Here is a 131,848-nt window from a genome sequence, read left to right as displayed (position 1 = left end):
AACAATGAATGGAGCAAAAATGCATTACATTTATATATGTAAAAATCTCATGATTTATATCATTCGATAGGCTATGGTTATCAGCTGTGCAACGTTTGAATTCTGGAGTCAGTTTTTTGGATGCCACAGGGATGCTGGCCCATGTTGACTCCAATGAATCCCACAGTTGACTCCAATGAATCCCACAGTTGTGTCAAGTTGTCTGGATGTCATTTGGGTGGTGGACCATTCTTGATACACACAGGAAACTAAGTGTGAATAACCCAGCAGTGTTGCAGTTTGTTACAAACCGGTGCACCTACTACCATACCCCGTTCAAAGACACTTAAATGTTTTGTCTTGCCCATCCACCCTCTGAATGGCACACATACACAATCCATGTCTCAAGGCTTAAAACATAATATTTAACCTGTCTCCTCCCCTTAATCTACACTGATTGACGTGGATTTAACAAGTGACATCAATAAGGGATCATAGCATTCACCTGGTCAGTATTTCATGAATAGAGCAGGTGTCCTTAATGTTTTGTACACTCAGTGTGTGCTGCTGCTACTCAGATAATAAACAATCTTGATTGCCTAGTCACTTTACCCCTACCTACATGTACATATTACCTCAACTACCTCGTACCCCTGCACATTAACTCCTTGTATATTGCCTCTTTATTTTATTGTTACTATTTCAAAAAATTAAATGTTTACTTTTTAACTGCATTGTTGGGAAAGGGCTCTTAAGTAAGCATTTCACTGTGAAGTCTACACCTGTTGTATTCAGCGCTTGTGATAAATAAGTTGATTTGAATTTAACTCCAATGTTGGCAATATGTCCAAATTGGAGTTCAATATAATGTCAACATTTGAGTGAAATTCTTAGCTATGGTAGTGCACACCTTTTTATCCACTGACTGCATAACTGTACACTTCAGAGAATGGGGACCTTAACGCATCCATAGCTCTATGCTTTTTTTGAGAGTGGTTACACCTACACTAGCCCTTGATCATGACTCTATTCCATTACACATAAGTCATTGGACAAAGGCGTCTTCTGTAGGGGAATCTGACCATTAAAACACGTCGCTTGCGGTACAGTATTGGAAGCGTAAGGGAGAAAGCAGAATGCCGCCTAGAATTTGAGCGTTATACCTACACCATCCCTCAGCTTTAGCCTTTACCAAACTAGGCCGAAGTGGCGTGTTTCCATTGAGCCAAACAATAGACTCAGTGTTGTGTTTCCACTAACCAAATATGTAGACTAGGGGGTGACCAAATTGGAAGACTAAATGTGTGTGAACACAGCTCATCAAAATGACCATGTCATAAACCATTTATTACACTGTTATAGCCACAAAGAAAAGTAAAAAACGGATTACTGTCAGATGCTAACTTGCATGTCCTCCTTTTTTTGTTCCAGAGGAAGATGCCCGAAAGAAATGGAGAAATCTGAGGGATGTGTTTACAAGGAAAGTGAAAGCAGATCGGATTCGTGGTGGCAAAGGGAAGGCCCTCAAAAAATGGCGATACAGTGAATTAATGGCATTTCTGATCCCATACATACAGCGTGGTAGAGGCACTGGCGGCAACAATAGCACAGAGGAGTTTGATGATGGAAAAGATGACACAACTAGCAACTCTGATGTCCTGATTGATCTTGATGGAAGTGTGGTTGATACCAAGATGTCACCACCTTTGGACAACGACTTGCATGAGATGACATGGAAAGATTCTTGGCAAACAGCTGGACAGGGAGACAATGAGGATGAGATGTTTTTCATGAGCCTTCTCCCTCACCTCAAGCGGTTACCTTACCAGAAAAAGTGTGCAATTAAGCTGAAATTCCACCAACTTCTCCATGATGCTGAATTTGAGGACGCAGATTAGTGAATCTATATTTTGTCTCAAGGATTTGGGACTTTCTTAGGACAGAACATTTTGATGGAAATGCACACACATCTTAAAAATTTCTGAGTTTGAGCCCACCGATGATGTTTCAGTGTGGTAGTGATGGACGGGAGAGGGCTGTAGTTTAACGATAACCGAACTGAGCTAGAAACAATTTTTTGTTTTACATTTTCTGTAGCCTAATATTTGTGGAGAGGGCTGCTGTAAACATATAGACCCTTTTTTACATTATATACATACATACATACATACATACAGTGGCTTGCGGAAGTATTCATCCCCTTGGCATTTTTCCTATTTGGTTGCCTTACAACCTGGAATTAAAATAGATTTTTCGGGGGTTTGTATCGTTTGATTTACACAACATGTCTACCACTTTGAAAATGCAAAATATTTTTTTGTGTGAAATAATACAAAAAAACAGAACTTGAGCATGTATAACTATTCACCCCCTAAAGTCAATACTTTGTAGAGCCACCTTTTGCAGGAATTATAGCTGCAAGTCTCCTGAGTATGTTTCTAGAAGCTTGGCACATCTAGCCACTATGATGTTTGCCCATTCTTCAAGGCAAAACTGCTCCAGCTCCTTCAAGTTGGATGGGTTTCACTGTGTACAGCAATCTTTAAGTCATACAACAAATTCTCAATTGGATTGAGGTCTGGGCTTTGACTAGGCCATTCCAAGACATTTAAATGTTAAACCACTCAAGTGTTGCTTCAGCAGTATGCTTAGGGTCATTGTCTTGCTGGAAGGTGAACCTCCGTCCCAGTCTTAAATCTCTGGAAGACTGAAACAGGTTTCCCTCAAGAATTTCCCTGTATTTAGCGCTATCAACATTCCTTCAATTCTGACCAGTTTCCCAGTCCCTGCCGAATAAAAACATCCCCACAGCATGATGCTGTCACCACCATGCTTCACTGTGGGGATGTTCTCGGGGTGATGAGAGGTGTTGGGTTTGCGCCAGACATAGCGTTTTCCTTGATGGCCAAAAAGATAAATTGTTGTCTCATCTGACCAGAGTACCTTCTTCCATATCTTTAGGGAGTCTCCCACATGCCTTTTGGCGAACACCAAACATGTTTGTCTTTTTTTCTTTAAGCAATTGCTTTTTTTCTGGCCACTCTTCTGTAAAGCCCAGCTCTGTGGACTGTACGGCTTAAAGTGGTCCTATGGACAGATATTCCAATCTCTGCTGTGGAGCTTTGCAGCTTCTTCAGGATTATATTTGGTGTCTTTATTGCCTCTGATTAATGCCCTCCTTGCCTGGTCTGTGAGTTTTGGTGGGCGGCCCTCTCCTGGCAGGTTTGTTGTGGTGCCATATTCTTTACATTTTTTAATATTGGATTTAATGGTGCTCAGTGGGATGTTCAAAGTTTCAAGTATTTTTTTAAATAACCCAACCCTGATCTGTACTTATCCACAACTTTGTCCCTGACCTGTTTGGAGAGCTCCCTGGTCTTCATGGTGGCGCTTGCTTGGTGGTGTGCCTTGCTTAGTGGTGTTGCAGACTCTGGGGCCTTTCAGAACAGGTGTATATATACTGAGATCATGTGACAGATCATGTGACACTTAGATTGCACACAGGTAGACTTTATTTAACATTGTGTGACTTCTGAAGGTAATTAGTTACACCAGATCTTATTTAGGAGCTTCATAGCAAAGGGGGTGAATACATATGCACGCACCACTTTTCTGTGTATTATTTTTTTGAATTTTTACCTCACCAATTTGGACGATATTGTGTCTGTCCGTTACATGAAATCCAAATAAAAATCTATTTAAATTACAGGTTGTAATGCAACAAAATAGGAAAAATGCCAAAGGGGATGAATACTTTTGCAAGGCACTATACATACATACATACATACACACTCACTCACGGGCAAAAGTTTTAGAACACCTACTATATATATATATATACACAACCGTTCAAAAGTTTGGGGTCACTTAGAAATGTCCTTGTTTTTGAAAGAAAAGCAAAAAAAATTGTCCATTAAAAATAACATCAAATTGATCCGAAATACAGTGTAGACATTGTTAATGTTGTAAATGAGTATTGTAGCTGGGAACGGATGATTTTTAATGGAATATGTACGTAGGCGTACAGAGGCCCATTATTAGCAACCATCACTGCTGTGTTCCAATGGCACGTTGTGTTAGCTAATCCAAGTGTATCATTTTAAAAGGCTAATTGATCATTAGAAAACCCTTTTGCAATTATGTTAGCACAGCTGAAAACTGTTGTCCTGATAAAAGAAGCAATAAAACTGGCCTTCTTTAAACTAGTTGAGTATCTGAAGCATCAGCATTTGTGGGTTTGATTACAGGCTCAAAATGGCCAGAAACAAAGACCTTTCTTCTGAAACTCGTCAGTCTAGTCTAGTCTTGTTCTGAGAAATGAAGGCAATTCCATGTGAGAAATTGTCAAGAAACTGAAGATCTCATACAACACTGTGTACTACTCCCTTCACAGAACAGCGCAAACTTGCTCTAACCAGAATAGAAAGAGTGGGAGGCCCCTGTGCACAACTGAGCAAGAGTACAAGTACATTAGAGTGTCTAGTTTGAGAAACAGACGCCTCACAAGTCCTCAACTGGCAGCTTCATTAAATAATACCCGCAAAACACCAGTCTCAACGTCAACAGTGAGGAGGCGACTCCGGGATGCCGGCCTTCTAGGCAGAGTTGCAAAGAAAAAGCCATATCTCAGACTGGCCAATAAAAATAAAATATTAAAATGGGCAAAAGAACACAGACACTAGTCGCCTCTTTGTGCACTGGGGCCTCCCACTCCTCTTTCTATTCTGGTTAGAGCAAGTTTGCTCTGTTCTGTGATGGGAGTAGTATGAGATGGGTGGGAGTAGTTGGGAGTAGTTTCAGAAGAAAGGTCTTTGTTTCTGGCCATTTTGAGCCTGTAATCGAACCCACAAATGCTGATGCTCCAGATACTCAACTAGTCTAAAGAAGGCTAGTTTTAATGCGTCTTTAATCAGCACAACAGTTTTCAGCTGTGTTAACATAATTGCAAAAGGGTTTTCTAATGATCAATTAGCTTTTTAAATGATAAACTTGGATTAGCTAACACAACGTGCCATTGGAACACAGGAGTGATGGTTGCTGATAATGGGCCTCTGTACACCTATGTGCATATTCCATTAAAGAAATCTGCTGTTTCCAGCTATAATAGTAATTTAAAACATGAATAATGTTTACACTGTATTTCTGATCAATTTGATGTTATTCTAATGGACAAAAAATTAGCTTTTCTTTCAAAAACAAGGACATTTCTAAGTGACCCCAAACTTTTGAACGGTTGTTTATATACATGCATACATACTACCGGTCAAAAGTTCTAGAACACCTACTCATTCGAGGATTTTTCTTTATTTAGAATATTTTCTAAATTGTAGAATAATGAAGACATCAAAACTATGATGATTTTGAATCATGTAGTAACCAAAAAAGTGTTAAACAAATATGTTATATTTGAGATTCTTCAAATAGCCACCCTTTGCCTTCATGACAGCTTTGCACACTTGGAACTCTCTCAACCAGCTTCATGTGGTAGTCACCTGGAATACATTTCAATTAACAAGTGTGCCTTCTTGAAAGTTAATTTGTGGAATGTTTTTCCTTCTTAATGTGCTTGAGCCAATCAGTTGTGTTGTGACAAGGTATGGGGGTATACAGAAGATAGCCTTATTTGGTAAAATACCTAGTCCATATTATGGCAAGAACAGCTCAAATAAGCAAAGAGAACGACAGTCCATCATTACTTTAAGACATGAAGGTCAGTCAATATGGAACAGTTCAAGAACTTTGAAAGTTTCTTCAAGTGCAGTTGCAAAAACCATCAAGCGCTGTGATGAAATTGGCTCTCATGAGGACCACCACAGGAACTGAAGACCCATAGTTACTTCTGCTGCAGAGGATACGTTTATTAGAGTTACCAGCATCAGAAATTGCAGCCCAAATAAATGCTTCACAGAGTTGAATGTTCAAGACACATCTCAACACCAACTGTTAAGAGGAGACTGTGTATATCAGGCCTTCATTGTCGAATTGCTGCAAAGAAACCACTACTAAAGGACATCAATAAGAATAGTAGACTTGCTTGGGCCAAGAAACACGAGCAATGGACATTAGACAGTTGGAAATATGTCCTTTGGTCTGGAGTCCAAATTGGAGATTTTTGGTTCCAACCGCTGTGTCTTTGTGAGATGCGGTGTGGGTGAATGGATGATCTCTGCGTGTGTATTTCCCACCATAAAGCATGGAGGAGGAGGTGTTATGGTACGGGGGTGCTTTGCTGGTGACACTGTCTGTGTGATTTATTTATAATTCAAGGCACACTTAACCAGCATTGCTATCACAGCATTCTGCAGCGATACGCCATCCCATCTGGTTTGGGCTTAGTTGGACTATCATTTGTTTTTCAACAGGACAATGACCCAACACACCTCCAGGCTGTGTAAGGGTTATTTTACCAAGAAGGAGAGTGATGGAGTGCTGCATCAGATGATCTTGCCTCCACAATCCCCCGACCTCAACCAAATTGAGATGGTTTGGGATGAGTCGGACCACAGAGTGAAGGAAAAGCAACCCGGGTGAAGCTGGTTGAGAGAATGCCAAGAGTGTGCAAAGCTGTCATCAAGGTTAAAGGGTGGCTATTTTGAAGAATCTCAAGTATAAAATCTATTTTGATTTGTTTTTACACTTCTTTTGGTTACTACATGATTCCATATGTGTTATTTCATAATTTTGATGTCTTCACTATTATTCTACAATGTAGAAAATAGTAAAAATAAAGAAAAACCCTTGAATGAGTAGGTGTTCTAAAGCTTTTGACCGTGTGTGTGTGTGTGTGTGTGTGTGTGTGTGTGTGTGTGTGTGTGTGTGTGTGTGTGTGTGTGTGTGTGTGTGTGTATATATATTATATATATCGTTCAGAAGACTTAAATGTTTATAACTTAGAATTTTATTTGTAAAAAAAGATTACTTGCATATTAACATGTATTTTTTTAACCGTAACGGTCTATAGTTGGTGCACCTTATGTTCTTTCCTCTGGTCACGTTCATCTTTGATAGTCCTACAGGTAAGCATTTAGTTCACTCCTGTAATACTCTAGTCTGATTTGCAACTGAATTATTATTTTTTTGTTGAGTAAATGTTCTCCAAGCTAGTGTAATGGCACAGTGGTTTGTCTTTTTGTCAATTGATCTGTTTTTGTTTTTCAACTTTGAAGTTGTATATTTCTTTGATGGTTTTTAGACCTTTTGTTTTAGCTTAATAAAAGTTGTGGTTAAATGCTGCACCATCCTTTCAGTTTCGTACATCTGAAATTCTGCTGCTGTCACGTTCTGACTTTAGTTCCTTTGTTTTGTTTTTTGTTTTAGTATGGTCAGGGCGTGAGTTGGGTGGGTTGTCTATGTTAGTTTGACTATGATTTTCTATTTCTGTGTTTGGCCTGATATGGTTCTCAATCAGAGGCAGCTGTCAATCGTTGTCCCTGATTGGGAACCATATTTAGGTAGCCTGTTTTCTGTTGGGTTTTGTGGGTGGTTATTTTCAGTCTTTGTGTGTCTGCACCAGACAGAACTGTTTTCGGTTGTTTCTTTGTTATTTTGTTATTCAGTGTTCTGTTTTTTGATGATTATTAAACATCATGAACACTTACCACGCTGCACCTTGGTCCTCACCTTCTTCCACCGACGACAGCCGTTACAGCTGCATTCATTTCACTATGGCATTGATGCTGTAATTTTAAGCAAGTTAATTGCATTTGCTATATTCAAGTTTGACATTGCATTCAGATCACACTGTATAATTACACATTTGTAGGGGCACATTACCTGGTCCTGTCCAGTGGTAGGCCTGATCACCGACAATGATGAGATGGTCTATAGGGAGGAGGTCAGAGAACTGGCAGTGTGGTTCCGGGACAACAACCTCTCCCTCAATGTGAGCAAGACAAAGGAGCTGATTGTGGACTACAAGAAAAGGCAGGCCGACCAGGCCCCCATTAACATCGACGGGGCTGAAGTGGAGCGGGTAGAGAGTTTCAAGTTCCTTGGTGTCCACATCACCAACGAACTATCATGGTCCAAACATACCAAGAGAGTTGTGAAGAGGGCACGACAAAACCTCAGGAGACGGAAAAGATTTGGCATGGGTCCCCAGATCCTCAAAAGGTTCTACAGCTGCACCATCGAGAGCATCCTGACCGGTTGCATCACCGCCTGGTATGGCAATTGCTCGGCATCTGACATTAAGGCGCTACAGTGGGTAGTGCGAATGGCCCAGTACACTGGGGCCAAGCTTCCTGCCATCCAGGACCTATACAATAGGCAGTGTCAGAGGAAAACCCATAAAATTGTCAGAGACTCCAGTCACCCAAGTCATAGACTGTTTTCTCTGCTACAGCACGGCAAGTGGTACCGGAGCGCCAAGTCTAGGACCAAAAAGCTCCTCAACAGCTTCTACCCTCAAGCCATAAGACTGCTGTACAATTAATACAATCGCCACCGGACAATTTACATTGACCCCTCCTTCCTTTTTGTACACTGCTGCTACGCGCTGTTTATTATCTATACATAGTCACTTCACCCCCACCTACATGTACAAATTACCTGAACTAACCTCTACCCCCGCACACTGACTCGTTACCGGTGCACCCTGTATATAGCAGTGTTATTCTTATTCTTATTGTGTTAATTTTTATTATTACTTTTTAAATTAGTCTACCTGGTAAATATTTTCTGCACTAAGGGTTGTCTTCAGACTGGGCCATCTTGTCCTCCACTTCCCCATACATCTAAAACCACCCAAGTCAGCTTTGACTTGGCGGTTTTAGATGGCGGCCAGTGGCTCTGTTTCAGCGATACGGATTGAGAAGCTGTTGCGAAGACTTCTTTGAAAGTGCTCTTCATCTGACATTGGTTCAAATTAAATGTGCAGCTGCAAATTACATTTTCTGCACCTCTCCTCAGCTCGCCCTTTCAAGGAAAGAGATAAGGAGACCTCACACTTGTTACAATAGTGTAATCAAAGCTCACAAAATGCATGTATCAACCTTCAAACAAACCATTCCCGTACGCAATCAGTGGGGACATTGATTGTTAGTAGTTGCAGCATCCCTTTTAAAGCCAATTTAGCTTGATCAGAAAATGTGGTCGGAGGCTCGGTACGGAGGGTGTGACGCACAGGGTTGGGTTGGATACTTTCTAAATGTAATCCGTTTCAGTTACTAGTTACCTGTCCCAAATTGTAATCAGTAACGTAAGTTTTGGATTACCCAAGCTCAGTAATGTAATCTGTTTACATTCAGTTACTTTGAGATTACTTTCCCCTTAAGGGGCATTAGAAGACAAAAATGTATGTTACCAATTGAATGACTATCTATTGCAGTATAAATTAAAGTTTATATAGCTGCATATATGGATGTAAAATGTTGCTTTATGGGTTGGTTACGTAGGCTTCTTCTAACCCATCGCTTTCTACTACATATAATGTGATTAAATTATATCTTTACATTAATATATATAATTTATAAATCCAAAAATGGATGTAGCAACTACAGATCGCCCCTTTAAAACTTCTTGTCAAAATGGGGGCGCTGTTTCCACTTTGGAAAAAATCGTGCCCAAATTAAACTGCCTCGTACTCTATTCTAGATCGTACAATATGCATATTATTATTACTATTGGATAAAAAACACTCTCAAGTTTCTAAAACTGTTTGAATTATATCTGTGAGTAAAACAGAACTCATTTGCCTCCCGGGTGGCGCAGTGGTCTAGGGCACTGCATCGCGCCACCAGAGTCTCTGGGTTCGCGCCCAGGCTCTGTCGCAGCCGGCCGCGACCGGGAGGTCCGTGGGGCGACGCACAATTGGGCTAGCGTCGTCCGGGTTAGGGAGGGTTTGGCCGGTAGGGATATCCTTGTCTCATTGCGCTCCAGCGACTCCTGTGGCGGGCCGGGCGCAGTGCGCGCTAACCAAGGGGGCCAGGTGCACGGTGTTTCCTCCGACACATTGGTGCGGCTGGCTTCCGGGTTGGAGGCGCGCTGTGCTAAGAAGCAGTGCGGCTTGGTTGGGTTGTGCTTCGGAGGACGCATGGCTTTCGACCTTCGTCTCTCCCGAGCCCGTACGGGAGTTGTAGCGATGAGACAAGATAGTAATTACTAGCGATTGGATACCACAAAAATTGGGGTGAAAAGGGGATAAAAAAAAACAAAAAAAAAAAACAACTCATTTGGCAGCAAACTTCCAGACAGGAAGTGAAAAATCTGAAAACGATGCTCTGTTCCAGGGCCTGCCTATTCAATTGCCTAATTTCTATGGTTTGCATGCACTGCATACGCCTTCCACTAGATGTCAACAGGCAGTGGAAAGTGGAATGGGGTGTCTAGCTTGATCTGAGGTCGAACAAGAGCTCTTGGAATGACGTGACCACAATTTCCTGGACATCGACATTGGCTTCTGAAAAGCGTTCGGTATACACGGTAGATATCTCCGGCTCTGATTTTATTTGATAGATGTGATAAAAACATCATAAAGTAGTTTTTTTCAACCAAGTTGTATCAGTTTATTCAACGTTTATTGCGAGTTTTGGAATTTTCCTTTCTTTGCGTCAGGAGAATTTGGGCATGTTCGTGCCACATGGCTAGCTAAGGTTGCTAATTCGACAGGAGAAGAGGACATTCTAAAACCAAACAACGATTTATTCTGGACCTAGGACTCCTTGTACAAGATTCTGATGGAAGCTCAACAAAAGTAAGAACAATTTATGATGTTATTTTGTATTTCTGTGGAAAATGTTTAGTCCTATTCTCCGCCCTTTTAGCGGGCGCTGTCTCACAATAACGCAAGCTGTATGGCGGCAGGGTAGCCTAGTGGTTAGAGCGTTGGATTAGTAACCGAAAGGTTGCAAGTTCAAATCCCTGAGCTGACAAGGTACAAATCTGTCGTTCTGCCCCTGAACAGGCAGTTAACCCACTGTTCCTATGCCGTCATTGAAAATAAGAATTTGTTCTTAACTGACTTGCCTAGTTAAATAAAGGTAAAATAAATAAAATGTCGTACTAAAGTTATTTTTAAAAATCTAACACAGCGGTTGCATTAAGAACCAGTGTATCTTTCATTTGCTGTACAACATGTATTTTTGAGTAAAGTGTATGATGAGTTCTTTGATTAGATTAGGTGACTGTCCAAAATATCTCCGGAGAATTTTGTGCATTTTGGCTACGTACTCACAATGTAAAACCACGATTTGTACCTCTAAATATGCACATTTTCGAACAAAACATATATGTATTGTGTAACATGATGTTATAAGACTGTCATCTGATGAAGTTGGTCAAGGTTAGTGATTAATTTTATATCTTTTGCTGGTGTTTGCGAATGCTATCTTTGCGGTGAATAAATGCGGTTGTGTGTTTGGCTATTGTGGTAAGCTAATATTATGCTATATTGTGTTTTCGCTGTAAAACACTTAAAAAATCTGAAATATTGGCTGGATTCACAAGATGTTTATCTTTCATTTGCTGTACACCATGTATTTTTCATAAATGTTTTATGATGAGTATTTAGGTATTTCACGTTGCTCTCTGTAATTATTCTGGCTGCTTTGGTGATATTTTTGATGGTAGCTGCAATGTAAAACTATGATTTATACCTCAAATATGCACATTTTCGAACAAAACATACATTTATTGTATAACATGTTATAAGACTGTCATCTGATGAAGTTGTTTCTTGGTTAGTGACTAATTATATCTCTATTTGGTCGGTTTTGTGATAGCTACCTATGCGGTAGAAAAATTGTGAAAATATGCGGTTGAGTCTTTTGCTATTGTGGTTAGCTAATAGAAATACATATTGTGTTTTCGCTGTAAAACATTTAAAAAATCGGAAATGATAGCTGGATTCACATCAGATGTTTATCTTTCATTTGCTGTATTGGACTTGTGATTTCATGAAAATTATATTATATGATATCCCTGTTGCGTTAGGCTAGGCTATGCTAGTCAGCTTTTTTGATGAGGATGCTCCCGGATCCGGGATGGGTAGCAATGAAAGGTTTTAAGTCTATCAAATGTGTGCGAGTTTGAGCATGTGTCCATTATGGATGTGGATGTATTGTTTTTATCAGCATGAATTAGATTGAGCAATAAAACCCCACTTTTATTCCATAGGCTGGGATCTGCACTATGCAGCTGTTGCAAGAGCATATTTTTCACTGGCTGTCCACTGGTTTTAAAAACAATGATTGATAGGCAGCTTAAACTTCTTGAATTCAACTATTTTTGGGTTCAGATACACATTCAGATTTGTGAACAGCCATCCACAACAACCACAATCCGTAAGGCGCAAATAGCTAAATGAGAGTGCAGCCGTGTGATTCACATCAATGGGCTATTTAGATATCAATAATAAGTTATATCCGTATCGCCGTAGACTACACCACTGCTGTCATCTTCACCTCAAAGCGTTTATTCAAGTTGGATAATTTTTTAATGCTGACAGCAGTCCCACCATTGGAAGACATAGATTGGACTGTAGCCTATGAAAGCCTATTCCTGCTCTTTTCCTGCAATCCATCAAACACATTTAGTGTGTCATCATAGTGGTCTCTGAAAACAACCTCTCACTCAACGTCAGAATAACGAAGGAGATGATCGTGGACTTCAGGAAACAGCAAAGGGTGCACCCTTGTATCTACATCAACGGAACCATAGTGGAGAAGGTAGAAAGCTTCAAGTTCCTTGGCGAACACATCACTGGCAAACTGAAATGGACCACCCACACAGACAGTATGGTGAAGGTGCAACAGAGCCTCTTCAACCTCAGGAGGCTAAATAAATTTGTCTTGTCACCTAAAACCCTCACAAACCTTTACCGATGCACAATTGAAAGCATCCTGTCGGGCTGTATCACCGCCTGGTACGGCAACTGCACCGCCCGCAATCGCAAGGTCTCCAGAGGGGGGTGCGGTCTGCCCAACGCATTACCGGGGGCAAACTACCCGCCCTCCAGGACACCTACAGCACCCGATGTCACAGGAAGGCCAAAAAGATCATCAAGGACATCAACCACCCGAGCCAATGCCTGTTCACCCCACTATCATCCAGAAGGCGAGGCCGATACAGGTGCATCAAAGCTGGGACCAAGAGACTGAAAAATAGAAGCTATCTCAAGGCCATCACTGTTAAACAGCAATCACTAGCACATTAGAGGCTGCTGCCGACAGGCATAGACTAGAAATCGCTGGCCACTTTAAGGAATGGAACACTAGTCACTTTAAAAAAAAATTACATATCTGGCATTACTCATCTCATATGTATATTCTGTATTCTATACTATTCTACGGTATCTTAGTCACTTAATGTTTACAAATGGCATTACTCATCTCATATGTGTATATACTGTTTTCTATACTATTCAACGGTATCTCATTCACTTAATAATGTTTACATATCTTGCATTACTCATCTCATATGTATAAAAGTTGAGCATTTTGCCATGTCCTTTTAGTCTGTTTTGCCCTGTAGTCGCTGCCATTTTGGAAGCCTTTGTTAAGGCCTCTAGAAGGGCAAGCAATATAAAACACCAAATATTCATTAATATGCTATAATTTGTAAACACTTTATTTAGCAGCCAACCTGCTTGCACTATTCCCTTGTAATGACAGTAAAATACTGTGAAATACAAACCCCTCCCCTCAATGATTTCAGAGCCCCACCTGTTTTGAGCCCCATCTGTTAAGGCCCAAAAATATTTATTGCCTGTTCTGCATGTTATTTTTGCATTAGAATTTTTGTTACATTGTTTGCAAACTGATATGTGACATGTATTCACACATCAGTTTTCATGACATCACCGCAAAATCTACGAATAGAGCTAAAAAATTTAAGCCCCTTGGGTGATGCCATCGAGTTACATTAGAAGTGCCCATCCAAGAAGGCTCAAGGTCATTGGCCACAGATAAAATAACATCAAATCACGTTATATCTACCGTAGCTTTGATTGGAATGATCTTGTCAACATCATAATTTCTAAATCTTAGCTAGCAAGCTAGCAGTCATCATCATGAAACAAGTTGACAAACTACTGGCAAATCCTTTTCAATCCTTGGCATATGAAGAGAAATTATATATAAATGTATCAGTATTCATTGGCAATTGGACATAAACATTACACAACAAGTTGGAAATCGCAAATTCAACAATGAGTGGTTTGGAAGGAATCAGTGGCGAACTGCAAGTGTTGCAAAGCAACCAGTAGCCTGCTATTCAGTGGAGTGGGTGTGTTGTCCAAGTCTGGATTTAAAGGTCTATTTTCCAAGCTTAAAAGGATAAACTTTTAACACAGTGGGCCATTAAAGGTAGAATACATTTGCCATGCTGTCAATCCAGCATGACTTCTGCCGTGTTGAAAACAACTGTAAACTCGGAATTGGGAAATCTCAGACATCAGTGAGTTCAAGGCAACTGGGAACTCTGGAAAAAAAAATTGCTCTGACTGGGAAACTGTCATCCAATTCGTAATTCCAAGTCGGGAACTCTGGCCTCTTTCTAGAGCTCTGACGTGAAGATCACTGACGTCATGATTCAAACTAGTTTTTTTTTTGTTTGAGTTTCCCAGTTCTTTTGAAAGCACCATAAATCAAGAGAATGCCAGACTTTGAAGACGAAATTTGCCCACGAAGGACTGCCGCACCACCTTCCTGTTCAAGTGAGCACAGCACAACAAGTCCAGAAATGTATTGTATGCTGCTGCATAAATTATGTAACTTGCCTGTAACAGGGAGATATGTATACTGTAGCTAAGAAAGTATTACTAAGTGTATGTTGTGTAGTAAGATGTTAGTAGCCCATGTGCCTCACCCTAATCATTTGGTCTATTTACCCCTCTTAATTTTGCCTACTGTTCTGACTTGGTGGTGCACATGTAGCCTATAGCCTGTTTCAGAGAAATGTAATCATTGAATATTGTAAGAACTTTCTTTGTCTGCTTATATGCCTCTATTTATCCCAGGGTTCTGACTTGGTGTACAGGGAGAATACTGTAAGAACTGCCCATATTCTGAATTCTGTCACTGTACATTTCAAAAGTGCTGAAAATCGTTATATTGACATTATCTGTCCTAGCTAGCTCATTGTCTTAATAGAAATTACAGATAGCCTCTAATGCCATAGTTTGTACATCTCAATTGTCAGTAGAAACCACATTTATTTAGGCAAGTCAGCCATATCAGCTATGTTTAAAAATAATAATAAATGCACTAAATTAGGCTGAATTTACCTTTTCGCTGCCAGACAAGGCTCCACTGATAGCCAGGTGTAACAGTTTGTGGGCACCGTTTGTCACCGTTATAATGCAATTATTGTATTGTGTTGTGGCTTTGCTGGCATGCGTCAAAAAAATAAATATTTGAGTTTGCCCCACCAGGGTTTACATGCTAAAATCGCCACTGATTATTGTAGGTGTACTGCAATATGAAATACAGAATTTTAGTTGCCACTGAGCTAGCTGCCTGTAAGCTACTGTCAAATTCACCCATTTTCAGTGTATATATAGATGTCCTAGCCTACCTCTTTAGGTAACAAATTCAATGCAGTTTAGCCTATATTTAGTTAATGAATGATGGGTTAAATATGCATAAGTTTCTAACGTTTAACCTGTCTTCACTCTTGCACAATACGCACCTGCTCTCTGATGGCCTCTCTCCTTAGCTCTTGTGGTGTCATGCCCTGACATGAGAGAGCCTTTTTATGTCTCTATTTGGTTTGGTCAGGGTGTGATATGGGGTGGGCATTCTATGTTTTTGTTTTCTATGATTTTGTATTTCTATGTTTTGGCCGGGTATGGTTCTCAATCAGGGACAGCTGTCTATCGTTGTCTCTGATTGGGAACCATACTTAGGTAGCCCTTTCCCCTCCTTTCAGTGTGGGAAGTTAACTTTGTGGCACATAGCCCTTAAGCATCACGGTTGTTTTGGATTGTTTATTGTTTTTGTCGGCGTCATTCCTAATAAAAGGAATATGTACGCTTACCACGCTGCGCTTTGGTCCACTTCTTACGACGGCCGTGACATGTGGAGTCCCAGAAAAAATTGGACAAGAATAGCTTGTTAAAAAAAAGTTTGAATTACTTATCCTAATAGACTATTGGAAGAGGGAAGCAAGCTTGCTCTTCTCTGCTGAATGTTAAAAACGGCAACCAAAATAACTCGCGGGGAGTTTTAAATAAGAGAGAACGAGCGATGGCGATAGTCTATAGGGAGTTATTTATTCAAACCCATAACCATGAAATCTGTCTGAAGAGAAGTGAACGCCGTCTGCATATTATTGTAGTAGTATAATATTGCTATGATGAAGATGAGCAAAACGAAACGTGCTCAATTTAACTGTTGAGAGCAAGGACAGAATGAAGCAACAAAGAGGAGGTATGCACGTCGCACAAGATTAGGGGAAATACTATGAAAGGTAGGCCTACTAATTAGATAAATGTAAAATAGGCCTTGTTTATTTTTTTGTACCAGCTCATCCCAATAAAAGATGGTCTGGAACTTAAATATAAACAATGGATATTGGCTGGCGGCCATGGTCCTGTTTCTTTATGACTTTTGCGCTAGTTTATCTACACTGACCAAAAATATAAATGCAACATGTAAAGTGTGGTCCCATGTTTAATGAGCTGAAATAAAATATCCCAGAAATGTTCCATATGCACAAAAAGCTTATTTCCTAAAATTTGTTTACATCCCAGTTAGTGTGCGTTTCTCCTTATGACACACCTGACAGGTGTGTCATATCAAGAATCTGATTAAACAGCATGGTCATTACACAGGTGCGCCTTGTGCTGGGGACAGTAAAGGACCACACTAAAATGTGCAGTTTTGTCACACAACACAATGCCACAGACATCTCAAGTTGAGGGAGCATGCAATTGGCATGCTGACTGCAGGAATGTCCACCAGAGCTGTTGCCAGATAATTGAATGTTAATCTCTCGACCAGAAGCCACCTCCAAAGTCGTTTTAGAGACTTTGGTAGTATGTCCAACCGGCCTCACAACCGCAGACCACATGTATAGCATTGTGTGGGCGAGAGGTTTGCTGATGTCAACATTGTGAACAGAGTGCCTCACCTGATTGGGAGTCCCATAGGGCGGCGCACAATTTGCTCAGTATCGTCCGGGTTTGGCCGGTGTAGGCCATCATTCTTAACTGACTTGCCTAGTTAAATAAAGGTTAAATAAAAATGTAAAGTCATGTGTCAGTCATGTGAAATCCATAGATTAGGGCCTAATTAATTAATTTAAATTGACTGATTTCCTCATCTGAACTGTAACACAGTAAAATCTTTCATTTATATTTTTGTTCAGTATAGTATGATGCATTGATGAGCAAGGCCAATTATGCCTGTATTCAATAACAATAGTTTGCATATTGAGCTAAATGTAGGGTTCTATTCAATCCGCATCACAGAAGTTCAGTTTTACACCGTGATTGAAATTTAAAAGGCAACGTTCCCTCTTTAGCGGAGACTGCATTCACGGTAAACACTGCATATGTATTTTTGAAGTGGAAACGTCTACGAGCAACAACTTCTCCAGCCACTAAGTGGTAGGCCACACAGCTCACAAAACGGGGCCGCTGAAGTGCCTAGCGTGTAAAATCGTCTGTCTTCGGTTGCAACACTCACTACTGAGTTCCAATCTGCCTCTGGAAGCAACGTCAGCACAACAACTGTTTGTCGGGAGCTTCATGAAGTGGGTTTCCATGGCCAAGCAGCCGCACACACAAGCCTAAGATCACCATGTGCAATGCCAAGTGTCTCCTGGAGTGGTGTAAAGCAGGCACTGTAGTGACTGAGTAAAATACAAATTACTTTTTTTTATTAAAAAGTGAACATGTGTTATCAATTTGTATAAAAATACTTTAACCAATTGCAATCTAATCAATCTCTTCAATTCTTTTCACTGAAATAAAGAAAATATTTAACCTCTCAGATGTCGTCTGGGTTGAAACAGCTATTTCTATAACTCTGATCTCTGCAACAAAACAACTATTTCTGGTAGTCCAACACAATCTAGATACATTGAAGTCAGTGTACACACTAAAACAATTTACACACACCAATTACACTACGGAATACAATATATTCAAAACCCGTTGACGACAAGGGAGGATTCCAATACTTAACTGACCCTGTCCTACTTGGCACCTGTGTAAATCTGAAGCGATTGAAAAGATTAAAGCAACATGGTGAAACTCCCACATAGCCAATCATACAACAAGGTGATGCTACTAGTTGAACTGATTCAATTTAGGTCTAAGGCAGATTTATATAACTACCTTTATCTAATAAATACAAATCTAACAAATCAAAGACGAGATGTTAAGAGTTGTACACTTTTGTGGGAATCTTTTATTTACATCTAGGCTGTAGTACATTAAAACAAAGGTTTGTCAGTTCATCCAAACACACATTCAGTATCAGTAACTAAACAATTTTTTTGTTGTTAAATCACTTAAAACAAGATCCCAGTAATGACAAGCCAGACATTAGAAGTACTGAACAATATTTGTTGACATTTGACCATGGGGGGGGGGGGGGGGCACAGTAAGCAGCAAAATAACTAACATTTTCTGGAGTCAAGAGGGCACATAAAGCAGGATTTGAATATTGTACAGCAGTTTCTGACAAATATATTGGCATCCTTGCATCTGTTTTTATCTCAATATCACATTTTTAGATAACAATTAAGTACCAATTAAGACCCATTTCTCAAGAAAGAATTTTGCTAGGACTGTCTGGGAGTGGTCTTGGTGGGGAGTGTAAAACTGAAAACTAGCTGTTATTGGCAGAGAGGTTTGGAACTATTTCTTATTGGTCTATTAACTCATTTCCTGCCTGGTGAAGTCACCAGAGGCCAGAACTCCATCCCATTAAAACATGTTGAAATTTCAGGCAGTCTTTTCAAACAGCTCTTACACTAAAAGGGCATTATCATTTTCACAATTTCAGTATTATTCCAACCTCAGTGTGGAAATATATATAAAACACATGAAAATCACTTTTCTGACTGAACTGGGCCTTCAAATAACTCCCTAACTTTTGGCCACAGTTTATTGGTTTTTCAACATTGCAGAACCAATTTTGTTGTGAACTTAAATTTACAATTTTAATTGAGAAAATAAAAGACAAATGGCGTGGACAAATGGCATCGACACCCTGGAGCTACTTGGTTGCACATCCTTTGGCAAAGTTAACTGCAGACAAACACTTATTATAACCATCAATGAGCTTGCTGCACCTTTCAACTGGATGTTTGGCCCACTTTTCAGTAGCAAAGTGCTCTAATTCTTCAATGTTTGAAGGGTAACCTGCAGCAACCTCTGTTTCAACTCTCGCCATAGGTTTTGGTTGTGATTCAGATCAGGAATCCTTGCTGGCCAATCCAGAACAGTCTCTCTTCTTGAACCATTCCTGGGTGCTTTGTGTGTTTTTGTTGGGGTCGTTGTACTGCTGGAACACCCTCAACCTTCAATGGAGACCACATTTTTGGACACTGGGTTTAACATTGGACTCCAAAAATACCTGATGACCTGCGGATTTCATGATGCCTTGCGCACGCTCAAGGACCCCCAATACCAGTGGCAGCAAAGCAACCCCACAGCATTATCAAACCTCCCCTATCTTTGATTGTAGGGAAGATGTTGTTTTCATTGAATGCTTCAAACACAGGAAGAAACCATCTTATCCTATGCGCAGATTGAGGAAAATCTGGTTAGTAACTGCTTACATGAGGCAGGGCTGTACATAGCAAAGATCAATACATTACTGATTGAAATATGATTGAGTGGGCAGCCTGCTGCTATACATGACTGGTCTGTAATCAGTGCACAAATTATTCCTAAGCATCTTCACACACCTCTTGCGCAACGGGAGAATCTCTGTTGAAATAGCTTAATCCGGGACTAGTTTCTGGGAAACTGGCCCTGTGTCGTACACTGCCACCTAAATAGCAAAGAATAGATCAACGCATAACGAAACCTTTCAAGGGTTTTCTCCGGTGTATGAAGGGGATCCTAATGTTGAACAACTCAATTCACACTTAACTGTGATACAAAGCCCCTTTCCAGTATCAACTGACTCAACAATGTCTTGCTCGGATTGACAATGAGAAATGTAGCACATCATGTTATTTCATTGTGTTCTTCTTAGTCTTCTTCTTCAGTGGTGAGATTTTCAAGTTGTGTTGTTTTTCCCGGTGGTACTTCAAACTTTGCAGGTGTGGGTAGCCCCTCCCACATTCACAGCATGAGTAAGGCAACTCGCCTGTGTGCACTCTCTGATGAGCTGTTAGTTGAACTTTTGCACTGAAGCGTTTTTCACAATCAGGGCAAGGGAATGGTTTCTCTCCTGTGTGCATTCTCTGATGAATTTTTAGATCAGTTGATGTATAGCATCGTTTCTCACAAAAGGAGCAGGAGTATGGCTTCTCTCCAGTATGTACTCGCTGGTGTGCTATGAAGTTGCTGCCTCGTGCAAATTCCTTCCCACAGACAGTGCATTTGTACGGTTTCTGTCCAGTGTGTGATCTTTGGTGAATTGTTAAGTAACGTTTTAAGGTAAAACTCTTCCCACAGTCAGAGCAGTTAAAAGCCTTCTCTCCTATGTGTATTTGCTGGTGTGTTTGTAAACTAAATTTCTCAGGGAAACCTTTTCCACACTGTTGACAGGAGAAAGGTTTTTCTCCAGTATGTGTAAGTTGATGTCTTCGTAATCGAGAAAGTACAGAAAAACTCTTCCCACAGTCAGCACAGTGGTGAGGTTTAACTCCTGAATGTACCCGCTCATGCAATTTCAATTCAGCTGATGTAATAAAGCGTTTCTCGCAGCCAGAGCAGTGGAAGGGTTTTTCTCCAGTGTGAATTCGTTGGTGTATCTTAAAGTAACTCGCCTGAGAGAAATTCTTCCCACAGTCAGAGCAGTAATAAGGCTTCTTTTCAGTATGAATTTTCATGTGAACTTTTTGGTGTAATTTAAAACTGTCAGGACGTGAAAAACATTGATCACATTCAGAGCATTGGTAAGGCTTTTCTCCAGTGTGCTGTCGCAGGTGCACATTAAAATAACCAGTTTGAGCAAAATCCTTTCCACAATAAGGGCAGTGGTAAGGCTTCTCTCCAGTGTGAATTCTCTGATGTACTTTAAGATCATTTGATGTTTTGAAACTCTTACCACACTGAGAGCAGTGGTGGGGTCTTTTTGTTTTGTCGGCATCCTTTAGTTTAAGATCTGTTGCAGATGAGTTCTCGCCAAGCTCTCCTGGAGCAGAGATCTCTCCATGTTCGGTTGATGCAGATGAATTCTCTCCAAGCTCTCCATGTTGGTTGGGCTTTACACCTGTGTGAGGGAGGGGGTCTTGGGCTACACAGAGAAGAGAGTCAGCATCAAGTTCATCAACACAAGTCAAATATAACCAAATGCATAATAAGGGTTTGCAAATTTGATCAAATACCTGGATGAGTTGATCCTTTGCTATCAACAACCTCAACTTGTAGAGATTGTGCATTTGGCCCCAGCTTCTTCCTGCAGTCCTCCACCTGTACTCTAACTCTCTTGAGAGGCAGTAGTGTCCACTGAGCTCCACTGTTACAGCCAGGACTCAGTGATTTCCTGCAGTCTTCCAGCAGTACTGTTACCCACTTGAGGGGCATATTGGGCTCGGGTTGGTGGGGAAGTGACAGGCTGGAAATGTCCTCACAATCCTAAAATAAACACAACATAAACAGAGTGTAGGTGGTGTCAAATGGACTAATAAACACTGACAAACTACATCACTTGGTAATGTAGGCTTACTACGCTACCTCCTCCAGTTTCATAGACTCTGCATTTGTCCCCAGCAGATTAATGCAGTCTTCCAGCAACAGTGCAAGTGTTCCACTGTTACAATCAGGACCCAGTGACTCTGTAGGTTCGGGATCAGGGTGGTGGGGATGAGACATGCTGGCACTGTCCTCACAATCCTAGAATAATGACAACAGATAGTATGTAGGTGGGTCAAGTTCAATATCTGTATACAACACACACTAGATTTATGAAAAGGTGTAGTAGCAAGTGGGACAGTTCAATATAAACAAAAACATGTATGATGTGTAACTGTTAGTCATTTTAAGTGTTTTTCATGGTTGCAAAGGCAAGGAACGTAAATGCCACCGCAAATCAAGAACAACCCAAGTCTTTTACCTTGGGAAATGAGACACACGAAGAGGAGTTTAGCTAGCAACTAGGGTGACACGATATATCGGTGAACATATCGGAATCGGCCGATATTAGCTAAAAATTCCAACATCGGAATCGGACAATGTCTAGTTTAACATCCCGATGTGCAAAACCGATGTCAAAGCTGACGTGCATACCTATATAACGTAGGTACGTGACATAATAACGCCACGTAAAATTTTACGCTATATGTGCAACACAGCATTCCTAAACTAGCCCACAATGTCTGCTGTGTGGATCGAGCAGTCATTTGAAAGAGTAACAAAATTTCAGCGAGACAACTCAAAGGCGAAATCCACTAAAGCCAAGATATGGAATTCATTGCCCTTGACAATCAACCGTTCTCTGTTGTTGGCGATGTTGGCTTTCGCCGACTGGTCGAGCACCGGTCAACACTACAAAGTGCGCTATTTTTCAGATGTTGCCCTACTGGAGTTACACAGTAATAGCGTCACTGCTATTAGCTTCTCGACATACATACTATGGAACGTCGTTTGGGTCTTTACGTGTGAAAAAAGATACAGTAGCACTATCAAAGCTGTACAAAAAAATCTGCAAACAAGCAAACACCGGCCACGAACGATGTGTTTACAATACTGCGTTGGTAATAAAGCATCATTTGTTTGACCACAACTTCTGGGGTAACTAGCTTTAGCTTGGTACCTAGCTAGCACCAATACAACCAGCCTGAAACAATGACCAGTAGAACCTGTAGTCATTTTCATTATTCTTAGCAATGATTAGGAATCCTTGTGGATAAGTATTAGCTAGGTTGCCACTTGTTGTTCGCCTATTGAAATTGAACTTTGGTTCATGAGAATAAATAGCCAGCCAGCTACTTAACCCTGTTGCCCAAAGCTAACGTTATAAGCAGTCAGCTGGCTGCATCTGCCTAGTGAGGCTGAACGCACTGGGGTTGTGAAGCAAGCCACAATAAGGATTAGGCACAATAGTGGAATTTGTGGTTTGCCTTTAAACTAAAAGTATGTAATTGACAGTAATGCAAATGAATACCAATAGAAATATGCCATACTTTGATTTTGAAGGCTAACCGCAAAATCCACTATTGTGGCTAATCCTTATTGTGGCTAGCTTCACAGATGGGTCCGACCACCATTAATCAAATAAGAACCGTCTTATAAATGAGGGTTATTTTAGATGACACCTAGCTATATAGTTAGCTAGCTAGCTAAAAACAGATGTTGCGTTATTTGACGTGTCAAATCGTGTTATTTGAATTGTATCATTTTATGACACGCAAAGACCCAAACGGCATAGAAATAGAAATCCTGGTTGAGAATGAAATGACTGAACAACAAAACAGCACAGCAAGGAAATGAAAGAAATAGGTTTTGATTATGTTTGACTGGTAATGGGGACATATGTAAATGCCAACAAAATAACTTTTTGGTCAGTGTGGTGTGTGTGTAACCTTGATTTAACTAGGCAAAGTCAGTTAAGAACAAATTCTTATTTACAATGATGGCCTGGACGATGCTGGGCCAATTGTGCGCCGCACTATGGGACTCCCAATCACGGCCGGATGTGATACAGCCTTTGAACCAGGGACTGTAGTGACGCATCTTGCACTGAGAAGCAGTGCCTTAGACCGCTGCGTCCATGTGTGTATTAACTATTTAACTGTACTAAAATGCTTGAAAGGCCGCTAAAATGGTAAATATCGGTATAGTTTTTTTTGGCAAGGAAAATATCGGATATCGGTGCATCACAACTAGCAACCTAACGTTACCTAGCTAATAAATCATATGAAGTAGTCCAACATAAGCTGTTACAGCTTGTGGATAGCTGTTGACATGCTGCTAGTGTTAAGGGTAAACAGCCAATTCTAGACCAATTTTTACTTGGTATTACTTTCTTCGATATCAATTCAGAAACGCCTGTTTCTAGTTGCAGGTGGAACTCCAATAAAAAGTTAATATTCGTGAGGAGTTCCCTCACCATTTTGTCTGGAAGGCATCTCGCACTTCCCAACATATTTGCAGGAACTACCAGTTCTAAGCAATGCAGCCATGTGACCCAAACACATGCAAGAGGCATTTCTCACTTTGTACAAAAAGTTGATTTAAAATTTTAATGAATTTAAAAAAGACCTACTTGAAACTGTTCACAGACATTTATAAAAGAGACAAGCTACTTCCGAATCGGGAACAAAGAAAGTATTGTCAAGTAAAGGTTAGTTGAAAAATGTCTCCCGGTGATTTGTATTAGCTACGGTATACAGTCGTGGCTAAAAGTTTTGAGAATGACACAAATACTAATTTTCACAAAGCCTGCTGCCTCAGTTTGTATGATGGCAATTTGCATATACTCCAGAATGTTATGAAGAATGATCAGATGACTTGCAATTCATTGCTAAGTCCCTCTTTGCCATGCAAATGAACTGAATCCCCAAAAAACATTTCCACTGCATTTCAGCCCTGCCACAAAAGGACCACATCATGTCAGTGATTCTCTCGTTAACACAGGCGTGAGTGTTGACGGGGACAAGGCTGGAGATAACTCTGTCATGCTGATTGAGTTCGAATAACAGACTGGAAGCTTCAAAAGGAGGGTGGTGCTTGGAATCATTGTTCTTCCTCTGTCCACCATGGTTAATTACAAGGAAACATGTGCCGTCATTATTGCTTTGCAAAAAAAGGTCTTCACAGGCAAGGATATTACTGCCAGTAAGATTGCAACTAAATCAACCATTTATCGGATCATCAAGAACTTCAAGGAGAGCGGTTCAATTGTTGTGAAGAAGGCTTCAGATCACCCAAGAATGTCCAGCAAGCGCCAGGACCGTCTCCTAAAGTTGATTCAGCTGCAAGTACAGAGCTTGCTCAGGAATGGCAGCAGGCAGGTGTAAGTGCATCTGCACGCACAGTGAGGCGAAGACTTTTGGAGGATGGCCTGGTGTCAAGAAGGGCAGCAAAGAAGCCACTTCTCTCCAGGAAAAACATCAGGGACAGACTGATATTCTGCAAAAGGTACAGGGATTGGACTGCTGAGGACTGGGGAAAAGTCATTTTCTCTGATGAATCCCCTTTCCAATTGTTTGGGGCAGCCGGAAAAAAGCTTGTCCGGAGAAGACAAGGTGAGCGCTACCATCAGTCCTGTGTCATGCCAACAGTAAAACATCCTAAGACCATGCATGTGTGGGGTTGCTTCTCAGCCAAGGGAGTGTGCTCACTCACAAGTTTGCCTAAGAACACAGCCATGAATAAAGAATGGTACCAACACATCCTCTGAGAGCAACATCTCCCAACCATCCAGGAACAGTTTGCTGATGAACAATGCCTTTTCCAGCATGATGGAGCACCTTGCCATAAGGCAAAAGTGATAACTAAGTGGCTCAGGGAACAAAACATCGATATTTTGGGTCCGGGTGGACAAACAAAATTCCACAAATTCTGACAAACTCCAAGCATTGATTATGCAAGAATGGGCTGCCAGGGCGGATTGCAGAGGTCTTGAAAAAGAAGGGTCAACACTGCAAATATTGACAGGGCGATCCGGACGAAGACAGTGGAACTCCCGCAGCATAGAAGGGTCCAAAACATCGTCCCCCGGGACCCAGCATCTCTCCTCCGGACCGTACCCCTCCCAGTCCACGAGGTACTGAAGGCCCCTCGCCCAACGCATCAAATCCAGTATGGCGCAAACGGAGTACGCCGGTGCCCCCTCAATGTCCAAAGGGGGCGGAGGAACCTCCCGCACCTCAGACTCCTGGAGCGGGCCAGCCACCACCGGCCTGAGGAGAGACACATGGAACGAGGGGTTAACATGGTAATCGGGGGGTAGCTGTAACCGGTAACTAACCTCGTACAGTCTCCTCAGCACTTTAAAATGGCCCCACAAACTGCGGCCCCAGCTTCCGGCAGGGCAGGCGGAGGGGCAAGTTTCGGGGCCTCACTGCGGTGACAGTCTGCGCTGGCCTTCTAGCGCAGCACGGCCCACTGGAGGTGAACATGGGAGGCATCCCAGGTTTCCTCTGCGCGCCTGAACCAGTCATGCACCGCAGGAGCATCGGTCTGACTGATGCCAAGGCGCCAGAACCGGCTGGTACCCCAAGGACGAGAGGTTAGTGGAGGAGTGGCGGAGCGAGATCTGAGCCACCTCGGCCCAGGGCACGAACGCCACCCACTCCCCCGGCCGGTCCTGACAATAAGACTGCAGAAACCTACCCACATCCTGGTTCACTCTCTCCACCTGCCCATTACTCTCGAGGTGAAAACCTGAGGTAAGGCTGATCGAGACCCCCAGACGTTCCATGAACGCCCTCCAGACCCTCGAAGTGAACTGGGGACCCAGATCAGACACTATATCCTCAGGCACCCCGTAGTGCCGGAAGACGTGTGTAAACAAGGCCCCTGCAGTCTGTAGTTCCGTAATGAGACCGGGCAGAGGGAGGAGATGGCAGGACTTGGAAAAACGGTCCACAACGACCACGATCGTGGTGTTACCCTGTGAGTGAGGAAGATCGGTGAGGAAAATCGACCGACAGATGCGACCAAAGCCGTTGTGGAACGGGTAAGGGGTGTAGCTTACCTCTGGGCAGGTGCCTAGGAACCCTACACTGGGCGCACACCGAGCAGGAGAAAACACAAACCCTCACCTTTGCCAAGGTGGGCCACCAGTACTTCCCACTCAAACAGCGCACCGTCTGACCGATGACGTGTGGGCCCAATAGATCAACAGGTCACGGACAGCAAACAGAATGTACAGACGCCCAGCGGGCCTTAACATTCTGGGAACCTGGCCTGAAAGGGTGAAAACAAAAACGGGTAAAAAAAAAACATGACGAGGATTCGCTGCCCAGATGTACTCCAGGTTGCGGTGGTCAGTCCAGATGAGAAAAGGGTGTTGAGCCCCTTCAAGCCAATGTCTCCACGCCTTCAACACCTTGACCACAGCCAACAGCTCCCAGTCCCCCACATCATAGTTTTGCTCCGCCGGGCTGAGCTTCTTCAAGAAGGCACAGGGGCGGAGCTGCGGTGGCATACCGGAGCTCAGCCTCGGACGCGTCCACCTCCACCGTGAACGCCAAAGAGGCATCCGGATGCGCCAGCATGAGAGCCGAGGTAAACAGAGCCCTTAGGTGACCAAAAGCCCTGTCCGCCTCAGCCGACCACTGAAAACGCACCAGGCCCCCCTTCAGCAGTGAGGTAATGGGAGCCGCTACCTGACCAAAACCCCGGACAAACCACCGTGGTGGGGGTCGGCCAATTACACATGGCTGAAATGCAGTCACTCTCCATCTCCACCCCTGAGGTGGAAATGCGGTATCCTAGGAAGGAGATGGACTGCTGGAAGAGCAGGCATTTCTCAGCGTTGACATACAGGTCATGCTCCAATAGTCGACCAAGCACCTTGCGCACCAAGAACACATGTTCGGCGTGTGCAGCGGAGTATATCAGAATGTCATCGATATACACCACTACACCCTGCACGTGCAGGTCTCTGAAAATCTCGACCACAAAGGCTTGGAAGACTGACGGAGCATTCAACAACCCATACGGCATGACGAGGTACTCATAATGCCCTGAGGTGGTACTGAATGTGGTCTTCCACTCGTCTCCCTCCCGGATACGCACCAGGTTGTAAGCGCTCCTGAGATCTGGTTTAGTGAAGAAGCGCGCCCCGTGCCTTGACTCAATCGCTGTGGCTATGAGAGGTAGCGGGTAACTGTACTTCACAGTGATCTGGTTAAGGGCTCGATAGTCAATACACGGGCGCAGACCTCCCTCCTTCACGAAAAAGAAACTCGAAGAGGCGGGTGAAGTGGAGGACCGAATGTACCCCTGACGCGGAGATTCGGAGACATATGTCTCCATAGCCACCGTCTCCGCCTGTGACAGGGGATACACGTGACTCCTGGGAAGTGTGGCGTCTACCTGAAGGTTTATCGCACAATCCCCCCGACGATGCGGTGGTAATTGAGTCACCTTCTTCTTAGAGAAGACGAGAGCCAAATCGGAATGTTCGGGGGGAATGCGCACGGTGGAGACATGGTCTGGACTTTCCACCATAGTATCACCAATGGAAACCCCCAAACACCTCCCCGAGCACTCTCGCGACCACCCCGTGAGAGCCCTCCATTGCCATGAAACAGTGGGGTCATGACAGGCTAACCAGGCCTATCACCACGGGAAACACAGGAGAGTCAATGAGGAAGAGACTGATTCTCTCCCTGTGACCCCCCTGCGTCACCATGACCAAAGGAGTGGTGGCCTCCCTGATAAAGCCGGACCCTAATGGTCGACTGTCAAACGCGTGAACTGGAAAGGGCCTAACCTCTGGAACAATGGGGATCCCTAAACTTTGGGCGAATGCTCTGTCGATAAAATTCCCAGCCGTGCCTGAATTGACGAGCGCCTTATGCTGGGAATGCGGGGAAAACTCAGGAAAGTTGGCTTGCAAAAACAGGTGGGCAACAGAGGGCTCTGGGTGAGAATGGTGCAGGCTCACCTGGGATGACGCCAGAGCGCTCTGCCTGCTGCCTCGACCCCAAGAGGAACCAACCCAACACCGACCGGCAGTGTGACCTCTGCGGCCACAGATGGTGCATGTGAAGGCCCCCCCTCCGGACTCCCCGAGCGCAGCATCCCCTAGCTCCATAGGCACCGGAGTGGTGGTGCTGGGAGATGAAACCGACAGAGCCGCATCTGAACGTCCGCGGGTGACCAGCAGGTTATCCAGCCGGATGGACAGGTCCAGCAGCTGGTCAAAGGTGAGGGTGGTGTCCCTGTAGGCCAACTCTCGACGGACATCCTCACGCAAGCTACAGCGATAGTGGTCGATCAGGGCCTTGTCGTTCCATCCCGCTCCGGCGGCCAGGGTCCATCAAACTCTCTGGGAAGAGCGAGACGAATCCCACTGGGACCGGGTGCAGAGGAGGTGAGTAGTGGAGACCCCTGTTGTGCTGGTGGGGGCGCTGAAGGGACTCCCTGTCTCTCCCAGCGGTCCATAGTCTGGACGACGCGGTCCATGACAGCCCCGAGATGGTGAAGCATCGCCGCGTGCCCCCGGAAGCGCTACTCTACCCCCACACTGGGGGCACCCACTCCTGCTGACTCCATTGATAGGTGTGGAATTCTGTAACGGGGTGAGTGACTGGTTGCCGGGAAGTCAGGCGCAGGAGAACAGGAGAACTTTAATATACACCCTGGCCCAAAGGCACAGGCAAGGCAGCACAAAGCACAACCACGGTGACATGAACCAAATTAAACAAAACAAACAAACCTAGGTTTGAAACAAACCTAGCGCAAACCAGCCTGTAGCGTAACACCCTACACAAAGAACAACTCCACACACAGACATGGGGGAAACAGAGGGTAATATACATTTAGTCTGATGAGGGAATGTGAACCAGGTGTGCGGGAAAACAAAACAAAACAAATGGAAAATGAAAGGTGGAGTGGCAATGGCTAGAAAACCGGTGGCGTTGACCGCCGAACGCCACCCGAACAAGGAGAGGGACCGACTTTGACGGAAGTCGTGACATTCATGTAATTGTCAATAAAAGCCTTTGACACTTATGAAATGCTTGTAATTATACTTCAGTATTCCATAGTAACATCTGACACAAATATCTAAAGACACTGAGGCAGCAACCTGTGTTTTTAAACAGCTTGGAAAATTCCAGAAAATTATGTCATGGCCTTAGAAGCTTCTGATAGGCTAATTGACATAATTTAAGTCAATTGGAGGTGTACCTGTGGGCGTTGTCACGCCCTGGCCTTAGTTATCTTTGTTTTTCTTTATTATTTTAGTTAGGTCAGGGTGTGACATGGGGGATGTTTGTGTGTTTTTGTCTCGTCTAGGGTGTTTGTATTGTCTAGGGGGTGTTTGTAGAGTTCATGGGGTTATGTTCAGTGTTGGTGTTTATTTAAGTCTATGGTTGCCTAGATTGGTTCTCAATTAGAGACAGCTGTCTATCGTTGTCTCTGATTAGGAGCCATATTTAGGCAGCCATTGTCATTAGTTGGTTGTGGGTAATTGTCTGTGTGTAAGTTGCCAGTGTCTGCACTTATTTGTTTTGTATAGCTTCACGTTTGTTGTTTTGTTAGTTTGTAAAAGTGTTTTTCGTCTTCATTAAAAAGGAAGATGTATTGTTATTACGCTGCGCCTTGGTCCTCCTCTCTTTCTCCTAACGACGATCGTGACAGGTGTATATCAAGGCCTACCTTCAAACTCAATGCCTCTTTGCTTGACATCATGGGAAAATCCAAAGAAATCAGCCAAGACCTCAGAAAAACATTTGTAAATCTCCACAAGTCTGGTTTGTCCTTGGGAGCAATTTACAAAATCCTGAAGGTACCACGTTCATCTGTACAAACAATAGTACGCAAGTATAAACACCATGGGACCACGCAGCCATCATACCGCTCAGGAAGGAGACGTGTTCTGTCTCCTGGAGATTAACATACTTTTGTGCAAAAAGTGCAAATCAATCCCAGAACAGCAGCATTGGACCTTGTGAAGATGTTGGAGGAAACAGGTACAAAAGTATCTATATCCATAGTAAAATGAGTCCTATATCAACATAACCTGAAAGGCCGCTCAGCAAAGAAGAAAGCCATGCTCCAAAACCGTCATAAAAAAAGCCAGACTACGGTTTGCAACTACACATGGGGACAAAGATTGTACTTTTTGGAGAAATGTCCTCTGGTCTGATGAAAAAAATAAAACTGTTTGGCAATCATGACCATCGTTATGCTTGGAGGAAAAAGGGGGAGGTTTGCAAGCCGAAGGGACACAATCCCAACCGTGAAGCATGGGGGTGGCAGCATCATGTTGTGGGGGTGCTTTGCTCCAGGAGGGACTGGTGCACTTCACAAAATAGATGGCATCATGAGGGAGGAAAATTATGTGGATATATTGAAGCAACATCTCAAGACAGCAGTCAGGAAGTTAAAGCTTGGTCGCAAATGGGTCTTCCAAATGGACAATGACCCCAAGCATACTTCCAAAATTGTGGCAAAATGGCTTAAGGACAACAAAGTCAAGGTATTGGAGTGGCATTCACAAAGCCCTGACCTCAATCCTATAGAAAATTTGTGGGCAGAACTGAAAAAGCATGTGCAAGCAAGGAGGCCTACAAACCTGACTCAGTTACACCAGCTCTGTCAGGAGAACTTATTGTGGGAAGCTTATGGAAGGCTACCTGAAACTTTGACCCAAGTTAAACAATTTAAAGGCAATGCTACCAAATACTAATTGAGTGTATGTAAACTTCTGACACACTGGGAATTTGATGAAAGAAATAAAAGCTGCAATAAATCATTCTCTCTACTATTATACTGATATATATAGAATATATTTCACATTCTTAAAATAAAGTGGTGATCCTAACTGACCTAAGACAGGGAATATTTACTTGGATTAAATGTCAGGAATTGTGAAAAACTGAGTTTAAATGTATTTGGCTAAGGTGTATGTAAACTTCAGACTTCAACTGTATGTAAATAAGGTATGTTTTTTATTTTTTATAAATTTGAAAACATTTCTAAAAACCTGTTTTCGCTTTATAATTATGGGGTAGTATGTGTAGAATGAGGAGGATTTTTTTTATTTAATCAATTTTAGAATAAGGCTGTAACATAACAAAATGTGGAAAAAGTCAAGGGGTCTGAATATGCACTGTATATGTAGCTGTAGAGGGATAAGTGTGTTGACCTATGCCACCCCATAGTAATACAGTACAACACCGGTTCTTAGATATGGTTTTACCCAGGGAAGAGGCTGAGACTAACAACTTTCTGGAATTAATTCCAGACATTAAATTTTACCCCATTTTTCTCCCAATTTCGTGATATTCAATTGCGATCCAATTACAATCGTTTCATTGCTGCTACTCCCCAATGGGCAGGCCTCCCGAGTGGCGCAATGGTCTAAGGCACTGCATCGCTGTGCCACTAAAGATCCTGATATGAGTCCAGGCTCTGTCGCAGCTGGCCGCGACCGGGAGACCCATGGGGCGGCGCACAATTGGCCCAGTGTCGTCCGGGTTAGGGGAGGGTTTGGCAGGCCAGGCCAGGATGTCCTTGTCCCATCGCGCACTAGCAACGCCTGTGGCGGACCGGGCGCATGCATGCTGACACGGTCGCCAGGTGTACAGGGTTTCCTCCTACACATAGGTGCGGCTGGCTTCTGGGTTAAGCGGGCGTTGTGTCAAGAAGCAGTGCGGCTTGGCTGGGTTGTGTTTCAAGACTTTGTGAGACAAGACAAGACTAACTACCAATTGGATACCACGAAATTGGGGAGAAAAGGGGATTAATTTTTTTTATAATTGTCAAATGTAATGATGCCCAGCATGTGCAGTAAGGCAAGAAACAGCATGCCCTTTTCAAATCATAGTGACAACTAAAGTGGCCAAATAACTCAAAGGGTAACGTATAGGCCAAGACCCCTGGAACACGGCTAGAGAGCACAGGTGAACCGTGTTCTTATAAGCCCAGTCATTGACCAATCGCATGTGAAAACAGAGTTTTGACTGGCAACTATTTAAAAGAGGATCCCAGCCATCTCGTGTAGATATATTTATTGCTCAATTCTTAAAATGAAGCACCTTAAATCTTCTTTACAACCTGGCATACATAGCACGCATGAATTTCACGTTTGGAGAAGCCAATTTTCACCATAAATATGCACCTTTATAATTAGCACATTGCGGACTTGTGTAAGATAGCCTACTACTCCTAATGCGATGAGTATTTGGATAGTCATAATTTAGACTAATAATATAACTCAATCACTGTTCGCAACAAAGACTTTAATACATGGCTAAGTGCGTATAGGCCTAGGGTATATCATATACCTTTCTTCTTTCTTTGCATGGAAAGAATTGGGCCTTTTATAAACACATTTCATGCAATTCTACTACACTTTACATGACTGGAGACATTAGCAGAATCATGTTTAATATGACAAATTAGAGGGTAGCCTACTCTGTTGACACTGACAAACCTTTCAAAAAAAAAATATGTGGTGCATATGACATGCCTACGAGAAGGGGAGACTAGTAGAATCTGACGTCCATCTTAACTGGAGGAGGAAAATATTGTTAAAAAAAACAAAAAAAAACTTAAGGAGCCCTGACCCAACAATGATAAACAGTGAATATGCTCAGTACGCACTCACCGGGGATATTGCCGATCCTCTCCGCTGGCGCCAATAAGATAGACTATACTGTTGTTTATCTCAATTAAATTCAGAATTTTGATAATGAAAAGACTAATCTGTCTTTTAGTTGTCTTCTCTTTACAGCAATAACTATGTTTTTCTGCAATTGTATTTAGAAATATTGCGGTATGCCCGCTTTGGCCTCTACTTTTCACAGACAGTCGCAACTCAACAATAATCTGCCCAAATTGCACGGGCCGCCTTTCCTTCCAACTGTAGGCAATAAGATTTAAGACAATACACAACTTATTTTTTTTATATTTAAAAAAAAATAAGCCAAATGATCCTCTGTGGCCAAATCATGCTTTAGTAGCCTATTTTGAATTATTGTATTTCTGTATAGATGGGAGTAAGCTATTAAAGGCTATATAATTTTGGAAACTTTATTCAATTTACTTTAGGAAAAGCTTACATTCCCCAAGCCTTATGGATGCGCTGCCTATGCTGGCAAATTAAAAACAAGCGTAACATCCACTCGCTATTCGAATGCAGGCTACGGATTAGTTTTTTTGTGGGCCATTCTAAATACCGTAATTGCTGGACTATTAAGCGAACCTGAATATAAGCCGCACCCACTGAATTTAAAAAATATATGTATTTTGTCCATAAATAAGCCGCACGTGTCTATAAGCCGCAGGTGCCTACCGGTACATTGAAACAAATGAACTTTACACAGCCTTTAAAACTTCTTCTGGCTGCAAGGGAAAGTGTTGAGTAGCCAGTGAAATCGTGCCCATTTCAAACGGCCTCCTACTCAATTCTTGCTCGTACAATATGGATATTACTATTAATATTGGATAGAAGACACTCTCTAGTTTCTAAAACCGTTGGAATTATTTCTCTGAGTGAAACAGAATTTATTTGGCAGCACTTTCCCTGACCAGGAAGTGAAATGTCAGAAATATGTGTTCTGTTCAACTTGATGCCTATATATGGTCATGACACTTAGGAGTCTACTTACACTCCATACGCCTTCCTCTTGGTCTCAAGAGGATGTGAGAGAAGAAATTTTGTGTTCATCTTGGTCAGGGGTGGAATAAAAGCAATTTCTTTGACGTGACCATCCACTTCCGGTACTCTGAAACGCGCGACAAGGAAGTGCCATTGCCTTCTGTTTTGCTGCCGTAATAGAGACCACAACTATCCCAGGCTCTGAATTTTTTTGATACATGTGAACATATCATCGTAATGTATGTTTTTTCAATATAGTTTAATCAGATTATTTAAATTTTTTCGGGAGTTTTGCCGTGTTCCGTCCTCTGACTGTGTTTACGTCGGAGAGATTTGTGCCACTCGGCTAGTGCCAATGCTAAGTGAAGAGGGAAATTTGCCATTCTGAATCCAAACAACGACTCATCTGGACAGAGGACACCTTGTTCAACATTCTGATGAAAGATCAGCAAAAGTAAGAGCCAATTTATGATGTTATTTCATATATCTGTCGTGCATGTTGACTGGTCGTGGGCGCCCAAGTTTTTCTGGCTATTGCTGCTATGCTAATATCACGCTACATTTTGTTTGCGCTGTAAAACATTTAATAAATCGGAAATATTGTCTAGAATCACAAGATGCCTGTCTTTCAATTGCTGTACACTATGTATTTTTCAGAAATGTTTTATGATGAGTAATTAGGTATTTGACGTTGGTGTCTGTAAATATTATGGCTGCTTTCGGTGCAATTTCTGATTGTAGCTGAAATGTAAACTATGAATTATACCTGAAATATGCAAATTTTTTTTAAAAAAAAACATGCTATACAATAAATATGTTATCAGATTGTCATCTGATGAGGTTGTTTCTTGGTTAGTGGCTATTTTTATTTTTATTTGGCCGAATTTGTGATAGCTACTGATGGAGTAAAAAACTGATGGAGTAAGAAAAGTGGTGTCTTTTGCTAACGTGGTTAGCTAATAGATTTACATATTGTGTCTTCCCTGTAAAACATTTTAAAAAATCGGACATGTTGGCTTGATTCACAAGATGTGCACCTTTCATCTGGTGTCTTGGACTTGTTAATGTGTGAAAGTTAAATATTAAAAAAAAAATCTTTTGAATTTCGCGCCCTGCACTTTGAGCTGGATGTTGTCATAAGTGTACCAGTGTCGGGCTGCACCCCTAACAGGTTAAAGGAAACACGGCTTGTAACAAAAATAAATAGGCCTTTAAACGAAACACGGCTTGTAACAAAAATAAATAGGCTTTAACGAAACACGGCTTGTAACATTTTTTTTTTTTAAATAGCAGTAAACATTAGCCTACCAAGAAAGTCATTGGTCACTATCTTCCTCCTGTGCACTGAAACCACTGAAGTCATCTCCTTTGGTGTCGGAGTTGAATAGTCTCAGAATTGCTTCATCCGATGTTGGATCGTTTTCATTGTCGCTCTCGTCACTTTCATCTGGAGGCAAATTCCCCGCTGAGCTCATGCTGCCCTCTTCAATACGCAGCAGTCCAGCCTTTCGAAACCTGTTGATGATAGTGGATTTTTTTATTTTATTTTGACAATGCTCCACGCTGTCAGGACCCACTTGCAGATTTGACCATAAGTTGCTCTTCGCATGCGGCTCGTTTTAGTGAAGGATTTCTCCCCACTTGTCATCCAAGCCTCATTTTCTAGTTCGGGCCATCTGCTTTTCTTTCCTCTGAAAGCTTTTGTTGTCTTTTTGCACTGAGTCAGTTTCTCACGCTGCTGTTTCCAACGTCTTATCATCGACTCATTAAGGCCAAGCTCCCGTGCAGCAGATCTATTTCCTTTTCCAACAGCCAGATCGATCGCCTTCAAATTGAAAGCTGCATCATATGCATTTCTGTAACGGTCGTCGTAATCCTCCTCCTCGGACGAGGAGGAGAGGCGAGAAGGATCAGACCAATATGCGGAGTGGTTTGTGTCCATGATTATTTTTTAACCAAATAAACGGAACACTAACGAAACAAAATGACAAAAGAGAAACGACCCGACAAACAGTCCCGTGTGGCACGAATACAGACACGAGATACAAACACCCACAAAACACACGTGAACCCCGGCTGCCTAAGTATGATTCTCAATCAGGGACAACGATTTATAGCTGCCTTTGATTGAGAATCATACCCGGCCGAACACAAACAACCCGACATAGAAAAATAACACATGGACAACCCACCCCAACTCACGCCCTGACCAACCAAATAAATACAAGAAAAAGGAAAAACAGGTCAGGAACGTGACAATTTCTCTGTGTCTTTGCCATGATGAGGGTGACAAAATGACTACCGTAATCAGAATTATGGGAAGTTTGAGCGCGCTCGATTTACGTCACATTATGTGACGGTGCTCAGTTTTTTGGCGGCATGAATCTTGTGAAAGCGGGAAAAATCCATAAATTAGCCACGTCATTGTATAAGCCGCAAGGTTCAAAGCGTGGGAAAAAGTAGCGGCTTATAGTCCGGAAATTACGGTAAAACATTATTCCACCTATAGGCTATATATAAAGACCAGATTAAATTAAATTGTTTGATGGGTGAGAATGTTATCAAGTGCTTGTCAAATTGTGACTGAGAGACTAATGAAGTGTGTGCAGCCTGTGCAAGAAACAAAGCACAGCCCATGCCTTTCATGCAACATTTCTCAAATCATCATTAGAGTCGCATCATGCAACCTTAAAATGTATTAAAAATTAAAGCATATAGCCTAACGTTTGTATCACAACTAAAGTTGTATAAATAACTTGAAAATAATTATATAGGACCTGTTTTTGTTGTTAACTGCTCAACATAGAACAGCTGCACGTGCGCAATCCCTCTGAAATAATTTGGAGAAAATATCATTTTATTCAGCTATGTTCAATTGTATTCTTCATACTATAAAATAATATACAATAATGCCACGGAATACGAAGTAAATCTTCTCTGCTAAATGAACTGTGTAGTCCCACAGCCAGATCAGGGCCTAACATAAAGGACAACTGAATATCCTATTCTGTTCTTCTGAAATAGGCTACATTTTCTTCATATCCTGTGCCTTTAGATCTGTCTAAAATAAATGATGGATTTATTGTGATGGTGTAGGCTATATTAAATGGATTTATTTGACATTTTAAAATGTAGATGTATCAAAAGGTCAGGAGATGCTAAACGTGTTAATGTTAATTAACGGTCTGTGAGACCGGCAGTTATTTGCATGACAATCACCGGCTGACAAAATGTCGTGACCACCACAACCTTAGTTAACACCATCATCTTAATTATGCTCACAAAAAAGTAATTGAAGATCTAAATGCAACTTCACATGAAACTGGTTGAGATTAAATGATTGGCATGCAGATGGAGTCAGGACATTTCAGCAGTAAAATGTGAAGAATGTTGACCTCATTTTGTATTTATGTAGGCTACACTAACCAGGTTTCCATCCAACCTTTTCATGCGAGGAAAGTACATGTCGAATAAAAAAAAAAGTCACGAAAAGCTTGATGGAAATATGTCGGTAAACGTTCCAAATGTTGACAAAACAAATTACGCTTGACAAGGTGGGATCTTGTGTCGGTACAATGAATTATGTGGAACGCTTTTATGATCAAATATTGATATAATAACCATCATATTGAAGTAAATTGGAGTTACGCAAATGTATTGTGTGGCCCTCCCACTAACTACGTTAATGGCCAAAACATCATATCACAATATCTCTCTCATTTTTGACTATATTTCATGTTTTGGATTAATTAAAGTTCTAAATATGATTTGAGTAGTTTATGACACAAGGTGGCAACACAAATAAGTGATTTCAATGGGGCTTTCTGATTGTTTTATACTGTTCAGTCCAACTTCAAACTAAAATAATGTTCAGCATTTTCTAAAATGTCTGCATTTCTTGCACTTTTGTTATCCTTTCCACACTGTACCACGCAGGGCTGCATGATATGGGCAAATATTCTAGGCCTAGTTAATTGGTCAACTATTGGAATCATGAAAATATAATTATTATTCTAATAATACATTTGGAATATATTGGGCAGCACCTTGAATTCATTGTTGTTCGACATGACAACGAATGAATAAGCCAGGGAGGAATTCTTGACAGGGTATAAAACCAAAGTGTTGGTCATTGTTTCCAGGGGATCCTAATTAGATGTTACATTCCATGTTCTTACCTCATGTAGCTAGCTAACATATTCATGTTTCACTTATTCCTCTGATTTAAGATACCATTGCAAACAATATGCTTATTTAGGCCTACACCAGCACTGGTACCAGCCATCTACGTTTGCTCCGACTTAGCAAACTACTAGCTAGCCAGACAACTAGCGATTAGCATTAGCGGCTAACAATAGTCACAACAAACTAGCAGACATTTAGATACAAAAGCGAATAGTGTACTTGTGGAAAGCAGCATTGTTTTCACCAACATCTTGTTGCGTCTATCTGACCATGCAGAGTGAACAGAAAGAAAGTGCTTGTGACTCCGTGGTCGAGTAACTGCTCTTTCCTTGAGTGACAGGGCAGGGCTTGAGTTGGGAAGCGGAAAGACGACTCAAGTAGCGAACGGAGTAAACTATAAAAACGGACCGCCTGAGTTCAATGTCACATTTAGCAAACCAAACATTGAAATACCGTTACAGAAGGTAAAGTAAAAACCCAAACCGGTCCATGCATCAATACCGGGTATATAGTCAATGGCAACGCGTCATTCAAGGGCAGGTGGGGCTGGCCTATTTTGCATGTTATTTTGGTAATGATACGTGTCACATACCAGTTTGCAAACCATGTAAAAAAAAAAAAAAAACATTATATATCGCATGGTCTCTTTCTTGAGTAAGGCAGCTCCAAAATGCAGGTGTTTCAGCCTAGCTCAGTGCATTCTGTGGTGGTGGGGCAAGCCAGCAGAAAATATTGAGCATTGCACCGTGATTGGCTCAGTGTTCTGTCATTCATAGGGACACTAGTCACCGCCAAGTCTATGGGTAAAGCTAGAAAATTCTAGCCACTTGGGTGCTGACAGAGTTACATTAGAAGTGCCTATCCAAGAAGGTCACTGGCCACAAATAAAATGACGTCAAATCACGTTATATGTACAGTAGCTTTGATTGGACTGACATCATACTTTCAAAATCTTAGCTAGCAGTCATCATCATGAATCAAGTCGTCAATCTACTAGAAAATCATTTTTAATCCTTGTCATATGAAGAGAAATAATGACGAGAAATTATAGACAAAACGTATCGGTGCTCATCGGCCATTGGACATAAACATTACACAACAAGTTGGAAATCGCAAATTCAACAATGAGTAGTTTGGAAGGAATCAGTGAGAGTGGCTAATGTTAACTGCAAGCATTGCAAAGCAATCACTAGCCTGCTATTCAGTGAAATGGCTGTGTGGTCCCAAATCTGGGATTAAGGGTCTCTTTTCCAAGTTTAAAAAGATAAACATTCAACATTGGCCATGCTGTCAATGAAGCATGATTTGTGCCACGCTCAAAACAACTTAACTCGTAACTGCAAAAACTTAACTTCAGTGAGTTCAAGACAACTGGGAAGTCGGGAATAAACGAGCTCTGACTGGGAAAATACGTTTTGAACGGTCATCCAACTCAGAATTGTAAATCTGGCCTCTTTCTAGAGCTACAACCTGAAGATCAAAAAGATCATCATGATTCGACCTTGTTTTTTTCTGAGTTCCCAGTTGTTTTGAAAGCACCATAAATCCAGAGAATGCCAGACTTTGATGACAAAATTTGCCCACGAAGGACTGCCGCGCCACCTTCCTGTTCAAGTGAGCACACCACAACAAGGTCAGTCCAAAAATGTATTGTATGCTGCTGCATAAATTATGTAATATGCCACGGAGATATGTGTACTGAAGCTAAGAAAGTAATACTAAGTGTATGCTGTGTAGTAAGATGTTAGTAGCCCATGTGCCTCACCCTAATCATTTGGTCTATTTACCCCTCATAATTTAGCCTACTGTTCTGACTTGGTGGTGCACATGTAGCCTATAACCTGTAACCGGTAATCATTGAATATTTACTGCCTTTTTTCAAAGGCAGTAAACGAGGCTGAATTAAGTGTTTCGCTGCCACACAAGGCTCCGCTGATAGCTAGGTGTAGCCGTGGTAAGATGTTGGGACAGCAGTAGGCTGCTTGTGGGCACCGTTTGTCACCGTTATAGTACAATTAATGTATTGTTTAGTGCTGTGGCTTTGCTGGCATGCATCCCACTTTTGATTATTTTTGCCCCACCAAGATTTACATGCTAAAATCGGCACAGTATGTAGTAAAATACAGTATACTGCCCAGCCCTATAATAATATCATCATCTGGGTAGCCTACCCACACTGTATCTGCGAGCTGTTGGCTACAGCACACGTGCCAAGACCAGAGTGTGCACATTCGCTATATAAGTAGAGTTGACAATGTAATGAAAACCCATTAACTTGTATTTTCTATTGTAACCACAAAAGTTATTTTTATGTACACTACGTCATCATGAACACCTCCAAAACAAATGTTTTTTGTGGTTTGGTAAGAAGAATATCCCTCTCCCCACAGGTGTGATTACTACCTCTGAGGGTTTAAAGCTTGAGGTAGTCACCTCATATACAAGTAGTTGGGAGTATGGCTAGACGGTACACTGTCTTTCTCTCAGCACATATCAAAGCTGCAGGCTAAAGTTAAACCTAGACTTGGTTTCCTCTATCTTAATCGCTCCTCTTTCACCCCTGCTGCCAAACTAACTGATTCAGATGACCATCCTACCCATGCTAGATTATGGAGACGTAATCTAGATTATGGAGACGTAATTTATAGATCTGCAGGTAAGGGTACTCTCCAGCAGCTAGATGTTCTTTGAGCAGCTAGATGTTCTTTACCATTCGGCCATCAGATTTGCCACCAATGCTCCTTATAGGACACATCACTGCACTCTATACTCTTCTGTAAACTGGTCATCTCCGAATACCCGTCGCAAGACCCACTGGTTGATGCTTATTTATAAAACCCTCTTAGGCCTCACTCCCCCTGAGAGATCTAATGCAGCCCTCATCCTCCACATACAACACCCGTTCTGCCAGTCACATTCTGTTAAAAGGTCCCCAAAGCACACACATCCCTGGGTCGCTCGTCTTTTCAGTTCGCTACAGCTTGCGACTGGAACGAGCTGAAACAAACACTCAAACTGGACAGTTTTATCTAAATCTCTTCATTCAAAGACTCAATCATATACACTCTTACTGAAAGTTGTGGCTGCTTTGCGTGATGTATTGTTGTCTCTACCTTCTTGCCCTTTGTGCTGTTGTCTGTACCCAACAATGTTTGTACCCTGCTTTGTGCTGCTGCCATGTTGTCATGCTACCACGCGGTGTTGTCATGTGTTGCTGCCATGCTATATTGTCATCTTAGGTCTCTTGATGTAGGGTTGTCTCTCGTCGCGATGTGTGTTTTAATCCCAGACCCCATCCCCGCAGGAGGTCCTTTGCCTTTTGGTAGGCCGTCATTATAAATAAGAATTTGTTTTTAACTGACTTGCCTAGTTAAATAAAGGTTTTATTTCAAAAATCACGGACAGCCCTTTATGCGCAAAAAGTACATTTTATGGAAACATCTCTGGTAGGTAAACGCGCATATTGTTTTTATGCGGGTTTTAGAATATTCGCAGTAAAATCTGGCGCCAATTAGATGGACATTTAACTGTCCTGCAAAATCATCCTTTTGTCTTGCATTCTCTATTTTAAAATGTGGTCACCCTACGGATGCTGAATGTAACTCTGAGCCGGATGTTATGCAAGACGTTGTAACTCATGTTACGTTCAAAACAACTGCCAGCTCAGAAAACTCCCGACACCAGAGCGTTCCGAACTGGTAACTTGGGGGTAAAAAAAACTATCACCGAATGGGAAAAATCAATTTGAACGGTTATCCAACTTGGGCATCTTTCTAGAACTCCTACTTTCCGACCTAAAGGTTATGATTTGACTTCGTATTTTTCCAAGTTCCCAGTTGTCCTGAACATGGCATCTGAGCCAGATACTATGCAGCGTTTAACTCTGAGCTGAATGCTGTAACGTTACTGGATGTAGCATCTAGCTCAGTGTTACAGCCTCTATTGGCCAACCGTTGCATACCCTTCATTCCGTGACATACCATTGTTTCCTATCATCTCGCAAATCTCCGTTTTGAACGACTGACTTTATTACCAAAATGATACACTTAGTCAATTGACGCTAGAATGAATGTTTGACTCATATCGATGGCACATAGCCTATGTCATAGGCCATTTTCAAAACGAAAATGAGCTTTTAGGTGCAGTCGCTCTTTAAAGCGGAGGAAGACGCATTACTGTAGCTATATGAACTAACGTTAACTATACGTAGCCATAATCTCTTGCTGAAGCTAGCTAACGTAAGCGAACCATGATCTTGCAAAGACGAACGGAAAGTGTTGCTTTGTTGGCACAAAACGGGCTAAATATGCTGTTTGCTTACCATGTTATTGAATTAGCTGTATCCCTCTTCTTTTTTTCTTTTTTTAATGGTCGTTTCACGTTTGTAGCTAGTTATGTTATTAGGTGCGTAATACTATGCAAATTAAAGTTTGAAACCTCTCTGGCTCACTGAGGTATACTATATGAACGCTCTGGCTAGGCCACGAAATGAAAAGCTTTCTGCGCATGCTCCGAACCTTATTTTTCTTCTGGGGAGAATCGTGTCGATTGGCATGGCTTGTGATGCCTTACCGCCACCTACTGGACTGAAGTGTGGATGGTTGATTGAGAAAAACTGACGTTCTATAGCATTCTTTTGTATAGTGTTGATGATACATTATTTTAACAACATTAAAATACATTTCACAACACATTAAGTGCGTGCTCTCAGGTGCCCAGCTCGTGCACATACGAGCTTAGATGGTTCTCGAATTAGTCAGGTCTCTGCATATAAATACTTAGGGATATGGTTGGATGATAAACTGTCTTTTAAAATGCATATTGACAAACTTTGTTAACAGCTAACAATCAAGCTAGGCTTCCTCTATAGAAACAGGACATGTTTGTCCTCTACAAATAGAAGACAAATTGTGCACGCTATTTTTATGTATGTTAAAGATTATGGGGATATTTTTTACATGCATGCTTCAGCATCAACACTTAAATCGCTGGATGCTACTTATCATTGCGCACTTAGGTTTATTACGGGTGCTAGCTACAGAACTCACCACTGTGTTTTATATCAAAATGTGGGTTGGGCTTCGCTGTCCGTGAGACGAGAACAACATGCTCTCATGTTTGTCTATAAAGCACTTCCGAATAAGCTACCTTCTTATTTATCATCATTCATCAATATTATAATTTCTAAAACCAGGCCCATGTGATTTCCAGAGTTGGGTATGGCTGCCTTTTCCTGTTAAGCTCCTTGCCTACGGAATAGCCTGCAGACTAAATTTAAACTTGAGACTCTCGTCCCGTTGCCCATTTTAAATATTTATTGGAGGATTTTTATTTTTGTATTGCTTGTAACTGTTTCGGGTAATGTAAATTCTTGTGCTGTTAGGTTATTCCCCTATGTGTAATCTGTTGCAGTATTTTTTTGTGTTATCAGTGATCGTTTTGTTTGTCTTGTGTAGTTTCTTAATCATTGTACCTAAACTGTATGTGTAAACATGTATACGCAGGGCCCAGCTGTAAAAGAGACCTTGGTCTCAGTCTGTGTTCCTTGTTGAAATAAAGGTATAATAATACTATCACATATCTACAACACAAAATCCATGTGCATATGTAATCATGTGGGTGTGTGTCTCTTCACAGTCCCCGCTGTTCCATGAGGTGCATTTATTATTATTGATATTATTTTGATATAATTTTACTGCTTGCATGAGATACTTGATGAGGAATGGAGTTCCATGTAGTCATGGCTCTATGTAGTACTGTGCACCACCAATAGTTTGTTCTGGATTTTGGGACTGTGAAGAGACTTCTGGTGGCATGTCTTGCGGGGTATCATACACATGGTTAGCAGATGTTAATGCGAGTGTAGCGAAATGCTTGTGCTTCTAGTTCCGACAATGCAGTAATAACCAACGAGTAATCTAACCAAAAAATTCCACAACTACTACCTAATACACACACAAGTGTAAAGGGATAAAGAATATGTACATAAAGATATATGAATGAGTGATGGTACAGAACGGCATAGACAAGATGCAGTAGATGGTATCGAGTACAGTATATACACTGCTCAAAAAAATAAAGGGAACACTTAAACAACACAATGTAACTCCAAGTCAATCACACTTCTGTGAAATCAAACTGTCCACTTAGGAAGCAAGACTCTGTCACGTCTGTCACATGTGCTCAGTGTGAACCTGCTTTCATCTGTGAAGAGCACAGGGCACCAGTGGCGAATTTGCCAATCTTGGTGTTCTCTGGCAAATGCCAAACATCCTGCACGGTGTTGGGCTGTAAGCACAACCCCCACCTGTGGACGTCGGGCCCTCATACCACCCTCATGGAGTCTGTTTCTGACCATTTGAGCAGACACATGCACATTTGTGGCCTGCTGGAGGTCATTTTGCAGGGCTCTGGCAGTGCACCTCCTTGCACAAAGGCAGAGGTAGCGGTCCTGCTGCTGGGTTGTTGCCCTCCTACGGCCTCCTCCACGTCTCCTGATGTACTGGCCTGTCTCCTAGTAGCGCCTCCATGCTCTGGACACTACGCTGACAGACACAGCAAACCTTTTTGCCACAGCTCGCATTGATGTGCCATCCTGGATGAACTGCACTACCTGAGCCACTTGCGTGGGTTGTAGACTCCGTCTCATGCTACCACTAGAGTGAAAGCACCGCCAGCATTCAAAAGTGACCAAAACATCAGCCAGGAAGCATAGGAACTGAGAAGTGGTCTGTGGTCACCACCTGCAGAACCATTCCTTTATTGGGGGTGTCTTGCTAATTGCCTATAATTTCCACCTGTTGTCTATTCCATTTGCACAACAGCATGTGAAATTTATTGTCAATCAGTGTTGCTTCCTAAGTGGACAGTTTGATTTCACAGAAGTGTGATTGACTTGGAGTTACATTGTGTTGTTTAAGTGTTTCCTTTATTTTTTTGAGCAGTGTACCTATGAGATGAGTAATGTAGGGTATGTAAACATAAAAGTGCATAGTTTAAAGTGGCTAGTGATACATGTATTACATAAAGATGGCAAGATGCAGTAGATGATATAGAGTACAGTATATACATATGAGATGAGTAATGTAGGGTATGTAAACATTATATTAAGTGGCACTGTTTAAAGTGGCTAGTGATACATTTTTACATAAATTTCCATCAATTCCCATTATTAAAGTGGCTGGAGTTGAGTCAGTATGTTGGCAGCAGCCACTAAATGTTAGTGGTGGCTGTTTAACAGTCTGATGGCCTTGAGATAGAAGCTGTTTTTCAGTCTCTCGGTCCCTGCTTTGATGCACCTGTACTGACCTCGCCTTCTGGATGATAGCGGGGTGAACAGGCAGTGGCTCGGGTGGTTGTTGTCCTTGATGATCTTTATGGCTTCCCTGTGACATCGGGTGGTGTAGGTGTCCAGGAGGGCAGGTAGTTTGCCCCCGGTGATGCGTTGTGCAGACCTCACTACCCTCTGGAGAGCCTTACAGGTGTGGGCGGAGTAGTTGCCGTACCAGGCGGTGATACAGCCTGACAGGATGCTCTCGATTGTGCATCTGTAGAAGTTTGTGAGTGCTTTTGGTGACAAGCTGAATTTCTTCAGCCTCCTGAGGTTGAAGAGGCGCTGCTGCGCCTTCTTCACAACGCTGTCTGTGTGGGTGGACCAATTCAGTTTGGTCCACCCACACAGACAAAAATTACGAGACGTATTCACCAAATCCAAAGAGATGAATAGGCGGGAGCTTGACAGACCCCCGTTCCGCACTGTGGACCACAAAAAATCCCATTGTTAGGGCAGAGACAAGCATCTCGTCATTATATCCACAGTATCACTGCCCAGACACACCCCAACCAATGATCCCAAACACAATTTCATACAAAAAGCTTTATTTCAATTCTTGCATAACTCTATAACTGTACTTGACATCTATACACATTCAGACAGAGCTAACCACAGTTAAAGTGCTCTATCTTTTATTTTCTTCTCCTATAGAAAAGCTGTGATATGTACAGAGAGAGCAAGCGGAACTAGGTACAACATGTCCCTCATCCCGAATACAGAGTAAGCTAATGTTCCAATCCCCTAGTGTGGGGGTAGAAAACCCGGGTCTTGGAATGCTGCAGGTTTTTGAGTTGATTTTTTTTTTGCTTCAGACCTAGAAGACATGAAGGTGAAATATAGCCAATCAGATATTGATCAATTAACTCAATTGGAGAGGTGATAAGAGATATGGTGCCTGGTTGGAACTAAACCCTGCAACACCTGGTCACTCCAGGACCAGGGTTAAGGAAAGAGCTTAGGCGACTGAAGGTGAGTGAGAGTGAGGAGGCAACTGAAGCACAGTCAGTCAAACAAGCAGGCACAAAAGGGAATTTGAGTGTCTGAATCCACACGCAGAGCACTTCAGTCCACATTTACACACATAAGCACAGTCAAATTTTTTACTGTAAGCCTAAATTTTTACATGGTACTGGAAACATGGGAACTGCATAATGTAATTGTTTACAATGCAATTGACAAAACCAATCCCTGATAGACATGCCAAAATATGTTACTTTGCTCAACAACACACGACAGAAAGACAGACAGGCAGAAGCACATGTATCTTGAGGCGCCCAGTGGACACGTCCTTGATGAGCAATTCGGTGTGGTGAAGCACCATGTGTAAAGTATTAGGCATCAGGTGGAAAAACACCAAAGTAGAAGTCAGGAGACAGTTTCCGGACACACGCACACAAATAGGCACACACGCACGCACATAGGCACACACACACGAGCAGCAGTGAAATATTAAGACACAATAGCAGAAGCAGCAATCAGGTGACTGGGGAGAGGCAGGCATGGTTGAAGGTACCTCTGGACTGATGAGGTAGGCTGGGTTAGAGGCAAGGGTGGGTTTATTGTACATTGTGGTGTGTGTGTGTGTGTGTGTGTGTGTGTGTGTGTGTGTGTGTGTGTGTGTGTGTGGTGTTCACAGGTAAGGCTGGGGGTAGAGGTGAGGTAGGCTGAGAGATTTTAACGGGTTGTGAGAAAAGTCCCTCATGGTGATGAGAACACTAAGGCCATGATGGGGAGCACTACTGCAGTTGTATGTGCATTAGTGAGAGACAGATACGAAAAAAAAGATAGAACGCAAGAAAGAGAAACAGGATCAAAGCTTCATCTTTCCCTTATAATACATTTTTCTTTCTCCCCCTCTCCGGTGTATGCTTCTAGTAGTCCTTTATTCCAGTGTTGGGGGAACATGCCCTCTGTCGTTTCACACAGAGCCCTCTTGTCAGTAGTAAAGACTTCATGTACACCCTCCCTCCCCCCAAATCCCACCCCCCCCACATTCCTCTGCTAAGCTCTGGAGCAGCAGCAAACTGAGCGCCCTCCCTCCCTCTTCTTCCCTTTCGATCATTCTTCCGTAGCTTTCTGAATGCCAAATTGAAACTATTCCCAAAGAACTCCAGCAGCAATATGGTATGAATTCCACCGAGCCCATCGGCAGGCAAGGTGAAGGAATGACCATATTAAATCAACAGGAGTGCCTAAGGGTTGTTTCAAAGCCACACTTTCTCCCCTAGCTTCCTTCGCTTCATCTCTTATACGCTTCTCTACTTTTTCTCCACCTGGTGGGAGTATAACGCGGTTTAATGTACAGCACTGCATGTACACATGCAAGCACACAAATACTAGTAGCTCATCTTTTCAGCACTATTCACTGCCAATCTTCACAGTATAGAAAAATAATAGTAGTTTCACAGCCGCAGCACAAGAGCACCGTAACACAGACATTGACAGCTCATCTCCTAATCGCTTTGTGTGTATCAGAGTACACACACATACACACAACCAGGGGTTGGAACCAGTTCAGGGAACAGAACTGAGAACGAAAGTGATCTATACTGTTCCGGATCAGAAACGTTATTTTAAAAGAATGGGAACCGGTTAATAATGTTCTTTTACTTTCCGGGCATTTTTTACCCTCCAGTGCCACAAAAAAATGCAACAAAGCACCTATGCAAAGCCCAAAGCTTTGTCACTCAGAAACGTATTCCAGTGTCTGCCTGCCTGCCAGATGAAAATGATTCAGACATTTTTCTTAGAGAACAATGGATAACTTGTAAGGATAGTTATCAGGTTTTACATTGGATTTATCAACTACAAAAAGCATTTAAAAAAAAAATGTATTTCTGGTGCCGCTCTGCACACACAAGCTTGTTTGCTAGCTAGCTAGTCTCGGTGGAATTGTGTGTAATGTAATGTAAATGAGTCATGATCAAGGGCTAGCTCTGGTTCAACGTTAGTCAAGCCAACTCTTTGAAGTTCAAAGACAGTCAAAGTTCCTTCATAGAAGCCGCTCCTCTGTAGGTATAATTCTGTGGGTCTAATTCAAGATGCCCAGCTCTTCATGCCCAGCTCTCTTCTCACCCGCAAAATTTCAGTCGCATCTCGTACACTACACAACACTTGTCTGTCCAATGCATGTACATAGCATGCCCACTCCATAGCAAGCTGCTCCATTCATTGGTGAAGTCATTTAATGTCGAGCTAAATGTAAAAAATAATCTAAAATTCTGAGGTTTAAAAAAGGAACAGAAAGAACTATATAAAACATACTTTTTTGGGGATTCGAACCGGTTCATAACTTTATTTTGCTGGTTGGAACAGTTAAATGGAATGAAAATAATTTGGTTGCAACCCCTGTACACAACCCACGTCATCCATAGTGGGCTAGCTCTCTGTCTCTGTAACCAGTCTCTCCGTCGGGAGCCCAGTCCAATGCCAACTGCTTGACTGAGGGTTAGCAATTAGCATCTCGCTAGTTAGCAACCTCAGTTAAAGGCTGTCCAGGAGTGATCCATCTGTCAGTCAAACTGAAGGCCACACCCCCTCACACCCCCTCCTCCTGAACGGGAGAAACCTATGTGTCTGTCAAAGGTGGGGAGCGGGTCAACAACTCACAACTTCCTGTTCCGCGGTGATGACATTTCCTGATTCTGTTTAGGCGCTTGCTCCATCGTCATCATTAGCGACGCAGCCACCGCTCGTCCCGTGGGTGATATGGGTGGGTGAGGCAACGGCGAGATCACGCTGGCTACTGTGCCGTGATTGGGATTCCAGTCGGTGGAGGCTGCTATGAGTGGACAGCGGATGGTCGAGGTGAGGCATGCTGCTGTGGGGGGGTATTGTTTGCTCCTCGCCACCTCTGTAACTACAGGGGGTGTAGCTGGGGGTCGAGGAAAGAGAGGGGAAGGAGAGGTTAGTTCAGTAGCTCAGCACCTTATGTACAGCACCCACACCAGCAGGTATGTCAGCTATGCTCTCTAAACTGATGAAGTCTTTACAGCCAGGAACTTTTATCTGAGTTATATAACGAGGATCTCTTGAGGTGCCATATCTAAAACAGGGAAGCCTGATTCCAGTTCTCACGTAATCATTTTTGACTGTAAAAACTGCTCATATATACGGTGGCATCTATAGCCAACCCTCCCTTCTTTTCTCCCTCTCCTACCGTCCGTCTCGGGAGCGATGCAGGCTGCCATGGTAACTGGTCTTGCTGTGCACACTGCCAGCCTTGCTGCGGGTGGAGGAGGCGTGGCCCAGAGAGTGGATTGGTCCACGGTCGTCGGGGGCGTGTCTAGGGTCATCAGGCTCTTCCAGAATGGCCAGGTGAGTGGAAGAGGCGTGGGTGGAGGTGCCCTGGAGGGAGGGGAGGGGGCGATTAGGAATTAAAAACAGGAGTTAGTTAGGGTGATATTATATTACATTATTATTACGGTTAGGAACATGTGAGGTGACAAGGTCATGGTGCCAGTCTTACCTGGGTGGAGGTTCCCCGTGATTTCCTGATGATGGGGGTGTGGGGGTCTCTCAGTAGAGATTGGGCAAAGTCTGGCTCCTGGAGCACCCGTCTGCTCTCATTCCCCCCACTACTGCAGAAGGGAGGGGTGAGAAAGAGGGGGAGGGAGGTGTGCAGAGAGAGAGGAGTTGGTGAGTGAGAGGGGGGAGGCATCGGAGGACATGGAGTGAGTGGAGGGGGAGGGGCAAGGCAGAAGTGGAGGGATGGTAGAGAGTGGGGAGAGAAAGTGAGGGACACAAGGAGGATGGAAGGGAAAGAGGGAAGGCAGAGGGGTGGGAGAGACGCAGAGAAGAGATGGAGAGATGACGGAAGGAGAGAGGGTTGGGGCGAGCAGAGGAGGAAGGGGTTACTGTTCTGTAATTGAGGGTGGGAGAACAGGTGCAGAAAATAACCTAATCACCATGGAGACCGGGTTATGGGAAGTGTGTGCGTGTGTTTGTGCTTGGATGAAATGATAAGGCTTTTAAGCCTATGCAATTTATACCAAATTACATTTTCACATCCACGTTGCTCAAAATGTTCATTTTTATATTTTCTAGCGAGTGGTTCTACACTACTAAGTAGCCAACTTACCTTGGCTTGAAATTAGAAATACACACATTTAAGGTAGGACCAGCGATATGACGTAGGTGCACAAAGTAAACAGCATAGTGGGTCAATTTCCACAACAACTAAGAGCGTTGACGCGAGAGGCTAAACTTCGCTCATCGCAATATCTGAGGTGCTGCTCGTGGCATCATAATTTCAGACACACACAAACACTCTCTCTGCTTACTCTTTGCGTCTGCGTCCTTGTAGGAAGCTGGCCCATTCGAAGCAGGTCTTCTTGCTGCCCACCCAGAAGACCGAGGGAATCCCCACCACCAGCATCATCATGTACTTAATGAGGAACAGGGTCAGATCTGGGTGACTGGTCTGCTCAACCTAGACAGAGAGGGGGGGGGGGGGGGGGGGTACATAGCTTGTACTAAGCATACGACATACTGTTTTTTAAAAACAACATATTGGGGTCATCCTACTGAGATTGCCCCATCTAAAACACAATTGCGTTGATTCCCGCCATGGGTTCATTTTGGTACAGCGCGTCCCCTCGGCTGATTCTCATCCTTAATAGCTCTATGGATGAAATGCCAACACGAGTTTGACATCCTGGCATTTAAAGCATACTACATTTTCAATATTGCACATACTATAAAACATACTTTTCTCGCATACCCAAAATGCCTACTATTTAGAACGCAAGTACGGGTATTCGAACACGGCCAGTGTGTGTGTGTGTGTGTGTGTGTGTGTGATCAGAAACACTGGCAGATCAAAACAACTACTCAACCTAACAGAGAGCGAATGCACAGCTCACTGCCCAAAGACAATCATCCCTTCTGCTCACTGCACATGCCAACCCAGTGTGTGTGTGTGTGTAAAAGAAAGAGAGAGAAAGAGAGACAGACAGGGTTGCTACCTGTCGTCTAAAAACACAACTCCCTCTTGTGGCGATAAATAGCATCACTGATCAAAATGTGCCACACACACACAAAGACACTGACTGCACACACAGACGCAGGGACCTCCTTGGGCGCGATCAGGTGACATGGAGCAAAATTGGAATTCCAGAGCGACTATGCGATACAGAGTGGGTCACTGCATGGGGAGGCCATACACACACCCTCATACAGCAGACAAATCTAAGCACCAGCACCTGCTCGTACCCTATATTCCACACACACACCAGCGCATTCACTCTCGAGCAGAGCTCCCACATCACATTACTTTAATCAATTCAACTTCATACTAATATATATATATAAATATAAAAAGAAAGACAAAGATATGCTTTTCCTGACAATTTTCCTGGCAGTATGTATGCCTTGGCAATATGCACATCGTTACGTCATGCCAATAAAGCATTTGAAATTGAATTGAGAGTGAAAGACAGAAACAAAGAGACAGAGACAAACATTATTATTAGTACTTTTGCAGCTGTAATGTCTATTCTTCACAACATTTTTAATAACGTAACCTCTCTATTGCAGAGGCAGATACACATCCACTTTCAACTGATATCGGCCGGGAAGATGAAAGGCTTTCACCAACTGGTAATCTGTGTGCGGTCGGTGTGTGTCCAATCGAGACAGTGTGAGTGAGCACAAGTGTTACATTCTGTTATACATTTAGTGCCCGATGACATAAAACAACCTCATCCTCCCCTCTCCCCCACCCTCCCTCTATTCCCACAACCATTACAGAGGCATCGCACAATACGGCCAGCTAAGCGTGACTGAACAAGCCCTCAGAGAGAGAGAAAGAGAGAGAAGGAAGCAATCATTCCTCTTTCCCTTCCCCCAGCTCACTCTCAACAACCTACACACACTGCAGATAGGGTGACCACATTTAAAACACTAAAATGCGGGACAATGGAATGATTTTGCAGGACATTCGCGAGACAGTGTAGCCTACATGAATAAAAACAATTGGCAGCACCTCCCCCCCACACACACAAACAAAAAGCAAGCACCAAGCGAGCAAATTGAAGCGCACCTAGCCTACACTTTTACCTTGCACAAAATGTGTGGCTGTTTTATGAAAATCTGGGAATATTTGGCCAAGGAAACAGCTCTGGTTGGTCTCAGGGAATGTAAAACAGTTAGGACGGGAGATTTAAAACGGGATTGAGTGAAGTAGTAGAAAATATGTTGAATGAGTTACTAATAAAGCACAGAGCCTTTCAGTCTAATACAGCTATTTACTTACTTTTGTAGCTCTTTGTTTGAAGCACGCTTTTTGTAAGTAGTTAACCGTCCTTTTCAAGTTTAGCTGGAATTTAGCCCGAAAGGATTTAACAAATGTGATTGGCCTACGTCTCATCTTGCGCTGCGCAGAATATAAGAGCTCATCAACGATTGGAGAAGTGTTTGATCACCAGTTCCACATCCTTTTGATCTTGTGATGAGGGCAATGTAGAATAGACCGGTTGGAATCGCAATTCTCATCAGTAACCACGTTTCCATCCACAGTTTTTTTGCGAATAAAGTCATACCGTATAAAAATAAATCACAACAGGTGTGATGGAATCAGGAAGATTCGGTACAATTTTATAAACGCTGGCAGACGTGTTCGTTTGATCTTTTTATGTGGGAGAAATTCATTATGCGAGAAATGGCGGTGGAAGCGCCTTTATGCGCAAATATCGATATAATAACCATCATATCGAAGTAAAGTCAAGCGATGATATGGTGTGTGGTCCTCCCACTACGACTTACTTGGCTACAGATGAAATAATTTAGGATGAACTTCACAGGGTGGTGAAAGTGCACCGTGATGATCTTCTTGATGCTACTTTCCAATAAATAGAGGGTCTTATTCTGGTGACATGATGATCGATGCTTGACTGCCATTTGACAAATATTCTCACCCTTATCCATAATAATCTCATATAGACTAGTTTAACTGCACTGTCAGAGAGCTGTTGGCTAGAGCGCACGTGCCAAGAGTAAGCACGTTTGCTATTTAATGCAAAGGTTTGCGTGACAAAACTGTCGGTAGAGTTAAAAATGCAATGGAAAGATATTTTTTATTTTTTTTATTCGGTAGATGAAAACTTAACCAAAAAGTATTTTGTGTGTACTACAACATCATGCACTGATTTTTTATCTGTAACAAGTCAGTTTGGTGGATTCTAGAATATTCTCATAAATCTGTCGCCAATTGGATGGAAATCTAGCTAGTGAATGTGAAGTCTGAATGAAATACGGCACAAATAGATTTTTTTTCTAAATTATTGGTGTTTTAATTTGTTAATAAAATGATTGTTTGGTTGCAGGAAGTGGGACAAACGGGCCAAAATGTGTGACTGTCCCGCACAATCCCGGACATGTGGTCATCCTAACTGCAAGTGCTTACTAATTAAGAGGAAGCACAGAAAGGTTGGGAGTCAGAGGAGGAAACTTTATACTGTGAAGTTGAGTTAGGCAGAGTAAAGTTACAATGTGTGTGCGTTACAGAACTTGGGAAGCAGAGAGGAACTCGTAATAGCAGCTGTAAACTAGGGGGGACGGGAGAGAGAGTGCGCGCGAGAGAGAGAGCGCGAGCGAGGAGTGTGAGTACGGGCACACACACACACAGCTACACCTACCTGGTAGGGACAGGGTATGTGGTAGTCTCTGCAGCGCTCCTGGACCCAAGTGGTCTCCCAGACAGCCCTGTTGCTGTGTTCATACAGGTAGCAGGCTATCACCGTGAGCAGAGGTACCAGGTAGAGCACAGAGAAAACCCCGATACGGATCATAAACTTCACCAGCTTGTCCTGGTTCTCCTTCTCCAGAGGGATCTCCATACGCACACGGTTCAGCGCCACGATGCCCACCAGTAACAGAGATACACCCACCTAGAGGCAGATAGACAGGAACTAGTTTAGATTAGAGCATGGCTTATTGTTTGAAGGAACCATCTTCAGATATTCACATTGCATTTATTTATCCTTTGTTTAGTCAGTTAAGGAGCTAGTTGAATGAACGCTCACCGCCACGTTGAGGCAGAGCGGTGCTAGCAGGAACCAGCGCAGCGCCGTGACGTCATAGAGGCCTACGAAGCACACCCCACTCACACCATCGCCCTCAATCTTGTTGAGGGCCAGCAGGGCCACGGTGAGGCAGCCGGGCAGGCCCCAAGCGCAGGTGTGGAAGAGCAGGGCCTTCTTCTCGATTGCCTCACTGCCCCATTTGGGAACGGCCGCCAGGAACCAGGTGATGGTGAGGATGACCCACCACACACTGCCAGCCATGGTGAAGAAATACAGCACCATAAAGAACAGAGAGCACACCTGGAGGAGAGAGAGAGAGAAAGAGGAGAGCGGAGAAGAGAGAGATGAGGAAAAAGAGAAGAGAGGCGGAGAAGAGAGGAGAGAAAAGAAAAGAGAGGAGAAAGAGAAGAGAGGAAAAGAGGAGTGGAGAGAGGGAGAAGAGAGGAGGGGGGAAAGGGAGACGAGAACAGGGCTTAGAGAGAAGAAGACTGAAGAATGTTTTACATGTGTACCGGGAACATAATTTCTGCCTTTTTTGATGTACAGTAGTAGCCATGAACATCAGAGAAAATAATGTATTATTTAATCAATCACTGAGCAGATGGATGGGTCACCTACCTTGTTGTGTGAGCCCTGTGTGACGGTGGCCGCCCGGTACTGGGCGGGGTTCGCCGCATTGCATGCCACCCTGTCCTCCAATAGGAAGCCCAGAAAGAAGACCAGTGACACCATCATGTAACAGACGGCGTAGAAGATGATTGGCCGCTCAGGGTAGCGGAACCTCGTGACGTCGATGAGGAACGTGAGGAAGGTGAAGAGCGTTGCCGAAAGACACACGATAGACACCACGCCGATGAAGTAGCGGGCAAAGGTGAGCTCCGGGCGCTGGAAGTACATGTTGGGGCAGGGGGCCGAGCAGTCGCGCGTGCCCAGGAACGAGTAGCCCAGGTCAGACTCCATCTTGAGCTCGCGGGGGCACCAGAAGCCGTAGTCCCTCTGGATGGACATGGGAGAGATGTCAGTGGGGTCCACGCCTGTCTGCAGGTCCACAGCACGGGGGTAGGGCTCATCACAGTCTGGGAACCTGGGGGGGAGCGAGGGAGGGAGGGAGAGCCAAGATGAACAAAATGTGGTTGGGTTGTGGTGGTAAGTAATTGTGGTGTCCCTGGTCAGTGAGGGTCTCTGAACAGTCCGTTTTACTTTCCTTTTATAGGATATGGTTGAGCGAGTAGGTAATGGTTATGGTAGGGTCAGGGTGAGCGCTTAATGGTCAATCAAAAGGCAGAGATCCTCTTAAGAGTGAATTCTTTGGTATGCATTCTTTATTGTAAGGTCAACCTAGGGACGGTCCCAAACAGTACCTGCTACACTCTATCTCGTCTGGCCAGGTCACACCGAACATCTCCATGAGTTTGTGGCAGTCCCTCTTGGCGCGGTGGCACAGGGCTCGGCAGGGCATGGACACGCGGCCATACTCCATACAGACTGGAGCGTAGAGGGCACACAGGAACATCCTCAGGTCCTCCGAACACTGCAGGTTCACCATGGGGTGGAAGGGCTGAGGGAGGAGAGGGGGATAGGGAGGGATGGCGGAAGAGAGGTGAGAAGGGAGGGAGAGAGAGACTGATCGCTAAATACACACAAACCAACAGGCACAGCTCCAGTTTCCCACGCTACAGTTGAGGTCGGGGGAAACCTGCTTGACGAGGCTCAGCTTACATGTAAATCATTCTCACACACACACACACACACACACACACACACACACACACACACACACACACACACGAAAGACCTGTTTGGTTTGTGGAGGGGAAACAGTTTGAGACACTTCTATTATCTACTTATTATGAAAAGTCCCTAGAAACACATCTGTAGAGGTTCCTGTTCATTTCTAAATAGCCATCAAAGGAGCGAGAGAAAGAGCGAGAGCTGTCATCAGAAGCTCCATCAATATTTAGGCCCGGGTATGAAATATTCACAGAGAGCCGTCACATCAGAGCACAGTCTGGACACAGACAAAATTCCCAGGTCTAAATCAGATGCTGGTTTGAAAAAGAAACACCAGCAGACACTCTGGCTTAGAAAAACAGAGCTTGTCCATTCCTGTTCTAGCAACTAGCTAACTAGCTAGTGCTTGTCCTCGTGCATTTTTGCCTTCAAGCCCTAGCAATCTGTGTAATGAGCCTTCTGTGAAAACACACGCTAAATGCAAAACACAAAATCCCACTAATTTTCTCTGTCTATCACTTTAATGCTGTGAAAAGGGATTAGTGCTGTTCCTTAGGCATGTCAGGGCTCAAAGAAAAACAGAAAAAACATGCACACACACCTCCCGTATACACAAGGTAGTCACCAACAGCGAAACAGAATCAGTGAGACCGAAGCGCACAGAGGGGATTCTCTTGCTTTTGACTAGTAGTCAGGAGATCAGTGTGAGGGCTTTAAACGGTCTAAATGTCACCTCATAAGATTTCATACATCTAACACACAGATACACACAGAGGGCTTGTCAAAACAACATCTGTCTGTCTGTGTGTGCAATTTGTACAATAAGAGCATGCGCGTGTTTGTGTGTTAGGGTTTCCATTAGCCGGATGCCGGCTATTAGAAAAACATTAAATTTGTCTGGGGAGAAGCCAAATCAGTGCGCAAAAAATCTTAATGCAACCGTGTGTTAAAAATAGTTTTTCTGGACACTATTTTTTTTTAAGGGGCTCAAAATTTAATTTCTCAACTGGTAATTGAAGCGCGCTTCCCATTCGTCATTCAAATGTATATATTCGTTATGTATCGTATCTATCACAAACGCACAGCATACAGATCCAGAGCCTTTGAGTTGACTATCTGTCAGACAGCGCTTTTATAAGCCCAATCACTGCGCAACAATTCGAAATGCAATCGTGTGTTAAAAAAAGTTTGGACGGCCACGATTAAAAAAGAGCTACGATTTCTAGGCCTATTTCTCAACTGGTAGCCTAAATGAAGCGCGCTTCCCATTCGTCATTCAAACGCATAGGCAATGGAAGGAAGGCTTCTTCAGTACGTCACACACCAATTTGCATTGAGCTGGAGGCAGTATGAATTTTGAAAACATATACCATAGCTACTTAATTGTTTGAAACCTGAATGTTTTACTACACATTATGAGGCATGTTTTACGTTGCTTCAAAGTAGCCTAGGCAAAGTCTGACCATATCCATGGAGGCAATTATTTTATAAAGACTTCATATGCCATTGAAACCAGTAGCCTCTCTCTCTCAGCTCTCTCAGCTTCTATTGGTTATCAACTTTCCTTCAGTGTCCAGTAACCAAAAGGCACATTAACGCGTAGCATACTGCCTAATAATGTTAACAAATAGTTTATTAACATTAAGCTAAACATTCTGATCTGTTGCATCAGATTCATAGCTTTTTAATGTGTTTTTATGTAGCCTACTGGTTGTATGAATTTGGGATCTATCGTCCCACAACTGTCCCAGAGTCTGTTTGGGATATTTTTTCCTTGACCCGCTGACCAATAGAAGGTCAACATTTCTACAATGGGGGATAGTAGATTGACATAGGTGGCACATCCATAAGGCTAGGGAAAGCTAAGCTTTCCATAAGTAAATTGAATTAAATTGCCAAAATGATTTAGCCTAATTAGCCTACTCCTGTCTACAAATAAATAAAACCATTCAAAATATGCTACTAAAGCATGATTTTACCACAGAGGATTATTAGCTTCCCCTAGCCTTTTGGCTATATCAGTCACACCTGCCGCTGACAGGTGTATAAAAATAGAGCACACAGCCATGCAATCGCCACCGTCATAGGATGCCGCCTTTCCAACAAGTCAGTTCGTCAAATGTCTGCCCTGCTAGAGCTGCCCCGGTCAACTGTAAGTGCTGTTATTGTGAAGTGGAAACGTCTAAAAGTAACAACGGCTTAGCCGCGAAGTGGTAGGCCACAGAAGCTCACAGAATGGGACCGCCGAGTGCTGAAGCGCGTAAAAATCATGTGTCCTCGGTTGCAATACTCAGTACCGAGTTCCAAACTGCCTCTGGAAGCAATGTCAGCACAATAACTGTTCATCAGGAGCTGAAATGGGTTTCCATGGCCGAGCAGCCGCACACAAGCCTAAGATCACCCTGCATACAAATCTGGGTTTGGCAGATGCCAGGAGAACGCTACCTGCTCGAATGCATAGTGCCAACTTTAAAAGTTTGGTGGAGGAGGAATAATGGTCTGGGGCTGTTTATCATGGTTCGGGCTATGCCCCTTAGTTCCAGCGAAGCGAAATCTTATCGCTACAGCATACGATGACATTCTAGACGATTCTGTGCTTCCAACTTTGCGGCAACAGTTTGGGGAAGGTCCTTTCCTGTTTCAGCGATGTCCCCATGCACAAAGCAAGGTCCAACTTGACTGGTCTGCACAGAGCACTGACCACAACTCAATTGAACACATTTGGGATGAATTGGAATGCCGACTGCGAGCCAGGCCCAGCATCAGTGCCCGACCTCACTAATGCTCGTGGCTGAATGGAAGCAAGTCCCCGTAGCAATGTTCCAACATCTAGTGGAAAACTTCCCAGAAGAGGCTGATATAGCAGCAAAGAGGAGAACTCAATAAAATAACCATGATTTTGTAATGAGATGTCCAACGAGCAGGTGTCCACTAGTGTACCTGAATTTGTCCAATAGAAGCTCTCATTTGCAACTGTTGGACTAATAATTAAACCCTATATCAACTAGATGCAGGCAATAGTGTGATAGGCGGTATTGAATGTAATACTGTGTCACTTTGATTACTCTAATACATTTTCTTGACCTGTGCACCTACGTTGTAAACTTTCATTCATTGGCTAGGTTGTAGCAACCTCATGATGGGAATAGGGGACATTTGCGTATCATGTAGTAGCCTAAACCTATGGATGTTACATTGAACTGGGTGAATGGAATATGATTTACACAGTCATCCAACATCCTGTAATAGAAATAAGGCCCTGCTCATCCTCCCTCATCTTAAATGGCACCGAGCGCCACTGTGCATAGGCTAGTGATTTTGTGGTTACTCATCTTGTTGGCTGACGAAATGTAAAATGCGGACAGTTATTCTAGCATCTTCAAAGTCCGCAGTAAGGACACACATCGTTGCATTCTCGACTTGCATGTTCTGTTAAGATGAATTACCATCATCCAAATTAGATTTTCTGTCATTCTGAGTACCGTGGGTGGAAGCCCCAATGCATATGGGTCCGCTAACTTTCTCAAATGCAAATGTGAATGGTTAAAATGCTGCCGGTCCAGTGCTACATTATCATGACGGTAATCCTGGTGAGGGGGTGTGTATGTGCATGCGCGCAGAGTGAGAGTAAACAGTGACTTGCCGGATAACAGAGAGAGTGAGAGACATCTCAATAACAGAGAAGAAAAATACAGGGAAGCATAAGAACACTGTCCCCATCATTCTCTTTCCACATTTGTTACGTTACGAAATTGAGCTCAGGTGCATTCGGAGTCCACCATTTGTAAAATCAATTGATTGGACATGATTTGGAAAGGCACACACACACCTGTCTATATGACGTCCCACAGTTGACAGCGCATGTCAGAGCAAAAACCAAGCCATGAGGTTGAAGGAACTGTCCGTAGAGCTCCGAGACAGGATTGTGTCGAGGCACAGGTCTGGGGAAGGGTACAAAAAATGTCTGCAGCATTGAAGGTCCCCAAGAACACCGTGGCCTCCATCATTCTTGAATGGAAGAAGTTCAGAACCACCAGGACTCTTCCTAGAGCTGGCCGCCCGGCCAATCTGAGCAATCGGGGGAGAAGGGTCTTGGTCAGGGAGGTGACCAAGAACCCGATGGTCACTCTGATAGAGCTTCAGAGTTCCTCTGTGGAAATGGGAGAACATTTCAGAAAGACCACCACCTCCGCAGGACTCCACCAATCAGGCCTTTATGGTAGTGCCCAGACAGAAGCCACTCCTCAGTAAATGGCACGACAGCCCGCTTGGAATTTGCCAAAAGGCACCTAAAGACTCTTAGACCATGAGAAACAAAATTCTCTGCTCTGATAAAACCAAGATTGAGCTCTTTGGCCAACACACAAGGCGAAGGTTCACCTTCCAACAGGACAACGACCCTAAGCACACAGCCAAGACAACGCAGGAGTGGCTTCGGGACAAGTCTCTGAATGTCCTTGATTGGCGCAGCCAGAGCCTGGACTCGAACATCTCTGGAGACCTGAAAATAGCTGAGCAGCGACGCTCCCCTTCCAACCTGACAGAGCTTGAGAGCATCTGCAGAGAACAAATACAGGTGTGCCAAGCTGTAATCACTGCCAAAAGGTGCTTCAAAGTACTGAGTAAAGGGTCTGAATACTTATCACATTTACATATTTCATACCAATCCTTGTCCATTGTAACTGTGTTGCCTAAAGGAGGCCAGTTGTTCAGGCTAGTGGGTTGTGAAGCGATGAGTATTGCTCAGGCAGTATGTGACGGTAATGAATCGAGACAAACTTAGAGGAATAAAACACTGCACTTAGAGCACTTCTCACCCGTGTGTGTGTGTGTTGGCCTCCCTGCTCTATTTGGAGTCTGTTTTGATCGTTCTCGATTGGTGCGCTCAAGATCTTTACGCCAGAAAAAAAGTCCCACCCGCAAATGGGTGCAGCGACGCATGAGTTCCCAGACATTTTTTTTAAGACAGTAACAGCACACACCATCACAACAACCTCAATGACTGAACCACACACAGAAACAGTCGATATGTCATATGGTGAGCTCTTGTTCATGCGTAAATGCCAGTGTGTGTGTGTGTGTGTGTGTTTGTGAGAGAGTTAGAGCGTGTGAGCTTGGGTTTACGGTCGAAGCTCACAGCTGAGCATGTTGGCACCACAGACACCCCTAGATGGTGAGTGTGTGTATAAACATAAGCATTTGTGTGCGTGTGTGTCAGAGGGTTCAGCTGGCCTTATCCTGCTCCACCTATCAGAGCAGCTGAATGAAGCAATGCCTCACTTTGAAAGGCCTTCACTGTGATATACTGTGCACACACACAAATGCATCCACGCACACACTCTCCATTCCTATTGAGTGCCATGGCCTAACAGGAGCCTGGGGCAGCAGTATCCAGCACAGCTCGTTCTGCACGACTGTGTTACACCGGCCAGCTGAGTGGCCTATTTCTGCATGAGTGTGTTCTCATGCTGTGTGTGTGACCAGTTTCTCCCTTTACCACTTTGTGTGTGTGTGTGTGTACTGTGGTGGTCTCCTTTACCCCTGTGAGTTTGTGCTTGCATGGTGGCTGGCCCCCTTTCCCTCTCTCTCCCTCTCCTCCAGTGATACATTTTCCTCCATCTGACATGGCCCAGTGAGTCTAATGGGGTCTGAGAGGCTGACTTGCCAGAGAACATTGACATTAAGTGGTTTGATTGTGCCGTCAAAGGAGGTGGATAAGAATGGCGATCAAACCTCTATTCATGTCGAGTTGGGTTTTATTTGTGTGGCACTTTTTTGTTCTGCTGTTACAGTCAAAGAGCACTTCAAAAGCCAAGGCCCCTAAAACAAGCCTTGGGTGATTGCACAACCCTTTGGATAAGGGATGGTGGGGAACACTTTAGAGCAGGGGTGGCCACCCCTGACCCCGGTCCAGGAGAGCGCTACAGGGTGTGCAGGCTTTTGTTCCATTCCAGCTCTAAAAAGGGGATTATGATGAGTTGAGTATTCTGAAACCGGTTTACCCCAAAATTATAAATCCCTTTATTTTAAGACATCTTTATTGTTACATGGACGTGACATATACAGAAGACACAAGATAGAAAATCTAACATGAAATATGTCTAAGTTCAAGACAGAGAAAGATAGCTCTCCCTCGCTCTCTGTTCCCTCGCTCCCTGTTGAATTTCCCTTCTTATAAACCTTCAGTCATCTGCTCTCCCTCCTCCCCAGGTAGTTGTAAAGGCGTCTGCTTGCTTCCCATCCGAAACAGTTCGTAAGAGTTTGTATATATTAAGACATTTTGTGACGTTTTGTTTGTTTTAGACTTGGGTAAGGTTTTTTTTCGGCTGTTTGGGCACACATTTTTCCCGGAGGCAAGCTGAAGTTCAGGGCCGAAGTCTACACCCCTTCGTCGGTGATTGGTCAATGGTAGGGATTCAATAAATTCTTTGTTGTCATTGAACTAGAGTCAACTCCTTTTCATTCAATTTTTTTTTATTGAGAAATATTGCACCAAACAACTTAGATGTAAAATTGCACAACTAACTTGGCAAAAACATCAAAAGCAATGACAGATGATTATTCTGTGAACAAAAATATAAAACGCAACAAGTGTTGTTCCCATGTTTCATGAGCTGAAATAAAAGATTTCATTTTTGGGCACAAATTTGTTTACATCCCTGTTAGTGAGCATTTCTCCTTTGCCAAGGTAATCCACCCACCTGACAGGTGTGGCATATCAAGAAGCTTATTAAACAGCATGATCCTTACACAGGTGCACCTTGTGCTGGGGGACAATAAAAGGCCTCTATAAAATTGTGCAGTTTTGTCACAACACAATGCCACAGATGTCTCAAGTTTAGGGAGTGTGCAATTGGCATGCTGAGTGCAGGAATGTCCACCAGATAATTGAATGTTCATTTCTCTACCATAAGCCACCTCCAACGTCAAATTAGAGGATTTGGCATTACATCCAACTGGCCTCACAACCGCAGACCACGTGTAACCACGCCAGCCCAGGACCTCCACATCTGGTTTCTTCACCTGCGGGATTGTCTGAGACCAGCCACCCGGACAGCTGATGAAAGTGTGGGTTTGCACAACCAAAGAATTTCTACACAAACTGTCAGAAATCGTCTCAGGGAAGCTCATCTGTGTGCTAGTCATCCTCACCAGGGTCTTGACCTGACTGCAGTTCGACGTCGTAACCGACTTCAGTGGGAAAATGCTCACCTTCGATGGGCACTGGCACGCTAGAGAAGTGTGCTCTTCACGGATTAATCCCGGTTTCAACTGTACCGGGCAGATGGCAGACAACGTGTATGGCGTTCTGTGAGCTAGCGGTTTGCTGATGTCAATGTTGTGAACAGTGTCCCATGGTGGTGGTGGGGTTATGATATGGGAAGTCAAAAGCTATGAACAACGAACGCAATTGCATTTTACTGATGGCAATTTGAATGCACAGAGATACTGTGACGAGATCCTGAGGCCCATTATTGTGCCATTCATCCGCCACCATAACCTCATGTTTCAGCATGATAATACACAGCTCCATGTCGCAAGGATCGGTACATAATTCCTGAAAGTTTAAAATGTCCCAGTTTAAACTTATTTATTTATTTATTTAACCTAACTAGGCAAGTCAGTTAAGAACAATTTCTTATTTACAATGACGGCCTGGGAACAGTGGGTTAACTGTCATGTTCAGGGGCAGAATGACAGAACGACCTTGTCAGCTCTAGGATTCGATCTAGCAACCTTTCGGTTACTGGCCGAACACTAACCACCTGCCGCCCTAAGATAAATGTCTTTATCAAGACATTTTGCAGGAGAATGTTAGGCTATCTGTCCGCCAATTGAAGCTCAACAGAAGTTGGTTGATGCAACAGGACAACAACCCAAAGCACGGAAGTAAATCAAAAACAGAATGGCTTCAACAGAAGAGAATACACCTTCTGGAGTGGCCCAGTCAGAGTCCTGACCTCAACCCGATTTAGATGCTGTGGCATGACCTCAAGAAAGCAGTTCACACCAGACATCCCAAGAAAATTCCTGAACTGAAACAGTTATGTAACGAGGAATGGTCCAAAATTCCTCCTGACCATTGTGCAGGTCTGATCCGCAACTACAGAAAACGTTTGGTTGAGGTTGTTGCTGCCAAAGTAGGGTCAACTAGTTAAATTAAAAAGGGTTCACATACTTTTTCCACCCTGCACTGTGAATGTTTACACGGTGTGTTCAATAAAGACATGAAAACGTATAATCGTTTGTAGTTTAAGCAGACTGTGTTTGTCTATTGTTGTGACCTAGATGTAGATCAGATCAAATTTTATGACCAATTTATGCAGAAATCCAGATATTTCCAAAGGGTTCACATACTTTTTCTTCCCACTGTGTTTGTACATACAGTTGAAGTCTAAAGTTTACATGCACCTTAATCAAATACATTTAAACTCAGTTTTTCACAATTCCTGACATTTAATCCAAGTAAAAACACCCTGTCTTAGGTCAGTTAGGATCACCACTTTATTTTAAGAATGTGAAATGTCAGAATAATAGCAGAGAGTGATTTATTTCAGCTTTTATTTCTTTCATCACATTCCCAGTGGGTCAGAAGTTTACATACACTCAATTAGTATTTGGTAGCACTGCCTTTAAACAGCTTGGAAAATTCCAGAAAATTATGTTATGGCTTGAAGAAGGAAGGCTATCACTCCATTTTGCAATGCCATGCAATACCCTGTGGACGGCGCTTATTTGAAGCCTACTTCCTCCTACAACAGGACAATGACCCAAAACACAGCACCAAACTATGCAATAATTATTTAGGGAAGAAGCAGTCAGCTGGTATTCTGTTTTTAATGGAGTGGCCAGCACAGTCACCAGATCTCAACCCTATTGAGCTGTTGTGAGAGCAGCTTGACCGTATGGTATGTAAGAAGTACACATCAAGCCAATCCAACTTGTGGGAGTTGCTTCAGGAAGCATGGGGGGAAATCTCTTCACATTACCTCAACAAATTGATAACTAGAATGCCAAAGGTCTGCAAGGCTGTAATTGCTGCAAGTGGAGAATTCTTTGACGAAAGCAAAGAACAATTATTATTTCAATTTAAAAAAATCATTATTGTCAACGTTTCCTATTCATTTTGCAACTCATTTGATGTATGTTTTCATGGAAAACAAGGAGACCCAAACTTTTGAAAGGTAGTGTATAGACACCGTGTGTTTGGAAAGTATTCAGACACCTTCCCGTTTTCCAAATGTTTTGTTACATTACAGCCTTATTCAAAAATGTATTAAATAATTCCCCCCCTCAATCTACAAACAATACCCCATAATGACAAAATAAAAACAGGTTTGTAGAAATCTTTGCAAATGTATAAAGAAATAACAAAAAAAAACATAAGCATTCAGACCCTTTACTATGACTCAAAATTGAGATCAGGTGAATACTGTTTCCATTGATCATCCTTGAGATGTTTCTACAACTTGAATGGAGTCCACCATTTGTAAAATCAATTGATTGGACATGATTTAGAAAGGCACACACACCTGTCTATATAACGTCCCACAGTTGACAGTGCATGTCAGAGCAAAAACCAAGCCACGAGGTCGAAGGAAATGTCCGTAGAGCTCCGAGACAGGATTGTGTCGAGGCACAGATTTGGGGAAGGATAGCAAAAATATTCTGCAGTATTTTAGGTCCCCAAGAACACAGTGGCCTCCATCGTTCTTAAATAGAAGAAGTTTGGAACCACGAAGACTCTTCCTAGAGCTGGCCACCCAGCCAAACTAAGTAATCGGAAGAGAAGGGCCTTGGTCAGGGAGGTGACCAAGAACCCGATGGTCACTCTGACAGAGCGTCAGAGTTCCTCTGTGGAAATGGTTGTCCTCCTGGAAGGTTCTTCCATCTCATCAGCACTCCACCAATCAGGCCTTTATGGTAGAGGGGCCAGACGGAAGCCACTCAGTAAAAGACACATGACAGACCACTTGGAGATTGCCAAAAGGCACCTAAAGGACTCTCAGACCATGAGAAACAAGATTCTCTGGTCTGATTAAAATATTTGGACTGAATGCCAAGCATCACGTCTGGAGGAACCCTGGCACCATCCATACGGTGAAGCAGTTCCTATAAGAGGTAGGGTGGGGCTTCTGGCCACAGATACAGAGAAAAATAAGCTGTACAAGTGGGTCTCAGGGAGCAGTGTGTGTGTGCATGCATTGAAGATTAGGGTGACAGTAGGAAAGCCAGTTTGCCAATTCTGCAAAAACTCTGTATAATGTATCTGGCTTAAAGAAGAACATGAAGGAGTGAAAGAGAAAATAATGGCTGATTCCCTGTGGATTAGGGAGTCAAAGGGATTGGAGTGTTTAGAATGTGAGAACCTGCATCCTCTGTCCGACCGAGCACTGTCCCTGCCAGAGAGACCCCTACACAAACACACAGCAGCTCACTTCCTAAAGCTGTCATTAGCAGTGTGATTATCCCTCTGTACTATAGCTCAGTGGTCAGGTCAGGTGACTGGTCTTACTGTGCCCGAATTATTATTATTTTAAAAAAAAATACCTTTATTTAACTAAGCAAGTCAGTTAAGAACAAATTCTTATTTACAATGAAGGCCCAGGAACAGTGGGCTAACCGATTTCAACCTTGTCAGCTCAGGGATTCGATCCACCAACCTTTCGGTTACTGGCCCAACGCTCTAACCACTAGGCTACCTGCGACCCCAACGTCACTCTGGTGATGGTGACAGCTCACACTTCACATACTAACTGAGCACTAACATACAGACCGCAATCACATGGTGCTGGGGCTCACACACAGGCACACGCGAACACACACCGACACATGGTTTAAGACCACGGGGTCTGAGTTACAGCTGAGACCACCCGCTCTGACAGAGAGAGCTTACTGGATTTAGATACTAATGAGCCACATTACTGCTACGTTAAAAGGCACAGTACATAGCAGGTTTGATTTTCGTTTAGAAAATGTCTACTGACATTACTGGAGGACTGAGGAGTGTACCTGCCTGTAAAACCCAAGAAGACAAATCGGGTTCAATTAGTAGTGTCTAAAAAGCTTTGTAGTGTTTTGTTTTTGGGTCAGCTGTGTTTGTGGTCTCTCGTTGCCACAGGGGACGGAGAACTTGCGGACTGCATCTTTAAAGGCCAATACACCTTTTAAAAAGAAAGCCACTCTCTTACTCAGACATTTTTTGTGAGTTATATAAACCTCTATTCCAGCCTGCAGCCCAAACAGTGTCAAACACTGTCAGCCCTTTCTCCATCACCCATTCTCTGCCTTTCTCTCTCCATCCATCACATAACATCCCTTTGCATCCCCTCCTCCATTTCATCTGTCCATCCCTCCTCTTTCTCCTCATCACCCGTACCCTACAGCTGCATCTCTCGGTCACTAATTTTCCTCTCTCTATCACCCAAACCCTTCAGCACCGTTTCTTTCTCCCTCCCATTCCATCAACCATTTCCATTTTCCAATCATTTTTGCTCTCGTTCCTTAACCTTATTGTCCATGGGCCGTCCCTCTCCTTCCGCTCTCACGCGTTCCAGAGAAAGAGTGAGCTGTCCATGAATAGAGCAGGAGGACAAATACTGTTCTCTCCTTAATCTGCACTCCTCCTTTCTGAAAAGAGAGGGAATAATAGACAGCCCTCTCCCACACTCCCTCTTTCCAAGTCATTTATTCATTTGATTTATTCATTCATCCCTCCTTCACCCAGTCCAGATCAGATAAGAGCAGTTCCCGGCATTCCAGCACATGACCACTTACCCTCCTCCCTCATCTATTCCTGGCATTCCCATACATAGATTTTCTACCCTTCCTCTCCATCCCTCCACTCCACCATTCTCTCTTCAACTCTATCCCTCTTATCACATCTCTTCTCCTCACTCCCTCCCCCTGGCATTCATCACTCTGCATTTCCTCCCTGGGTACCATGGTAACAGGTGATGAGGGGAAAACAGACCAATCTGACAATGAGGCTTCTGATGGTCCTCATCCTGCTGTAGGTCAGAGGGCACATATGTGCGCCCCCCCCCCCCCCCCCCCCCCCCCCCCCCCCCGCTGTGGAGAGGCAATCAAAACATGTTCCTACGGAGGGATAGAAGGTCAGAGAGCGAGAAAGAGATGGCTATAAAGAAGTGGCCTGTTTTGTGCATTTGAGTGTGTATACACCACAGCCATCAGTGTACAATGAGTACCATCCCTCCACAGTCACACCCAGAGACTCACTCAATCACAACTACCACCCACACAGCTCCTGTCACAGCACATCGCCATCTGGGCTACGGCTGTGATAGTCATGAAATTTTGGATGACGGTTATTGGTCAGCGAAATGACCGAGGTCACCGTTATAATAGTTATAATTTTAAAAGACGCACATTTTCCTCTCCTCCGCTCCTGACTGCGTGTTGTGCTGCAGGGAGAGGCGGCGTTGCCTAGGCGACCAAAGACTAATTTGCTACAACACCTTGCTTGTTTCAGTTTCATCATGTTGTAAAGAGTCCATGTTACCTCGGAAACTAACTCAACCGCACAAATGCCCGGCCGTCCAGTCTTCAGTCAGCTGTTAAATATATTTTTTAAACGATGACTTATGACTGATTTTATTTTCAAGACAGTATTCATCCATAATCGTTGGTAACACAATTACACGGTAATTGTGCCAGCCCTAATCTGGGATGCATCATACACCATTCTGTTATATAAAGACTCATATCAACTACTCCCCATGTTACAATGGCCTTATATTAGTCAATACAACAGACAGAAGCGGCCACTAAGCACAGATCTATGATTAGCCTTCCTTTTAAAGATTCTGACCTTGATCATTGAAGATTTGAACATAAAACTGTGACACCAGAATGAACCATTTACACCCTCTTAGGATTTTCTATAACAGCGTCATTCTCCTCCCTCTCCTCTGACTGGAGCTGCATTGAGGAGCAACTCATTGAAGGGTTTTTATTTTTTAACTATTTTCTACAAACCGATCATGTAGTAACCCCCTAAAAAAGTGTTAAACAAATCACAGTATATATTAGATTTCAGATTCTTCAAAGTAGCCACCCTTTGGCTTGATGACAGCTTTGCACACTCTTGTTATTCTTTCAACCAGCTTCACCTGGAATGCTTTTCCAACAGTCTTGAATGAGTTCCCACATATGCTGAGCACTTGTTGGCTGCTTTTCCTTAACTTCTTATGGCTGCAGGGGCAGTATTGAGTAGCTTGGATGAAAGGTGTCCAGAGTAAACAGCCTGCTCCTCAGTCCCAGTTACTAATATATGCATATTAATATTAGTATTGGATAGAAAACACTCTGAAGTTTCTAAAACGGTTTGAATTATGTATGTGAGTATAACAGAACTCATATGGCAGGCAAAAACCTGAAAAAAAATCCAAACAGGAAGTGAGAATTCTGAGAGTGGTCAATGTTAAAGTCATAGCCTATTCAATTCCCTGTAATATATGGATCTGTTTGCACTTCCTACGCCTTCCACTAGATGTCATCAGTCAGTAGAACGTGGAATGAAGCTTATGCTGTGTTGTGGGACCGGATGGGAGGTGTTTGAGTCAGTGTTCTGGCAGAGTGCCAGTTCTTGGTCACGCACTTTCCTAATGATATCGCCATGCGTTTCATTACTTATAGAGACTGAAAAGAATGCTCCGGTAGGAACGTTATTGGATATAGATGATAACAACATCCTGAAGATTGATTCTCTACTAAGTTTGACCAGTTTATTCGACTTGTAATATAACTTTTTGAAGTTTTCGTCCGACGTTTGCCTGCATCTGCGTTTGGACACGTGTACTACACATGCTAGCAAAATTAGCTAATTGGACATAAGTAATGGACATTATCGAGCAAAACAACAATTTATTGTGGAACTAGGATTCTTGGCACTGCATTCTGATGAAGATAATTAAAGGTAAGGGAATATTTATGATGTAATTTCATATCTGTTGACTCCAACATGGAGGCTAATTTGGCTATTGTTCTGAGCGCCGTCTCAGATTATTGCATGGTTTGTTTTCCCGTAAAGTTTTTTTGAAATCTGACACAGCGGTTGCATTAAGGAGAGGTATATCTATAATTCCATGTGTATAACTTGTATTATCATCTACATTTATTATGAGTATTTCTGTTGAAACGATGTGGCTATGCAAAATCACTTGATGTTTTTGGAACTAGTGAATGTAACGCGCCAATGTAAACTCAGATATTTTGTATAAATATTAACTTTATCAAACAAACCATGCATGTATTGTGTAACATAAAGTCCTATGAGTGTCATCTGATGAAGATAATCAAACGTTAGTGATTCATTTTATCTCTATTTCTGTGAAAGCTTTCTTTCGCTGGAAAAATGGCTGTGCTTATTGTGGTTTGGTGGTGACCTAACATAATTGTTTGTAGTGCTTTCGCTGAAAAGCATATTTGAAACCGGACACTGTGGTGGGATTAACAACAAGATTACCTTTAAAATGATATAAGACACATGTATGTCTGAGGAATTTTAATTATGAGATTTCTGTTGTTTGAATTTGGCGCCCTGCACTTTCACTGGCTGTTGTCATATCATCCCGGTAACCAGATTGCAGCCATAAGAAGTTAACTCTGTGGTCCAACTCATCCCAAACCATCTCAATTAGGTTGAGGTAGGGTGACTGTGGAGGCCAGGACATCTGATGCAGCACTCCATCACTCTCCTCCTTGATCAAATAGCCCTTACACAGCCTGGAGGTGTGTTGGGTCATTGTCCTGTTGAAAAACAAATGATAGTGGAACTAAGCCTGATGGGATGGCGAATCGCTGCAGAATGCTGTGGTAGCCATGTTGGTTAAGTGTGCCTTGGATTGTAAATAAAATCACTGACAGTTTCACCAGCAAAGCACCATCACAACTCCTACTCTATGTATGGGATCAATATCATGCCAAATGTATTCAAATGTAAATCACCAATCCACAAATGTAAATCGCTATCCACAAACTAGAGGTCGACCGATTATGATTTTTCAACGCCGATGCCGATTATTGGAGGACTAAAAAAAGCCTCTACCGATTAATCGGACGATTTTTATTTATTTATTTGTAATAATGACAATTACAACCATACTGAATGAACACTGATTTTAACTTAATATAATACACCAATAAAAATCAATTTAGCCTCAAATAAATAATGAAACATGTTAAATTTGGTTTAAATAATGCAAAAAAAGTGTTGGAGAAGAAAGTAAAAGTGCAATGTGCCATGTAAGAAAGCTAACGTTTAAGTTCCTTGCTCAGAACATTAGAACATATGGAAGCTGGTGGTTCCTTTTAACATGAGACATCAATATTCCCAGGTAAGAAGTTTTAGGTTGTAGTTATTAGGTTGTAGTGATTATAGGAATTCTAGGACTATTTCTCTCTATACGATTTGTATTTCATATACCTTTGACTACTGGATGTTTATATAGGAACTTTAGTATTGCCAGTGTAACAGTATAGCTTCCGTCCCTCTCCTCGCAGCTACCTGGGCTCGAACCAGAAACACATCGACAACAGCCACCCTCGAAGCAGCGTTACCCATGCAGAGTAAGGGGAACAACTACTCCAAGTCTCAGAGCGAGTGACGTTTGAAATGCTATTAGCGCGCACCCCGCTAACTAGCTAGCCATTTCACATCGGTTACACCAACCTAATCTCGGGAGTTGATAGGCTTGAAGTCATAAACAGCGCAATGCTTGAAGCATTGCGAAGAGCTGCTGGCAAAACGCACGAAAGTGCTTTTTGAATGAATGCTTACGAGCCTGCTGGTGCCTACCATCGCTCAGTCAGACTGCTCTATCAAATCATAGACTTAATTATAACATAATAACACACAGAAATACGAGCCTTAGGTCATTAATATGGTCAAATCCGGAAACTATCATCTCGAAAACAAAACATTTATTCTTTCAGTGAAATACAGAACCGTTCCGTATTTTATCTAACGGGTGGCATCCATAAGACTAAATATTCCTGTTACATTGCACAACCTTCAATGTTATGTCATAATTACGTAAAATTCTGGCAAATTAGTTCGCAATGAGCCAGGCGGCCCAGACTGTTGCATATACATTGACTCTGCGTGCAATGAACGCAAGAGAAGTGACAATTTCACCTGGTTAATATTGCCTGCTAACCTGGATTTCTTTTAGCTAAATATGCAGGTTTAAAAATATATACTTATGTGTATTGATTTTAAGAAAGGCATTGATGTTTATGGTTAGTTACACGTTGGAGCAACGACAGTCATTTTTCGCGAATGCGCACTGCATCGATTATATGCAACGCAGGACACGCTAGATAAACTAGTAATATCATCAACCGTGTGTAGTTATAACTAGTGATTATGATTGATTGATTGTTTTTTATAAAATAAGTTTAATGCCAGCTAGCAACTTACCTTGGCTTCTTACTGCATTCGCATAACAGGCGGGCTCCTCGTGAGGCAGGTGGTTAGAGCGTTGGACTAGTCAACCGTAAGGTTGCAAGATTGAATCCCCGAGCTGACAAGGTAAAAATCTGTCGTTCTGCCCCTGAACAAGGCAGTTAACCCACCGTTCCTAGGCCGTCATTGAAAATAAGAATGTGTTCTTAACTGACTTGCCTAGTTAAATAAAGGTGTACAAATAAATAAATAAATAAGTCAAATAAAAATATCGGCAAAATCGGTGTCCAAAATTATTATTAGATTTCCGATCGTTATGAAAACTTGAAATCGGCCCTAATTAAATCGACCATTCCGATTAAATCGGTCGACCTCTACCACAAACACAATTCACTATCCACAAACAGCTTTTGATTGGTATTTGTAAATCGAGGGCCTTAAGGAAAATGACTGCCTTAAAGTTTTGTACATAGGAAAAATATGCGCAAACATGACAGGTATGGCAAACCTACAACTCCATTTTTGGAAGCGCTTAGGTCACCCGACTTTTGGCAGGGATTTGAAGACAAGAAAAAGACGAAGTTCTCACACATAGAAAAAAAGTTATCACGGTAGAAAGCGATTTGTAGTCGGAGAAAAAGGTTTGTACCCATAGAAAGCCATTTCTATACATTGCTGGCAGCCTCTCGTTCGGCCATGTTGATGCCTTTCAAGGCTGCATAAATTATAGTATGGTAACCATAATATGTTAACCATATGTGTAACCATATAGTATGTCGAAACCCTAGATTACTCTATATTTGCGACACTATTGCGGTGTACACCTGTTCATCAACCAAATAGTTGAATTAGCTGGCCAGTGTGATAGCACCACTAAATGTGAAGGATATGTCATACATTGTAAGTGATTATAATCCATCCGCTGTCTCATGTTGCACAGACGACGAGCATTAAGGAGACATAAGCATTCCTGAGGCCTCTAACCGTTTCCCCAGGAGAGGCATGAAAAAGGTAGAGGGGAGGTGTAGGATATGGAATCAGACTTTGTAACAGTATTTATTCTGTACCTCCCCTCGCCCCAACCTGGACTTGAACCAGGGACCCTCTGCACATAGACAAGTCACCCTCGAAACATCGTTACGCAAAACGTCAACAGTGAAGAGGCAACTCTGGGATGCTGGCCTTCTAGGCAGAGTTGCAAAGAAAAAGCCATATCTCAGAATGGCCAACGAAAATAAAAGATTAACATTGGCAAAAGAACACAGACACTGGACAGAGGAGCTCTGCCTAGAAGGCCAGCATCCCAGAGTCGCCTTTTCACTGTTGACTTTGAGACTGGTGTTTTGCAAGTTCTATTTAATGAAGCTGCCAGTTGAGGACTAGTGAGGCATCTGCTTCTTAAACTAGACACTCTAATGTACTTGTCCTCTTGCTCAGTTGTGCACCGGGGCCTCCCACTCCTCTTTCTATTCTGGTTAGAGACAGTTTGCACTGTTCTGTGAAGGGAACAGTAGACAGCGTTGTATGAGATCTTCAGTTTCTTAGCCTCTGTACGCCTATGTAGATATTCCATAGAAAATCTGCCGCTTCAAGCTACAATAGCCATTTACAACATTAACAATGTCTACACTTGTATTTCTGATACATTTTAAGTTATTTTAATGGACAAAAAAGTGCTTTTCTTTCAAAAACAAGGACATTTCTAAGTGACCCCAAACGTTTGAATAGTAGTATGTGTGAGCACGCATGTGTACACACACAGTATATCATATATATGGTATATACAGTGCATTCAGAAAGTATTCAGACCCCTTGACTTTTTCCACATCGTAATAACAAGGCTATAACATAACATTGCCCACTCCTCATCAATCTACACACAATACCCCATAATGACAAAGCGAAAGCAGGTTTTTAGAAATGTTTGCAAATGGTTTTTGCTTTGTCATTATGGGGTATTGTGTGTAGATTGATGGGGGGGGGGGGGGGGCGACGACGACAATGTAATAAGGCTGTAACGTAACAAAATGTGGAAAAAGTCAACAGGACTGAATACTATCCGAATGCACTGTAGGTTATCCATACATACATGCATGCTTTTTAACAAGGGGGCTGCTCAGCTCTACTCTGCACTTAGCAGCACTTGGCATTCTGCCGACAGAGGATAAGTCACCATCACCATATAGGACATAGCTACCAGCTATCATTAAGTTACTACTAGCCTACACAGTATAGATGGATGGATGCATGGATAGACTACTCCACTCACTACGCTAGGCTAACTGGCGTTATCCCACCAAACTGTCTGTCTCCGGTGAAGGCTGTGAGTGGAAATGCTTTGCTATTCTGATTGAAATGCAGAGAAACAACAACACTCTATAGAACCAGCAAAATAATTACGTCTTTTAAGACTAAATACTAAAGGCTTCCCTTCTTTTTGCCGACAGACTTTGAATGGCGTAATCACCCAATTCATCGGCAGCCGTGCCAACCAACAGGGCCCAGTAACATTGTGTCTGTGTGTTTTGGAGGACGTGATGGCCCAGTGGTGGTCCCAGGTTTTAGTGTAGTTGATTAAATCAGCATAGTAGAGTCTGGGGCTGAGAGACAGCCAGGATCCCATGCTGGGAGAGAGACAAACACAGAAAAGATCACCACCATGGGGCCCTGGTAGAGACAGACCTCCCACACACTGCTCTGTCTCTCTTCCAGAGTCTGAGACATGTTCTCTTTCAATCCCACTCACCCGCTCCCTTACATTAAAAACACACACATACTCTCCCGTTATTCCATCCTACCTCCTGCACTCTCTCTCAGGGGGTGAATTCCTTAGCTCAGGTCTCACCTACCTCTCTCTTGTACAGGGTTATTATTAGAGGGGAAAGGGGGTGCCACTACATAAATCCAATCCATTATTATTCATTAAAAAAATAGTCAGACCAGACCAGCTCCAGAATGATGTCATCATGTGTGTGAAGGGGGAGTTTTGTGGATGCTTACATTGGGTGCTCTGTTGTGACTCAAAAGCTCATTTGCCCATTCACACACTCTTTCCCTCTTACTCTACAGCCCTTTCCCTTTCTCTCCCATCTCCTTCCCCCCAGGCTTAATTGACTGCAGTATCGGGTGAGGGAGAATCATTCTGCGCTGAGAATCAATCGTTCCATTGTGGGGCGGTGGGGCAGATTAGTGGCTAGTTAGCACTGGTGAATAATGTCAGCTGGCACCATTGGACCTGTTGTCAATCACACAGGAAACAGCACAGTAGCAGGGCCTCATAGAAACATACAAAAGTAGCCCTGTACCAACCAGGGCTACAGCTCTACTTGATATAACATGCTTTTTCTGTTGCAGTAATTGGATGTGGTTCACTAAAGGCAGGGCTTACACTCGGTTTTGTGAGACAGATGTAAGCCAGCCACACACAGACACGCATGCGCACACAGGAAAATACAGTAGGTTGGTTTACAGCTGAAATTATGTTCTGTCCAGATGGCTGAGGCATGGTAATACTGAAGCATGGTGCGGTTAACACCAGGGCTCAGTCCCCTCAGGGAAACCATGTGCTGCTGACTGGGCTCTGTGTGTGTGTGTGTGTGTGTGTGTGTGTCTCTCTCTCTCTGTGTGTCTGTGTGTCTATGTGTGTGTGTGTGTGTGTGTGTGTGTGTGTGTGTGTGTGTGTGTGTGTGTGTGTGTGTGAGTGAGTGAGAGACCAGGCTGTGTGTCGGCTAGGAGTCACTATGGATTATCCTGCCTGCTAATGACCGTTGTTGTTCATGTAAAACATGATGAAGCAGCTTCCTGCGGCAAGAGGCATTACTTAGACTAACACAGAAGCATAGACAAAGTACGTGGCATCATTCTCCACACACACAATGAATCAGAGCGGGTATAGCCAGTGTCCGGTGAGGGATATTATTCAATTTCCTTTGCGGATTCTCACAACCAGAACCTCTCCACTGATGCTGCCAGAGTGACTGGGAGTGAGAACTAGCACAGTCTCACATTGCAGGTCCTCCTGTTGCAACAACTGCATTTTGTAAAGCTGCCTTCCGGGGCTGAAGGGTAGGGCTTAGGTTACTTCTTTACTAGGTTAAATAAAGTTCAACAACAGATGTTCATTTAAATCCTCACATCAATATATGTTGATAAAATTCAACAAAAATGCTCAATGATTGAATAAGCAGAAAAAAAAGCACAGCATGTTTTTCTTCTTCTTCCCTGTGATGGTTTCGGTTGATTCTGATGTGGGCAAAATAATCTGAAGATGAGGAACAGCTGTTCTGGGAATTTCTGTACCAGATTTTGCTGCAGCAAAATATGAGTAAGGTCATCCTCATCATGCTACAACTAGATTTATTGAGAGGCCATAAAATAAGGCCAAAGATTAAGAGCTACAGAAAGATGGTTTTTGGAAGCTATACACGTGTACTAAGGCGATGGGTAACAAAACAGATGAGGGCATGATTAAAAGGCTGGAGATATAACCGTACGCCATAACGTTAACATACTGTAATGGCTCTCTAAACGGAGTGACTAGCAGATGATGCACAGACAAACACGAGTCATCAAATCAGAAAATACTGCATGACACATGCCCTCCAAGCCACAGCAGACAGACACAAAACTCTATTACAAATCAAATCTATTACAATCTCACACCACTCTCTATTCAGAAACCAGGATCCCTTTGGAGCAACAGCAAAGCACATACACAAACGCAAAGACCGTCAGGTACACACACGCACACAGCTATAGTCAGTACCTCCATGGCGAGCGCGGCCGCCTGCTGGTCGTAGTGGTTGAGGAGGTTGGGCATGAAGGTGGTGTTGTAAGGCAGGTCCTGGCACATCCGTAGTCCTATTGGCTCACAGGTAAACGTACTGTGACTCTCTGCTATCTCCGCATGGATAGACAGACAGGGTGAGCAGAGGGACCAGAGGAAGAGGAGGAAGAGTGACCTAGACATGACCCTGTCTCTGTGCGAGCCCCACCTCACACTCATCCTCAATTCACAAAGCAGGGTAGGGGGAGAGAGGGATGAAGAGAGGAGATGAGGGATTAGAGAACAGCGGGGCTATTATTCTTCTCCACAATCACACCCTGGAGATCTGTGGAGCTCACAGGGGAGTCCTGCTGCTTCCATCCCCCAGAGAATGCACCCTGCCTGGCTACGGGAACCACACAGCCAGCCTCACTCCTCCAGGCCCTCTCTTGCTGGATCTGTACCCGCTGGAGGGCTGAGATCATCAGCCTAGATGTTCCACCGTCTCCTCCCCCCCACCTCCAGTACAGCTATGGTCCTCTGTTCTTCTCTCCAATTAAAGAAAATGAGAAACTTCCTATTGAAAGTCTTCAGTGTTTCTTCAAAGAACGTCCAACGGCCGAGTAACACGTCAAGCAAGACCTACAAGTTCAAATACAAAAGAATGGTAAGACAAGTGGCAAGAAAGTCCTCTAAATGTGTATAAGTGACAAGAGCCAGGGAGTTGAAAAACAACATCCCCATCTCTCATTTACACAAGTCCCCATAGATCTTCAACATATCTGATTCAATAGACTTAATGCTGTAGTTATTACATTATTATTACAGTCACTTATATTACATTATGTATTACATTTTCAATTGAAACATCTAAGCTACTTCTAGGTTATTGATAAGGGCGAAAACAGTTAAACATAGGCTTACAGCAACTGAGTGTACAAAACATTAGGAACACCTGCTCTTTCCATGACAGACAGACCAGGTGAATCCAGGTGAAACCTATGATCCCTTATTGATGTTACATGTTAAATCCACTTAAAATCAGTGTAGATGAAGGGGAGGAGACAGGTAAAAAATATATATTTTTAAGCCGTGAGACATGTGTAGGTGTGCCAATTCATAGGGTGAATGGGCAAGAAAAGATTTGTCACCAAAGCCCCATATACTACCCACCACTGCGACCTGTATACTCTCGTTGGCTGGTCCTCGCTACATATTCGTCGCAAAACCCACTGGCTGTAGGTCATCTATAAGTCCTTGCTAGGTAATGCTCCGCCTTATCTCAGCTCACTGGTCACCATAGCAACACCCACCCATAGCACGCACTCCTGCAGGTATATCTCACTGGTCATCCCCAAAGACAACACCTTCTTTGGCCACCTTTCCTTACAGTTCTCTGCTGCCAATGACTGGAACGAATTGCAAAAAAAAAAAAATATCACTGAAGTTGGAGACTCATATCTCCCTCACTAACTTTAAGCGTCAGCTGTCAGAGCAGCTTACAGATCGCTGCAGCTGTACACAGCCCATCTGTAAATAGCCAATCCAACCAACTACCTACCTCATCCCCATAATTGTTTTGTTTTTCTGCTCTTTTGCACACCAGTATTTCTACCTGCACATCCTCATATGCACATATCACTCCAGTGTAAATTGCTAAATTGTAATTGCTTCACCACTATTGGCCTTTTTATTGCCTTACCTCCTACTTCATTTGCACTACCTGTATACAGATTTCCTATTGTGCTGTTGACTGTATGATTGTTTATCCCATGTGTAACGCTGTTGTTTTTGTCGCACTGCTTTGCTTCATCTTGGCCAGGTCGCAGTTGTCTGGCCTACCTGGTTAAATAAAGGTGAAATAAATAAAAAATGAAGTGCCTTTGACAAGGGTATGGTAGTAGGTGCAAGGCACACCAGTGTGTGTCAAGAACTGCAACTCAATAATAGGAAGGTGTTCTTAATGTTTTGTACATTCAGTGATTTATTAGGAAATACATTTGTCAGGATTGGATTACTGTCACTTAATTACATTTTCAACATGATACTGTCCAATAGGTCTACAGGCCTGTAGGTGTCAGTCGTCCAATGACGCTAGTGGTTTCTATACAGAGCAATTTATATACATTTTTGCAGTATAACCTTGTTTGTGGGGCGTTAATTTGCCACTAAACAGCTGCGCACACGCCCTTTCCTGTCGAGTCAATCTATTATGCCTAGCAAAGCATGTTTCCTCGTCTTGAATTTCCACTCTTTTCAATAGAATTTAACCCCTGCAAACTGACCATAGATGCCAACCCACCCCCTAGCCGCACGGTTGTGTGAGGTTGGCCGGGCAACTAACATGCTCTCGTAATGTTAGTATCACGGGTTGATTACTATGTCACTGGTGTCGCAAAGAAATGCAATTTAAACTGTATATCTATACAGCAACCTCAGTGAGTGTATAATAATGTAACGTTAGATACGCTGGTTAATACCAACAAAATACAATGCAACCATACAGTGGAACATAATTTTTCTATCTAGCCAAAAACATCCCTGCTAACGTTAGCCTCAAGACAATTCTGACAATCTCCTGACCTACAGGCTCGCTCACCAACGTGTCTCGAGTCGAACACCTACCGTTAGCTAGCTGAGCTAACGCTACCATTTGTTTTTTGACAGGAATTAAATAATTGTTTCGTAATTCTTACATTGTATACGATACCTAACTCGCAAACGTGATATGGTGACGTTGTAGCAGTTATTAAAACCTGTCGCTACTGTACCTCAAAAAAAAAATTGTCAGTCAGTGTGACAAAATCTTCCAAGATATAACACGAACAAACGCTTCGTAGAAACATGTAAATTTTCAAGCCCGTTTGCACACAAATAGAAAAAGCTAAACTGCACCTTCAATTTGAATTATGCTTGATCTGCAGTGCTCTTCGCCGCTGTTAATTCCAGTTACAATACACACATAAGCACCTCACTCTCTCTGTCGCTGCTGCTGTGCTTGTAAATCCATTCAATTATCTATTCCCGGACGCGCGCTTTGAGTGAGAGCGCGCAGCGCAATAAGAGCCAACTGACTGCATTCTGCAAAATGATCATCAATCAGTTCAATTGATTATATATATCATAGAGAAATCCAAATATAATTAACATCATATCCAATGTTATATATATATATATACTGTGCATTTATTCATGGTTGCATAATAGGCTGCAGAATAGAGATGAAAATTCCCATCCCCTACAGCCATCACCCCAATGCCAACACTCAGTGTAAGGTAAACAAACAGTAATGCGGAGAACACACCCAAGGTAAAATATGTGAGTAGGCCTAAAGCCCACAATTTGATTTGTATTTATTTATTGCAGTTGCAAGCCTACTCAACAATAGGCAGTACAGCCTATGATGGAAACTCGTGATGCGTAGGGCTGGGAATTGCCAGGGACCTCACAATATATTATTAAGATACTTTGGTACCGATATGATATGTATTGCGATTCTCATGATTCTATATGTATTGAGATTCAATACTATGATTTTTCGATGTTCCAAACATATAGCTCACCGTATGTTTGGGAGAAGAAAGAGCCGTAATTAAGTGTTGATCAGACATGGAAATAAAAGTGCTGAAAACAAATTGGCTCCCTTTTTAAAAAGATGGAGAAAAAGCTATGAATGAGCTATGAAGTTTTGATGTGGGTATAGCCAACTAGTGCTGAAATAAAAATTGCAAAATAGTCAAACAATACCATATATCATCAAAAATAATATCCCGATATGTAACAGTAACAATCCCCCCCATCACTAGTGATGCGTGTGTGAGATTGTGCTGTGCATTTCTTCCCTGTCAAGTAATTCTGAGGATAGCAATGATTAGTCAAATAGTAAACATTCATTTGAAGCAGATTTAATATATATAAAAAACTTTGAACACATTGATCAGTGTGACATAAAATCAACAAAAACAAAGCTGATGCAACTTCTGGTACAAATACCTCAGGAAACCAAAAACCATCTTACAGTTGAAGTCGGAAGTTTACATACACTTAGGTTGGAGTCATTAAAACTTGTTTTTCAACAACAAATTTCTTGTTAAACTATAGTTTTGGCAAGTCGGTTAGGACATCTACTTTGTGCATGACAATAGTAATTTTTCCAACAATTGTTTACAGACAGATTATTTCACTTATAACTCACTGTATCACAATTCCAGTGGGTCAGAAGTTAACATACACTAAATTGACTGTGCCTTTAAACAGCTTGGAAAATTACAGAAAATGATAGGCTAATTGACATTATTTGAGTCAATTGGAGGTGTACCTGTGGATGTATTTCAAGGCCTACCTTCAAACACAGTGCCTCTTTGCTTGACATGGAAAAATCAAAAGAAATCAGCCAAGACCTCAGAAAATAAATTGTATACCTCCACAAGTCTGGTTCATCCTTGGGAGCAATTTCCAAACGCCTGAAGGTACCGCGTTCATCAGTACAAACAATAGTACGCAAGTATAAACACCATGGGACCACGCAGCCATCATACCGCTCAGGAAGGAGACGCGTTCTGTCTCCTGGAAATGAACGTACTTTGGTGTGAAAAGTGCAAATCAATCCCAGAACAACAGCAAAGGACCTTGTGAAGATGTTGGAGGAAACAGGTACAAAAGTATCTATATCCACAGTAAAACGAGTCCTATATCGACATAACCTGAAAGGCCGCTCAGTAAGGAAGAAGCCACTGCTCCAAAACCGTCATTAAAAAGCCAGACTACGGTTTGCAACTGCACATGGGGACAAAGATCGTAATTTTTGGAGAAATGTCCTCTGGTCTGATGAAACACATAGAACTGTTTGGCCATAATGACCATCGTTATGTTTGGAGGAAAAATGTGGAAGCTTGCAAGCCGAAGAACACCATCCCAACTGTGAAGCCCGGGGGTGGCAGCATCATGTTGTGGCGGTGCTTTGCTGCAGGAGGGACTGGTGCACTTCACAAAATAGATGGCATCATGAGGTAGGAAAATTATGAGGATATATTGAAGCAACATCTCAAGACATCAGTCAGGAAGTTAAAGCTTGGTACAAAAGTCCAGACAATCCACCAGGGTTTAAACTCTGGGTCTTCCAAATGGACCCTTAAATGTCTTAAGGACAACAAAGTCAAGGTATTGGAGTGGCCATCACAAAGCCCTGACCTCAATCCTATAGAAGATTTGTGGGCAGAACTGAAAAAGCCCGTGCGAGCAAAGAGGCCTACAAACCTGACTCAGTTACACCAGGTCTGTCAGGAGGAATGGGCCAAAATTCACCGAACTTATTGTGGGAAGCTTGTGGAAGGCTACCCAAAACGATTGACCCAAGTTAAACAATTTAAAGGCAATGCTACCAAATACTAATTGAGTGTATGTAAACGTCTGACCCACTGGGAATGTGATGGAAGAAATATGAAAAATATTCTGACATTTCACATTCATAAAATAAAGTGGTGATCCTAACTGGCCTATGACTGGGAATTTTTACTAGGATTAAATGTCAGGAATTGTGAAAAATTGAGTTTAAATGCATTAGGCTGTCACGCCCTGACCTTAGAGAGCCTTTTTATGTCTCTATTTGGTTTGGTCAGGGTGTGTATTGGGGTGGGTATTCTATGTTCTTTAGTTCTATTATTTGTTATTTCTATGTTTTGGCCAGGTAGGGTTCTCAATCAGGGACAGCTGTCTATTGTTGTTTCTGATTGAGAACCATACTTAGGTATCCCTTTTTCCCACCTGTCTTTGTTGAAGTTAACTTTGTTTGTGGCACATAGCCCTTTAGCTTCACGGTTGTTTTGGATTGTTTATTGTTTTTGTCGGCGTCATATAAATAAAGGAATATGTACGCTTACTGTAGATCAATTCAGTTTATTCAGGAGGTGAAATGAAATTCCACTCATGTTTAAAAAAAATAAGTATTAAAACTTAATTGAAATTAACTTCATTTACTGAATAAATAGGATATTGCCCCAACTCTTATACACAAAACATAAATGAACCACATTCTGATAGAGCACAATCCAGACAATACACCAGGGTTTAAACTCTGAAATCCAGCTCATCTTGATGAGTAGCCTTACATTAACTTATCACTCCAAAGCCACATTGTAGTACTACTACTGTAGTATTACTACTGTAGTATCAACAACATACAGCAGCCCTGGAGGGACACCCTTCAGCTACAGCAGCCCTGGAGGGACAACCTTCAGCCGGGCACGCACAGGTAACCCGCTTTATAGTGTCAGTCACCTCCTTATGTCAATATTGATTTTCCCCTCGGTTTGGGGGATTAGCCTTGCATGCAAAGATTACACCCTGCTCGATTTAACCCAGCCCCAGATTAACCGCATCAGCGCTGAGCTGATCGCTTCTGCCTGGTGTTGGGGAATGTGAGCACCCCCCCAGCTACGCCTGAAACAAACTCTCAGGGCGCGTCTCAGTACTCTAAAGTGGTTTCCTCTCCCCGTTTCCTTTCCTTCATATGCACCATCGGGGGAAAAAAAACTGGGGGATAGGAGAGGATGCAATTCAAGACAGTTGATATTGAACCCCAGAACCCTTCTCAGGCAGGCTATTGCTATATTCCTACATATATCAAGTAGGGCTGGGCGATTATATTGAATTAATTTGAAATAGTGTTTTTGCGCGATATTCCAAATGCCTGTATCGCAAAAAGTATCATGTTTATTTTTAGTTTTTATGAGCGTTTATGTCCGCTTGTTCTCATGCCTTTTTGGTCTCGTTTTCTTCGCTCCATCTGCTGTGACTGCACCTTCACCTTACACACACACACCAAGTCCCTCTCCCTGCCACTCACAACAACAAAGACGAGAGATCACTTCATTCACTCTGTGACAAGTGGTTTCAACTTGCTAGTCACTATTTGCATTTGAGGTTTGGTCCAACAGAATCAGTCATATGGACACCGAAAGACGAGATATTATTTTTTACTGTAATAGAGGATAAGTTAACCTCTAAAGATACCCGTTTATGTCTCAACTCCTCAAACTGCACGAGAGCAGACTACTAAAACAGGAGTAACAATTTTGGAAAATGAATGCTCAGTTTGTCATGCGCTGCATTGCAGTACCACGTACCTCGAGCAGCATTTTAGCCAAAGACTGTTATACTAGCTGTCTAGTCTGTGTTTTATAAATGTGCAATAATATTCATACTCATTTTGAGAAATAAGGTAGACCACTTGATTTCAATATCTGACAGGCTAGCATGCCGTTCAAACAGTTGGTAGATGGACAGAAGGGTGTGTTCATAACAAGGTAGAACAAACTGTTCTACTTTGTTAGCAAATAAATCCAAGTTGGCTAAACTTGAAATATAAATATTAGCTGGTTACTCAGTAGCACGTGGGCTTGTGCTTGAGAGATTGTTTATGAGCTAAGTGTTAATTTTCTATAATGCCTGCTACAAGAAGTTAGTCATTATAAGTGAATGTGCTTTATGCATGGTTCGGGTTAACTTTGTAACAAAAAGGGCATATTCATAGACAGACTACAAAGCCAGATCAGCGATTACTGCAAAAAGCAGGTTAAACTATATCAGTGGGTCTTGTGGTTGTGGAAGGCTTATATTTAGCCTAGGTATAACTTCACAAGCCCTGAATTCATTAGATTCTTGCTGACTATTTGAAATGCAGTGTATTTGACCTTTAATTGTACAACAAAGCATATCGTGAATTGCCCATAAGTCAGAAAAAAATGCAGATAAGATTTTTAGGCATAACGCCCAGCCGTTAAAATCAAGCATGGGAATAACAGAGCATGAAGCATGATAAATGCCAAATGGGATTAAATACAATCATTTCCATGATCATAGCGGAATACTAAAACGAGGATATTCATCCCATGAATAATCTCTACACTAAAGGCGTTTGTCATTTTGCATTTGTGAAATGTAGTTGGCGGATCAATGGGAGGTTTGACTTTCTCAGCAGACGTGAACAAATACAGAGACATGGTCATCTTACAGTCTAGCCGCTCACTGAGAGGGAGAGGAGTCTTTGGTATGAGTGGAGGTATAGGCATCAGGGAGGTTCTCTGAAGAGGACGAGGTTCAGTCATCACTTTCGTCATTAAACAATGTTGGGAAGAGAGCATGAGAGAGGAGGTATTAGTTAAAAAAAAATCAGATCTATGAAATTATTAGATGTGTAGTGTTTCAGATTACGGTACAGAAATGACCAGGTATTTACTTTAAAATGACATGGTAAAACAGTAATTGCGCAGTCATAAAACCATGAACTCATGTTTTTGAGGATTTACTAAAACAAGTAGCACTAGGCACCATGGCACCACCTAGAGGAATGGAAAAGGAGAAAATATGTAAATCATGTTAAGAAGCCTAATTATGAACCCATGTATGGATGTGAAAATATTAGCATTTATATTAATTCATGTATTATGTTTGTAAAATGTGAAAAAAAACTTGTATAAAGATAATTTTAAAACAAAAAAAATAGAAACGGAGAAAGGGCTAGGGGAAGGCTCAAGCACCGGTGGACTGATCCCTCACCTCCCTGACTGTGACAGTCCTCTATCCAATCAGGCTTTGGCCTTGGGGTGAGTACTCTGGATCTGCTGCTGCCCTATTGGTCAGAGCCTCTTCCTCCAGCTGGCACAGAGAAAAGAGACAGGTGAGATGGGGATTCGTGGATAGTGTGTGTGTATTCGGAATGTATTTAGACTCCTTCCCCTTTTCCACATGTTGTTAAGTTACAGCTTTGTTCTAAAATTGATTAAATATTTTTTGCCCCTCAACCTACACACAATACCCCATAATGACGATGCAAAAATGTATTACAAATAAAAAATAGAAATACCTTATTTACATAAGTATTCAGACCCTCTGCTATGAGACTCGAAATTTAGTTCAGGTGCATCCTGTTTCCATTAATTATCCTTGAAATGTTTCTACAACTTTTTTGGAGTTCACCTGTGCTAAATTCAATTGATTGGACATGATTTGGAAACGTCCCACAGTTGACAGTGCATGTCAGAGCAAAAACCAAGCCATGAGGTCGAAGGAATTGTCCAGAGAGCTCTGAGACAGGATTGTATCGAGGCACAGATCTGGGGAAGGGTACCAAAATAATTCTGCAACATTGAAGGTCCCCAAGAACACAGTGGCCTCCATCATTCTTAAATGGAAGAAGTTTGGAACCACCAAGACTCTTTTCACCGCCCGGCCAAACTGAACAATCTGGGGTTCCTCTGTGGAGATGGGAGAACCTTCCAGAAGGACAACCATTTCTGCAGCACTCCACCAATCAGGCCTTTATGGTAGAGTGGCCAGATGGAAGCTACTCCTCAGTAACAGGCACATGACAGCCCGATTGGATTTTTCCCAAAAGGCACCTAAAGGATGCTCAGGCCATGAGAAACAAGATTATCTGGTCTGATGAAACCAAGATTGAACTCTTTGGCCTGAATGCCAAGCATATAAATATGCAAAACAAAACAACTGTTTTTTCTTTGTCATTATGGGGTATTGTGTGTAGATTGATGAGGGGGGAAAAACAACAATTTAATAAATTTTAGAATGCTGTAACATAAGAAAATGTGGAAAAAGTCAAGGGGTCTGAATACTTTCCAAATGCACTGTATGTGTGTGTGTTTTACCTGTTCTTTGAGGTATGCGTGTGCGCAGGGTCCTAGACCCCTCAGTACCAGTCCCACTACGAAGCACCAGATGGACAGTCCTGTTTCCAGTCCTGCCAGCAGAACACATGGGAACCACAGAGACAGGGTAGTGTCCTGAAGAGAGAGATAAGTAGAGGTAGAGAGAGAGAGAGAGAGAGAGACGTATATTGGTGTGGTGTCAAAGGGGCAGAGAGAGAGTGGTAGAGAGAGAGTGGTGTAGAGAGAGTGGTAGAGACGTACATATATCCGTGTGGTGTCGAAGGGGCAGTCTGCATTGACTGGCGAGCGGGCATTGATTGGCTGGTCAGTGAAGTTGCAGCCCATCATGAGGCCCCGCCCCTCATTGGTAATTGTGAGGCTAATAGCCAATAGGAGCCCGACGCCGCAGGCCGCAGAGAGTAGGGCATTCAGGAAGGAACTAATCAGAAGACCTATGTGCTGGAGTTGGGGGAGAGAAGGAGAGGAGAGAGAGCAAGAGGAGGGGGCATAGACAGAGAAGAAAGGAGGGAAAGAGGGGTGAAGTCAAGTTTAGTTTATTAGCATCCACATTAGCTACTGCACATGCAGCAGCTACTCTTCCTGAGGTCCACATAAAAAGTACAAATACATGTACAGAACAGTTATAGACAAGGACATTAATAATATTTTTATTACATAAAACAAATATATATAATAGAGTTATATTGCAAAGACACCAAGAGACAACAAAAATACTATTTACACACTAAAATATACATATTCATACATACAGTTAAATTAGATCTTTAGAAGAGGAGAGGCCCTGTAATATACATTTTTTTGTGTGTGTGTTTTTTTAAGCTACACTTGCTTTTTGCCTGAGTGCTTTTTTGGTGCAGAGCATTCCACGGTGACATGTCTCTATACATAACTGAGCGACACATTAAATCTGTTTTTGGTTTGGGTACAGTGAAGAAACCCCTGGGGGTGTATCTGGTTGGGTATGTCTGTCTGTTTGAAGTGTATGTGGTTAGGCATTTTCAACACACAAATATTTCTTAAAAAGACTAGAAGTAGTAGTCAAGGGAGATCAGTGGGGTGATGGTTGCAGACTTAAAGGCTTACAAATGATATGTTATTGTTAAGGATGGTGATGGTCTTACCAGTTTCCAAACGGGCAGATTTCTTGACACCAATATGGCAATGATTCCTGTTGCAATGCTCTGAAAATGGAAAGACAAACGTACGTTTTTTAAATCTATAACATCACCTGTTATTAGTTATTACTACAGTAACCCATAATATAGTTCTCTGACTGACCAGCAGTCCAGAAGTGACAGAGATGATGTTGGCTGCTGTGAACTCGGTGGTGATCTGGTCGTTGGGTTTGGAGATGTGACGCAAGATGCTGCCGTGGACGATGGCTCCCAGGATGAAGTTGATGTGGCCCACTAGGATCAGTGTAAACCCCTTCTTCATCAGCCACCCCGGACCCTTCTCCTTATCTGACACACAGACACGTTGGTGATTGTACACAACACACATAGTTTAATAGCGTACACAGTGAACGCCATGGAGAATGACAGAGTTAACATACAAAAGTCAGCAAGCCTCTCCGACTTCGACTTATTTGTTGAGAAACGTTCACAATACTGAAGACAGTATAGCCTCCTGAAAGTGTCACTCTAGACTCTGTGCATCTGAAACGTTAGAGCAAGTGTTCAAAGCATTAGTAGTAGATTATCAGTTTACTTTCGAAATACGCAAACGAACACCTGTGCAGGGCAGGCTAGACAAGATGTACTCTTAAGGAGCCTACCGTACCGTTATTCCTCATGGTCGAAGGACTATGTATGTTATTTTCAGAGGTAGACTGGTTCTGGCAGCCAAAACAGCCAAATACTCCATCTAAACACAAATCGATTCTCAATTGTGATATGTTTCTAGAAACATAAAGCCCTTTACATTCATATCAGATCAAAATAATTTTACAAATGCAAAATTAACACTTACTGTACACTATTTTAACTGGCTTTATCACAGTTGCAGCCGACAGAATTTTTCAGTGACAATACGTTTCTGGCGGCCTTCTTCTATTACCCACAGGTTTTTGGAGCATGCTAGATAGCTAATTAGTACTGTCGTACATCTGTCTTCCGCAAGCACACGCTGTAACATGGAGATACGTGTCACGCCCTGGCCTTAGTATTCTTTGTTTTCTTTATGTTTTTTAGTTAGGTCAGGGTGTGACATGGGGAATGTATGTGTTTTTGTAGTGTCTAGGAGTGTTGTATGTGTATGGAGCAGTGTCTAGTGTAGTTGTCTAGTTATGTCTATCGCTGCCTAGATTGGTTCTCAATTAGAGGCAGCTGTGGTTCATTGTCTCTGACTGAGAGCCATATTTAAGGCAGTCATAGGCATTGGGGTTTTGTAGGTAATTGTCTATGTTGAACGTTTGTTGCTTGTCATTGCACTTACGTCATTTAGCGTCACTGTTGTTTTGTTTAGTTTGTATTCAGTGTTCGTTTCGTGTTTTTCCTTTCTCTAAATAAAAGAGAATGTATTTTTCACACGCTGCGCCTTGGTCCTCTCTCTCACCCATAGACGATCGTGACAGAATTACCCACCAGAATCGGACCAAGCGACGTGTGAAACAGCAACAGGACCCACCTACACAGGATTTCTGGACATGGGAGGACGAATTGGATGGTAAGGGACCTTGGGCTCAACCAGGAGAATATCGCCGCCCCAAAGCTGAGCTGGAGGCAGTGAAAGCAGAGAGGCGGCGATATGAGGAGGCAGCACGGAAGCAAGGCTGGAAGCCCGCGAGTACAACCCTAAAAATTTCTTGGGGGGGGGGGGGGGGGGGGCAAAAGGGAGTGTGGCGAAGTCAGGTAGGAGACCTGCGCATACTCCCTGTACTTACCGTCGAGAGCGAGAGTACTGGCAGACACCGTGTTATGCAGTAGAGCGCATGGTGTCTCCTGTACGAGTGCATAGCCCGGTTCGGTACATTCCAGCTCCACTTATCTGCCGGGCTAGATTGAGCGTTGAGCCGGATGTCATGAAGCCGGCCCAACGCATCTGGCCACCAGTGCGTCTCCTCGGGCCGGCTTACATGGCACCAGCCTTACGCATGGTGTCCCCGGTTCGCCTACATAGTCCGGTGCGGTCGGGCGACTGGGAGCATACAACCAGGTAAGGTTGGGCAGGCTCAGTGCTCAACGGAGCCAGTACGCCTGCATGGTCCGGTATTTCCGGCTCCACCTCCCCGCTCCAGCCCAGTACCACCAGTGCCTACACTACGCACCAGGCTTCCAGTGCGTCTCCAGAGCCCTGTTCCTCCTCCACGCACTAGCCCTATGGTGCGTGTCTCCAGCCCATTACCACCAGTTCCGGCACCACGCATCAAGCCTCCTGTGCGTCTCCAGAGCCCTGTACGCACTGTTCCTTCTCCCCGTACTCGCCCTGATGTGCGTGTCCTCAGCCCAGTACCACCAGTGCCGGTACCACGCACCAGGCCTATAGTACGCCTTGAGAGTCCAGTGTGCCCTGTTGCTGTTCCCCGCACTAGCCTGATGGTGCGTGGCCTTAGCCCGGTACCTCCAGTTCCGGTACCACGCACCAGGCCTACAGTGCGTCTCAGCCGGCCAGAGTCTGCCGTCTGCCCAGCGGCGCCTGAACTGCCCGTCTGCCCAGCGGCGCCTGAACTGCCCGTCTGCCCAACGGCGCCTGAACTGCCCGTCTGCCCAGCGGCGCCTGAACTGCCCGTCTGCCCAACGGCGCCTGAACTGCCCGTCTGCCCAACGGCGCCTGAACTGCCCGTCTGCCCAACGGCGCCTGAACTGCCCGTCTGCCCAACGGCGCCTGAACTGCCCGTCTGCCCAACGGCGCCTGAACTGCCCGTCTGCCCAACGGCGCCTGAACTGCCCGTCTTCCCAACGGCGCCTGAACTGCCCGTCTGCCCAACGCCGTCTGAACTGTCCGTCTGTACTGAGCCTTCAAAGCCGCCCGTCTGTACTGAGCCTGCAAAGCCGCCCGTCTGCCATGAGCCTTCAGAGCCGTCCCCCAGCCAGGACCAGACAGAGCCGTCCGCCAGCCAGGATCAGCCAGAGCCGTCCGCCAGCCAGGATCAGCCAGAGCCGTCCGCCAGCCAGGATCAGCCAGAGCCGTCCGCCAGCCAGGATCAGCCAGAGCCGTCCGCCAGCCAAGATCCGCCAGAGCCGTCCGCCAGCCAAGATCCGCCAGAGCCGTCCGCCAGCCAGGATCCGCCAGCCAGCCAGGATCCGCCCCTCAGTCCGGTGCTGCCCCTCAGTCCGGAGCTGCCCCTCAGTCCGGAGCTGCCCCTCAGTCCGGAGCTGCCCCTCAGTCCGGAGCTGCCCCTCAGTCCGGAGCTGCCCCTCTGCGCCTTGGTCCTCTCTCTCACCCATAGACGATCGTGACAATACGGCCGTGTGGGAAAACTAACCCTATAAAAGGTGTGTATCAATTATTTCTCGCTGATATGAAAGACAAGGTCCTCATGCTTCCAAAAGCGTAATGGACGTTAATACTCAGACAGAGCTCGGAGCTCTTAACAAACATCCCGCCGTACAGAAGACGCCTTTGTCTAATGACTCTACAGTGTCTTCTGAACATATTCACACCCATTTCCTTTCCACATTTTGTTGTGTTACAGCCTGAATTTAAATTGAGATTTTGTGTCACTGGCCTACACACAATACCCCATAATGTCAAAGTGGAATTATGTTAAAAAATACATTTAAAAAATCTAGATGAACAGCTGAAATGTCTTTGGTCAATAAGTATTCAACCACTTTGTTATGTGAAGCCTAAATAAGTACAGGAGTAAAAATCTGCCTAACAAGTCAAATAATACATCGCAGGGACTCACTCTGTCTGCAATAATAGAGTTTAACATGATTTTTGAATGACTACCTCTTCTCTGTACCCCCCACACACAGATAATTGTAAGGTCCCTCAGTCGAGCAGTGAATTTCAAACACAGATTCAACCACAAAGACCAGCCAGGTTTTCCAATGCCTCACAAAGAAGGGAACCTATTGGTAGATGTGTAAAAAGCAAAACAGACATTAAATATCCCTTTGAGCATGGTGAAGTTATTATACTTTGGAGGGTGTATCAAATACACCAAGTTACTACAAAGACACAGGCGTCCTTCCAAACTCAGTTGCAGGAGAGGAAGGAAACTGCTCAGGGATTTTACCATGAGGCCAATGGTGACTTTCAAACAGTTACAGAGTTTAATGGCTGTGAAAGGAGAAAACTGAGGATGGATCAACAACATTATAGTTACTCCACAATACTAACCTAAATGACAGAGTGAAAAGAAGGAAGCTTGTACAGAACATACATTTTCCAAAACATGCATCCCGTGGCAAAGCAATTCACTTTTTTTCTTGAATACAAGGTGTTATTATGTTTGGGGAAAATTCAATACAAAACATTACTGAGTACCACTCTCCATATTTTCAAGCATAGTGGTGGCTGCATCATGTTAGGGGGCTCCCGAGTTGCACATCTGTCTAAGGCACTGCATCTCAGTGCTTGAGGTGTCACTACAGACACCCTGGTTCGATTCCAGGCTGTATATCACAACCGGCTGTGATTGGGAGTCCCATAGGGCGGCGCACAATTGGCCCAGAGTCGTCTGGGTTTGGCCGGTGTAGGCCGTCATTGTAAGTAAGAATTTGTTCATAACTGACTTGCCTAGTTAAATAAAGGTTAAAATAAATTTTAAATTATAATGTAAACAACAAAAAAAGGGGTATGCTTGTAATCGTTAGAGACTGGGAAGTTTTTCAGGATAAAAAAAGAAACTGAATGCAGCTCAGCACAGGCAAAATCAGATGAAAACTTTGTTCAGTCTGCTTTCCACCAGACACAGGGAGAGGAATTCACCTTTCAGCAGGACAATAACCTACAACACTAGGCCGAATCTATAAATCTAAGCCAAGACCTGAAAATTATTTTCTAGTAATGATCAAAAACCAATTTGACAGAGCTTGAAGAATTTAGAAAATAATAATGGCCAAATGTTGCACAATCCAGGTGTGAAATGCTCTTAGAGACTTACTCAGAAAGACTCTCAGCTGTAATCGCTGCCAAAGGTGATTCTAACATGTATTGACTCACAGGGTTGAATACTTATCTGATCAAGATATAGTGTTGTATTTTTCATATATATATTTTTTTTTACAGATGTTAGAATTTTACTTCCACTTTACATTTCTGACTATTTTGTGTAGATCGTTGATCATTACATTTTTTTTATTTTTTATTAATGTTAATCCCATTTTGTCACACAACAAAATGTGAAAAAAGTCAAAGGGTGTGAATACTTTCTGAAGGCACTGTATGCGCAATGTAATGGAGCTGAGACTCAAGACAAAGGGCTTTCTAATCGGGTGACAGAATGGTTGCCTTGCCAAAGTGAAAACAAGAATTTACCTGTGCACATCAAAGGTAGCTTTCTCCGGTACAAAAAAAGTTATCTAAAGTTCACTTACCGAAACCACACATACTGTTGCAGTATATTTGTCAAGATATAGGCTATTTCTTGGAGGAAAACAGACAGGCCTACGTCTTTATTTTGTATTTTCATTAAAAAGTTCCTCCGGAGTTGGAGACGTCAGGGGCTTTACCTGTCAAGCGGAAGCTGGGCATTCACGGGAGGACAAAGGTTAGTTTTTGTATGCAAATTAGATTAGGGTGTGTGAATGGGTTACGTTTTATCTCAATCTCACTGTGTGTGTGAAGTGGTTGGGGGTAAAAGAGTCAGCTAGATGTCTGTATGTGTGTATCAAATAAAATTGGTCGGTTACACATATTTTGCAGATGTTATCGGAAATGCTTGTGTTCCTAGCTCCAACAGTGCAGTAATACCTAACAATACACACAAATCCGAAAAAAATATTAATAATTATATTAATATTAAAACGAGCAATGTCAGAGTCCAGAATATAAATATCTGTAGCCTATATAATTGTGTGTGTAGACATTATGGACAGTATAGAAAAGGTGTGTATCTAAGATGAGCCTTGACTAGAATACGGTATATACATATGAAGTGGGTAAAACGCTATGTAAACATTATTAAAATTACCAGTATTCAATGACTATGTACATAGGGCAGTTCCCTAAACATCAGACTGTTACCATGGTTAACCCATGATATCAGTCTGAAAGAAGTCACTGTAAAAAAGATACAATAGTCTACAAGACAGAATGTTGAATAAAATTATATTTGAGGTAGCGGTTGCACGTGCTGTTGGTCCTTTTGGAGGTAGGTGGAAATAGGGTATCCACAGCAAAGTGTTGTTCATCCTACTTTTTGAGGGCTGGTAGGTTCTGTCACTTGTATTTTCAATCTCTTGACTTATTGCACGATGCACAATATGTAAACAATAGCCTAACATAACCAAAGTAGTTGACCAAAGCTTGTTTCCTCGCAATCAGCTGGACGTTTTTGCCATTTGGGCTGTGGATCAATTAGGCTTGGCCATACTGTGCAAGTGTTAAGTTCGATTTTGCGTCAGTATTGAAAATAAAAAACAGAAGTACAAAACAAAAAGGTTCTTAACACTACTCTGTAGATATTCTGGCTACATTTTCAAACAGCAGAAGGACAAACTGCACAGACAACTGCTAGAGCAAATTTAAATGTAATTTAATTCAACATTCTGGCTTATAAGGAAAATTTACACAATTTTGCACACAAATGTCTCAGGCTGTATATACCAATTAATTGTGTTTTACAGCCTGATTAATCAGACTAATAGGGCAGCAGTCTCTAAGGTGCCGGGTTGAGTACCGGGTGGTAGCCGGCTAGTAACAATGACTAAGGTTCATGGCAGGATACTGGTCGGTAGCCGGCTAGTGGTGACTATTTAACAGTCTGATGGCCTGGAGATAGAAAAACAGCTTCTATCTCTCGGTCCCAGCTTTGATGCACCTGTACGGTCTCTGCTGGGCCAAGCCACATTTCTTCAGCCTCCTGAGATTGAAGAGGCACTGTTGTGCCTTCTTCGCCAGTGTCTGTGGGGATGGATAATTTCATGTTTTGTGCACGCTGAGGAACTTGAAGCTTTTCCACCGTCTCCACTGCGGCCCTGTCGATGAGGGTGTGCACCCTCTGCTACAGTATCTCCTGAAATCCACGATCAGCTCCTTCGTTTGGTCAACATTGAGGATATTTTCCTGTCTACAGGGCAGTGTCTCTTCATCGTAGGTAATTCAGGCCTACCACAGTTGTCTTCTGCAAACTTGAATTGAGTTGGATACGTGCATGGCACGCAGTCATGGGTGAACAGGGAGTGTATGTGTATTGGTAGAGGGATACATTTGTTACTATACTACAATTTGCCTTTCACATTTCAAAAATACATTCTTAAATTGTAATTGACTACGACACTATTACTATTCCACTGAGTATGCTCTGTGTGTACACAGGAGTTAGGCATGTGGCTGCATTTTTGGCGAGGATTATAGACTTTCACACCAGGACAACAGCTGTCATAAGGTGAGAGTAAACCACAGACTAGGTGGAGATATTCACCGAGCTACTGTTAGCAGTGTCTGTTAAAACATCCCAGTTGAAAGTAGATTCAGGAACTAATGACTGAGACATTTAGGGAGAGGTGGTGCCTACATATTTAATCATACAGAATACCAAACAATTTAATAAAGAAACATGAACGAATCATACATTGCAAAGGCTCTCATAGACAACTGTCAGAAGGCACACATACGCACACACACCCAATCACTATACTCACCTGCCCACTTATTTCTCAATCACTAAACACGCTGCCCAAGTGCTCCTCAAAGTAAAAGATACAGTATAAAGAAAAATGCAGATTGTGAATACAGTAACTGTAAAACAAATGTTATGATTGAGGTTGGATCTAGTTGAGGGCTTTGGTGTTGCAGTTTTTCCAGACAGATTGTCACAGTGGACAGAAACATTTCTGCATACCAGACATGTGATCCGCTGTAGTTTGACTGCTTAGCTTGTTGCCGTTCTTCCAGCGAATAATCCAGCTTTGGGTAAAGAGGCTGTTGAGTACACTTAAAAGCAAGTGCATCATTCTGTAATTTGGGTTGCGTTTAGGAGGGTGCAACGTACTGAACACTGCAGATAGAAAAGCAATGAAGAAAGCTAACAGGATTCATAGGTGTGACAGTTCTACACAGTGCCTTCAGAAAGTACTCAGACCCCTTGATTTTTTCCCACATTGTTATTTTACAGCCTTCTAAAATGGATTAAATACAAATGTTTCCTCAGCAATCCACACACAATGACAGAGGGAAAACATGTTTGATTATTTTGCACATTTATTAAAAACAAAAATACCTTAACATAAGTATTCAGAACCTTTATCATGAGACTCGAAATTGAACTCAGGTTTATCCTGTATTCATTGAACATTCTTTGAGATGTTTCTACACCTCGATTAGAGTCCACCTGTGATAAATTCAATTGATTGGACATGTTTTGGAAAGACACACACCTGTCTATAAGGTCCCACAGTTGACAGTGCATGTCAGAGCAGAAGTCGAAGGAATTGTCTGTAGAGCTCCGAGACAGGATTGTGTCGAGGCACAGCTCTGGGGAAGGGTACCAACAAAAATTCTGCAGCATTGAAGGTCCAAGAAAACAGGGCCCTGCATCATTCTTAAATGGAAGAAGTTTAGAACCCCCAAGACTCTTCCTAGAGCTGGCTGCCCAGGCAAACTGAGCAATCAGGGCATTGGTCAGGGAGGTGACCAAGAACCAATGGTCACTCTGACATAGCTCCTCTGTGGAGATGGTTGTCCTTCTGGAAGGTTCTCCCATCTCTGCTGCACTCCATCACTACGGTGAAGCATGTTGGTGGCAGCAGCATGCTGTGGGGATGTTTTTCAGCGGCATGACAGAGTAGTCAGGATCGAGGCAAAAGATGAATGGAGCAAAGAACAGAGATTATTGATGAAAACCTGCTCCAGAGCACTCAGGAACTCCGACTGGGGCAACGGTTCACCTTCCAACAGAACAACGACCCTAATCACACAGCCAAGACAACGCAGGAGTGGCTTCGGGACAAGTCTCTAAATGTCCTTGAGTGGCCCAGGCTGAGCCCGGACTTGAACCGAATCAAACATCTCTGGAGAGACCTGAAAATAGCTGTGCAGCAACGCTCCCTATCCAACCTGACAGAGCTCGAGAGGATCTACAAAGAAGAATGTGAGAAACTCCCCAAATAAAGGTGCCAAGCTTGTAGTTTCATACCCAAGAAGACTCGAGGCTGTAATCACTGCCAAAGGTGCTTCAACAAAGAACTGAGTAAAGGATCTGAATATTTATGTAAATGTGATTTTTTATTTTATTTATAAATTTGCAAAAATGTCTAAACCTTTTTGCTTCGTCATTATGGGATATTGTGTGTTGATTGACAAGAAAAAAAACATCTAATGAATTTTAGAATAAGGCTGTAAGGTAACAAAGTCAAGCGGTCTGAATACTTTCCGAAGTCAAAATTCCACAACGTTGTGCCCTACTGAACCTGATCATGGTTACCTAACTGTTTCTGCACCCAACAGCACTAGCGTTGCCAAGACATTAACAGCTTAGTTAAAGCAGTACGAGTTAGACAGCCAGGCCATTAGATTAACTGTTTGTCCACTCATATTCTCATTTCATATTTGGACTTCAACTCCTCTTTGGGCTGTACAGTAAAGTAAATCATTACCTGTTCACAAAAAAAACAAAATCTAAATTGCCAGAATATTCAAAGGAAACCATTAAATTATCCAGATTAAGTACAGTATAAGTTAAAAATATATATTTAACAGACTATAAAGTTGTGTTAGCCAATCAGAGGCATGAATACGGTGATCACTGATCAGCCGCCTTAACTACAGCTCCAGCCATTGGACATCTCCTGTAAATCTGCTTTGATTGACAGGCAGTAAATCCCATCCCTCCCAGACTATTGGCTCAGACTCCATGGGGGTGTGGCTCTATCAGTTAAGACCACAGTAAACATTTCAGTTTGTTAAAAAGTGAAGATATGACACATTTGTAACATTAATACTCTAGACTCCCCCTACCCCACTCATACATGTATATAAGGCTCACTTATAGCATTCAGAAAGAGAGCGAAGTTCACCGCAGACATTAATGCATAGCCGTAGTGACCACACAGAAGCAGAGAACTTCAAGGCGGAGAGCAAGTGTGCTTGTATACAGCCACAAAAAAGGCTAATGGCAAAGACATTAAATGCATTTCTAAAGCACAAACAAGTAATACTGACATGTGATAACTCTGTTGGCTTCCTTCCCAAAACAAGTTGCTACTATAAAGAGAAAAGTAAATAGAGGGGGGACTGACTCGGGCAGCCCCGTAAGGCTATATGGTCCCCCATAGATGAAAGCCTTATTCACACTGCAGACAGAGCTGCAATGTTACTTTTTGGGCGACCCGACCAAATTCACATTCATTCTTATTTAAATTGATCCATGCTTTTGTCACTTCTAGATTAGACGACTGCAATGCTCTACTTTCCGGCTACCCGGATAAAGCACAAATTAAACTTCAGTTAGTGCTAAACGCGACTGCTAGAATCTCAACCAAAAAACATCATATTACTCCAGTGCTAGCCTCTCTACACTGGCTTCCTGTTAAGATTAGGTATGATTAAGGTTTTACTGCTAACCTACAAAGTATTACATGCGCTTGCTTGTACCTATCTTTCCAATTTGGTCCTACCTACACGTACGCTACGGTCACAAGACGCAGGCCTCCGTACAGTCCCTAGAATTTCTAAGCAAACAGCTGGAGGCAGGGCTTTCTCCTATAGAGCTCCATTTTTATGGAACGGTCTGCCTACCCATGTGAGAGACGCAGACTCGGTCTCGACCTTTAAGTCTGAATTGAAGACTCATCTCTTCAGTAGGTCCTATGATTGAGTGTAGTCTGGCCCAGGGGTGTGAAGGTGAACGGAAAGGCACTGGCCCAATGAACCGCCCTTGCTGTCTCTGCCTGGCCAGTTCCCCTCTCTCCACTGGGATTCTCTGCCTCAAACCCTATTACAGGGGCTGAGTCACTGGCTTACTGGTGCTCTTCCATTCCGTCCCTAGGAGGGGTGCAACACTTGAGTGGGTTGAGTCACTGACGTGATCTTCCTGTCCGGGTTGCCCCCCCCGGGTTCGTGCCGAGGGGGAGATCTTCGTGGGCTATACTCGGCCTTGTCTCAGGATAGTAAGTTGGTGGTTGTGGGGGCTGTGCTTTGGCAAAGTGGGTGGGGTTATATCCTGCCCGTTTGGCCCTGTCTGGGGGTATCGTCGGACGGGGCCAGCGCCTCCCGGCCCCTCCTGTCTCAGCCTCCAGTATTTATGCTGCAATAATTTGTGTCGGGGGGCTAGGGTCTGTAATATCTGGAGTATTTCTCCTGTCTTATCCGATGTTCAGTGTGAATTTAAGTATGCTCCCTCTAAGCCCTAGGACCATGCCTCAGGACTACCTGGCCTGATGACGTCTTGCTGTCTCAAGTACACCTGGTCATGCTGCTGCTCCAGTTTCAACTGTTCTACCTGCGGCTATTGAACCATTGCCTGTTCACCGGACGGCTACCTTGTCCTAGACCTGGCGTTTTAAACTCTCTAGAGTCCGCAGGAGCGGTAGAGATACTCTCAATGATCGGCTATGAAAAGCCAACTGACATTTACTCCTGAGGTGCTGACCTGTTGCACCATCTACAACCACTGTGATTATTATAATTATTTGACACTGCTGGTCATCTATGAACATCTTGGCCATGTTCTGTTGTAATCTCCACCCGGCACAGCCAGAAGAGGACTGGCCATCCCTCAGCCTGGTTCCTCTCTAGGTTTCTTCCTACGTTCTGGCCTTTCTAGGGAGTTTTTCCTAACCACCGTGCTTCTACACTTGCATTGCTTGCTGTTTGGGGTTTAAGGCTGATGAGCACGTTGTGACATCAGCTGATGTAAGAAGGGCTTTATAAATACATTTGATTGAAATCAAGTCTAAGCGGTAGGGTAGATCTGGTTCCGTTTTTGCACCTTACTTTCAGTTTTGTACACTAGCTTCAAACACAATCTTGTTGGTTATGTAAAAGATCATTCCAAGTGGTTTAGATGGGACAATTATTCCCTACAGTATACTTGCTCGTTTTCTCACAAACTGAAATTAAGCAAACTATTTGAATTTTAGCAACCAGGAAATGGCCTGGCGATTGCGGCATAGCGCATCTTTAATGCTAAAATCTGTTTTGGTTTTTAACTTTCCAAACAAAAAGTTAAATGCCCAAATCAGATGCGTGGGTGTTCAGACAGCAGTCATTTGCTGACATGGCTACACTAGTTGTCATTAACGACGGGGGTGTGGTGTAAGCTGATTGGTGGTGGTGCTCCCTATCACTTATGTAGTTAGCTAAGGTGACAATGCCTGGCATAGACATTTCCCAGTTGCTTTAAATGTTCAAAATCAGAGTTAAGAAACACCTTTAAAGCATCAAAAGGATGAGATAACCGAACTTCCAAAAGAAGTGCTTTTTTGGCTAGCCACAGCAATCAACTAGCTAGCGGTTTAGCTCTCTAGCACACTCAATCGTTTGTAAACAACAAAAGCTAGTTAGCTACCACATGTTCTTGTCAAACTGTCAACAGAGAAGCTATGAAGCAACAACATAAACCAAATAACAGTAAAAACCACTTGAGGGAAAATAAATCAGATTTGACTGTTCAGACAAGTCGCACGGCCAGAAATTAGATTTGTATCTGATTTCAAACCGCCTACGGAGGTGCCTGTAGAGGCATATATAGAGGTACTGGAGTTGAGGTCCGTGGTGATCCTGTTATGAGGACACAGTGACAGGGTTGAGGGAATCGTTCCTGCTGAAGAACTTGGTGAAGGCCTCTTCTAGTACAGTGGCCATCCTGCTTTGGTCCACCTGTAAGGACAATCAATCACATTACATATAGAGGGAGCGCACACAGAAGAGTCAAGAGCTGGAGGGGGTGGAAGATATTATGTACGCCGTTCTCCAGAGCTATAGGTACAAAAAAAAAAAAAGACAGCCCTATCTGTAGTAGAGTAGAGAGCAGGAGCTGCAATCTGACATTTGCGCACACTGCCTGTGATTGTGTGTGTTTATAGGGGTCAATCAGAGCGGGACGCTCATCATGGACACTAATCCACTCTCACTGCCATATACAACACTTACACCGCTCTACCACAGAACACCTACACAAACTTTGTCTCTCTCAAAAGACACACACTTACCTCGCTGATAAAGCCCAGTTGGACCAGCTCAACAGCCAGTTCCTTTACATTCTCATCTGGAACAGAAACCGTAGGGTCAGTGTTAGTATACATACAGGTTTGTTCCTACGCAATCTTAAGCGCAATATTAAATGTGGTAGAAACCCAACAGGCTTACAATGGACTTTTGTCTGATTTAACCTCCCCATCTCTATGATAGGAGCTGCTTCAGTATTGATGGAAGGTATGACGTGGGAAGACGGGTAGTTAAGGATTATGCATGGGTGAGGGTAAGCGTTTCTGTACGTGCAGGCAAATCTCTGGGCGTATATCTGTATTCATTTGTATGCCCTGCAGGGTGCGTCAGTGCCCCAGCCCTCCCCAGAGACGGAGCAGCTGCCAGCAACAGACACACACGCCTGACATTCTCAACACGCGAGCATGCAACACTAGACACGCCTGTCATGTGTGTGTGGGAGGGGCAGGGTCATACAAACACACCTTCTTGACTATGGGAAGACTAATGTTCAACGTAGATGCCCAACTTAGACCTGTATTCCCTATGGGGTACAGTATAATACTGTGTTTGTAATGTCTAAGGATCCCTAATATGGCCTTTCGTGCATTATCCCCCACCCAATTCCACCGTATCTGCACTCTAGATCCACTGGTATCTCACATACAAGGCGCACACACACAAAAACTGTCTGATCATGTCAGCAATGAGTGCAATGGGAGCAGCCCCAACGACGTGGATGAGGCTGGGGTTACCGTACACTAGGGCAGGGCCAGTGTCTGGAGTTAAAGACAAAACACACCCAGACAGGCTTCGTGGCCAAAGTCCTGCCATTCCCAGACAACATACACAACAAGCTGGGTCAGACAAGAGCCTATAGGGTTACAACTCAAATCCCTTCCCTTGTGAAACCTGACATTGTTTAAAGGAACGCTATGTGGCGTTATCTTACCCAAACACCTGTCTATAACAGTTTGAGACTGGCTGCATAGTTTGATCGAGACTTGTGGTCTGTCTGGCCTGTGCACCTGTGTTCCATTTGTCATTAGGAGAGGACAGTCCAGTAAGACTTGATCCTATTGGCCCCCTTGGGAGCAGTATAGTGGCTGAAAATTGTCATGTTATTTTTATAGAAGTCCTAAGGGTCCAAGCACTGCCTAATAAAACCACACTGGGTTAGCAAATAGCTTAGATCCCAGAATGCATTCTGTATCCCTTTAACTGAACATACGCTTTGATCTCCAGCCCTTGCCTGCCCTGCCCAGCTCAATGACATGTCTTTTTGTTTCTGTTGTTCTTACTGGGTAACAAGTCACAGCTTAAGTGTCTGTTCAGTTTGTCCTCCAGCTTCAACAGTAGTGTCAGCTGTGGAGGGAGGAGGAGGAGGAGATGGTTACACATTCAGAGACTGGCCTCTAGAACGTGCTTGTCGACGTCATCTAACTTTATCACTGAACTGAAAACGATGAGATTAAAGCTACTTACATGATGTTTTGCACCCTCCTCCACCGGCTCAATATTACACTGCATCTGAACAACCTGCAGAAGGTGAGAAATATAGGTGTTCAGAAAGGTGTCCAACAAATAAAATATTGCTATTGTGAAGTAATGGCTAGATACGCTCTTCCCGTTCTCTACTCTCCCTCACCTTGCGTGTCTCCAGTTCCGAAGGTTCTGGGGTAGGGGATTTTACAGAGGGGGTGACAATGGGGGATTTGACAGGGGACTGCTGGGGCTGCTGGCGAGAGGGCAGACCGAATGCTGTCAGAGGGTAGATACCATTCCTGTTAGGGAGGGATGGAAGAGGGATTACATTCATTTCATGATGGCACAGGTAAATTATACACGTTATTAAGGTTAAAGTGTAGACCCACGATGGTCAAAGCCTTACGTCAAAACTCTGGGTGCAAATCTTGAGAATTTGCAGGTATTCTCATACATTTTCCCACACAGATTTGAGCATTTTACTTCAACAAAAAGTATGAACAGGGGAAGGTCTGGAGAAACACATTAAATTTCAGATGTTGGCAAAGCACAATAATAGTCAAATGCTAAATACTGCCACCCCAGATATTGCATTAAAAGATGCTTCTCTAATAAAGTAGTAACTAGAAAGAAGTATGAGCCATCTGGTTCAGCTACACCCTCTAGTGGTGGAAATATGTCATAGGCTGGACAGCTTCCTGGTCCTGTTCAGTAGCTGATGGCGAGTTCCTTACCTCACATCCTCCAGGAACTTATCCAGCTCCAGGGCAGGAAACTGAGACAGCCTGATGAGAGAAAAACAAGATCAGCACAGGACTATGAAGAAAATACCATGTTCTAAAGCTTACTCAGCTGAAGATAGAGGCACCAACAGTTTAACTTACTTGAGCTGCACACCCTCCTTTATCTCAGCGATGATGAGGTTGGGGTCCATGTTCTTTGTGATCTCCTCTAAGGCATTCTCAGGGATCATATCTGATAGAGGTATGGAGAAGATACTCAAGCTGGTGGCTGACAATGCAGCGTATGTTTGTGTGTGAGAATGAGTGAGCGTGTGTTTGCGCGTGAAGACTCAATCTGGTGGCGAAGTGTTTGTGTGCGAGAGACTCACGCTGGTGGCTGACGATGCAGTGTGCAGCTAGCAGCTTCAACAGGGGCACCTCAAACAGAGCCTGGTGGAACAGCAGCTCTCTGGCTGTAGGCCTCTTAAACGGGTCAGCCTCCAGACACTTCTGAATAAACTCCTGCAGGGCGCACACACACGGGTATCACACACACCAACAATATTACACCCCCCCCCCATCCATAATAGTACACACAACCATAATATTACACACACTCTTACCCTCTGCAGTGGGTCTTCCAGTGACTGTATGGCATTGTTGATGGCCTCCTGAGAGACGTAGGAAGATTCTCCATTCCCCTGGATCTCCAACACTGCCATCTATACAACAGACACACACACAATGATATCACCACCATCCACCCAACACAAGCCTCAGCGCAGCAGAGATCAAATAAACCCGATACGTGGATGACGTCAAGTTCTGACACACGGAGATGACATCAATTTTAAATGCATTTCGACTTTAGAGTGCCAGCTCACCTCCAGGGCACACATCCCAAAGGAATAGATATCCACTGCAGTGGTGACATCTACAACAGCTACAGGGGTCAGGGAGAAGATAGAGAGAAGAGATGTGAGGCAATGGTTTAAGTGAAAGACATCTCCTGAGAAGATCCTATATTTGACCTATCCATGTCATTCTGAGCCATTACCTCCATATTCAGGAGCAAAGAAGTGCAGGTTTTTCTGTTCCTCTCTGCAGGTCTTCACATGGTTGTTGATGGTGTCTGGAGCCACTGGGGGACAACAGACACTGGATTAGAAAGTCAGTCTATTTGGCTGTGGTTAGACAGGCAGCCCAATTCTCCAATCACATCCGATCTTTCCACAGATTTTTTTCCCAAGAGCTGATCTGATTGGTCAAAAGACCAATGAGTGAAAAAAAGATCAGAATTGAGCTGCCTGTAAACGCAGCCTTATAATCTTATAAACCCATACAGGGCTGGTGTGGTGCTGTTCACCCAGGTGTTAGGACTGGAGCACTACCTGATCCTATCTTGATGAGTCCGTTGTGTTGGATGAAGATTGTGTCACAGGTCAGGTTACCGTGGATGATGGCCGGCTCACAGGAGTGGAGGTAACTAAGAGAGGCTCATCAGAGACCATAGGAGTTAGTCAACCCCACAGTTGTTTTTGTCTGTCATAGTAAACCAGGTTTGTGTTCCGTAAGGTCCCGTGTGGCTCAGTTGGTAGAGCATGGCGCTTGCAACGCCAGGGTTGTGGGTTCGATTCCCACGGGGGGCCAGTACAAAAAAAAAAAAAGTATGAATGTAAGTACTTGTAAGTCGCTCTGGATAAGAGCGTCTGCTAAATGACTTAAATGTAAATGTAATGTAAGGCACCTCAACAAATTGCTTGTTCTTATTAGTTCAGTTGAGGTAGTACATCCATGTTTCATTCAATTACAAAACATTTTGTCCTGTTTCGTGCCTACTGCACATGACCCTGATGACCTGTTTTGATTAAATATGGGGCCCTGTTATTAGTGTTGCAGCGATCACAGAGTTGGTCTGTATGAGTGAGAGAAACTGACCTGAGCGCTGAGAGGATCTGGGTGCACCATCTCTTCCAGGCCTAAACAAACAAATTATACATTCTGTTACATGTAGACTAATGAATGTCTTATCTGCAAAGCTAAACATCCGTTGATTTGCAAATATCATAATACAATTTGCCCTGTCCACCAAGTTACCGATAACACAGTAGCACCTTTTCATTCATGGTCTTGTGGTTCTTCTTAGTCTTCTTCAGAAACTGTTTCAGACTTCCTGAGGACATGTACTCTGTGATGAAAATCACCTGAGGTGAAGACCGCAACAGAAGAATCATTGAAATGATGCGTTACATTGTTCCATCATTTCACTGACTCCTCATATTTAGTCCTGACTATAGCAACCAGACCATGTGATACAAACAAGGAAAGTCTTCCCTCTCATAAACGAGTCAGAACTCACTCTGGCACGGTTGATGTCATTGATGTCAGCCCAGTACTTGTGAAACTTGACAATGTTGAGATGCTCCAGCTGAATCAAGTTGTCAAACACAGACTTCACCTTCTCCTGTTCAGAGGAATAGGGACAACATGAGGACAGCATTTAACTTAACAGTCTCCATAGAGATGGGGTCCACTGTTTGTGTCAGTGTTCAAGGCAAATTAAGATATGTGCTCTAATACAACGATAACTTCACTAGACAAGGACAGATAGACAAGGGGGAGATGTTGGTGTAGCAGACAGACATACTTTACCTCCTGCAGCTTAAAGTTTTTCCTCTCAGAGAACATGACCTCGTTCCAGACCACCTCCACCCCCTCCTCTGTGTCCATGGCCAGGTAGGCAGCGTCAATCCCTGGGACGTTCCGCTGGTTCACCTGGGGGGAGAAAAGAGGCAGAAACATGGTTCACACTGTTGCAATAAGTTCATGGACAGTCCAATGTGTCTCCGTCTCACCTCCTCTCTGCGTTTCTGCCAGCGGCCGCAAGGGCTCTCCTCCAGGATCTCAGACTCGTCTTCGCTCTCATCCTCATCCTCGGTGGGGGTAGGGGGCCCCGACACAGTTGTGGACACAGACGCAGGTCCCTGGCCACTGGGTGCCACTGGCTCTGCCTTGGCCTCCAGAGCCTGGCCGGGTTTACCATCTTCCTCTGACATCACAATAAGCAGATTGTGCCTCTCTGGGGTTCAAAGGCCTTTCTCGCTCCCACTTTTGGAACTGTGGCAGCCGCACCCCCTTCCACTCACACACCCTGAGGACTATTAGGCACTGTTGGCAAAAGAGACACCATTATTATTTCTCTCTGAGTTTGGAGCACACTGCCAACTCATAGTTATCAATACTTTATCTGTACTATGAAATGAGGCAGTTTTTCTTATGAACTAATCTATTTTGTTAGGTCGGGACTGGCTACGTCACTTCAAGTCTATGGTTGCCAGTGAGGATTGCAAAGAAAGTCTCTGCCATAAATTGACTAGCATAACTGTAGAAAAGTAGCTTAGGCCTACTTACTACGCAGTTATGCGGTGGACAGACATTGTACAATAGCTGGCATTGTTAGTTATGTTTCACGTGTAACGTGTTAGCTAGCTTCTAAAGTTAGTTACCTATCTAACGTTATTTAGCTAACCAAATGTACACCTCTCCCAAACTTAGGGCATTAAAGTTAGATAACTAGCTATAACTTGCTAGCTAATTGACCAGCGTTCACTTCGACAACGTTAAACAAAGTCATGTGGTCACAGCTAGCTAACAGCACGAACTCCGATAAGAACCAGTTAGCTAGCTGAAAACTGTAGTTAGCTAGCTAACGTTATCAAAGTCAGCTAGCCTAGTAAGATAGCCTAGTAAGATAACTTAATCAACTGATTGATTAAGAACTTATCTAGCTACAGTAATGTTAGCTAGCGCAACTCTTAACTAATAAACAAGTCAGCAATACCCCCATTTTGTTACCCAGTTATGCGCTATATTGCTAACAAACACGGTAAAGTTAAGCTACTTACTTGGAAGAAAGTAACATTTGTTGCTTGTAAATCCCCTCGCAGTGCGTAAATTAGCTACTAGTAGTCGCTAGCTGGAATTGACAAGGACGCCATTCAAAATTTCAGAAGTACTTCAATAGAATGAGGGGATTCGATTATCTGGCCCGGGTCGCCCCGGCTAGAACCAGGTGAAAAGCGATTGCTTAATTTTGCAGCCGGGCTGCCTACCGTATATGGGGTTTCAAGTGTAAACTTAGCAACTTTATATCAAAACGCACACTGATTTCTCTTACTTGCATAATGACTTGTCTTCATTTTCTACGGATACATTTGGAAATGTAGATAGTTATAGTTTAAAATAAATAAAATAAAACACATCAATACTTGACATCTCAATATTTCAATATTTCACATGCCCATTTGACGAATGTCAACATTCGTCATTCCTCAATTGACATATGAATGATTTAGACATTTTGTTTTCAAGTAAATGCATAAAGAAGTATTATAATAGTAAAATAAAATATATTAATTCTATTCAGATAAGTGACCCAAGTGGTTCTATTGCAAAACTGGCTACGGCCTCCAGGCTGAGGAGGGCTCCAGATATGGGATGACGTAGTGACCGTAGTGGGAGAGGCAGCGGTTCCTTCGACCAGACCACATCATCGACAGTCGTCACGACACAGAAAGCAGCTCGAAGACCCTAAAATACTCGATATTACAAACTCACATGGATGCATATGAACGTGTATATCGGCTAACTTTGGTAAATTAGACTCGCCTGACCATTGCCTAAAGGCTACACACAATCATAGCCTATGAATTCGGGAACTATCGCTGCGTGGAAGTGTAACATTTTATGGAGGCTTGGAGACGTAGGGGAGCGAGGAGCAGAAGGGGGTAAACTGAAGATCGACACACCAAACTGGGAACATTGGACATATTCTGCTGGCTACGAGTGACCCACACGCACGGGACGGGGTGGAAACATGGCCGCGAATGTCAATTTAACATCTGGGATGGGAGAAATTATTCAACTGAACGTCGGTGGGACAAGGTATTACAGCGTTTAAATAGCCTCATAGTCTATAGAACTGTCAATGTGCGCTCATGGAGGACTGTATTGACAGACTCGACATGTTGCAATGGTCGTTTCTTTTTAGGCTGGCAATGGCATGCTGTCGCAGACGAGAACATGGAATTGGAGCTGCGATAAAATGCACGAAAAGCACGCAACACACGCGCTCGTATTGTCAAGGCGTGTTTACATCGTATCAACATGCAATCTTGGTGTTCCGCAGCGAATGGCCATGTTCTGTCACATAGGAAGGATATAGGCTCATATAGTTAACCATGGCTATGTCTGGAGAATGTGTAGTAGATTTCCTGTATTATTGACTGTGTTCCAGTAGCCAAAGACTCGACTGTAGACGTAACATAGTAAACTTAAATCCGGCACACTCCAATTAGTATGATATGTTACGTGTCCTATGGTGTGTATTAATTTGTGGATGTCCATCATCCATTTCGTATGTTATGAATTACAATTTGTATGATATGTTTCAAGTTGCAATTGCATTGTGTCCATGATGAGAAATCGAACACAACCTTGAGACCAGACTGCAGTAGCATTACCCAATCATGATGCATGTATCTCACAGTAAATACTTAACGTAATGTATTAAGTGTGTATGTAACATGACTCCACCTTGGACATAGGCCATATCATCACTTTTATGTATTTCTATGTATCCCTCTTTGGAGGAATACATGAAAACCCATGAGAATTCATGAACAATTGTATGTATTATTGTACATTACAATCCATTGCGTCATGATACAGTATGTCTTATATCCTCGGTCTGATCTAAGGTAAATCCTCTCCTTCCTCTCAGGTTCAGCACCTCTAGACAGACTCTCATGTGGATCCCAGACTCTTTCTTCTCAAGGTGGGGTCTACCTCCCTCTGTAATTGTTCTCTGCACATATCTGCTAAGATGTGATCTGGTGTCAGCTCTGGAAAGGTTACCTAGTTCACTTCAAGGTTGATCTCCCAAGGATTCAATCTTGATAATGTATCAAAAACAGTGTTAGGACTAGTCTGGCCCACATAAAGCCGGAATGAAAGCTGAGATGGGCTTGTTATGGGCTAACTAGAACATGAGGTTATGTGTGTGTGTGTGTGTGTTTCAGTTTGCTGAGTGGGAGAATATCAACTCTACGTGATGAAACTGGAGCTGTGAGTACATTCTTCTATGCGACAGGCAAACATATATTTCGTCAATGTTTTTTTTTGGGGGGGGGGGGGGTCTGGTGAGAGCGTTGGCCACACGTTCCACAAATACTCTCGCATGTACTCTCGTACAGTGATATTAAACTGTAACATAATGATATTTATGTATTAAGTTTCGAAATGTGCCTCTTGTCCTCCAGATATTTATTGACAGGGACCCGACAGCCTTTGCGCCCATTTTGAATTTTCTTCGAACCAAAGAGTTAGACTTACGGTAAGAACATCTGGCCCTCTACACACAGGAACAGTATCCTTTAAATATTAGCAGAGGCATATTGGTCAAGGTTATAAAGTATTGTTCTCTTCTCTTCATAGGGGGGTAAACATTAACATTCTCCGCCATGAAGCTGAGTTTTATGGGATAACGCCATTAGGTATGACCTCTTTGCACTAACCTGAGTAGTTACTGCGCTTCTACATGCTATTACATTGTTATTTAGCCATAACGTAATAGTTTGACCTTGTCTACTTCCCAAGTCGTTTTCAGTACTCTACCTACTGCATAACACTAAGCAACTGTATAAATCACATTGCATGCTGTAAAATGCTGATTTAGTGGCTTATATCAAGTTTCTACAGTGTTTCTGACTTTTTCCTCTTGTGTTGCGGTGGCTGTCTTCAGTGAGGAGGTTGCTGCTGTGTGAGGAAATAGAACGTTCGTCCTGTGGCAGTGTTCTGTTCCATGGATACCTTCCCCCTCCAGGTACTGTATTCCCAGAACTCCTCTTACCTGGAATTCTGTCCTCTGGCACAGGTGAACTACAGGACATCATTGTATTCTCCCTCCCTCCATCTCTCTTATCCCTCTATCTCTCTGTCTGCTTACAAGGGAAAGGTGAGCTCTAGTGTCGCTTTTTCTAGTGTTAGTTTTGGTCTTTGAACTTTTGGTCTTTTTGACTTCATAAAATGTGTTCGTCATGTAGAATTATAGTTATTATTTTCTTAGTTTGTCGGTTGATTGCTTGACTAATGTGTTTCTCCCACAGCTCTCCCAGCCCGTAAGTTCAGCTCTACCCCTGCAGCCTCGGGCCCTGCCCCTGAGGATCGGCCTGGTCCTACCGGAGCAGAGGGGGGGTTCCCCCATACCTGTCCCCCCCACCCCTCACTCCCCGGACCCCCTGGAGCCGAGGGACCACACAGACTGGGTGAGCAGGACGGTAGGGTAAAAAAAACAAAAAACAAGGGTTGGGGCAAGGATGTTTGTGTAATGAGGCGTGGAGTAGGGCTGGGTCTGTGGTGCTCTACTCCCCAGTCTCCTCAGAACACCGTGTGCCTGTTTAAAGACCAATCAGAGTAATCCTCAGTCCTACCGCTGGTCAGGAGATGGCGTTTGTGTGGCTGCGTTACAGCTGGAGCTAACATGACCTGATGTCGGGTAAAAAGCACCCGAGTTTAAAGTTCACACTTAACTTAGTTCTGTGTGTTAGAATCAGAGCTGGTTTGAGCTGGCGTTCAGAGAGCGTGAGAGGGCTCTCAGTGTACTACGCACAGCCAAATTATCCTATTAGTAATATTGACGTTCAAATGACATTTTGTTGACACCCTGACCCAAATACGTTCTGAATGGTCGTGTACAGACATTTTGTAATAACGTTGCATTTGTAAGCACTTTAGCGCGATCATGGTAATGTACAGAGCATGCTCAGTATACAGTAAAAAGTAGCTAACAATATGGGTAGGCGGAAATAATACAACTATCAACCATTGCGTACAGCACTGTGTGTTTCCCGGTTGTAAGGTCAAATGTTATGTTATTAGGTAAAGTGCTTTGTTATGTGTCCAGGTGCTGTGGTGGACCCTAGGAAGGTGCTTATTGTAGCTGGACATCATAACTGGATCGTAGTGGCTTATGCACACTTTGTCATCTGCTACAGGTAACACTGGCATTTGTAGTCGGATTCATCGGCTCCGAGTTGATATTATTTATAGATTGTACTCCTCATAAATCTGGAGTGTGTGTGTGTACTGACGTGTGTGTGTGTATTAACTTGTATGTATTCTTCAGGATAAAAGAGTCGTCGGGGTGGCAGCAGGTGTTTTCTAGCCCCTATCTGGACTGGTCCATCGAGAGAATCGCCCTTAACGCCAAGGTTACACTGCTATGACTGCGCATCACTAAATCATAATGTATTGTCCGAAAGGTGCTTTATCAATGAAGTTTATTGTTATACAGGTGGTGGGTGGTCCCCATGGTGATAAGGACAAGATGGTGGCAGCTGCCTCCAATAGCAACATCATCCTCTGGAGCATCCAAGACGGAGGGAGTGGCAACGAGATAGGTAGGTGTGTGTGTGTTTTGTGAAAGCGAGAGGCGTTTTGCGTCTTATTGTTTCTCTCTCCTCTCGCTCTCTCTAGGTGTGTTTAGTCTGGGTGTACCCGTAGATCATCTGTTCTTCATCGGGAACCAGCTGGTGGCCACCAGTCACACTGGGAAGGTGGGAGTCTGGAACGCTGTCACACAGCACTGGCAGGTAGGATTACATAGGGTGTGTGTGTCTAGATGAGGGAAGAGAGGGAGAGAGAGAGAGATGGGAACAGGGCTTAGAGAAGAAGAATGTTTTAAGGTTCATACATGTGTGCCGTGAACATCATTTTCTGCCTTTTTTGATGTCAGTGGTGTAAAGTACTACTTAAGTTGTTTTTTGGGGTAACTGTACTTTACTATTTATATTTTTGCCAACTTTTACTTCACTACATTCCTAAAGAACATAATGTACTTTTTGCGCCGTACATTTTCCCTGACACCCAAAAGTACTCGTTACATTTTGACAGGAAAATGGTCCCATTCACGCTACTGCCTCTGATCTGGAAGACTCATTAAACACAAATGCTTTGTTTGTAAATTATATCTGAGTGTTGGAGTGTGCCCCTGGCTATCTGTCAATCAAAATAAAATGACTTTTGATACTTAAGTATATTTAAAACCAAATACTGTTCGACTTTTACTCAGTTAGCATTTTACTGGGTGACTTTCACTTTTACTTGAGTCATTTTCTATTAAGGTATTTTAACTTTTACTCAAGTATGAAAATTGAGTACTTTTCCCACCACTGATTGATGCACAGTAGCCATGAACAGCAGAGAATTGAATCATAGTGTTGTGTGAGCCCTGCGTGACGTTGGCCGCCCGGTACACAGAGAGAGAGAGAGGTTTCATTTGAACCTTTTCTCTCCTCTCCATCAGGTGCAGGATGTAGTTCCCATCACCAGCTGTGACACGGCCGGCTCCTTTCTGCTCCTGGGCTGCAACAACGGCTCCATCTACTACATAGGTACACACACACGCTTAATTCAGGAAGTGGAATTCAATTTCCTTTGTTTACTTCCGTCATTGACTGAAATGGAATTGACCCTAAGCCTTCTTGGTTCTCTCTCTCAGACATGCAGAAGTTTCCTCTGAGGATGAAGGATAATGATCTGTTGGTGACAGAGCTGTACCACGACCCGTCTAATGACGCCATCACTGCCCTCAGTGTCTACCTCACGCCCAAGACCAGTGAGTCCAAACACACTCATGCACACACACACATACTCTCAAACACATACCTACGTGTACACACACACATCATGTATTTCCATCTTCATTGGGTTTCAGCCTTTCTGAGCAATTATCTTTTGTGAAATCTTATCTCTCTATTTCTCTCTCGAGGTGTGAGTGGTAACTGGATAGAGATAGCGTATGGAACCAGTTCTGGAGCAGTCCGGGTCATAGTTCAACACCCTGAGACAGTAGGCTCTGGACCTCAGCTCTTTCAAACCTTTACTGTCCACCGCTCCCCTGTCACTAAGATCATGCTCTCAGAGAAACACCTGGTCTCAGGTAAGAAGAGGAGGGAGGGGAGGGTTTTGGGACAAGTTTGAGCGTTGTGTAATCAGGATAAGAAAATAACAGGAATGCTAATGATCTCTATGTCAAAATATCTGTATTTTCATGGCTGTGCTTTATATACAGTACCAGTCAAAAGTTTGGACACCTACTCATTCAAGGGTTTTTCTTTATTTTTACTATTTTCTACTTTGTAGAATAATAGTGAAGACATCAAAACTATGAAATAACACATATGGAATCATGTAGTAACCAAAAATAAATAAAAACCCTGGAATGAGTACTGTAAGTGTGTCCAAACTGGTACTGTACATTGTGTGTCTCTGTCTGTCCGTCTGTGTGCGTGTCCTTTAGTGTGTGCGGACAACAACCACGTGCGGACGTGGACGGTGACACGGTTCCGAGGCATGATCTCCACGCAGCCTGGCTCCACCCCCCTTGCCTCCTTTAAGATCCTCTCATTGGAGGAGACGGAGAGCCACGGCAGCTACTCATCAGGCAACGACATCGGTGAGAGAGGGAGGGTTGGGGAGAACGAGGAAAGGAGAAATGGACATACAGTTGAAGTCGGAAGTTTACATACACTTAGGTGGGAGTCATTAAAACTCGTTTTTCAACCACTCCACAAATCTACTTTGTGCATGACACAAGTAATTTTTCCAACAATTGTTTACAGACAGATTATTTCACTTATAATTCAGTGATTCACAATTCCAGTGGGTCAGAAGTTTACATACACTAAGTTGACTGTGCCTTTAAACAGCGTGGGGGTGCTTTGCTGCAGGAGGGACTGGTGCACTTCACAATATAGATGGCATCATGAGGGAGGAAAATGATGTGGATATATTGAAGCAACATCTCAAGACATCAGTCAGGAAGTTGAAGCTTGGTCGCAAATGGGTCTTCTAAATGGACAATGACCCCAAGCATACTTCCAAAGTTGTGGCAAAATGGCTTAAGGACAACAAAGTCAAGGTATTGGAGTGGCCATCACAAAGCCCTGACCTCAATCCTATAGCAAATTTGTCGGCAGAACTGAAAAAGCATGTGCGAGCAAGGAGGCCTACAAACCTGACTCAGTTACACCAGCTCTGTCAGGAGGAGTGGACCAAAATTCACCCAACTTATTGTGGGAAGCTTGTGGAAGGCTACCCGCAACGTTTGACCCAAGTTAAACAATTTTAAGGCAATGCAACCAAATACTAATTGTGTGTATGTCAACTTCTGACCCACTGGAATGTGATGAAATAAATAAAAGCTGAAATAAATCATTCTCTCCTATTATTCTGACATTTCACATTCTTAAAATAAAGTGGTGATCCTTACTGGCCTAAGACTGGGATTTTTTACTAGGATTAAGTGTCAGGAATTGTGAAAAACTGAGTTTAAATGTATTTGGCTAAGGTGTATGTAAACCTCAACTGTGATATGGTAAATGGAAGGGATGGATAACATTTTGTTTTTATCTAGAAAGGGTCTAGAGCAGGGGTGTCAAACATAAAACCCAAGGGTGAATTAAGTAAAAATATAGAAAAAACAACCACAATATACTTTAAAATCACTAATACTAAATCCAAACTATGTAGAAATGATAATGGATCTACCTTCGTACAGTTTCTTAACTGTTTCCAGCTCGCTAATAATCACCCAAATGAAAGCTAGACAGTCGGGGGCCAGAGAAAATTCCCCAAAAGATGGTTCGAGGACAATTTTCTTCAAATTTTGACGGCGAGGAAATACAACCAATTTTCAGTGCGTCCCTCCGGACCTTGTTGAAGACTGAATGCGGCCCCTGGGACAAAATAAGTTTTACACCCCTAGTCTAAAGCCTCGTGTTCATGTGGGTCTAAAATCCCAGTAAGACTGGCGTCATCTCCGTCAATGAAGGGCTTTTTCACACTACTGAGTTGAACCGATGTGAGCCAAGCCAAGCTGTACTGAGGCCGGCCTGCCATAGTTGCTGAGACCGTGCTGAAAAGGACCATGTGAAAAGGAAATATCTGAGCCAACACAGTTTGGTTTGGGTGGGCATGGTAGTGTGAAAGGGGTATAGCAGTTGTTCTGGAGCCCAGTCTAACCAGTGTGGTCTGGTTTCCCCCTCAGGTCCGTTTGGGGAGAGAGACGACCAGCAGGTGTTCATTCAGAAGGTCATCCCCGTCACCAACAAGCTGTTTGTTCGCCTCTCCTCCACCGGGAAAAGGTGCTACGCATCAGTTATTTTCACACAACATCTACCCAAATCAAATTGTATTTGTTACATGCGCCGAATACAACGCTTACTTACGAGCCCTTAACCAACAATGCAGAGGTTTTTTTTTAAAGTAAGAAACATTTGCAAAATAAACGAAAAGAAAAATAGTAACACAAATAATAATGATTAGGCTATATACAATGGGTACTGGTACTGAATCAATGTGAAGGGGTACTGGTTCGTCGAGGTAATATGTAAATGTATGTAGGGGTAAAGTGACTATGCATAGATAATAAACAGAGAGTAGCAGCAGCGTATGTGAAGGATTATGAGTGTGTGTTGGGAGTGTGTGTGTGGTTAGAGTCCAGTGAGTGTACATCGAACCTGTGCAAACATAAATAATTATAAAATAAGGGAGTCAATGTAAATATTCCAGGTAGCCATTTTCTTAACTGTTCAGCAGTCTTATGGCTTGGGGGTAGAAGCTGTTAAGGAGTCTTTTGGTCTCAGTCTTGGCGCTCCGGTACCGCTTGCCGTGCGGTATCAGAGAGAACAGTCTATGACCTGACTTGGGTGGCTGTAGTCATTGACAATTTTTAGGGCCTTCCTCTGACACCGCCTGGTATAGAGGTCCTGGATGGCAGGAAGCTCGGCCCCAGTGATGTACTGGGCCATACGCACTGTTAACTCGAAATGACACAACGACAAGGTTCCAGTTTAACAAAGTTTACTCTACTATATGAACACACTACAAAGTAGCCATTACACTCAAGGCTAGGTCCAACAAGGGCCCCGTGTGGCTCAGTTGGTAGAGCATGGCGCTTGCAACGCCAGGGTTGTGGGTTCGATTCCCACGGGGGGCCAGTACAAAAAAAAGTATGAATGTATGTACTTGTAAGTCGCTCTGGATAAGAGCGTCTGCTAAATGACTTAAATGTTAAATGTTAAATGTAAACAACGACAAGACTTCCTGCGCATGCGCACTCTTGACTGAGTGATAGCCCCGTAATAACAGAAATATAGGGATACTTAAAACATGAACTTAACAATCTCCCCCTTTTCTTTAAAGACAAATAAAACATCAACAACATAATTAAATGTCCAAGTATTATTCAAGATCCCCATTACAAATGGGTTGTGTGACAGTTCTTATTTGTATTACTCAAGCTGCCACTTTCCATTACTGAGAGCCTGTAGGAGCGAGAGCCTGTAGGAGCACAAGACCGGATGCTCCTTTTTTATTCAGACAGTCAGCAAGCTGTTCCTTTGTGGTCTACCACAGAATCCGCTGGATTCTCTGTGCTTGAATAAGTTCCTTGATGCTGATAATCTCAAAGTATTTTCTCTGTGACAGACTTAGTTGACTTCACAGCATCAACTAATGAGTAGTTGTCAGTGACACATTTACATTTACATTTAAGTCATTTAGCAGACGCTCTTATCCAGAGCGACTTACAAATTGGTGCATTCACCTTATGACATCCAGTGGAACAGCCACTTTACAATAGTGCATCTAAATCTTTTAAGGGGGGGGGGGGGGCAGAAGGATTGCTTTATCCTATCCTAGGTATTCCTTGAAGAGGTGGGGTTTCAGGTGTCTCCGGAAGGTGGTGATTGACTCCGCTGTCCTGGCGACGTGAGGGAGTTTGTTCCACCATTGGGGTGCCAGAGCAGCGAACAGTTTTGACTGGGCTGAGCGGGAACTGTACTTCCTCAGTGGTAGGGAGGCGAGCAGGCCAGAGGTGGATGAACGCAGTGCCCTTGTTTGGGTGTAGGGCCTGATCAGAGCCTGAAGGTACTGAGGTGCCGTTCCCCTCACAGCTCCGTAGGCAAGCACCATGGTCTTGTAGCGGATGCGAGCTTCAACTGGAAGCCAGTGGAGAGAGCGGAGGAGCGGGGTGACGTGAGAGAACTTGGTAAGGTTGAACACCAGACGGGCTGCGGCGTTCTGGATGAGTTGTAGGGGTTTAATGGCACAGGCAGGGAGCCCAGCCAACAGCGAGTTGCAGTAATCCAGACGGGAGATGACAAGTGCCTGGATTAGGACCTGCGCCGCTTCCTGTGTGAGGCAGGGTCGTACTCTGCGGATGTTGTAGAGCATGAACCTACAGGAACGGGCCACCGCCTTGACACAAACTACAGGTAGGAAGTGACGTTTTGTCCCACCAGTGATAACCTAGCGAATCATCACGGAAGACAACTAGTTTCAAAGAGTCATCTTTTCCAACATGCTGAAACTTTAAAATCACTTGTTGTGATTTCAGTTTACAAACAACTTTGTTTGCCTCATGAATGGTTTGTACAGTGGCGTGTTTTGTGTTAGATGCCAAGTTGCAACCATCAAACCAGGTCTACTCTGTCTCGCAGCCCATAAAATTTGTCCCATCTTTGGCCTCAATTGACCAGCTTCAATTCCACAGAGGGGAATTCCTTTGTACGGCTCTTGAAGAATCCATGTGGATAGGTTGAAGATTCTTGATATAGCTCTCCTGTTGCATCAGTATTTTTCCATCAACTGTAATAAACTCTATGCCAACATAACAAAAATGATCATGCTCCTCACGGCCAACCTAGAAAACAGCTTTGAGGTGTGGAATCACAGTTGAAGCAAAGGTCTGTGAGCCACCCCAGATAAAGTCATCAACATGACAGGCAAGTACTCCAGTCACATTGCAGTCTTGATCAAGCCAATAGAAGACTGCAGGATCCACTTGTGACATTTTTCCACCTGTATTCAGCATTGTTGCCTTGACTTTGTTGTACCAGTAGAGTGATCCATCTGCCATTCCATACACACACTATTTTATTTTCCACAGTGTTCCTTTACTTTTAGCTTCGCGCGGAGGTCGGATGTGAATGTCCCTTGACAGCTCTGTTCCCTGCAAAAATCCAGATTTGATGTCTATGGAATTAAGTTTCCATTTTTTCTGGCAGATCACTGACATCAGCAATCTGAGTGACTCTGAGGCGCATGTCGGTGAGTCTTTTGGGAGTTCTTTAGCAGCCAGCTCCTCAAAACCTCTAGCCACTAGACGTGCTTTGGGCACTATTCCAGTTAAGGATTCTTTAAGGGTACACACCCACCTTGTTGAGACGCACTTTTGACCAATGTCTTTGACTTCCTCAAACACTCCATTTTTTTCTCCAATTACTGAGCTCATCTAGCTTAGCTGAGTCAAATGACACGTCCTTTGTTTCAAGTACATAATCATTTTGAATGTCATTCTGTTTTTCTCGATTTTCCATTGGTTCAATTCTGATATTATCTACAAGTGGCAGGTCAGCTGACCCTGTTGTACCAGAAAGTGTAGCTGGTTCAGAGTACTGCAAGTTGTATCAGTTCTTGTGTTTTGCTTTTCCTGCTCGTCCAATGACGGTTGCTGTATGTGGAATACCACTTTCTCTGTCCGTGTATTTAACAGTTTGTCCAGTTTTCAGATTGGAACAACCATGTTCTCTTAACACATGTGGCTGTTGAATGTTTTCCTCATTTGAACGCTCAACAGTATTACCTGTGGCATGGTTGAAGGTCTCTGCTCCATTTCCTGTGTTAGTTTCGGTGTCCATATCATCGGATGCGACATCTGGTAGGTTTGTGTCTGTTACTGTGTCCTTTTTGTCATTTTCATTAGGAGACTGATTCTCAGCAACAGCCCCTCTATCTTGTTGATCATTTACTTTCCGCAATCTTGAGTGATACACCCTGACAGTCATGCCTCCGTGCCTCACAAATATCACCACACCATCTTGACCAATGACTACTCCCGGTCCTTTCCACTCTTGACAGTCAACTCGTTTGTCGTACACTTTGTTTCCAGTTTCGTACTTCTCATCATCATTATTCCCTGAACTGCTGAGTAATTCTGAAGTCTGTCAACTGTATCATGTCCAAACTGTTTGTAAAGCTTTAACAATACTTTGTGTTTTTCTTTAGTGCTCATGTTCTCTGTGACTGTCAGAATCTTCATGTGCTCTGTGTCAGTCAGAATCTCATTTTTGCATGGACTCTGTGTGATGTCTTTGCCTAAAATGTTTACACAATAGTGGCCTGAGGTAGTAAGTTCAAGAGTCACTGGTTGTTTAAACATCACTGCCTGGTCATTTGTTATGTCTAGTACAGCCTCTGCCTTCTTGAGGGAAGCTTTGCTTAATAGTAAGGGGATATCTGTAGGGACCACCTCTGTTTCAATGTGACACTTAGTCTGACCAATTTTTGCTGGTATCTTAACTCTCTTGGTAGAATGGACAATTCTCCCGTCTCCAAATTTGAAAGCTCTGTTGCTTGGTGTGTCAATCATATTTTGTACTTCCTTCATATTTAGTTCACTGATATAGCTATCAAGCCATTTTGCACCACACACTGTCCGTGTACATGCAGTATCAATCACAGCAGATCCTAAGGATTCAACTATAAAAATCTCAGTATCAGAAGCAGATTCATTTGAAAACAGTGTAATGTTACACTGCTCTATCTCTGTGTTTTACATTTTCCTCTGTTAGTTTAACTTGTTCATTTTTATGAGGACAGTCTTTAACCCAATGGTAAGTGCTTTGACAAATTGCACATTTCGATCTCCTTCCATATTTGTCCAGTGGATTTGTGCCGGGAAATGGCGTCCTCTTCTGGTTGTCTTGAGAATGTGACTTGTTGGCGCCTTTTCTGTGCTGCTCGGTGTAATATGCTGCGTCACTCACTTGCATCCCATCTGTTATTGGCGCGACAGACGTCTTCTCACCAAATATTATTTTTAGTGCCGACTTCATAGATGCAAAAGTCAGCACAGTACAAGCAGTCAAAGCCAACTGTTTCTCCCTACCATCTAGACAAGCAGTGTCTAGCAACTTGAACCCTAACACTGCATCTGGGAGAACCATGTCGTACTTGCGCATTCTATTGTACCTCTGTTCGAAATCAATGATGTAGTCTGCCATTGCAACCAAAATATCTCTCGTAACACTGTCAAAGTTTGAATATGCCTCGTAGGCACGGTCTTTCTCTTCTTTGAGAAATACAGAATCCAGTGCTGTGATCAAAGTTCCCATACCGTCATCCTTGTTCAAATCCTCAACGGATATTTCCAGTGCTGTATCTCTCGCTCTTCCCTCGAGCGATAATACCACCGCAAGTGCTTGCTTTTTCACGTCCAGATTAGTAACGCGTGTCCAGATTCCCAGTTCATTTTTCCAACTTTCGTACGACCTCTTCTCGTCGAAGCGAGGTGGAACGTTGTAGTTAGAAACCATCCTCTGCTACCAATGTTAACCTGTCTAGGATCAGTGTGGCGCTAGCGGCACTCCCCCCCCCCCCCCCCCACTGAAAAACCAGTGCCGCGAAATTCAAAAAAAATATTTTTTTAAAATATTTAACTTTCACACATTAAAGTCCAATACAGCTAATGAAAGACACAGATCTTGTGAATCCAGTCAACATGTCCGATTTTTAAAATGTTTTACAGGGAAGACACAATATGTAAAGATGTACATCTATTACCTAAAAATACATTAGCATAATCCACCATCTTTTATTTGTCCACCAACACCAGTAGCCATCACCAATTCGGCTAAACTAAGATATTTATAGCCCCTAACCAACAAAAAAACTCATCAGATGACAGTCTGACAACATATTTATGGTATGGGATAGGTTTTGTTAGAAAAAAGTGCATATTTCAGGTAGATGGCATAGGTTACAATTGCACCCACCGTCACAAATGGAATAGAAAAACTACTTAGAGCAACGTGTTTACCTACTTACTAATCATCAAACATTTCGTAAAAATACACAGCATACACGAATCGAAAGACACAGATCCTGTGAATACAGACAATATTTCAGATTTTCTAAGTGTCTTACAGCGAAAACACAATAAATCGTTATATTAGCATAGCACATACCACATAGCAGCCCAGCATTGATTCTAGCCAAAGTGAGCGATAAAAGTCAACATCGCCAAAAGATATTAATTTTTTCACTAACCTTCTCAGAATTCTTCCGATGACACTCCTGTAACATCACATTACAACATGCATATACAGTTTGATCGAAAATGTTTATATTTAGCCACCAAAATCATGGTTAGACAATGTGAAATGTAGCTCAGTTGGTCAGAAAATTTCCTTGCGCCACTTAGACAGTGATCTACTCTTATACATAAATACTCATAAACGTGACTAAAAAATATAGGGTGGACAGGGATTGATAGACAATTTAATTCTTAATACAATTGCGTTATTACATTTTTTAATTTATCCTTACTTTTCAATACAGTTTGCGCCAAGCGAAGCTACGTCAAAAAACATGGCGTCCTAAGCCACTAAAATGTTTCGACAGAAACACGATTTATCATAATAAAAATGTCCTACCTTGAGCTGTTCTTCCATCAGTATCTTGGGCAAAGGATCCTTTCTTGGGAGGAATCGTCTTTTGGTGGAAAGCTGTCCTCTTGCCATGTGAAAATGCCAACTGCGTTCGGGATGAACTGAAAGCGTGCCCACCTATTCACAGCGTTAAAGAAATAAATGTCCCAAAATCGCACTAAACGGATATAAATTGCTATAAAACGCTTTAAATTAACTACCTTATGATGTTTTTAACTCCTATAACGAGTGAAAAGATGACCGGAGAAATATAACAGGCTAAACTAACGCTTGGAACAGGAGAGGGTCGGTGTCCTCCACGCGCGTTACGCAGCAAGAAAAGACTTGCTAGCTACAGGGTTTTTTCATTTGTAGTGCCTGTGAACGCGCAATCGACCCCATTGGAATCGTCATCACGTAAAGGCATCCAGGGGAAGACGTAAGAAGTGTCCGTATAGTCATAGCAAAATCAGTGCCCTTTTAACTGACTTCAGAACAGTGGCCAACATTTCTGAAATCTGAATCCATGTCAGGGAAATTGCTGTAGAATGGGCTCTGTTCCACTTAGAGACAAAATTTCAACTCCTATAGAAACTATAGACTGTTTTCTATCCAATAATAATAATAATATGCATATTGTACGATCAAGGATTTTGTGGGAAGCCGTTTAACCTCTACAGAGTACCTAACCCGGATCCGGGAGCACCCCCCCCCCCCCACACACTGATTAGCATCGCTAGCATAGCGTCACAATTAAATAGTAGCATCTAAATATCATTAAATCACAAGTCCAAGACACCCAATGAAAGACACAGATCTTGTGAATAAAACCACCATTTCAGATTCTTTAAATGTTTTACAGGGAAGACAAAATATGTAAATCTATTAGCTAAACACGTTAGCAAAAGACACCATTTTCTTACTCCAACAGTTTCTTACTCCATCAGGTGCTATCACCAATTCGGCTAAACTAAGATATTGATAGCCACAAACCAACAAACAAATTCATAAGATGACAGTCTGATAACATATTTATGGTATAGCATAGTTTTTTTTTTTTAAATGTGCATTTTTCAGGTATAAATCACAGTTCTACATTGCAGCTGCAATCTGATATAGTGCTGATGCAGCTAGAACAATTACAGAGACCAACGTTATATAACTAATTACTTGTCTTAAAACATTTCAGAAAAAATACACAGCGTACAGACATTGAAAGCCCAACATCTGGTGAATCCAAACAATATTTCAGATTTTTTAAATGTTTTATAGCGAAAACAAAATGTATCGCTAAATTAGCATAACCAGGCCAGCCAGAACCGGCTGGACGCGCCCGACCAGTTCACATGCACGACAGATATATGAAATAACATCGTAAATTGGGTCTTACTATTGCTGGTCTTTCATCAGAATGTTGATCAAGGTGTCCTTAGTCCTGATGAGTCGTTCAATCCATTCACAATGGCAACCTCCCCTCTTCATTTAGCCTGGGTACTGGTCGACTGGCACGGTCCATGTCCAAAGTTAAAAAACTCAAAGAACGGAACACGGCAAAACTCCCGAAAAAATTCTAATAATCTGATTAAACTATATTGAAAAAACATACATTACGGTGATATGGTCACATGTATCAAACAAACTTCGACACGGAGATAGTTTTCATCCGTAACGTCAGCATAACAAAAGACAATGGCACCTCTGAAAACGCGCATCTCAGAAACCGGAAGTTGTCGGTCACGCTAAAGAAATAGGTCTTATTTCACGTCAGTACAAGATAAACAAAAAATTTCTCCTCTGACGTCTTCCAGACACCCAGAGGAAGAAGAAGGAAGTGTGTTTCGGGTCATAGGTCGCGTGACCATATATAGGCAGAGCTTTGAAGCGAGCATACACATCTTGCAATCTTCTTCTGGCTCAGGGAAAGTGCTGTGAAATGACCTGTGTTTGACTCAGAGACAAAATTGGAACGGTTTTAGAAACCATAGCTTGTTTTCTATCCAATGGCATATGGTTATATGCATATAGTAACAGCAATAATTGAATAAGAGGCAGTTTAATCTGTAGAGGCAATTATGCTAATGCGAAACAGCACCCCCTGTATTCTCAAGAAGTTAAAAAAGTACCCAATTAGCATAAATAGTCTAAACAGCGCCCCCATCCCCAACAGGTTAACTCGAAATGACACAACGACAAGGTTCCAGTTTAACAAAGTTTACTCTACTATATGAACACACTACAAAGTAGCCATTACACTCAAGGCTAGGTCCAACAACGACAAGACTTCCTGCGCATGCGCACTCTTGACTGAGTGATAGCCCCGTAATAACAGGAGTATAGGGATACTTAAAACATGAACTTAACACTCTCCCCGTTTTCTTTAAAGACAAATAAAACATCAACAACATAATTAAATGTCCAAGTATTATTCAAGATCTCCATTACAAATGGGTTGTGTGACAGTTTTTATTTGTATTACTCACTGACAACTACTCATTAGTTGATGCTGTGAAGTCAACCAAGTCTGTCACAGAGAAAAGACTTTGAGATTAGCAGCATCAAGGAACTTATTCAAGCACAGAGAATCCAGCGGATTCTGTGGTAGACCACAAAGGAACAGCTTGCTGACTGTCTGACTAAAAAAAAAAAAAAAAAAAAAAAAAAAAACATTTAAAAGAGCATCCTGACTTGTTGCATCACTGCTTGGCAACTGCTTGGGATCCGACCGTAAGGCGCTACAGAGGGTAGTACTGTAGTGAATGAACAGAATTCTCACATAGGTGTTCCTTTTGTCCAGGTGGGAAAGGGCAGTGTGGAGTGCAATAGAGATTGTGTCATCAGTGGATCTGTTGGGGCGGTATGCAAATTGGAGGGGGTCATGGGATGATGGTGTTGATGTGAGCCATGACCAGCCTTTCAAAGCACTTCATGGCAACAAGCGTGAGTGCTACGGGTCGGTAGTCATTTAGACAGGTTACCTTAGCGTTCCTGGGCACAGGGACTATGGTGGTCTGCTTGAAACATGTAGGTATACAGACTGGGTCAGCGAGAGGTTGAAAATGTCAGTGAAGATAATTGCCAGTTGGTCAGCTCATGCTCTGAGTACGTGTCCTGGTAATCCGTCTGGCCCTGTGACCTGTGAATGTTGACCTGTTTAAAGGTCTTACTCACATGGGCTACGGAGAGTGTGATCACATCATTATGTTATAGCCTTGTCTGATAAACATGGTCCTTTCTGCACTTTCATCCAGCTCACAGTAAACACACTTAAATTCATCAAATATGGGCATACAACCTTTTAACCGAAGTGCTGCTAGCTTTATGCTCAAACACACTGAACTACCAGAACTGGGGTTGCTCTGTTCTAGTCTGAATGCAGTCCGTTCCGGTCTGATGTGGTCTGTCCTGGTTGTCCCTGCTAGGATCTGTGAGGTGGCGGCAGTGGATGGGACCACAATCTCGTGTTTCACGGTGAGGGAGTGCGAGGGTTCTAGCAGGATGGGTTCTAGACCAAGGAGGTACCTCTTTACTGGCCATGGCAACGGCAGCATTCAGATGTGGGACCTCACCACCGCTATGGACACCGCCAACAAGGGAGAGGAGAAGAAGACTGACGGTGAGGAGTGATAATACATTGTTTGTATAGGAACAGATGCTTCTGAGGGCATTGCACATATCCATGGCTTGTAAAGTGTCATTTTGACACTTTGTTTTCACATTTAGTTTGACACTGATAAATGATGTGTTTGATTGACAGAGGTGGGCGGACCAACAGAGGAGGAGCTGCTGCAGCTATTGGACCAGTGTGACCTCAGCACCTCCCGCTGTGCCACGCCCAACATCAGCCCCGCCCCTTCGGTGCTGCAGCACAGCCGCCTCCGAGAGTCCTGCTCCAGGTCAGTTACACACCGTAATCTGTTTCTGACTCTTCATGTTGTCAACGTTTGTCTGTGTACTTGTCTTTTTCATGGCATCTATATCTATTTATCTGATCCCCATTCTCTTTCTGTGTGTCCCAGCCTCCAGCTGCAGGCCCAGGAGCCCATCCCAGAGACGGCCACCTACGGAGCCCTGCGACCCTACAGAGAGAGCCCCCTGCTGGCCCACGCCCGCCGCACAGAGTCCTTCCACAGCTATAGAGACTTCCAGAACTTCTCCCTGGGGACAGGTCTGCTGGAGAGCCCCGGACAGGCTCCAGGACAGGGGGCAGGCCAAGGTACAGAGGCCCGAACCCGGTCACTGTGCGAGGCTGGGGGAGAGGAGGGCGAGCGGAGGGGCTCGGCCATGGAGCTCTGGGCTAGCCGAAGCGCTAACGCCGATGTCGTTGCGAATGCTTCCGTGGTCACAGGTGGCGCCACTGCCGAAGAGGGCGTTTTCATATCGCCACGGCAACCCCCCGACAGTCCTGGAGGAGACGCTTGGCGAAGGGTCCAATTGGAAGAGGAGGGGGCGGGGTTAGGATCAGTGGCGGAGGCTAGGTCTGAGGTGAGAAGGAAGGGAGGGTTTGAGGGGGCAGTATTTCTGGGCAGAAAGAGAGCACCTCCAGTCCCCCAGCTCACCTCGCTCCCCTCGGTGGGGTCTGAGGGGGGAGGCAGTGACTCCTCCTCCACTGCCTCCCCCTCCCCCACCCAGCTGGCTTCCATTTCCCCCCGGCACAGGAAGTGCAGTGAGCCGGCCAATCAGGACAGCAGCCTGTGAGTTACGGACAGCTCTGACGCAGACGCCCCTGGTGTCAGTCAGTCAACAGCTCTACGGAGAAGTTACTCCCCTATCCACTGATCTAGGACCAGCCTACCCTCCCCAAATTCTAACCTTAACCATTAGGAGTAAAACACACTAAACTGACCTTAGATCAATGTTTGGGACAACTTCATCTCACAGGCAATATTCTAGACTGCCACAGTATGACATCTCAAAAGAAGCCCGTTATTCTCAGTCAACAGAAGAAACTTGACACCTGCTGGAGGTCGCTAACTAGCCTAAGGGTGATCTTCTAGTTCCGAGCATGACTTGAACCCTTCGGATCTCTCCATCATGGCTGTAATCTGGTAGCTTCACAAGTGGTTCTCAAATGTTTGTTCCAATAGTCCACTCATGATATAAGTAGGACTTTGTGTTAGAGGCATATACTGTAGTTTATCGACTATTAACACAAAGTGCTAGATATGTTTATTTCCTCCTTGTGGTTGTCGTCACTTTCACACACACTTATAGTTGTGGGTTCACAGGATGTGAACCTCCACACAACACATAGTCATGCTGTTCAACTAGCCAGTAGCCGTGCGTGTCGTGTTTTAGACCTGCCTGAATTCTACGCTACACAGTAAGTCGCCTTATTTCTCTTTTCTTCTCCGTCGAAACAGACCCGACATCTCATGCTGAAGGTCAAAGTGACTTTGCATGGCATTCTATGTTATTCTAAATGGAAGGAATCATGCTTAGTGCCTTTTGTTAACATTAGCCATAGTCTAAATATCCACCTGTCCTTTCAGTGATGTAGAGAGGAAGTAGACCAGATGTTGAATGGAGGATATCGGTCTATAGTCTATGCAGTGTGTTGTTCTCACTGTCCAGTGACGTCACAGGTTGGATAGCTGCTATTATCGTCACTCCTGTCACCCAACAGTAGCTTTCAGATGGAGGGAGAGAAGAGAGCGAGTTGTCAGTGGGGCCCATCCTCCCGCCACCCTATCACTAGACTAGACCTGGGTCAAATACGTACAACTTGAGGTGCACTTGATTTAGCTTGTCCACTACAATGGAACCAATAGAATAGTCCCACCAAACTAAATCAAGCGCACCCATTGTTTCTGAAAGTACAGTATTTGACCCAGGTCTGTCTTATACCGAGCTGTTTAGTAAGAGATGGAATGAGACCAAGCTGAGGGTTCAACATGTACAAAGATGTAAATCTCAATAATATGCAATCTGATTATATATGGAGAATATACCTACATAGTCAATATAATATGTAACCATGCTGATGCATTTAAATGTGTGTATAACTCTGTCTACATATTTGCTGTTGTTTGTGACATCTGTCTTCTCATATAAGCTATTCATATTAATAGTATTTTATCGTACCTAAATTGCATTTGCACTCGCACTACGACGACTAAGTGATGAAGTAACATTTTATTTTGGTTGAGAACGTTCAGCCCGTTGAGTAATAATGCCTATCCCTCTCTATATCTCTGCGTGTCTAAGGCCTGGATTCATTCTGATCCGTGTTAGATCCGCCTGATTGAGCCGACACAATATGCAGCATTTACCGTGAATGCGGTCTCTGCGAACGCGGAAACATTGCCTTTAAAAGGTGCATAGCCGGCCCGAAAAGGGTCGATCGGATTAAATCTAGGCCCAAGCTATACCTCTTCTCTGGCTGTGTTTACACTTTCACCTCAGACGGATACTAAAAAGGAATAGATCTATTGATGTCGCTCGTTATAACATTTTGGATAACATGTATGTCCCAACGCATTATTATGTCGCTATGTATTAGTGCTTGCTAGTCTACATGGTATAGTACTAGCCTATTACTCACCTGTTTGCACTGAATTGCCGTTGTCTTTGAGCTGGCTAGACGTGTAGGATGGCGTCTTGGGGCTCTATTCAATGTGTAAAGCTAAAGTGTTGCGGATAGAAATATAAAAGGTCATTCCCATTTGAGCCGACATGTGCAGCGTTTACAGTGAATGCAGTCTCCGCTAACGCGGGAACATTGCCTTTAAATTTCAATCGCGCTGTAAAACTGAACTTCCACGATACGGATTGAATAGAGCCCTATAGACTGACACAGGACCTGTTTTTATAACTCTTTAGTTCAGCTTGGGTTTATCTGACAAGCAGTAGTGACACAAACCTGGTAGCCTTGTATTGTAACGTTGGGAGTAATAGGGTTGTGGGGCATGCAGGCGTTTGCTCCATCCCAGCACTCCTCCTAAGTCTTCGGCTGTAGCCTCTATCATGGGATCAACGTGTCTTATGTCTCTCTCTGTGGGTGACAGTTTGAGGAGGGAGCACCAGGTTAGTGTGGATACTCTTGTCAAAGTGTGTGTGTGTGTGTGTGTCCCAGACCAGCGTGACACACTCCGAAGCAGCGCTGGGCTCTCAGCAGTGTAACCTTCCCTTTAGAAAAGTTAGCAACTTTGTTAGCTGAAAATGGTGTTTGATAGCTGTGTGATTTATGAGCGTAATAAAGTGGTGTTGCTGCTTCTGAATGTGTGAGCTGCCAAGGGCCACACTGTCTGCTACAATCACTCTGTTTTTACTTTAGAAAGCTTTTCTTTTTTTTTTTTTTTACTTTGACAATAGCTGTGAATGTGGCTGTGAACATGCAGCTAACTATGCCCTTGTCAAAATGGCGTCCTTGAGTTGGGACACAGTCGTAACTGGCAGTTTGGTGTGTCCCTTTTTTAAAAGACAAAAAACAAAACTGACCGCTACACGGCTACAATACCGTCCCCATAGGTTTGTGTGTGAAAGCCTTCCCTGTTATAGCAGCAAAGGGGGGACCAACTCCATATTAATGCCCATTATTTTATTTTTTTTGGGGGGGGGGGGGGGGGGGGGGGGGGGGTGTTCGACGAGCGGGTGTCCACATACTTTTGGTTGTGCGCGTGCCCGTGATGTGATTTGGTTGACACGGAGGACCTAATACTAGTTGAATGGCAGGCCATAGTTACGCAGCTCCATCCCTACCGCTTGGTAGATGGGTCTGGGTGTCCTTGGTAAGGTACTACAATGTGAATCCACTAGAGGGCACTGTGGATGTGTGTAAAATCAAGTTACAGGTTAATGCTGGGGATGCTGAATAAATCAATGAATATATACCAACTACATATATATGGGGTCTTCATACAGTTTAGTGTGGTTTTAACATTGGTTAGGAGTGCCACAGAGCCCTGTTTATGACAAAAGCATGCTGTTTATCTGTTGCTAATGATTACTTTTTCAGTGTAATGGATCACATCGACCCTTCATAGGAATTGTGTTAAACAGCGTGGAGATGAAACAGGTACTTATGTGTGTGTGTGTTCTGTCACTCTAGCTGCTGCGTCTGACGTCTCCTCATGTCTGTACTGATGGAGTAAAACACAATAACCCAGTGTGTCAGCTGTCTCTTTGTCTTTGTTCTCAAACACCAAGTACAACTGGGACACTTCATCACACTTGTTTCATGCCTCACTCCAATCGGTTTGTTTTTATGTGTATATTATAAAGTGTGTGGATGTGCCACCCTCTGGTTTTTGTTCCAGCCAACAACCGCAGCATATCACAATAAGTCAAATATCACTTTATTTCCCAAGTACATTAACATTCGGAGACATACAAAAACACAATTTGTAAACTGGGTGGTTCGAGCCCTGAATGCTGACTGGCTGAAACCCGTGGTATTTCAGACCGTATACCACGGGTATGACAAAAACACAATTTTTACTGTTCTAATTAGGTTGGTAACCAGTTTATAATAGCAATAAGGCACCTCAGGGGTTTGTGATATATGGCCAATATTCCATGGCTAAGAGCTATATCCAGGCACTCTGCGTTGCGTCGTGATTAAGAACAGCCCTTAGCTGGGGTATCTTGGCCCTATACCACCCCTCTTAATGCCTTATTGCTTAATTAGACAATTTCAATACAATGTGACGTGTCTTATCATGAAAAAGTAAAGAAGCATTCCAGTACCTGGACTTGATAAACCATTGATGTCCAGCTCTCTACACAAAGCTGCACAAGAAGAGTCAACTAGTTTGAATAAAACAGACCCTGTCTTATGTTCTAAACAGGCCAGGGGCAGAATAAGGGGAGAGTGAGAGGAGTCTAAACGAGGATACACTTAGAGTGGACTGTCTCTCATCAGCTACGTCTACACTGATCATCCAACTATTTGCTATTTATAGTCCTCTCTAGGGAATGTCTTGTAAAATCAACTATTGTACTCTGGACTAAGGATTGTTGTCTTGGCTAAACAGCTGACTCAAGGCTGAGTTGAAGGAGAGGATGATATAGAACACAGTAATAAAACAGACTTATTAAAATAGGCCAGATCACTTACAAACAAAATGATACACTATATAGAATACTCTTTACATTCATGATTATACAATGGGTGGGTCTAATCCTGAATGCTGGTTATAACGGCATTCCAGCCGGTGTCTATTCCACAAGTTAACACCAGCTAAATGTATGACTGCACAATCCACTGTGTCATCAGCCCAGGCAAGCAATTTATAAACTCGATCTCCACTATAAAAAGCATCTAGACATTAACTCACATTTCTTTTAGACTGCCATTTACTTTTCAACAGTGGAGATTTGTATAAACCTTTCTGTCTGTCTCTCTGA

The 131,848-nt window shown here is 43.3% G+C and overlaps 5 protein-coding genes, 1 long non-coding RNA gene and 1 other non-coding gene across 14 annotated transcripts; 3 read left to right on the top strand and 4 right to left on the bottom strand.

Moving 5' to 3' along the window:
- Positions 1-18,302: 18,302 nt before the first annotated feature.
- On the bottom strand, positions 18,303-43,045 carry LOC129812661 (zinc finger protein OZF-like). 5 transcript variants are annotated; one of them, XM_055864420.1, is made up of 6 exons: positions 42,841-43,045; positions 35,643-35,849; positions 21,782-21,940; positions 21,433-21,682; positions 21,153-21,341; positions 18,303-19,449 (listed from the first exon to the last, which is right to left on the bottom strand). In XM_055864420.1, the coding sequence occupies exons 2-6, from the start codon at positions 35,652-35,654 to the stop codon at positions 19,445-19,447; spliced, it is 615 nt and encodes a 204-aa protein (XP_055720395.1). In that variant the 5' UTR covers positions 35,655-35,849; positions 42,841-43,045; the 3' UTR covers positions 18,303-19,444. The 5 variants fall into 5 exon arrangements, with proteins under 5 accessions (XP_055720395.1, XP_055720390.1, XP_055720392.1 ...); XM_055864415.1 differs by having other exon boundaries at positions 18,303-21,341; positions 42,841-43,040; XM_055864417.1 differs by lacking the exon at positions 21,782-21,940 and having other exon boundaries at positions 18,303-21,341; positions 42,841-43,036.
- A 4,808-nt stretch (positions 43,046-47,853) lies between these two features.
- On the bottom strand, positions 47,854-80,836 carry LOC129812659 (frizzled-3-like). 2 transcript variants are annotated; one of them, XM_055864410.1, is made up of 10 exons: positions 80,696-80,836; positions 77,801-78,442; positions 56,237-56,433; positions 55,494-55,959; positions 54,876-55,175; positions 54,489-54,740; positions 51,135-51,283; positions 50,321-50,432; positions 50,012-50,199; positions 47,854-49,726 (listed from the first exon to the last, which is right to left on the bottom strand). In XM_055864410.1, the coding sequence occupies exons 2-10, from the start codon at positions 78,038-78,040 to the stop codon at positions 49,501-49,503; spliced, it is 2,130 nt and encodes a 709-aa protein (XP_055720385.1). In that variant the 5' UTR covers positions 78,041-78,442; positions 80,696-80,836; the 3' UTR covers positions 47,854-49,500. The 2 variants fall into 2 exon arrangements, with proteins under 2 accessions (XP_055720385.1, XP_055720386.1); XM_055864411.1 differs by lacking the exon at positions 80,696-80,836 and adding an exon at positions 80,497-80,671.
- A 963-nt stretch (positions 80,837-81,799) lies between these two features.
- Positions 81,800-94,093, bottom strand: LOC129812660 (keratinocyte-associated protein 3-like). Of its 3 annotated transcripts, XM_055864413.1 has the most exons (7): positions 93,972-94,093; positions 88,762-88,946; positions 88,605-88,664; positions 87,724-87,921; positions 87,463-87,597; positions 86,357-86,455; positions 81,800-85,907 (listed from the first exon to the last, which is right to left on the bottom strand). In XM_055864413.1, the coding sequence occupies exons 1-6, from the start codon at positions 93,982-93,984 to the stop codon at positions 86,378-86,380; spliced, it is 669 nt and encodes a 222-aa protein (XP_055720388.1). In that variant the 5' UTR covers positions 93,985-94,093; the 3' UTR covers positions 81,800-85,907; positions 86,357-86,377. The 3 variants fall into 3 exon arrangements, with proteins under 3 accessions (XP_055720388.1, XP_055720387.1, XP_055720389.1); XM_055864412.1 differs by lacking the exon at positions 93,972-94,093 and having other exon boundaries at positions 88,762-90,232; XM_055864414.1 differs by lacking the exons at positions 81,800-85,907; positions 86,357-86,455; positions 93,972-94,093 and adding an exon at positions 86,873-87,198 and having other exon boundaries at positions 88,762-90,232.
- Positions 94,094-96,102: 2,009 nt separating this feature from the next.
- Positions 96,103-108,050, bottom strand: LOC129812657 (nuclear receptor-binding protein-like). The gene is made up of 18 exons (XM_055864408.1): positions 107,855-108,050; positions 106,805-107,117; positions 106,602-106,724; positions 106,309-106,413; positions 106,064-106,153; positions 105,888-105,928; positions 105,341-105,435; positions 105,007-105,090; positions 104,834-104,892; positions 104,573-104,671; positions 104,339-104,471; positions 104,112-104,202; positions 103,962-104,012; positions 103,391-103,526; positions 103,228-103,281; positions 103,044-103,107; positions 101,748-101,803; positions 96,103-101,415 (listed from the first exon to the last, which is right to left on the bottom strand). Exons 2-18 carry the CDS (start codon positions 107,003-107,005, stop codon positions 101,320-101,322), a joined length of 1,578 nt encoding a protein of 525 aa, XP_055720383.1. The 5' UTR covers positions 107,006-107,117; positions 107,855-108,050; the 3' UTR covers positions 96,103-101,319.
- Positions 108,051-108,423: 373 nt separating this feature from the next.
- kctd3 (potassium channel tetramerization domain containing 3) lies at positions 108,424-130,060 on the top strand. Its single transcript, XM_055864407.1, has 19 exons — positions 108,424-108,893; positions 109,732-109,785; positions 110,030-110,075; positions 110,270-110,343; positions 110,445-110,503; positions 110,752-110,832; positions 111,116-111,274; positions 111,913-112,003; positions 112,135-112,219; positions 112,303-112,408; positions 112,485-112,600; positions 113,314-113,401; positions 113,509-113,625; positions 113,779-113,949; positions 114,310-114,465; positions 116,059-116,155; positions 125,923-126,116; positions 126,258-126,396; positions 126,520-130,060. Exons 1-19 carry the CDS (start codon positions 108,826-108,828, stop codon positions 127,196-127,198), a joined length of 2,580 nt encoding a protein of 859 aa, XP_055720382.1. The 5' UTR covers positions 108,424-108,825; the 3' UTR covers positions 127,199-130,060.
- Positions 114,468-115,223, top strand: LOC129812658 (uncharacterized). Its single transcript, XR_008753041.1, has 2 exons — positions 114,468-114,544; positions 114,740-115,223. It is a non-coding gene; the product is annotated as an uncharacterized LOC129812658 (long non-coding RNA).
- On the top strand, positions 116,935-117,010 carry trnaa-ugc (transfer RNA alanine (anticodon UGC)). Its single transcript has one exon. It is a non-coding gene; the product is annotated as a tRNA-Ala (tRNA).
- Positions 130,061-131,848: the final 1,788 nt, after the last annotated feature.

Source organism: Salvelinus fontinalis, chromosome 16 (assembly GCF_029448725.1).
Source record: "Salvelinus fontinalis isolate EN_2023a chromosome 16, ASM2944872v1, whole genome shotgun sequence".
NCBI classification, from domain to species: Eukaryota; Metazoa; Chordata; class Actinopteri; order Salmoniformes; family Salmonidae; genus Salvelinus; species Salvelinus fontinalis.
Note: the sequence above shows the minus strand (reverse complement) of the source record. Positions and strands in the feature narration are given on the sequence as shown.

Bases quoted from the DNA above. Each gene is read 5' to 3' on its own strand.
- LOC129812661 (XM_055864415.1), bottom strand. The intron at 21,683-21,781 runs GTAGCGTAGTAA...TGTTTATTTTAG, and splicing joins AGTCTATGAAACTGGAGGAG to GATTGTGAGGACATTTCCAG. The intron at 21,342-21,432 runs GTATTTGATCAA...TTCTCTGTGTAG, and splicing joins CAAAGGATCAACTCATCCAG to CCCAAGACCCCCTCCCTCAC.
- LOC129812659 (XM_055864410.1), bottom strand. From the start codon at position 78,040: ATGAGTGTGAGGTGGGGCTCGCACAGAGACAGGGTCATGTCTAGGTCA. The intron at 55,176-55,493 runs GTAGGTGACCCA...TCTCTCCTCCAG, and splicing joins CACAGGGCTCACACAACAAG to GTGTGCTCTCTGTTCTTTAT. The intron at 51,284-54,488 runs GTAGGTGTAGCT...CTCTCTGTCTAG, and splicing joins ACATACCCTGTCCCTACCAG to GTTGAGCAGACCAGTCACCC.
- LOC129812660 (XM_055864412.1), bottom strand. From the start codon at position 88,986: ATGTGTGTTGTGTACAATCACCAACGTGTCTGTGTGTCAGATAAGGAG. The intron at 87,922-88,604 runs GTAAGACCATCA...CCCCAACTCCAG, and splicing joins ATCTGCCCGTTTGGAAACTG to CACATAGGTCTTCTGATTAG. The intron at 87,598-87,723 runs GTACGTCTCTAC...CTCTCTCTTCAG, and splicing joins TCGACACCACACGGATATAT to GACACTACCCTGTCTCTGTG.
- LOC129812657 (XM_055864408.1), bottom strand. From the start codon at position 107,005: ATGTCAGAGGAAGATGGTAAACCCGGCCAGGCTCTGGAGGCCAAGGCA. The intron at 104,472-104,572 runs GTAAGAGTGTGT...TGCGCCCTGCAG, and splicing joins TGGAAGACCCACTGCAGAGG to GAGTTTATTCAGAAGTGTCT. The intron at 104,203-104,338 runs GTGAGTCTCTCG...TACCTCTATCAG, and splicing joins CTGCATCGTCAGCCACCAGC to ATATGATCCCTGAGAATGCC.
- kctd3 (XM_055864407.1), top strand. From the start codon at position 108,826: ATGGCCGCGAATGTCAATTTAACATCTGGGATGGGAGAAATTATTCAA. The intron at 111,275-111,912 runs GTGAGCAGGACG...TTATGTGTCCAG, and splicing joins CGAGGGACCACACAGACTGG to GTGCTGTGGTGGACCCTAGG. The intron at 113,950-114,309 runs GTAAGAAGAGGA...CGTGTCCTTTAG, and splicing joins AGAGAAACACCTGGTCTCAG to TGTGTGCGGACAACAACCAC.